Genomic DNA, 137,950 nt, shown 5'->3' with positions numbered 1-137,950 from the left:
AGCATCAGGTGGTGTGAGGGAGGGGAGGCCATCACCACATCTTCTATTTTGGAAACTTTGAAGGCCTGAAGGTGATGCCTGCATGGCTCAGCACGGTGGCCTGGGTACCAGTGCCATACGGGGTGGTGTGACACCCCGCCTAGATGCACCATCGCAGGCCAGCAACCCACCTCCGGGCTCATTAGCTCCAGCCACGCTGAGTTTCAGCCAAACAAACCCTTCACACCCCTCCCTTCCAGCCACTTGCTCCTGCCCTGCTCCATCCGCTTGGCCATGCTTGCGGGAGGGTACCAGGGTCTGGTGAGGACAGCAGCAGAGATCAGATTTGGCCATGGGGAAACTGTGATTTTTTTTTTTTCTCCTTCCCTGTGTTATTTTCCATCTGGATCAGTTTCCTGGGCTGGCTCATGGAGATGCCACATGTGGCAGGATGGTTTCCCTGGCACTGGCGAGGGACGAGGTGGGGAGAGGTGCAGGGACGCTGAGAGCCAGCCACACTCTTGAATGGGACCCCTCACCCCCACGTCTCGGCCCAGGTGGCCGGAGCAGCCTCTGGTGAAACAGAGCCTAACTACCTCCAACAGGCTCTTGATTAAGCCATTATGTTCGTGACTAATTTCTTAAATATCTGCTTTCCTTCTTATGTTCTCTCAAGAGCCTCCCGCTCCGCAGTTGACTCACGCGAGCAGGTGCTGCTGGCAGAGACGGCGCGTGCCGGTTTCTCCACCCCTGCCTCCCGACCAAGCCCCAGCGCTGCTCCCCTGGCATCCCCCATTCCCAGCATTGGGGACGGATTCTGCCCAGACCTGTCCTGCTGCTGGTGTCGTCAGAGAAATGACGCCATGAAATAGCTCACAACACCCAAAGATCCATCTAGGTGAAAAAAAAAGGCAATTTTACTGTTTGCTTTACCTCTCGATGAGGAAGAAAGGGTTTTTCAGTTCACAAGGGGAGTCTGGCATCAGAAAACAAAGCATTTTCCACCAGAAACTGTCTCACCATTTCTGTGATACATCTGTATTTCTAAAGAAATCACCATTTTCAGTGCTGAGTACTGCACGGAGCAGGTTATGGTATCACGGCTGGGTGATCAGGGTAGGCCTGTGAGCAAGTTGGTCAGCTGCATGGCAGGGATGAGAACTGGATTTAACTGCAGCTGTTACACCACTGACAAATGAACCTGCCCTCCTAGCCGAGTCAGTCTTAAGGGAATGACAGGAGGGGCCAAACTCACATGGTGATGCTGTAATGAAATAATCATCGGAGCACTTGTTCAAAAACTGCAGGTCTTGCATTGCCTGAGGGTAAAGTATTTTGGCAGCCTCAGCCCTGTATGTACAGCTCACCAGGCACTGAGACAAGGCATGGACACCAGAGCTGGACCTCACTTTGCACTTAGGGAGAGGTCAAGGAGGAAGGCAAGGGAAGGGGTTGCATTTTCTTGAGTCAAGCACGGGCACGGGGATTTTGGCTGTAGTGCTGTTGTAGAGTGTAGCCTCTGTCTTCTGGCAAAGCCCTGCCGTGATTAAGGCATAATTCTGGGTGCTGTGGGCTATGGAAGAGGAGGGCAGGCAACCGTGTGTCACACACCCCCTTTGCAGTGAAGTTCCCTTGGTGGCCCACAGGTCACATTGCGGTGCAGCAGCTACATCCATCCATCCAGAGAAGACAAGGAAGGGTTGTGCAAGCAGCGAATGCTGCCCAGACAGCTTCCTGATTGCTCTGTATGGATGCTGGGTTTGGCCCACTGGGACCAAAGCGGTACAACCCAACTATTTTGGGAGCTACAGCACCTCCTGAGCTCCTGGTAGTCGTTTGCCAGCCTTGCTCTGCCATTCCTGCTGCTGGAGGCCCTCCATGGCATCAGCAAGGGCCATGCAAACCAGCCATCCCCGCAGCAGTGAAAAACATCACCTCAGAGAGCTCTGCAGTGGGAGGAGAAAGGGCAGCAGTTGCCTGTCTATAAGGACCTCACACCATGTTATTAACATTTGGTGGCAAGAAAAACATCACCGGGAAAGACTTTCCTCCCCAGCACAGGGGCACGGCTGCATTCTGCAACAGGGCTGTGCTGAGCCAGCCAGTGAATCTATACAATTTCCAGACCCGTTCCTTGCTTGTCCTTAGCCTGGGAGAGCAGATGCAGTACCACTGAGCTCATTCCTGCTTTTCCTTCCATATTAGGCAGACCCCTAAGCGTCGTGCCCTTCGCAGAGCTAACATGATCTCCAGATAGCAGCAGATGGCACTCGACGGCTTGTGTTGTGTCCGCAACTCATCGTGCACGTTTCACCCTTATCTGGGCTTCAATTCCCTCCCCCAACGTTGTGCCCCATCACATCATCTCTTGGGGGTGCAACTGCTGGACCATGCTCTTTCTCCTCTTTAAAGATATCCAGCTGCCACCAGTGGACGTGGGCTCCTACTGAGCGGGTACCGCTTGGACCAAGGCTACTGGTGCTGCAGAGAAACATTCCCCAGAGAGGTGGCAGAGATGCCTCTTTGTCTTGGCCAGCAGCTTCCCTGTGACCTGTACCAAACAACAAAAAAGACAGCAGAATAACTGAAAAATGACATATATCCTTTGTTCGTCTTGGCCTCTGCTGACACCTCCTCCTCCCCTCCCATACTGCTGGGCTGCAGGGGAGTGAGATCATCCACGCTGCCCCTTGCAGCAGGTCAGCCCTCGCTGGCCCACCTGGTGCTCATGTTGCTAAATAAAACGAGGATGAGTGGCACCGGCAAACACATCTAATTGTCATGTGGCAGATTTTTACAGTAGATGTCTCCTGCTGATTTACCACAGTAGTCATTTGAAAGATGGAGCGTGCACAGGATAAAAGCCTTGGAGATGCCTTACAGACACTTGTCTGTAACAAGTGAAGCTTGTACAGAAACTTGTCCTGGAAACAGTTGGATTTCGAGCCATTGCAAATGTTTGAAATATCTGCGCAACATATTTATCTTAGCTCGTGGCTTCAGCACTGATTGTGTTCTGCAGTCTGTAACCACGGAGCAAGGGAGTTTTGCCTCTGCCTGGCAGAAGAAATGGCCTAGTGATAGGTTTTGTGTGATTAATGTAACCAAACGTTAAGTGTGTGCATGAAATGGAACAAGACGTTGCTCGTGCAACCCCCCCAACCTGGCAATCAATCTGGGTTGAGTCGTGAATTTATTTTCTGGTAGGCAGTTAGATAAAACCTGCTTTAATGCACAGAGAAGTGACTTAACCCCAGGTATGCAAAAACAAAGGCTTGATTTCATGTAGCTGATTCCCACAAATGAATCCATCATTTTGGCACTTGGTATAAACCAGAAGATGGGAAACAATGGTCTTGCCTGATAACAAAGAGTAGATTACATGGGTCACCTTCCTGGGCTGAAATATACCCTCCGCCTGTCTGGATTATCTTTATTCCCCAGCTGCTCAGGGGGGATCCTCAAGCATGGATCATGGCAACGACCAGCTGGCATAGCTCCTCGTGCCACCTTTGCAGATCCTGCTAGCCCCACACAATCCTCTGACTTTGCTTTCTTATCTCTGAGGGTATTTGGCCTTAGCACCGATTTCTTAATCAAGCCTGGGCAGAGTTTCACTGCTACATGCCGAAGCTCCCTGTCTTCCCCAGTTATCGGGGAATGGTGGTGGCACCCTAAGGTCTTCCAGCCTAGTGGAAAGTCATTTCACATCTCGTCCTTAATGCCTGCAAGGGTAACTTCAACGTGGATGCTGTGCAAGGAGGAATAAGCTGAGATTTGGGTCACTGTTCAGACATTTACACTTTCCCCTCCTATCACAGAGCAGCCTTTGCAGCCAAGGGGAGAAGGTGTGCACTTAGCTCATAAAAATAAACAGTGTTCTCTGCTGCATTCCTGGACGTAATGTTTGCAGATCTGATATTCACTTGTGCCGCTCCAGCAAGCATTAGTTGGCTCAAATACTAAATATTTACATAGCGTGTGTCACGTGCAGACTGTGAGGAGGGAAAGCATCATCGCTCCCACTTACAGGGGAGTTAAGTGACTCGTCCATGGCTGCTCTGGAAAGACCCTAGCAGGACCTAAAAGCCAGCAGAGCCCCGGGGCACAGGGCTGCTCTTTTTCCCTGGGACTTTGGGAGCTGTCCTTTTGGGGAAAGGTGTCCCTTGCCAGTGGGAAAGGAGCAATAAGGAATTCAGCACAGACAACTGAATAAAGCTTTGGGTGCCCTGTGGAAAATCAGGCCCTTGCATAGACTGCAGTGGCATCACCAAGACCAGGAGGCTGGACCTGGTGCACAGCTTAATTTCATGTGGGAGACAATGCCAGAGGCTTTAAAGAAGCAGCTGCCCCCTAATTCCAGAAATCACCCTGACTTCTGAGAAAACTCGTCTCTTCCAGCCTGCACAGCAGACAAATTGTTGCTCTTCTGTTGACAACAAGCCATAAATTATCCTGTTATATAAAAGGGAACAGCAGCCCGAGGAGCTGTGCTCTGGCCAGCTAGCAGGCATTTTGTTTTAGCAGGGAAGGGCAAAACCCTTGCGTTTAAGTGAGATGCCCCCAGTTTACTCAGGTTGTTGCCCAGCAGCCTGCTGGATTTCTATACGATTCTACAGTAAATATCTCCTAGATGGCTTGGGAATAACACACTCCCCTTGCTGCATGTCATGCGGATGGAGCTGAAAGTCTCTCAGGACTGGTTGTCTCCTGCATGTTTATTTTATTCAGTGGTATCATGTCAGTGTGTCTGCCTAAATATAGCTTCTGTGAAGAGCATTTCTAAGTTTCCTGTTACAGTTTCACTCACAGTTACCTTACAGTAAATGGAGGAAAATCAATGTAATCTCCATTACATGCTGCGTCTAAATGTGCCTTGCTGGAAATTCTGCCTGGATTGATTCTCCTCTCATGGAAACCACCCGTCCTCTCTGCCTCTCCCTCTCCTTCATTTTTTGTTGGAATAAACCACAATTTTATCATTTAAAACCCCTTACTCTCCTTTGTCTGATGTGCCCTGCAGATAAGGCTCTCACAGGAACTGACAGTGCAGAAACCATGGCGTCTCTGGACAGAGTTGCAACTGCAAAGCCTGGATTAATTGACTCTGTGGCATTTGGACATGACCATTTCAGCAGCTTCTACAGAGTAAATTGAGCAGAAGGGTCAAATTCAAGGTAATCCCTGAATAGCAAACATTAGCCTAGAGCTTGCTTCTTTTGTCTTTCACAGACTAGACGATCCTACAAGTAGCAAGAAAATGATTGATCTAAAAATGTATTCCCTTTGCTGTGATGTTTAAATACAGCTTTTACCTGTCCCCACTGCCTTCCAGTAACATGTATCTACAGATACACAGAAAAAATACTATGATCAAATCCCTGCAGTGTCGGTGTCAGCCAGTCACCAGTAAACAATCACAGCTATAAAATGATCCAACAGATGTTATGCTAGAGATGAGTAGTCTGAAATAGAATGTCTAAAAATAAATTTGCAGGGCCAACTCACACCCTCTTTTTTATGCCGTGCTCTGCCATTTTTGGCCCACAATTGGCTCCTCGGTTCCAAATGTAGGTAGTGCTGTGGCCACCAGCACACGCTGCGATGGGGCAGGACAGGGGGACGTTGTCACATGGGGCCCTGCCTGCAGTGACCACTCAAGGAACAGTCATTACCCTAAACCAGTTCATTTTAGGTTTATTATTATTATTATTAGTATTATTATTACCCCTCTAATATCTCTGTTATCTAACACCAGGGGCTTTTCCAATTCCAATAGACTTTCAGAAATGGTGCATATTGATATATATTTTTAAAGACTTGGACCTGAGGTAGAATTTAATACCCAGAGGGGTTGTGTTGGTATGTGCAAAAAGCAAAGCATCAAAGCCTCAGCTGCTGTAGGAAAGTGCAGTGAGTTATGGCAGGGACGGATCAAGTCACAAAAGGGGATGACACCACTGTGCTGCTCATGGCAAGGTGGGGCCGGAGCCGGGGATCCTGCACGCCCATCGTGGGTCCCCAGTCCCTGAGTCCAGCATAGCTGTTTCATCAGGAGATCTTGTTTTTATCTTGCTTCCACATCCTGAGACTGTGAGCCAAAGGGAGAGCACAGAGCCCTCAGGGGTTAAGCAGCTGCTTTACATAACAATATCTATCAAAGCCTGGAGACAAATGCAGGGTTATTTTGTGGTTTTTTAAAAGGAGGGACCTAGAAGTTGTATCATCAGCAACATCCTCTCTGCAGAGAAGGGTGCTGCAGACAGGAGGACCCCAAAGAAGGACCTACAGACCTGTCACCATTGGGTCCTCAGGGGCTCATTCCTACAAGTGACGAGCAGATGACACCAGTCATTTTGGCCTGTGGTTGTACTATCTCGGGCTGTGATCCTATCAGACCTCGTGAGCCAAACAAGATGTGGCCACGGCAGCAGCTGGCTGGGAGATTTCCAGGAAAAAGAAGCAAGCAAGCAGCCTTTACAAATCTGCCTTAACAAATCTGACCCTCTGCTCAGTTCAGGGCCCATGCAAGGAGATTTGGACACGGGGCAGGATAAGGCATTAAAGCCTCAAATCTGGGGTCAGTTCAAAGACCTCAGTCCCAGCCCAGCTCTGTGACATGGCCTAGGCAGGGGGTAGCATTTCCCAATTGTCCTGGGCTGTCAAAAAGAGTTTCTTTGGCTGTTTAAAGGTTGTGTCTTCTGCTTGGACTACCATCGGACAGGGATGGATGGAACTGACATAATCCCTGAGCAGAAATGGGACGTGAACAGCCAGAAAGGAGGGACAGGATCAGAAGAAGAGGGAGAAGCAGAAAACTCCTGGGAGAGAGTAATATGTTCTGCTCTGATCTCCAAAGCAAGTGACCAGCTGCCTTGATAAGAAACAGAGATGGCCGGAGAAGCCCTGGCAGCTTCCATCAGTGCCAGCCTCCAGGGCAGGAAGGACGATCCAGAGGACAGAGGCAGCTGGCACAGGGGATATCCCAGTGCCCAGGGATGGGGCTGGCTGCCCCTCCAGCCTGCTCGGCAGGACTGGTGTGCGATGGGCCTGACTATCTGGGAATATTGGTCCATGCTGGTGTGGCACATCCATCAGCCATGAATCCATGGAGCAGCTGCCCTGTGTGCTGCCACTGCCCTGGAGCAGACGTCTCTGCTGGAGGAGGTATGGGAGGGCAGTGCCTGCTCCCTCAGGCTGAAAACACTCACCTGTCTCCATGGATGGGAGAAATGCAAATTATGTATTTTGATGACTCTGGGGACATTTGCCTATAGGAGATTGTCACTGTTGCTCCTCCCAGCCTGTAGTGGTGCAAAGACAACCCCCACGTCCCTAAGCTTGGGATGAGATGGGGGCCAGAAAGTTGTAAGCTCTCTGAAGACATTGCTTCAGCAAGTGCTGATTTCTTGTTTCACAGCATCAATAGACAATTTGATGTGATCACAGGGTCCTCCCTTCTCCACTGCCTTTGCCTGGTGGTGAACATGGTTGTGTCAGCTCAGTTTCAGAGACTGAACCATAGGACGCTGTCTCCGTGTGGCAATACTAGAGCTACCAAAGACATGGAGGTGGCTTTGTAATGGAAATGTCTCCTAACACACATCACCTGGAAGGGTCCTGGCTCAGCCCCAGCACAGGTGATGGCCCTTCTGTGCTGCCTGGCACAGGCATTACATGAGCTCCCCCCTACCCGGAGGACGGTGTGTTTGACTGTCTGCATCCTCCATCCAACACCTTCTTGAGCTAGGGCACATGCCGATAGCTAGGATGCTCATATTCCTCTGTGAAAGAAAATAATAAAATCAGAGCAGGTTTTAAGGGATGCCTAGCCTGTGTTTATTTTCTTCTGAGATGGCTCGTACATGTCTATTTTTTCACAGGTTAATTCTTGCTCCCTGTGTTGTTTTTTCAATTTTACAGAGACTTGGAGCTGAACTCATTTACTCTAGAAAGAATGCCTATTGCTTCAGCTTCCCGACATGGGTTAAAATTAATAACATTAAAGTTCATTTTAAACACTTTAGTTTATCAAAGCAATTTTCTCGGCATTCCAGCCTGCTGTCAGTTTTTTTCACTGTTATTTGCAATGCATTAGGTGTAGTAAAAGTGTTTCACAATCCCATCTGCTTTCAAAGACCTTTCTAACAAACCCTGCAATGAGGATATACTTCATTTGATGACCTTGGTCAAAAGCAAACACAGGCCCCAAGGTGCAGCATGTGCAAAGGAGTGGATACACTCACAGATTTTGTTATAAAAAAGGTTTTATGTGTCACTGTCTTGCCAAAGCTGGCTGGCCTTGTGTACACCCAGCAGCATTGCTGCTGCTGGCTAGGAAGCTAGCTATTTCTTGGGCTTGTTTTAAACCCAGGAAATATATTTATGCTTTTAAATAAACCCCATAGCCTGGCAAATTTATGTGCCCGTGAGCTGATGTTTGCAGATACATCACGCCGTCATCTCATCAACTGAATAAATGCATGTGCAAAGTTGCTCAACTGCAGAACTTGAAAGGGATGATCAGACATTTTTGCAAGTGAGAAGAGTCTGGAGGAGGCAAGGTGGGCTTATAAATTTGTCACAGATGAAACACCTCTGCAGGTAAGTCCCCTAATGAGAGGGCAGTTGGGTTTTACATGCATGGCATCCTTCCATGGTCCAGACCTGCCTGACTGGTGCAAAACAGGGTTTAAGCAGCTGATTCAGAGCTGCTGCAGACTCAGCCACTTCCATGGAGTATCAAGCCATACATGGACCAGGCTTTGAAATTTCCCCCCACTTCTGAAAATCAGGTGACCTCTTGGGTGCTGGCTGTAGCATTAGAAGTCTAATTTAGGCTCTTGGCTGTAACAAGCATCCCTGTAAATACTCAGCTCCTCTGTCAAGCTTCTGTAGGCTGGAGTGGAAATTTGCATCAGGGAGGCTTTACCATCTGCACTCTGAGTTGGGAATAAAAAAACAAGATGCAGAAACGTCATCTGGACAATGCTACCTCTGAGAGGGCAACACACGCAGTAGAACCAGAATTAGTTATTTTGTTTTTCAACACAGTTTTAGGGCCAAACTTGTGACTTTCCCCCATCTTTCCACCCTTCTCACATCAGCTCCTGGCAGCTGCAGGCTGCCACCGTGCTGACCGTCCTCTGGAGCCCATTGAGTGGTCCATGCTCGGCACCAGCCTCAGGAGTTACACGTAGAAACAAAACTGCACCAGAGGGTAGATGTGAGCAGCATGAGATGCTCTTGGCCTTGTTGTCCCATCCCACATCTGCTGCACACAGGGACAGAGATGGGGACTGTGGAAAACACATCTTCTCATGGGAAGGAGGTGGGAGCAGGAACGGATGGTGGAGGCTTAGGGGAAGGAGGGGACGGCTGCTTGCCACCCTATACCCATGGTTTCACATACATAACTGATACTCTGAGATGACCCCTGGGTTATCTGAGGATGCAGATTAGCTAAGTACTTGTTTGCAAAGGACAGTTCTTTTACAGTGGTGTGAGTTATCTGAGAGGCAGGCTATATGCATGAAAATACAATACTTCGAGCTCCTTGATTCAAAGCACTGTGATGTGATAGTGAGATACATATTATAGGGTCTTAAATCATGTCTACAGCCCTGATTACGAATTCACATAGTCCTGTCTCAGCATGCACAAGGATCAGGGTCAGACCTGGAAAAGATTCTTTGGGGATGGACTATTCAAGTGCTCCAAATTCCTGCTCGGTCTCTGGAAGAGGATATTGCTTAAGTGCTACCTTCATTTTCCAAGCCTTACAGCTTGGAGAAAAGCTGTGCCACTTGCGGAGGAGGCCCTGCAGATGTTTGGGACATAGCAGTTCCATCCAGCCACAGCCCCACTCCTTACACAGGATTACAGCCACAGGGCAGCTGGCAGAGAGTCCAACCCTGGCCCTACCAAAACGAGTGAATTGACTTGTGTGGGCCATGGTTTCACCAGGCACATTACTGCTCTACTTCGTATCCTTTTCCATTGTTCGTTAGAACCTAAAATCCAACTGAACAGACCAGCCAGGTACCACTCAGAGAAATGCAGATGTTTTCCAGTGTTTGGAGGAACAAGGATGGTTACCATGTCCCTTCGTCCCAGGCCTCTTGTACCTATTTGTTAGGCAGCATCTCAATAGCTAACCGCAGCACTAACTTCACTCCAGCTGTTTATTCCACAGTTCACAGGGAACATCTGGACCACTCCTGCATTTGTCCCCACCGAGGGACTTTTGCCTTTCCAGGGATTCTGGAGGATGAACTTGCAACTGAGCTACCTCATGTTAACAGGTGGGCTGATTTCCAGAGGATGTGTTTTTTAATATTGTCTTTATATTTAAATGGCAATATTAAACTTTTGCTGTAAGTTCTGGTCCAATATGCCACATCCAGGGGTGAGATCCACGGGATGTTTGACGTAACCACTCTGACAGGGGAATCAGAGACAGCGGGTAAGAAAAGTGCTGTAGGCAACAAAACCTATCCATGGAGAGAAATTAAACAACCATCGTGACCCCTCCTGTGTGTATGCCAATGCAGACCGATGCACAGGGATTGCTTTCAGCAGCTGCGTTTTCCAGGGCATATTTCTAATGGAGAGAAAAGCACTCAAATCTGAAGATTGTGTCTTAAGGGCAAAAACTCTTCATCTCCCCAAGCCTCTCCGAGAAAACCCTAAATGTATGATGCCCAATACTGCTAATGAGATGCTCTTTTTAAAATGAGCCTTACTTAAAGAAGACCCAGTTGGTGTGCTGAAGATGACTTTAGATAGCGAAGTTAATTAGTTTGCAACCCACAGCTGCGAATATCAAACGTTGGGAGAAGCTTGTTGTTTTACCCAACTCTGCAACTCTACAGAGGAAATAATGGCCATGCATTGAAACCGAGAATTACTGGGGGTAGCCTCAAGCCAGGGCTGCTGATAAGCAGCAGCAGCAGTAGGGTGGTAAGGCAGGCAGACAACATCTTGAGGAGCCGCAGGGCAGGGCCTCGCTGGGGGCAGCCACCAACAGATGCTGGAGACACTTTCTTAACCAGAAAAAGGTCCTGGGGGGAGCTCAGAGACAGGTACAGCTCTGGAGGAAGGAAAGAGCAGTTTCTCCATACGTTTCCATCCCTTTGTCCTTTTTCTGGTCGGCTCTGTGGTCAGAAGTCCTGGAAACCCTGTGAGTGCTCCTTTTCCTCAGTAGCAGATCTAGAGTTCGGTGTTGACAGTTCCTTGTAAGCTGGACAGGTTGCTTCAGGAGCTGTGCCAAAACAATCAAGGCAAAGAAAAGTGATGCTATCTTCCTGTGTAGTGTAAGTCAACATAGACCCTTCTCTGACAACAATGGAGCTGTATTTATTTGCATCCAAACTGGTTTGGCCCCGAGGTTGCCAAAAAAGCCATATCATTTCCATCAGGACAGCAAGCAGCTGAAAACTTCCCTCTGCTTTCAGAGGTCTCTTGAAGCAGGGATGCCTCATATTTCCAAGAAAATTGATGAAACCTGAAAGGATTAAGCCACAGTCATTTATCATTACAGTGCGGGACACCTGAACTTCTCATGGGGGTGGCAGGAAAAGGATACCATCCAAGATGATCAGAAATGCAACCTAATGACCATGGTTGCTAAGGTCATATACATGCCACAGTTGAAGGTGCGCGGACAACGATTCACCAGGCTCAGGCTCCCCAGGCTGATGCCACTGAACCTGCAGGCATCTCTGTGCTGGGCTCGGTGAAGCCACCGGCCCCATGGTTGCCCCAGCCTGGGCACCTCCATCATGCAGGAGCCACGCTTCCACATGAGGATGGAGGAAAAGCTTTCTTGGTGGATATTTATGGAGTTATCAGCCTTTCTGGGGCCCTCCACGGTGAGGGGTGCTTCATTTGTGCTGTGCCCTTTGGGCACAGCGGGGTGACGATGACAGAGAGCTGTGTGCCACTGACTGCTTTCCTCCCAGCCCCGCCTGAGCAGACCCAGTCCTTTGGGATCTGGTATCTTCTTTTGTGATGATTTTCCTCAGTGCTGAAAAGCAGCTATACAATGAATTCAATGTAAAAGCATCCCCTTAGATGTGTACCAATACACAGCTTACTGGGGAAAGCACCTTCCTGAAAAAGAGCCTTTGAACACAGCTTGGTTTAACCCTGCCTGTTCTGAGTGCGACAGCAAAGCTCCCGCTGATGGCTGTGAGCAAAATTAAGAGCTTTTGGCTTGTGCGTCTATAATTAGACTGAGCAGAAGGCAAAATATTCCGTTATGACAACTTTAGAGTTGAAAGAAACAGGTCTGAGTGGATGTTGGTTTGCAGGATAAACAATTAATTCAATTCAGTTTAGTCCTGTCTACTGTTTTAGTCCTTTATTCCTTGATTTAAAGTGTCAAACACAACGCTCATGCTATATGCATGACAAAAAACACATGCCAGGAGAGACACATAAATCTGCAAATAGAAAATATATCCAGTATCCTTGTAGGTCTGCTGTATTTCCCTATGGTCCTTTAACCTTCAGGACCTTGGCTTTTACCCAGGGCTGTGTGCTACAAAGAAAAACTCCATTTTTAAAGCTTAGCAGCTTGCGAGTGAAATGATTGCCTTTGATGCTGAGACCTCTCAGGATTACAGTGCTGTGTTAGGTTGTACTAAATAAGCAGATTGAGCTTCCCAGTCTCCAAATTTTCAGGTGAAAACAACATCCCTTAGAAAAGGCTGTTTGGTGGCATGATGTTGGGAGGGAGTCGGACCAACCGGCACACACAGGGCTGGGTGCTGAGTCCCTCCCTGAGCGTCCATCTGTTATCAGCCGGGACGGCACAGTCCTTGAGGCTGGGACTTCCCTTGAAGCACTGGAAAGCCCAAGCCTGTAAAGCATGTTAATGCAAATCACGTCGAAATAAGTTCAGTTGAAAAAAGACAAACAAACAAATAAATAAGGGATCCCTCCTGAAGTCACATGCTCTTTCTGAAAAGTTGAGCTTGGGTTTAAAGGACTTTGCTTCCTTTAGAGGTCTCGGAGAGGTCTGTGGCTCTTCTGACTTCCAAGTTTAGACTGAGACATAATTCAGCCCTTTTAATAATTGAAAGGCATTTGAGTCTTCTTAGTCCAAAGGAACAGATAAGCAGCTTTCTGAGTACTAAAACTCAGGCTGGTTTTATAAGGGGCATTAGTGCAATAGTCTTTCCATGCTTAACAGTGTGTTTTGTAGTCTAATAGGAATATTAGTGTCCACATAGGCTTAGAGGAATTGTCTAATATTTGTATTGTTTGGCATTTACATTTCTTTAAATGTAAACACCAAACTATTGTAAGCTAAGACAGTATTATGAGCTGAGATGCATGATCTTTGTTGTGAATATGTGAATGCATTGGTACACTAAACAGCAACAGCTAAATGTTTTAATTCGGTAAAGAAGAGGTGAGTGTGTTCAGAAAGTCAGTGCTCAAACACAGATCCCATGGCAGAGTGTAAATGGATGGATCAAAGAAAAGTTAGAGAGGAAAATGGGATCCCAGCCTTTGTGCTGCAACACAGTTCCTGAAGTCCTGGTGCTTTGCTGACCACTTTTTACCTACTGGACTTATTATGTACGTCGGTGTTGAAAATTATAGAAATTTTAGAAGAATTAATTTCATCTAGAGCATCCGTGGTTTGCACACAAATGGTTGGCAGGTGGGCTAAGCACCGCCTCAGCTTAATGACCAAGAATAACGTTGAACTGCTCTGTATCGGATGCTGCTGCACAGGATCTAACGTCTCTGGGTGGCACAAAGGGGCAGGCACAAAGCCCTGTGCCCCAGAACGACCCACCTGCCCCCAAACCAGTTAACGGGAAGGAGACAGTTAGTTCCTAACCTGCACAGATGGCTCCTGTTGACTCCCCTGTCTTGTCCCTGCAGCTCAGCCTGGTGTTACGTGGCAGAACGTGTGCTGCCTTGCTGCCAAAATGAGAGGAGCTGTGAAGTGGCCCAAGCTGCAGTTGACTGCTTTCCTGCAGTTATTTATTTTCGTATCAAGAGTAAATGCTCTGTGCTAAATCTGCACTGCTGTATGCTTATTCTGCATGGGCTTTATGAAGCCAGCAAGGCAAAACCAGCCCTGCAAGCACCAGTCCTGCAAAGCTAAACCACCACACATCTCTGACTTGTGAGACCCTCTCTGGTCTTTTCCAGAAACAGGACCTTAGAGAACAACATGTTTTACAAGGAAACAACTTTGCTATTTAAAAATGAGTCACTTCATTTAACATTAAACTAGTTGCATTGCATGTTTCCATCTCCTCTCTGCCTGGCGGGCAGCCCTGGGTGGGTACCCGGGTGCAGATGGCAGAAGAAACGTGTTGCTCTGTGAGCAGCAGCGCTTGGGGACCGGGACTGTGGGATGCTCGTGTCTCGGCTCTGTGGGCTTTCCCTCTCCTATAGCATCGTTAAACCCATCCTGGAGCAACTACCCCCTCTGAGAGGCAGATGCTGGGGGGTGGGCAGTAGCTGGAGCCCCTGCACTCAGAGGCAGGCTGCATAAGCCCAGTTTCTTTGGAAAAGCAGCTAAAAATAGCCAGGGGAGATGTGCCACAGGCTGCGTGCTCCTGGTGCCAGGTTTGTTTTATATTGCAGCAGCGCTGGGACTCGGGCCCAGGCCACGCGCAGCGCCCGGGGCAGAGGGCCGGGGACTGGGGAGGGGGGCGCGGAGCCGGGCAGCCGCGGGCCAGCCACCGCAGCTGGGCTGGGGCCAACCGCGATACCCTGCGCTCCGCACCCCTTCGCTCCAAGCCGTGGTCCCTGCTGGGTGCCAGCGCGACTCCCGTGGGACCCCCCATCCCCCCGACCCGCACCGAGAGCTGCTCGGGACGATCGCTAGGTCTGAGGAGGCAACAAGGAGGATAGAGGCGGTCTCAGTTTCTTTATCCCTTGTAAGAGGGTTTGCACTATAAGATGATACCTTACTCCAGAGCAGCCTGGTCAAGTGGAAATCAACACTAGCTAAGTAAACACTGATCATCCTGCTTAGAGACTTGAATTAAAAAGCTTTGCCAATCAGCCTTGATTGATAGAAAAAGGACAGGGCATTAGGATCAGCCATGCAGCTTTAGAAGGCAAGACCTTCACCTCAATTTTTTTTGCTTCTTTTCATGTTTGCTGACACCTCCCCCATTAATCGAACTAGGAGCAGACCTGTATCATTAACTGCAGAATATTTACACATCGCTTTTGCCAGCGAGAAAAAACAAATCTACACATTAGTGTCCATCTAGGAGCTAAATCCTGTGCTAGAGAGAGCTGTCGCTCTGCTGTGATCAATAAACCCGTTAGCCTTTGCTCAGTGCCCTGGCTCTCTGGAATCAGATCTTATTATTTTGATGTATGGGTGTTATTTTGACTGCGCTCATCTGAGAGACTGGGATCAGATTGCGTGGAAGAGCAATAAAACTAAAAAAAAATAGAAGGAGAAAAGAAAAAATGAACAAAGGCATTAGAGGTAAAAGAAATCCATTTGAAAAGATGAAGCTGGCAGCATGACTGGCAAGATGCAGCAGACGAGAACACTGAGTACGAAGCTGGTACCTGGCTGGGCCGTCTCCTGCGCATTGCTCCAGCTGTGCGCAGCCCAGAAGCTGCTCAGCGTGACACTGCTGCTGCAAACCGGGGCTGCTGCAGATGGGACAGCCTCCATCCTTAGAAAATCAGCTGGTGGAGGATGCAAAGGGTCATGGCTGCTTTAGAGGGCCAATGTGAGGCTGTGCAATTTTCATACACGCCCGGCATCAGCCTAACTCTGCTCGCTTTTGGCACTGGGAGCCTGTTGCAAGCCCCCCTCCCTGCTCTTTAAAGATATTGCATAAATATCAGACAAAAGTATTGGAGGCAGAGGTTGCTCACCACAACAAATGGGGTTTTCTGAAGCATTTCCATGACTAAGCACAAATCTTGAATGGGACATCGGCTGCTTTACCCGTTCCTGAGGTGCACTGATGCTGGTCCCCTGACTTCCCCGACCATGATGGGAAGAGATGGGACAGATCCTGACACCAGTCCCAAAGACCAAGGAGACACGTGGATGTCCCCCTCCCTCTCCTGATGCCTCTGGAAGGTCCCAGCTCTGGGGGCTGTGTTTAGCCCCCCCGCCCCGACTTGGGGCTCCCCGGTGCTGCCGCAACCCTGCAAACCTGCCAGAGCGGGAGCAAATGTGCTGCAAACCCGGCCTGGGGCTCCACAAATGATTGATAGCAGCACGGAGCAGTGGGGCTGGCAAAGTGGATTAGCAGCTGATGGATTGCTGTAACTCAAGCCCTCGCATCCCTGCTGCACCGCCAGCTCCGGGGTCAGCAGCGCTCGGGCTGCGGTACGAATCCAGCCAGGCCAGCCAGCTTCAACTTAAAGTCTGCTGAAGTTGGGAAGCTGTGGAGGGGCAAACCCCAAATTACATCTCTGGGGAGACCCGTGGGGAGTGTTGAAGTGCTTACAAAGTCCCTCATCTTCATATTGAATAGAAAACAGGAGCAGGAGATAGCATGGCATGGGCTTGCAATACCTCTATTTTTGTTTTCCTGATTTTATTGGAAAAGGAGCACCCTGAAACACCAGGGCGGGAGCCTGAAGGACGAAACGAAGGAGGTTACGAAAGGAGCGGAGCGGGTTATCGGCGTGAGTGCATTCCTGCGGGGCCGGGCGGGCCGGGCAGCTGGGGCCCCTTTCACAAACCCCGGGGAGCTGTTTGCACAGCGCCCGCCGTTTGTCCCAAGAACATTTCTTAAATTGTTTCTAGCACGCTCAAGTGCGTGATTGTGCCTTGTCCAGTTATTTTAGCGATTGCTGCACGAGCAAAAGTGTTACCTGAACACCCCATTCCCACTAACATGCAGCGGGTCTGCCAGAGGACCCACGCAGCAGGTCAGAGCTGGAGGCATGTTGTATTCATCACCACCTCCGTTGGCCAGGCTCATCACAAACCCAATTAGTGACTCTGGCCCCGAAATCTGTCCCCATCCCTGGGCTTGTAGGATCAGCTGGAGCAGCTGCAGCCCTGGAGGGGACCAGCAGGCTGGAGCACACCGTTTCCCACAGCCCCGACCCCTGCCCACGGCTCCTGGGGAGGCTTTGGAGGTGGCGGCCGGGCTGTGCCACCCATGGGGCACAGCAAGCACTCGGTTCTGCCCGCCAGCACCCATTGAGGATTTTGGAAAAGGCTGGGGAAGGGACTGGCACTGTGCCACACACCCTGAAGCAGTGGGACAAGGCTCATCACCTGTGTTTCCATTGCACCTGGAGCCAGGTGGGATGTTGTCCTCCCAGGCTCATTTTCAGGAGCATTAATTAACTGCTCTGTTTTTTCCAAGCCCCTCTCCACAACTCCAAGGGAACAGGGTTAAAACCAGGCTGTGTTTGCAGTGTGATGGACATGCACTCGGATGGCATTGTTCGGAGGGGTCGGGCTCTCACACGGGTGGCCTCGACCCCAGGAGGTCCCCACGCACACACACGCTGCTCGGCGCTCACGGAGCACCTCGGCCGGCCCCGGCTGGTGGGATGTGGCTGAGCCGGGGCTGGCTCCTGGCTGCCACAAGCATGTCTGTAGCGATCACAGCAACATTTTGCTCTTGTAAAATGATAAAATCATGTCTATCTTACTATTGACTGCTCTACCCATTGCACCCATGCCCCGAACGCTGAACCACATGTGCGCACAAGAAGAGCCCAGGGATTTTTCTGTTAACAAGGCTGGGGCATGAGGGTAGACATCAATTGATGAGTTTGACAGCCATTCTGGCGTTGCCCATTCCCAGCCCATTTTCATCGTAATCAAGTGTCCAAAAGGGGTTTCTCAGAGGACCACTGCTTTTGAATATTTTATTAGAGACTGAAGCCAGCACAGGATATTGAGTACTTCAGCAGCAAAGCAATACAGTGCGTGGCTGGCAGGGTTTAATACGTATCTGATTGTATTTGCAATTACGAGAAATGCACTGAAGCCAGTGCTGAGGCAGGCCAGAGAGCTCTGAATGCTGCAAATCTGGGCCATTTAGCTACGTTATGACTTCTTCTCCTCCCTCGTGATTCATCTGGAGAGCAATTAAAGCCCTTGTAAAAATGTGTTCCCAATTAAAGAATGAGACTGGGTCTGAAGGATTAGACAAATTGAGGAGCAACTATTGCAGTAGTGCAGGATTTGTATGAGCATCCCTTTTTTAGTTCATATCAAGCAAAATCCTGTGTGAACCAGTGGGAATGAAAACTGCTGTGGGAAACCTGCTCCAAAGTCCACAGCGTTCTTCCTTAAATTAAATTTGAATCCGGATTGGGGCTGGGGCTTTCGGTGCTCCACCTTACTGCTGAGCTGTTTGAGATGTAGCAAAGCAGAGCAAGCAAAATCCTTTTTGGAGAGGCTGAGCCCGAAGAGGGGCTAGATAGCAAATCGCTAGTACCTGCTGGCCAGGCCGCTCGGCAGCATCCCTGGGGCTGCAGGGACCGTGCCGCACCGTGCCCCTGCTCAGGCACCAGCCCTGCCCTGCCCATTACCTCCACTCCGGCGCAGCCACTGAGGCCAAAGCCGCAAATCCATCCTGTACGCACAGGCCTTATTCTGATCCCTCTGAAGCCGCTACATGCTTCAGGCGGTGGCTCCTAACAGCTTCAAACAACCGTATTAATCTGTGTCAGCCTCCCTTGCCAAAGCACGCAGGGCGGCAAAGGCGCAGGGAGCACAGCAGGAGCTGCGCAGCCAGACTTTTATGGCCACAAAGGCCAAGTCGCACCTGCTAACGGTTGTGAATAGACTTGCAGACAGCACCAGGTGTGCCATTTCAACAGATTTCACAACTGGGTGTGCCTTTCATCTATGTATAGAGCCCCGGCAAGGAGATGAAGCGTGCTCGGCAATTGTCCTAATTTAGCAAAAATCCTATTTGTCCAGTGGGTCGCCCTGCTCGGTCAGCACGTGTATTTCAGGAGCAATTATATCGGTTGCCCTTGGCCTGGCCCCGGCCGTGGCCCTGCAGGGAGTCGGGGAATGCCGCTTTTATCGTTGGCGGGGAGGGATGGTAATGAGGGAGCGGGCGAAAAGGCAAGCGGCCGCCTGCCAGGGGAGCGTGCTCCCAGCAGCGCAAGGAGCATCCCCGTCAGCCCGGGGGAGCGCGGGCGGCCGGGGCACCCTGCACCCCATCCCTGCGCCTGCCCCGCCGTGTAATTCAGCTCGTTTATTTAAAGTGTCAGCCTTGTAGAGAAGGCGTTTTAATCGTATCACTGTTCAGTGCTTAATACCATGAGACCTGGGAGTAGCTCAGGGCTTGCAGATTCTTTACAAATAGGATAATAAACAACAATAATAAACAACGTCCATGTACTTGCAAGATGCTGGTGACGTCTCTTCTGCCACCTAATAGCAAGCCTGACAGTGACATTACATTCAAGATTTTATAATTTCAGGCTTCATTAGAAGCCTGAGTCACAATTTCAGGTTCATTAGATTATCTCTGTATCTTAAAGCCACATCATAAAGATGAGAGAGATGCTAAGATTTGTTTTTTAAATGCAGACCACTCAATTGTACTCAATAAAAGAAAGATCTCAAGGGGGTGGTTGGATGAGATCAGATCAGATTTTTGCAGGCTGGAGTCAGTATTCATTAGCAGCAAATGGGGACCCTGTTTTATTCTGAACTGTCTGTTCTCCATGGACGTATGTGTGGTGGCACATCCGAAGGATGCATCTAAAACACAGACGTGATTTCAAGATTCCATTAGAAGCACTTTTTTCCTGCCTGGGCTTGGCCGATGTATATCGGATTTGCTCTAATTACAATCTTTGAAATGAGCCCTGATGAGAGAAGTGGCATCTGAATTGCTCTGGCTGTATTTTTATAAATATGAATCATCTACTGTTTTGAAAAAAGTTCAAGCCCTTTCTCACGCATTTTCAAACCTTCCTAATTCCTTATAAAAATCTCCACCAACATTAACAGGAAAAGGAAAAGGATGAAGATGCATTTGTATTTAATATTGCAAAGTCAAACACCAGACACAACATCGCTTTATGCACAGCTTTCACTATATTGCATCGCCACTGTTTCTGTGGAAAATTCCCAAACCGTGGAAGGAAACCAAAGTAATCCCTTCACCATTTTGTTTTTGTTTGCGAATTACGAACTGCAGGGATGGCTGGGCAGAGCACAGGGCCTGGGTGTAGCATCCCTTGGGGCGTGAAGGCTTCAGAGCCATCGCAGTCCCCTGGGGTTTTGTAGGTGTCTGACCAGTACACCCCTGGGGAGGAACGGAATGGGAGGCGGGGCAACGCTGCTCAGCTGCTCGCCCGGCCTTGTGGATCGTGGAGAAGTGCTGAGGGACTGCCCAGCTCATGCAACTGCCCTCTGTCACGGTTATCCAGAAAAGAAATATAAATTGCATCAAAAAATGTTTAGTCTGAAGCCTGGAGCTTGCATTGGCAAGGTCGCCTCGGAGAACAGCAGAGTGCTGGCGCTGCGTGGCTGTCCCCGTGCCCGGCGAGGGCTGCGGATCCCCTCCCTGCGCGCCCCTCCGTGCTGCTGCACCATGTGCCCCTCTTCCCCGGCAGCGACCTCCCGCTCTCATCCCATCCCTGGGACACCCCTGCTGCTGCTCTGGTGGTTTTAGGGCCTTCATCCTTCCCTGTGCTGGGTACGGCCACGTGCTCTCCCTGGCGGCCCAGCAGCCCGCAGCTCATGATGTGCACGTTGCGTGGCGGCACAAGTGATCCAGCACTGCCTGACCTGCCTCCTCCAGGGGTGGTCTGATGGGTCCAAACCGAATGCAGGTGCCGAGGTTTGAAGGCACCTCTAGACAGACTAATCAGTGAAATGTGTATTTAGTCTGATGAATCACACCTTGAGCGCTTGTCACCCACACGGGTGGGTCAAAGCCTTGGGCTCTCACCAAGGTCGTTAATGCAACGTGAGTGCACCTTGTGAAGCACCGACTCCAGGTCCGGGATGCGGCAGGGGAAGGAACGTCTGACTGGGGGAAAGCTCTCAGCATTGCAGAAAGAGCCTCATTCGAAGTGGAGTTTTGTCCATTTGTAATTCCGGGGCAAACGGCATAAATACATAAACGCTGCTTTGAAAAGTTTCAAACTCTGACCCCCCTCCACTACACTGATTTATTTTTCCAAATTACTGCATTATGCAGCAAAAAAGGCTTTTGACATGTATACGCACACACTTATTAGCTTGACACTAAACAGATCAACAAGCTACTGTGTAATAATTTTGACGGAATGAAAATAGATACTTTGGTAACTACAGCCTGGAACAAAAGGCATTATTTATTATACATATTGTAGTAGTTCGTAAAGGCCTCGGCAGCAATCAGGACTCATTGTACTCCACCGTAAAGATGCAGAGCAGCGGAGACCCCGCCCTAAACCACCTCCCAGTGTAAATACATCAGACAGACAGAATTTATTTACTTTTCACGATAACTCAGCCCTTGACTCAACACAGACCAGGCACAGTTCAATGTAAATGTGTCTGAACTTTCACAAAAGGTGTCTGACTCCCACAGACTAAGGCTGCTCTTACTCCAGTGGCTTTCCAAGGACCTTTCCTCCCTGTCAGCAGGAGAAACAGCAAGTACCAGTTCTAAAAGCATTTTTTTTTTTTAATTATTTATTTATACACCTATTTAGATACGCAGTGATTTTAAATCAGCCACTGGATACCATCAGGCATCTGTACTGCATTTATTCCGGTTGCTATATGAAAGTTTGCATATTCGCAGTACTCATCTTCTGAACATACTTAGTATCTCAGTAATCCTAGAAGCACATATAATGTAGTCATGTTAATTAACATTAACTCAGTGAATAACATAAACTACTGCATAATTAAATTGCCAGACTTGATTTTCTTTCATTCATGCACTTAACAGTTTCACATGACAAATAGTCTACATCTAAACCACGCTCACAGAACAAATAATATACATTCTAATTAGACCACTTTATTCCATCGAATTGTGTTGCTCAGTACGTCTGTGCAGGCTGTATGGGCTCCAATGTAAACTGCACAAATGATGGTAGAATCTCTCAGTAAAGCACTCCCGATCACTACATTTCCCGGAGCGTTATCCGAGGGGTAAGTCCCATTCTTCCCACTTGGGTGATAAGGAAACTACGACCACAGAACACCTCAGCAAAATCACTTGTATTAAGTCACCTCAGAGTCAAATTAAAAGAATTTGGCCTCTCAAGTCCTGCTCTAGAGGACAAAGTTTGATCTAATTAATCAAGTATTACCCATAAAACAAACAAAGAAGCATGTGTTCCAGTAGAAGCCCCCATCATTCATCCCTCCATCACGGCTGCTCAGCATTATAGTGGGAACAAACAGAAGCACATAATCTTACAGCTGGTCTATTGTCAAAATGACACATTAGCAGAAGGATTTACAGACGTGTTTGCTTATGAAATAAAGGCTTGCATGTTCAGAAATGCAAACGTTTTCTCTGTACAGGAGCTACACACCACAGGGAAAGCTGCTCCCTGAAAGCTGTGCAGAACTCAGGAACACAGTTAGGATATCTGTGTCTGTTAAGGTTGGCTCCCCCCCACCCCCAAAATATGAGAAACTACAGTGAATACACAGCTGCCAGTACGTACAGACCACAGCGACAGGCTGGTACAGCAGCTGCACTGAGGTCCTGAGCAGCTCTTCAAAACAGTGGTAGAGCAGTGCCATGAAAAAGGAGAACCTGGACACATTTACTTAGCCTTTGTGCGAAAATCAACATTTGCTTCTCAGAGGCAAATCCTGGCCCCAGTGAAGCCAGCAAGTGTTTTGCTAATGATGAAAATTGGGTCAGGATTTTAATTCAGATTTTACTTCCAAATTTATTTCAAGAAAGATTTGCTCTGTGATGAGTTGATCAAGGCAAGCAGTTTTCTGTATCCATAGAACCATCAGGAAAGCTTTTCTTAAACTCATGGTGTTTTGATTTTATTTTTTTGTAGCTTGGGTGCTATGTTGTTTTGGAACCACATGAAGCTGAAGATGACACCCATCGTCTTTGGGAGCGTCTCATCATAAGCAAACTTCATGCAGTCTTCTAAAGGTATTTCTACAACTTCAATCAGCTCTCCTTCTTCAGGCTGGCCACCTCCTTCGCTGGTTCTCATCTGGTCTGTCACTTCTGCATAAAATAACGTCTGCCTAGAGCCTGTCACACCAACTCCAGACCTGGAAAAAGGCAGAGAGGAAACTTTGTTTTAGGTAAAAAGAAGGTAGCTAGGAACTAGGAATGGAAACCTGGGTCCTTAACTTGTGTCACTAAGCAACATCAAAACGCAAGTCCTTACCCTCTGTTAATGTCTTTTAAAACCTACGAATGCAATTTTGTTAATACAGAAATTGATTGCAACTTTCATGCAGAAACACCAACACGTTTGAATACAGTTGCATACAAAATGGACCTGTCTTCATATATATTCTGCAACTTTGGAAAAATATTAGTTTGGGAGAAAATTAAAAGACTAGTTTTTGAATTGGTGAACTGTTGTTCTACATATACTGAAGTCAACACAAGTTTTTTCAACTGACCTTAGTGAAAGCTGGACTGCACGATGACTTATTGAGATTTACAAACAACACGATGAAGCTCCTCAGCGTATCTGCATGCTATCATGCTACATTCTTGCTTGGTTTTACACAAATATTTAGATTTTTTACTCTTAAGAAGATTATGTCCATTCACAGCTGGAGTCCTCTACTCATGGACTGGGTAGGTCCAAGAGTAGAAAGGAAGACTGAGAGTCTTTCTCTATCCTTCCTGAACTTTAGCCTTGACCCACATGGAGCACTGTAAGCATGCATGCATCTGAAGTAATTCAGTCTCCCTGCTAAATTTGCTAGAGTGGATTTAGCTGAGGATATTTTAGATTATGCAGTCTTTCTTCAGCTAGACTGCTTGCTGTGTATTATATTCTTATTTGTTAATCCTCTATTTCCTTAGGACTATTTCATTTAGGTATTATTAAATAAGGGATAAGTACATAATCCACTCATTTAGTCCTTCCAAGAGAATATTCACATAGTAATTGCAACTTCTTCATTTCACATGATTACAAGTGACTTTTCACATTGAATCTGGATCCAAAGTTCACTGAAACTATGAATGAGGCATCAGGGCAAGCTGAAAAATTAGCTTCTATATTATTATACATACAGAGCATTCTAAGATTCATAGCAGTGTTATGATTAATTTAGAGTGTATATCAATACTTACCCAACCATTAGTCAACTAAATCTTTCAGTTAATCCAGCATAAATCACACCCCATAGCAGGAATTAATCACTCGTCTCTCAATTTTCCAAGAACACTGGTAATTATTTTGTTTGGAGAATTAATAGTGATTATTGAAGTTGGTTTCTTACATCAATATACACTCTTTTTTTAAACACAGAATAGGGAGTAAACCAGTGAATTCTTTTCCTAAAATTACTACTGATACATTCTGTGACTTTGGGAAAGATGTTTCACAAGTCCAGGATCGTTCCTGTATCTCTACGAAGTGCTCGAGGAACTTGAGCAACTTTGGCACTTCCAGGAACTTCGAAGGCTGCTATGGGATTTCTTTCATTCTGGGCTCATCACTTCATTTCAGTGTCAGTAGTGGGTTTTTGATACACATTTTAACCAACAAAATGTGACCTACTAGGATGCAGCAAGAAGCCAGACTAACAGTTTTCCCTCTCTCTTCCACTCTCACCAAGGTACGTGACCTCCTTCCTCAGTCAATCTGATTCAGTATCTACTTTCCCTAAGGACCTGTTTTCTGCAGCCACTGTCCTTGCTATTTGTACGCTATTCTGATGACCATCAGAGATGGTTTGCCAATAGAAAAGCCATCCAGGGCTGACAATCATCCACAGACTGTACTTGCCACTGGCACTAGATGAAATGGTTTCTCAGGACTCCTCATGCCACACTCCCTTTTCCCTTTTCTGATAGGACACTGCCTGGAAGAGCAATGCCGTTCGCCAGCCGTGCTGCCACTCACCTCACCCCTCTGAAGATCCAACCAGCCGACAGCACAACACAAACGCCGTCTTTGAAAGCAGCAGGAGTTGCACACTGGGCCCACCATGCGGGCTTGATCATTCTGATCTCATTATAAACGTAAGGTAGATTAATTTTTCATCAAGTTGCTATCAGCAACCAGCGTGCAAAAGCTGGAATGACATTTTTTTATGCTAATATGCACTGATAGTGCCCTTTCTGCTGTGAGGATGATGGCACACTTTACTGGATTCTCTTTGTGTTAAAATACAATAGATTTTCTTGGTATTATCAAGCAATAATATATAACCTTAAAAAGGAACACTGGCAAAGAAATACTGATGAAGAGCAAACAGATCTATTTCACAATCCATCACAGCTGGCTATTTAAGCTCTAGTCATTCAGCAAACAGTCTCTCCCACCTTATTCACTTTGATACCTGTCACTGACCGCTGACCCCTGTGCTACCCACTCCTCACTGTCGTAGCTATGGCCACGGGAAGGAGCCTCGCTGAGAGAACGTCTTTGTGATGGAATAGTAGATTGTTTGTTCATTTTTTGCTCCCTGTTTTCCTTCTTCTTTTCTTGTGTGAGGAGGCAGAAAGGATTATTTTTTTTTAATCAACTAGAGATCCAGATCTGTTTTTCTATATATATAGTGATTACTCGTTCCTCAATTGTTTCTGCAAGAATTGCATTTTCAGTAATTAAATAAACATAGGAAGCCTGGGGTTCAGAGATTGCTTTTTGGTAATTGGTGATAAGAAAAAAAAAACATGTTAATTTATGCTGTAAAATTTGCAAGACTAAGAATGCAGCTTGCTAGTCTCCACAGGTACTATGAAAAAACACAGGACTATGCATAATATATTTAATGTTCTGTTATTTCTGATGAGTGTTACATCTGAGCTTCATCTGGGGTGCCCCACCTGGAGAATGCAAATGCTCTTAAATTGAGTATACCCATGTCCACCTGATATTATGTAAAGGTTATATACAAAACCATGGAGACTTTATTTAAGAAGCTCTTCTATAAGAATGTTCTGGCTTGGTTATTTACAGCATAATTTCCTTCTGTACCACATGTGACCATTTACTTATGAAATAGCTGCAGCTGTGGAAATCACAGGAGTTCACTGTCTTTTCTTTAAACTAAAGGAAAACTGCTTCTGAGGTGCTACACCATAAAATTCACTTTCTTGCCACTGTAGCTCAAATAGCATGGAGTGATTTCAATATGCCATTATTTCATTGTATTTTCTCATATGATACTTCTATTAAATCAGTGTTTCTTATGAACTAAATACATCAAGAGTTGCTACTACACTGACTATACTTTAAAAGAGGAAAGCACTAGACATTAATGTCTTTCCTCTGTTATATGCCCAAAGTTATGGCATTTCTTCACATATACTGGCCTATCATTTGCCACAGAAACCAATGAAAAATTTGCAACAATACATATTCAAGGGAGGACATACCCCATGTTCATTCTTTCTTATTTGATTACCTAACTTATCTTGCTCTGGTGCAACTTTGCCACGAGTTATTCATTAAAAACTATTAAAAACTTCCAAATGAGTGATAAATAAAATCAAAGAGTGGTGGCATTAATACTCATGTTATTCTATTCTATTCTATACTTCCCCCGTAAAACCAGCAAATTTAATGTTTATAAGACCAGTTAGAATCCCCTCTCTATTTAGATGGGTGACTTCAGAGACTCTTGCATGACATTATTTATGTAAATATTCAGGGCTTTTATTGTCTAGCTACATGTCTATTTCAATGGTTTCAGAAAGATACAGGAATATACTTTAATTCATAAAAAAAGGCATATTTCTTACCTTTTTTAATTTGATATCTCTTTCTCTAAATGCTCTGGCTTACTCTGCCAGTTGATCATTTTTGCATGGATCCATGTGGAATGCCATTTACTGAATTAAATATTCTCCAGTATTGCCTACTGCTGTCTTTCACAACATTTCCAGACTCTTAGACAGTAATGTAACCTGCCTGTCCTTAGAAAATTGTCCAAAAATCAATGCTACTGACATTTAATTTGTCTTAGTACCTTTGGTTTTTATAGAAATCAAAAGTTAGCAGGTTTGTTACTTTGAAGCCTTTCTGAGCCTCCATCTGGTTGAAGTAATGAAGTGTTTTAACACATACCCTTGGAAAGCGTGTATACATTTCAGCGATTTTGGGTACTTGGGGCTGGAGGAGGAAGAGAGGAGAGAGGGAGAAGGTGGGTCTATCTGGTAAAGAGGCAACACGCTCCTATTATGTTTTCAGTATGCTTTCAGGTTTATCTGTCACTAGGAGCTTCCTATGCTTTTGCACACTTCCACTTTCTCAGTACGATGTTTAAGGAATTTTGATGTACCTTTATTCATGGTTATATTCCTTTTTCTGCTACCGTCTTCCTCTATCCCAAGTCTGTGACATATGCTTTTCCTTGCCCTAGTATTTCACGTTACAAATAAAAAGCTTTTGCCATGGTCTGAAATGAGTCACCTATTAACAGATTACAGCTATATTCATTAGCTTTGCATCTGTGGAAATCACAGGGGTCAGCACACCCGAACTGCAAGTGATGAGTTTCACCCTGGGAAAACCACCCTCCTGATAAAGGTGTCTCCCCTTCCCAGTACACGAGAGGCTTGGCTTGGGGGAGGGCAGGCAGGGTCTGAACTCACAGCACTGGCCCAGGGTGAGACTTCGGGCTTCAGTCTCATTCCACGGGTTTAGCACCGTGTTGCCCAGACCAGGCATGTCATGGCTCATACTGACCCAGACCTACTAAGCCTGGCTTGACCTAGCTGATTGTTCCAGATGTATTTTGATGTGTCTGTACAGTGCTTGACTCTTATTTACCACTGTGGGACAAATGCAAATGATCTATACAAAACACAGCTCTGTTTTCCTCATTCTTTACCATGAAGTTCAGTTTCCTATGAGAAGTTTACAGTTGTTCCAATTAGCAGCTACATGGCTGAGACACACTCTTTGTCAAATCGTTAGGGCTTAAGCTCACAAACCCTGTAACTTCAACAGAGAGAGATTTTTAAAACCAAAAGTCTACTAGCACCAAACTTTTAGTGTTGCTTCAGAGACAATTAGAAACCTCCATTACCTTTGACAACAGCAAGTCTAAGATTGTAAGCATGTCAAAGTAAGGATACCAAAGTGGTGTGGTTTTCATCACACTAGTAACTTAAATGTAAGTTTAACACATCAAAACAAGAGTATATGCTGCATTCCCATACTTCATTTTAAATAAAACACTCAAACACTGTGATTAAATCATGCTATGGCTTTCAAAGCTGTGGGCAACACACTTACAGGCACCAGCACAGTGGAGAAGCAGTTTCTGCAGAATGACCGCAGAGTGCTTCTCCTCACCTCCTGCCCGGGGTGGGACTGGCTGGCAGAAGGAGGCTGCAACTAGAGTATATTCTCTCTACTTCCTTCTTAGACCAGGGAAAACACAAGAGACAGATTGTCACTCCAATCTGTTTTTGAAACACGGCAATAGCAGCTCTCGCAAAGTCTTTGTTTAGCTCTTCCCTTTTATTAAATGCATGAGGAAATATGTAGCACATGAAATCGAGCTCAGAAGATGGGACTTTTCACTTCTCAGATCAAAGTTCATAAGCATAAGGATACATTACCTACATATTTTTTATCACAAGCGGGTAACAGTATCTTATTGCTTTAAAAAAAAAGTTTAGTAGTGCCTAAAGCCACAAGTGAGATTGAGTCCACCTTGTACGCCTGCCGATGCTCAGTAACAGTGAGTTTCTTCTGCAAACTGAGTGTGTGTGCGCACACGTGTGTGCACGTGCACATTTGTAAGCAGGGCCGAAATTCAAAGCATGTACTCAAGATTAGCTTTGCCTTCTTCTCATGTCTGGGTGCTCATCTATACCAAACAATTATTACATTCATAACTATTACATTCATAAATATTACATTTTTAATTTGAAGGAACAAACAAGGATGAGAAAATAAACAATATCTTACACTCTACTCCTCTGCTGCAACGTGGGGAACAAATAAATTGAGTTATTGTTGTGAAGACTTATTAGTTTAACTCAGCTTTCTGACAGACAGCAATTAAAAGCTAAATTTCTCATAATTTCTTAATATTTAACAAATATAAAATCTATAAACAATACCTGTTTCTATCAACACAGAAATAAATTTTTTGGTTTTAATCTGACATAGTTAATGTGAAAATTCCTAAATGCAAGATATCCTTTTATAAGATGTAAGCCATTTGGATGCAGAATTTGGGTAGTGAATACGTAATTCATGTTTACAAATAAACGCGACACAAATCTCTGTTATTTATGCTGAAATCAAGATCTATTTAGGCATGCAACATGTAAACTGATGAACAGTGACATGCAGCTCCTATTGTCACTTCTTAGGACCTTTGTACAGTTCTGACATTATAAGCAGCAGGTGCAGGAGAAAAGCAGAGAAGTAATTAACATAAAATTATATTACATTATGCCATCACCCAACAGGTGTACTAGCAGGTGATCTTTCTAATTATAATGCACTTCAACATTTTCAAGGCTATTATTCTTTCTACATAATAACCTGTGAATACAAACCATTTTTACCTCATTGCACAGGGGCTAATAGCCATAGCACAGTAATTGGAAGATCCAATATTAATTCTCTGAATGCTCGTCTTTGTTGTATACTTTTGGAAAAAAATCAAATGTAGGAAGATTAAAGTAAGTACCTATATTAATATAGTTAGGCCCTTAAACTAATCCATCTGATTTTTTTGCAGCGGGGCTGAGAACCTGCAGCTCCTATTGTATCCAATTCATAGCCAAGAGCTTATTACAACCTCTGGGAGAAAATAAAGACGGAGTGAAGGGAAAAGGAAGTTGAACCAGAAGCTCTGGTTCAACTTTATCCTGATGTGCTGAGGTGTTATTTAAGTCCAAATAATTTTATAAATATTCTTCAAGAAGACCAAACATTTCAAGGAGAAAATATTGTAAGTTGCAATGACAATAATAACATCAACAACAACAACAACATACTTCCCTGCCCCAGTCTTGTAAGGAAATAAATCTCAAGGAAGATAGCTGGAAGTACTTCAACCTAAGAAACTAACTCACAGCTCAATTTTGCATGGGATTCAAACTGAAAACTGCTGGGATACCATGACAGATAGAAAATTTATTATATCTGATACATGAGTAAGTCCAAAGTAATTTACTTACAAAATATTGCATTTAGGAAAAAAACAAAAATGGAGGGAAGCTCACAGATTTCCTTTAGAGCTTTTAAAGATGAACAATTTAAGTGGCAACCATTTTCACGAAGTATTAACTTCATTTTATTGAGCTAAATGGCTCCTTTACATGCATCGCATCTACCATCTATGCTATTTTTGACTGAGGCCATACATATAGTTGACAAGAACTCAACACACCAGTAGCTGTCAAAACTTTCAGGAAGCCTCCAAAAGTGGATTAGCTGCTGCCAGAACAGAAAATAAATTTTTTGTAATGCCAAAATGAGGCTACTTATTGTATGCCAAGCACAACAGTAGCAACGTGTGTAGCCACGATGAGAATAGGTGGCACCACACAGGTTGCAAACAATACAGATTTTTTTCTGAATGCTTCCTGCCTCCATCTACACAGCAAAATGAACCACTTGCATTTAAATTCACCTTCTGGCTGGCATTTTCTGTAATAGGAACCGATATTTCTGATTCTTCAAAGTGTGATTCCTCTGACCTCCTCCATTCAAGTCCCTCTTAATATGTTTGTCTGTCTTGTTATCTGCCCCCAATCCAGTCTCCTTCATTGACCCATGCCATACTGTCCTCCTGTGGCTGGAACAACTTGTTCCTAAGACTCTTGCTCCACTAGTGTAAATTCCCCAACTCCTGGCTTCTTTAATGATTTCTCACTGACTCCACAGCTACTCTGTGGATCATTCAAGGCAATTAAGTCTGAGATCTGCTTAATTCAGTGCCTGGCTTCTATCTGATGAGTATCATGTCACAGGAGCTTTGGCCGATCTTAAGAATGGGTTCCAACAGCTTATTTTTATGTGCTTTTGAAATATCTGTATTAGTATTGTAGTTAACCTTTTCTGGTTAGCTGAGAAACATTAAAAAAAAATCCCCCAAAACCACTGGTGCAGGCCCTGACAATAAATGGAAAAAAAATGCTATCTTCAGATTACCTCCAATCTTTACTGCACCCATGGCCTGAGAACAGAGCGAAGTTCTGCTTGAACACAGTCTAAGTACTTTCCTCATTTCGTTAAAGAGAATTCTCCACCACCATGAATGTACTTTCCCCAAGCCCATTTAGTTCTCAGCCCATGTTTTTTCTCTGCATTAGTCCTTCATCTCTTCTTCCTCTTTTTCTGCTCAAGGATTTTCTATTCCATTTTTTCCCCTAGTCTAAGTTCTTCCTACGCATTGTCCATGCCCTCCTCTTCTTAATCCATTAGCCACAAAACTGTCCTGACCTCCCTAGCCAAAACCATTTCTCCCTTTATATTTGAAGTGTCTTCTGCTTTCCATGTCCTTCTGTCAGTTCTAGCTCAAGTCCTGCTTTTATTCCAGTCCAGGTAATTTCCTTCTCATGACCATGACTCCAGAAATGGGTGTCATTAGGAATACAAGACAACTCCTTGCTTTCAGACCAAAGGGTGTGAGAACACAGAAACTCTTGTTTGTACAAAAGCCTTTTCACCGTGCACACAACTCTGAGTTTTTATCTACAAAAACCTAACAGACTTAACTCAGTAATTATTAATTATAGTTATCTAAATATTTGAATGCGGTTTTATTTGCATCAAGAAAGGAACAACAACTAACAGATTTGTCAGGAATGTATCAAGTGCAGTCAAACAAATATCAGCTCTAATAGGATAACAGGTCTTGTGGATAGGAGCAGCAACAGAAACAATATAACTTCAGTTTATCAAGGCTTTGAACACTATCTAATGTGACAGCTTCATTAAGAAGTTAGGAGACCATGATATACTTAGAGATCGAATAAACTGTGAAATAGGTGCAAAACTAGTATGAAAATGGTACTCATGGATATCACTGTCAAATTGGAAATACAAACTAGGATTTCAAAATACAAAATATTTCAAAATACAAAAATAGGATGCCACTGGGGACCATCCTCCATTCAATATAATTCAGAATTTTGTTTTAGGACTTGTATGTTGAAATACAGACTGCAGGTAGCAAAGCTGAGATAGATTATTTAAAAGAAGCTAGAGATGAATATTAGAATTCAAAATCACCCCAAAAACTTGGAGAAATGGTCTGAAAAAATAGGATGCAATTCAGTAAAGGCAAGTTCAAGGCTCTGTGTTTAGGCAGCAATAACGAACAGCACAGAGAGGAGCCGAATGACAGGGCAGTACTGCTGCAGAAAATAGTTTTGAGATAGGGGAGGCATTGTGGACCACAACTCAACAACATAATGCCACTGCAAAAAAGGCAAACATCATACTACAGCATATAAACAAAATAACCTGTGAGACTAGGGAAATAATGCTTCCACTCTATCTGACACTGGTAAAACCCCCACTAAAATACTGTGCTCCACTTTGGGCACTATGTTTTTAAGAAATATGCAGACCAGATGGAGAGAAGGCAGAGGACAGCAGAAGGAATGATCAGACATCTAGAAAAAATGATCTAAAGAGAAAGCTGAAATCAACTAAGATAGTTTTGCATAGGCAAAAATAAAACAAAGGGGAGACGTTCAAACAAATACATGGAAGGTGCAGAAGTATTTCACGTCCGCTGGGAACAGGGTAGTAAGTCACAGGCTTGAAGTGAAGAAAGGGAAGTTCAGGCAAGACACGAGGAAAAACTTGCTCATGGTACCGCTAGTTAGACAGAATGCTTGGAGAGGCTATGAAATGATCAGATTTTAGAGAAAACACAGATGGACATTTGTCAGAAGTAATTTAAATCCAGCTAAGCCTGATCTTTGGAAGAGGAGCAGTCTAGGTGAGATCCTCCCAAAATTCCTTCCAATTCTGTTTTCTAAGGCTTCTCTCCGATCTGATGCACTGGAACAATAAATAATATAGAGCAACTATTACATGGATCACTGACATGACAGATAACAATAGAAGTGCATGATGTATTGTAATTATTAATGGGATGCATATGCATTAATGTAACACTTTGTGTTGGAGCTGGAGCGTGTCCAGAGGAGGGCAACGAAGTTGGTGAAGGGTCTAGAGCACAAGTCTTATGAGGAGCGGCTGAGGGAACTGAGGTTGTTTAGTCTGGAGAAGAGGAGGCTGAGGCGAGACCTTATTGCTCTCTACAACTACCTGAAAGAAGGTTGTAGTGAGGTGGGGGTTGGTCTCTTCTCCCAAGTAACAAGTGATAGGATGAGAGGAAACAGCCTCAAGCTGCGCCAGGGGAGGTTTAGGTTAGATATTAGGAAAAACTTCTTTACTGAAAGGGTGGTCAAGCATTGGAACAGGCTGCCCAGGGAAGTGGTTGAGTCTCCATCCCTGGAGGTATTTAAAGAACAGATAGATGTGGTGCTCGAGGACACGGTATAGATGGACTTGGCAGTGATAGGTTAACAGTTGGACTCGATGATCTTAAGGGTCTTTTCCAACCTTGACGATTCTATGATTCTATGATTCTATGTCAATGCTCTGTATTGACAGTCACAGCATGAAACAGCATAAACCATTTAGAAAAAGCCCTGAAATTCTTATATGTAATGTAGCCTTTATGGAAAAAAACATCCTTAGCAGACCATAGAGGAACCCATTACTTCCTGTCTTTGCATCAAATCCTCAAGGATCAGACAGATATGCCAGTCTTTGGCTGAAGGAAGAAGAATAGGACACTCCTAATAGGAAGACCGTAACATTTAGAATAGAATTCTAATACAGAGCACAGGAAGTCCAACAAAAGAAACTGTAAAATATCATCTTTAAGGCTTCAACCTTTCATATAAATCTAAAAAAATAAATACTATACAGGTCCTTCTGACTTCAGCACGGATCTCCATGGGCAGAAAGCTGTGCCCACACAGACAAAGCAGGATTGGAGGATTAACATGCTAAGTGTCTTTTGCATAGGTCTCAACAGAGAAAACTCGAATTGTATACTCTCTTTGCAAGTCAATGCAACTGAAAAAAAAAAGGCAACTGAAAGAACAACCACCTGTAAGATACAAAGATATTTATCAATCAAAAAACATAGGGTGTTTTAGCCAGATGTAAATCGTTAATGTTGAGCCAAACTTCTACACTGAAGCTACAAACTTCTACAGCTACAGAAATTATATTCTACTTTTCCTACTTTGTGTTTGTATACACATGCATACATACACATATGTATATATCTGCACGCTCTGGCCTGTCAGTGTCATCCAACCTATGAAATTCTATAGACAGCTTTTGCTCATAAATCTAGCAAGGCACTTTTTCTTTCAGTAGAACAAACCCTTAATCTAGTTTCAAGGAGTTGTAAAAGACAGCTCCTGTGATTCACCCCCTCCCCTCAACAGAAGCACTGCTTGTTAATCCAGCAGGAAATAACATTTGCCAGGATTGACAGCTGTGGATTTGTATTCAATTCCCAAATTAAAAACCAATGACAGGGCTGAGTTCAATGGAGACATCAAGCAAAATAAAGAAAGTAAAAAACCTGCTGCTTTCTCTATAAAATACAAACACACATACATTTTGGATAACAATACTGAAAGCTGGGAAGGAGATATAATGGGATTAAAGTTGTGTGCAAAGTTCCTCCTGAAGGATTTTGGTTTTTGGTTTTTTTTTTTTCCCCCTCCAACAACTCACATTTTGTATTTTTCCTCTTACATATTAAGTTTTCCTCTTACTCCTAACATATGTTTTAAAATGTTACAATCTACTTCAAAACTATTTAAAACCCTGCAAAAAACAAAATGTAAAAATTTTCACAGCCAAATCAGCAAAATGTTCATATATAACATTAATTATTGTCCAATTCAAAGAAGGCTTAATAGCCCAAATATTATGAAGCGATCCAATGGTACAAGTTCTCATGTTTCTGCAAAATTGTGTTAATGGTAAATCAGAGTCCATCTTGGGCAGCTTCTATTGTTATCAGAATAATAAAAATCAGAGTTGGAAAACGCCTGACACAGTAACGACTGGCTGATGCCTAGTGCTGTAACAAACTGCTCTGAAGAGCTCCATGCAACTTTTCCCAGTTCTAATAGCCTTTGGAATAAATCACAATAGTATCATTATTACTGGGAATTCAATCCCATTACGAGTTTATAATTCCTTAAGTCTCTTTAAACACTCCTCTCGCTTGCTGAAAATTACACCTTTCATATACTTTCAGATGTTCCTCCAACACACTGCTTAAATGAGGGAACAGGGAACATTGATTTACATTCAAGACACTTCAGCAATCTGTGAAACAACAAAATGCAAAGTGTTTTAACTTACTGCTATTTACCTGTAAGAAGTGATCCTCCTTAGGTCTGTAACGGAAACACGATAGCCACACTCTTCTAAGACCTCCCCACATGCAATTTCTTCTAAAGAAAGGTCTGGTTTGTCTACAATGCCAGCACAGAGTTCATAGGTCACTCCTACCACAGCAGGTAAGGGATCCTCTAGACGAGAGAAGCTCTCCTTGTCCTGATGCTGAAAGACTTGAGGATGATGTCTTTCTACTTCACACATGTAAACAGCTTAAAAAAGAAACAAAACACAAAAGAAAAAGAAACAAGTGTGTGGGGGATGTTTGTTTGTTCATATTAAATAGAAAAAACGATGGTACACAAATTTTGCCTGGAAATTTATAACCATCAGAGTACTTGAGAGTAACAAGGAATTCAGTTGTGTTATATGTTAAAATCATGACATACTGAAATTGGAATTTTAGAGAACAAAGGTTTCTGTAAAATTATTCTTTAAACTCTATTTGTGCTTACATCATTTGGAATGAATTCATGCACACCTTAAAATAAATAAGAATAAAAAAAGGAAGCTAGTTCATCCAAGAAGTCTAAGTCCCAGAAGCTACATACAGCTTCCATTTGTTGGGCAATGCGGATATCAGGATTTAATTTAAACTATGCAGTTATCTTCAAGGAAAGTTGGGTTGCACATTATGTACCATGTGCACAATGATGAGTCTTTCAGCCTGTCAACTCAGCTGTTATTTAGAAAGGGTATGAAAAGCATGTATGTTTGTTTGGAAAAAAAAAAAAAAAAAAAAAACCACAAAAAAAAAACCAACCCTCTTTTGAACATATAGTTCCTTGCACAGACTCCTGTGTGGAATCTGAAAAAGACTTCTTGAATTAATCTAGAAACAGCTGCCACTGTAATGCACTGCTAAAGAAAGTGCAAATGCCAGATTTTAGTCCTTATTTAAGCAAAACCTCTCACTGATGTCAACAGAAATTTTGCCTGAGTGAGAACTGCAGGACTGGATGTTAACACACAAGGAATCACTACCGACAATTCCAATCATTGTAACTTTAGCTTACAGGTGTAATCCTTTTCTTCTTTGAAATTTCCTCATGTCTGTACCTTTGCTTTTCATGAAAGGTTACCACGAGGGTGTTACAAAACACCCTGAATAAGACTATTTTGAAATTTGGCATTATTTTTATTCCATTAAAATACTTTACATGCATATTTCATATACATGTAATACAGTTTTCAAATGAGCTTATCTTTTATTTCCCATTCTAAATCTTACAGAACTGCTATATAAAAGAACTCAAGTTTAATAGACAACTCTTTGTTCTTCACGTTACGGAATTTAGCTCATTATTTCTTAAAACTGTGATATACAACTAGGTCCCTAAAGAAATATTGTCGCATAAAAGTAAAGCACCACAGTGACTTCTTAAGCACTTGGTCTCTGGGGAAGAGTCTATACCCCAGAAGTTTGTGCCTAGGCTCTTTCTAGAACGCTTCTTGCCTCAGAAGTGTAGTACAGCAAGATCAGCACCTGAACGGGAGATGTCTAGATCAGTCTAAAAAGAAAGACAAAGTGCAGAAGTTTGCCCAAAAATTAATCTTTCTCCAGAATTTAAAACCTTCAAAGCTGTTTGCAGTAGGTACATCTAGGCCTTTGAGATTCAAACATTTAAGGAAAGGAGCTTCCATTTCTTAGTTGAAAAACATGACTAGAGCTCAGTTTTCTTTTTAAAATGCAGCAAGAAGGTGGCAAAAAAAATATTCCATGCAGAGTCTGAAGGCCAGATCCTTGAAGGCTGTCTATTGTCATTATTCCAAAAACTTCTAAAACTATGACAATTATCATAAATGACAACTACCTCCAGGATCTCTCTGAGATGAGCCAAATACTCTGAGACTATATTGCTTTTTCAGTATTGACTTATCTGTATCAGTAAATACAAAAAGGAACAATGAATATATCCCAATAAAGGACTTGGGCAGCAAACCAGGATGCAGGTAAGAGTGTGGGTACAGAAATATGAAACTGTGACTAAAGGAACTCTCTGTTACAAGTCTCCGCAATCCCTGAAACCCATCCTGTCATTCCGGCAGGCACCTGCCGTTCTCCTTCTCCCTCAGCACAACTGGGCTCCACGTAGATCAAACCCTACATTCCCAAAAGGATTCCATCCAGCAGTCTTCCTCAGAGCAAAGCCAACACTCAGAGCACACTAACAGCTTTTCTCTGCAGATAAGGAAGAAAAGAAGCGGTACCAGCCACTTCTGTAAGAGTCCAAAAACTAGATCATTCACCGAGGAATCACAGTATGAATTCATTATCAGCAGGCTCAGAAAGGTTCAAACTCAATCTATCTCTCAGATAAGCAAAGCCCAGCAAACCAACCTGCCTGCTAGTATCAGGGAACAGAGGTGTCCCCCATACCTCTCCTGAAGGTGCAAAACTGGCTGCACAAGTGATGCACCAGGGGAGATGAAGTACCAGATGGAAAAGCAGTCTGTGGCCTATTTGCTAGGGCACACTCTTGGGAGGGAACGTGTGACTCTCCTCTTCCTCATCACAGGTTGTCAGCTCATTGCAAATGCACAAAGAGTTTGGAGAGCAGAAACTAGAAGCAAGAACTCAGCTCCCAGCACAGTCACCTACCCACTAGTCCTGTGTCTGACTGCTCCCTTGTCTTCTGATGGCTTATGCTACTTCATCATCACCGGGCAGTCTCCTCCATCATCAGATGGACGCATGCAATGAGCAGCAGCACAGTGAGGACTCAACCAACCACCTAGTCCTCATTAAACATCTTGACTAATTACCCCAGAGTCACTCAGCGGTAAGAAGTCTCAGAGTGGAAACTCCAGTAGAATTGGTGTACTTGCCTTCCTTTCTGCAAAGCTGGGACAAAGGATAGATGGCTTAACCAAACTCATCAAATAAGATCATAACTGTTATTCGAAGCAGCCCTATTAGATGGCTCATACACAGGGATCTGTTTGCTATCTCTAAAGAGAAGGAAACAACAGTACGGACCGAGGGGTTAGTGGGGTTTAGCTGCCTGGGGAACGTACTAGCTTTTCTTTAAACTTCTGATTTCTCTTTGATTGCGCTGGTGCTTTGTACCTCCTGAAACAGACCATGGCTTATGATTCAGGTCTTTGATACTGTTTCTCTTAAGTCAAAGCAAACATAAACACCACAATCCATTGAAAGGTCATTATACTTACAGTGAAAAGAAGAGGGCACGTGTTCATAGGTGCTAACCCTAGCCTTTCCCAGGAACATATTATTTTATTATATTTGAAAACGTGTGGTCAATTGACTACCAAAATGAGCATTGCCCAAGACCTTGGCCAATCAGTCATAGGTGAGGAACTAATATGGAAACTACTGAGATATATGTGTAACTTTCTTCCTCTCTGCTCCTTCTAAATGATTCATTCAGGACGATCTAAGTCCACAGTACACTGAAAAATATGGTCCTGTCTGCCTCACCTCATTTGTGTGCTCCTGCCACCCCTCAAGCCCACATGAAGTCTTCCAGGCCAGTCAGATAAACTGTCTAATCCTCAAAATTATCTGTTTGCAGCCATATAAGACCTCTGCTGTGGCTACATAAGGGCTAGTGCTGCCAAAGGGAATGCGGTAGGAACGTACACACAGGGAGGGATGACTGCCTTTATAAGCAGCACGGACTTCAATGGGAAAACCTGATTATGACACCGTGCTCTAAGGAAAGGCAAGGGCATGTGTCCACCAGCACGTGTGCAGGGGATGTGCCTGGTGAGTGAGCGGCAGCTGTTTGCTCACAAGTAAGGAGCTATCGCCTTCCTGGTGGGACCCTGACAGGAGCTAGCAATGAGAAAAGTCTCAGCCGTAATTTTTGTTTGTGGAACAGGCACCAAGGCAGACAATAACCATGGAACAGAAATATAATTATAGTGATGTGAGTAATGTCAAGGCATGGTTGCGATCACTGAACTGCTATGGAGTGTCTGACTGATGACTGTCCCTAAGGGCAGGTTTCTGAGCAGCTCCAACCTCTGGAACAGGTTAACTCCAAGAACAGTCCAGTCTTTTGAGGCAGATTTGACACTTCCATAGGGATGATGTAATGAACATGTCACTCTTCAGTACATATATACATATGTATATATATATACACACATATATACATATAGATATGAAGGCTTCTGCCTAAGATTGCCTCAAAGAGAGCAATAGCTATCTGAGCCATTTTATTCGGATGGCAAATAAGAGACATCATTGGATTATTGATAAACAAATAAACAAACACTTTCTCTTTATATAGTCGATATAGTGCTTCATGAGAAGTAAGCACTGTCAGTATAACAGTGCTGCACAACACTGAAGAGCCTGTCAATCACTGTCAGTAAGAAAGGACAGCATGACACCACCCTTGAAAGTTTCCTATAAAGTCTACCAGGAACAGTCTTGAAATGGTCTCCTAGCAACAGTGAAGTATCTTGTGATTTTTTTTTAATTAACATGCAGAGAATATGCATTTAATTTTTAACTTCCAAAAAGTAAATATTGCTTTGAATTGAAATAACTGATACAAAAACTCAAGAAAAAAACCCGCATATTAACCTAAATTCATAATAATAACTGGTAAAATGAAGCTGTCCACATATTGATGAAAAAGCATACAGTCCTAAATTTCCCTCATTTTAAATTCCAAAGTATAGAACGCACAATAACACATTCAAAAAAAAGGAATATTTAAGGAAAAAAAAAAAGGAATATTGTGCTTCTGCACAGAAGCTGCCTACTAAATACTAGATAGGTCAAGAAGGAACTTCAAATAAAAGCAATCTATTGCACAATCATTGTAGAGCTGTTTGCAATTTCACCTGAAAGAGGACAATGACTAGCCCAAACGCAGGATGTAAGGCTACCCTGATCATTCGTTTCATCTATAATGGAAATTTCCCTAGTTAGATATTCTGACCAACTGAAAAGGGTGGGCTATCATACAAAGAAACAGAATATAGAACAAAGATTTTATCACCACAGATGCACCAACTTTTAACTGCTAAACCCTTAAAAGCTTGCTTCACTAGAGAGCAAAAGTAAATCTAAAAAAAGAGGATTACCTGGGCGGAACTGCTTCACCACAACAAAGCACTGCCGAGAAGTATTAAAGATCAGGATTGACACACTGAGGAGGAAGATAAAAAACAAAAGATCAATGCTTTATGAAGGATTAATGCAGAACTATTAAACTTACATCTTGTGAATTTAATTTTAACTACATAAATACATAGAAGATTTATTACTAAAGCCACAATGCAACAAGATCCTTGTCCAAAATCCATCAAGAGGGACAGATAATGGGTCATGTTCCCAAAGCCCATGACAATTTACCCAAAATTAAGTCACTTTTGCTCCTGCCGTGCAATGTATGCCACCAATCAATTCCTTCTCCCCAACAGAAAAAAAAAAATCCAACTCTAGGAACATTGCTACTAGATAGTAATAAAAAAAAAATCCTTAAAAAGAAAAAAAAATTTCTTCTCTTGTATCAGTCCCAGATTAGGATAGTCTAACTCTTAGGCACTAGTCTCATTCAGAGCCAGAGACTTCTGTATAAGAACAGAGCATCTCCTATCTGTGGCTACTTGCTGAGCTTGGGCCTTAAAACAGACACCCTCCAAGTCCAATTTTGTACAAATTTAAACCAGAAGTAGCTTTAACTGTTACCACACTCAGTGGTTTAAAAGTAACATTTTAATCTTTCCCCTGTCCTCTTTAGTTGTTTGAAATACATGTCATAGGGAAACCTGGCAGGCTAAGTATTTGGAGATGCTCTAAAAGTGTGGAGTACTGATGTCCCCTGGTCTCTTTCTCAGTTAAATTACTCTCAGATTTTATTAGTTAAAAAAAATGCAGACAAAAGTCTCTCTCCTTAGTTGGTAGCCCATTAAAACCAGCAAAAACAAGTGTATATTTTGCTCATTACCATGGTAGCATTCTCTCATTTGTTATGCCTCACTGTATGCAATTGGAAAGTTAATTCATTATTCTATGAATTCTACAATAGATTAGGCTAACAATGGCATATTTGCAGAGTTGAGTCAAACTTTCAACTTTCCTTGTAAAAGAGCTGTATATTTATTTTCACCATTTGATTTAATAATGAAGTCTCAGGCTGCCAGAGAAACTGCTATTTGATGATTATTAAAAATAATGTTAATGTTTATTATAATAATATATTAAAACCAAAACAGAAGGGAGAAGTCCAGATGTTAACGTTTATATTCATGGCTGCTATTCTCAAAGACCCGTACTGCATATTGATGGCTTCCTGCCCCAGGAGATGTCATTTGCAGGCAATTTTAAAGGAAAGGGGTTTCGCCTTCGGAGAGCCTGGAGGAGAACATTCACTCTGTTTACTGGCACGGGGGTTCTTTCTGACCTAACACCAGAATAACTGGGAGTTACAGTGTAGATTGCTAGAAGAGATGAAGTTAAACCACAGCCTACAATGTTTTTAAGTTTACTTAAGTATTATTCTTTGATTTTTTTTTTTTTCCCCTTTGCACGATTGTTCCTCTCCCCATAGCAGTATGGTCTGAGGGTAGACATTGCACTAAATAAAAGGGGAAAAGGAATTACTGCTCCTGAACCTTTGTTTTTTGTCCATGGGTCTAAGGATATGCACTGCCTGAAAATGGAGAGAGCAGCAGTTTAAAGCTGAGGATAAAGAGAAGAGATTTCCTGAAGCATACGGTTGCCCTTTACCTTTCTTTACATCCACCACCCCAGGCCCAATCTTTCACTTGGCTTGCCTTCTTCAGCACGTCTCATTAAATAACTCATACCAACTCATTAAAAATGGCTCAGCTATTAGGCATTATTTTTTCCTAAGAGTCAATCACTTGAGATTTTTATGGAACAGATGGGAAAATTAAAAACAATCTGTCAGAATTAAGGAACAAGATCAAATTAAGCTGGAAAGGAGTAGCAGCAAGTTATTACAATTGTCTGCTTCTCACACCATCTTGAGATGAGAGGGTACAGAAATGGCACAAATCTGTAGAACTTTCTATTTAATTACTTCTAATTTTCTGAGAGACTGACAAACAATTTTGAACATAAATTTACATTTTTTAACAAACCACAACACACAAGTTCTAATATTTCTTGTCAGAGTTGGAGACTCATGGAGGAGAAAGTTCAGAATTACACCTTCTTAGGAGGCGTGTGACATTACGAATGGTACTTTTTATTCCACATGAAACAATATAACATGAAATATTTTCACAGGTCACTAGGTCTGTAACTTCTGAAAACCCATTTGAAGCTGCATTCAGGGCAGTACTTGAGTATTATAGAAAGTTAGGGCAAGACTGCTCAATTGATCTAAGTGGAGGATCCCCTGAGCCACTGCTTTCAATGGGTTTCCTTACTGCTGCAACAACCCAAATATGTGGGTTCAGCTGTTTGGTCTGGCCTATAAGATAAGGAAAGTATTTATCTTCTAGATTTTTAAATCATCATACAAAGAATTCACTACAAAATTATTTCAAGATTACTATTTTTACAGATGATACGGGCTACCAAAAAGGACAATTTGAAAAGCAGAGTTGCAAATACATCTTTCAGTGGTATCATACCACAGGATATTACAAGGGTATTTGACGTTTCAAGGCAATTCCCCTTGAAGTATTACAACCAATCCTATTTTAGAATATTACATATGCATCCACAAGCTTTAAAGTGATCAATAAAGAGTAAACGTATAAAATAAAAAATTATAACATTCACAATGACTTTTGGGAACATCTCCACAAATAAAAGATACAGAAGATAAACAAAGCCCAAGCTGTACGTTATCAGAGAAAAATCACACAGAACCATTAGAAGAGAAAAAAAAAGCCCAGCCAAATTTCCTAAAAAAGCAGGAATCCTACACAAGAATTTAATCTGAAATGGATATCAAAGGTTCTAACCTAGCAACAGGCTTCATGTGCCAATGTCCCAAACAGGAGCACAATACCACTTTTTTGTTATTTTTTACGAAGGAAAAGAATACTCAGGTGTAAAAGGACCGTGATGGATCCAAAACTTGCCTCCATACCTTAAAAACAAGCTATAACATGTCCGCACAAATGAAGCACTGTCTCAGCTTAGACCTGCTAATCTTTTCATTTTGGGTGGCAGACTATTACTTTTTACCATATTCCACACTTGTACATCTTTGCTGGCTATGCCTCCAGCAGCTGACACTCACAAGAAATTGCTGGTGTAAAAGGAGAGGTCGTGAATGCAAATGCAACGCCACTGAGCCGCAGACCTGCACCCAGGACTCAACGAGCGTGCAGCACAACTGCTGCACGCACGTATCATGTTTGGTACCTGCCACTGCCTGTGGGCGGTATAGGTAGGCAAGAGGTGGCTGAAACTCTTCGAAACATGCTCTGTGTGTCATTCAGGAGATATAATTTGCTTCTGTAAGACATAGACCACCTCAGACCAATGAAGGATACTTGGCTCCTTCACACTGCATCTGTCCGTGGATGCTTTAGGAACTACAACCAAACAGAAAGACAACATATTAAGAGATGACACAGGTTGGTACGGTGTCTTCCAGGGGTGGTGAAGACCACAGGGCTGCTCAGCTATCAGCCCAGCCCCTCCTTGCCTTCCCCCTGCAGTAGCTCCTGCTCACTTTATACATACAATAAATCACTACTCCAATTTCAGGAGACTTTTTCCCAAAGAAAGCATGCATGTAAACAGGTTACTGTGCAATAGTGTAGGATACTCTTCTTTCTATAAGTATCGGAACAATTAGGGTGGCCTTAAAATATTTTAAGAAAGATGTACCAAAAATGACAGCAAGACATATCTACACAGACCAGCTAACCTGTACTTGAGCATTTACTGTACTCAAGTTTGCAGTTAAAGTGTGCCTGGTCTTGGTATCTAACACAATGTTTTCTTAAAGGGATTCCAACTATTCAGTCAAGGATCTCATGTAGCATTTAACCATTTAAACTTCAAAGAAAACCCTGACTGAAATAGTCATTAGGATTCTCTAATTGATATTTGGCTTCTCTAAAATGTCTAAGTCAATATGCAGAAATTACATACAACTGACCCATGGACATCTGCAACACAGGAGTCCAGAACCTTAATTCCTTCTCCACCTTTAAGACTCTCATTGAAAGAGAAGATAGCCACCTGAACACAACCTTTACAGTTGAAAACACCCCTTACAAGAGTTTAGAAAATGACTCCATTGTGTGCCACTGGCCTAGAAAACTATTTCCAAATTTTTTCCTTCCCCCAACATAGTACAGCTCTGTATTTATTGAACTCATGGTAACTGATCCTTTATGACACTCCAGTAGAGCAAACATTTATACAGAAATACTACTACAACTTCACAAACTCAAACCTGAGAAAGGAAGGTGGTGTTTCTAGGAGCAATGTAAAAAATGCGGTATTTGTCCACAGCAGTTATGAGGTAGGGGACAGATGAAAACTGACACCCTGTTAAAATGTGCAGACACATATGGATGGACAGAAAGTTAATTCTTTTGAAATACATCCTAGCAATTAAGATCAGCAAATGAGCTTTGCCAAATCTACAAGAACATGTACTTCTAGGGCTCCAGTACTTGAAGGAAGGCTTTGGGGGGGGGGAGGTTAGGGCGCTTGAGGTTTTTTTGTGGTTTGGGTTTTTTGTTTTGTCTGAGGTTTTTTTTTTTATTTTTATTTTTGATTATTTTATTTTAGGTAGAAATGTAATTTCACCTTGTAGTCATCGGTTTGGTACTCTTCTATCTTGATGATTTGTCAGTTGTTGACCTGGGCTACAGTTAATCCACAAGCAACTGCTAACACTTACTAATTGCTTTTCATGAGACAAACTTTTAAAATCCTTTAATAAATAAAGATTGATTCAGTCATTCATTATTCTTAGATGTGACCTTAATGCATGCTTTACAAATGTGAATTTGCAATACTAAAAAATAATTTGAAAAAAATCACAATATATTAATAGCAAAGAAAGGACAAGATTCTCTTGTGTTTCTGTGAATGAAATAAGACTCTCAAGGCTGGAGATGAGGATTTTAAAAGATAATCTTGTACTAATACTATAGTATGCTAAGTAATTGATGAGGTAATACGGGCAAAGAAACTGACCTTTCCTTAATCATTGTAAGAGCAATTCAGGATCATCTTGTGTCTAGCATGGCTATGAGTGTGTCACACATAAATTGTGATCAGAATTGAATAATGGAAGATAAAGCACCTAAACCAAGACTGACATTAACATTGAAAGCCAGGGCTTCCCAGCTATTAACCTCAGCCACTTCCAGTACTTTTAAAGGCTAAAAATTATCTCAAAATTAGTTGAAAGTCTGTAATATTGTTTGTGCTGCTTACAAACAATAAGCCCAGCTCCATAGTGGAGACTTTAGGAAGTAATGCTATTTGATTTTAAAAAAAAGCAACAAACCAACCAAAACAAAACACCAAAACCCCCACAACACTGTCAGCGCCTGAGGTAATTCAGCTACCATTCTCAAAGAAGACAATGAAAAAAAGAATGGCAGATTCCAAAAAAGAAACACAAAAATGGCATTCATGAATAAAAGCAAGTAATTGATTTAATCAGTCCCCTTGACTCTCAACAGATATTTGGTATTAAAATTCCCTTTGATACAATCAGAAGAAAATAATCAAATGCAGTGTGCAACCACAGAAGTATTTAGAGATATATTCATTTCAACTGGAGAGCATGTGAATATAAAACACACATACAATATTTTTGCCTGTACGGCTCATAAGGGAGAAAATGCCAAGACTTCTGAATCATACTAGAAGGAAAGTTAGTAGAAAATAAATAAATCATTTAGGAGTACTACCATTATTTTAGCTTTAAAGTATAAATTTGTTTTTCTTCTTGAAGTTATATGAATTTGGCTTTCTTTGTTCATAGAGTGTTGACAAATTAATCTTTCATATTGTTTTCCAAGTCAAGACTATAATTCTATCTAGTCTTTTTAAAACATGTTTGAGAAACACCTCAGATCAGCATTAAAGCATGTTAGTGAACAAGTGTCCTTTTCTTGTTCAAATCAGAAATGACCGCGCTTTGGATTTTAAAGTGATAATCAAAAAACCCCCAAGCTTGTTTGAGAGCTAACAATCAAAAGTAACTCTTTGGGAGGATTCATCCTTCAGGAGAGCCTTCTTCATCTTAAGTTCTTTCAAAATTATTTTTGGTGACCATGAGAATGAATTGCATGTAGCCCCTGTGTTATGTCTGTATTCAAATTAACCATCCATTTCACAGCTGGATATGTCCGTGAAAACTTCTAATGTGGTATCTAAAGTGCTGTCTTCTTCCTTTTATCAGAGCAGCACCTAGTATTTTAAGCCAGAGAAAACAGTCCCTTCGTTTTCAGAGCAGACATGTAATAAAGCTGTACCCTTTGATTATTCTCCAGTGCAATTCCTTTAGTTTCCCAGAGCTTTAACTATAATGCAGATAGTCCTGAGATTAAATGTGTGTGCTTGCACAATCTTTACTGGTTCATTTAAGTCTTCCTTCAAAGCATTTTACAATTTTCAAAGGCCAACACCAATCCAATTGGCTGCTTAAAATGCAGCCTATTACAAAAGCAAAGCTATAAGCTCCTGACAAAAACATTCAGCCTTTCATACTAATCACAGATAAAGTGGATTTGGCAAAAGATAATTAGAGACCTCTAGAAGACTTCTGTATTCTGATGAAATTTGAATGCTTTCTCCAATACAACTTAAATATTTAATACTAAATAAAACCAGGATAAAGTGGTGAGACACATAATGCTTAAGAAAATAGTTATTACTTTGGAAAAAAATCAAAAGGAAGATTGGGTTCAGTAAACTGAGCTGCAGTAGGAAGTTGTTCATGACACCATAAAGCAGGAAGCGTATGTTTGGTTCATCATCAGACTGGTGGAAGAATGAATTAAGAAGTGCTAACAAATCCATATACACGCACTTTTAAAACATAATCTCCATCTACTTGTAAAGTAGTAATTTGTACCCAACCAGAGAATATGATGCAGGGCAACTTATTTGGAATAAACTATCCTCCCAGAACCCTGTTTTCATATAACAAAGAAAAAATAGAAAGTAAATTCAACTGCAAAATAAATGAGACATCAAAGCACGTTGCTCTCAATAACATTCTTTAAGTGTCATATCTTGGCCCGTATCCCAGGATACCCTTGGAAATGACACATTGCATCTCAATGGGATTCTTTCAACAAAATATTTTAATAAATAATTTCAGATTCTATTCTAACTTATTTGATTAAATAAAGCTCTGTGGGCATTATGTGCAACAGATGTCAGAGCCTGATGGGCTTTTGTTTCAATTCCTAATTATTTGTGAAATTGCCATTTATGAATGCTATCACATAATAAGACCAATAAATAATCAATCTAAAAGGCATAAGTATGACTCCATTCTGAAATGGCAAAAATCAAAGTTTTAAAACAATATCAGGTTTCAAGGACGGTTCACAAAATAAAAAGCTCAAGTGTTCTGCCCTACCTAATGTAAAGGACAAAGCTGCAACCTTGTTTTTTACCTACTGAAACCCAAATATGAAGTGAATAACACAATCTTTTGCCAGGTATAAATCCATAGTCTCACCACCATTAGTGAGAAACATAGACTAAGAAAGTCAGTTGTTCACAATTTACCTAATTTCCCCATTTTGAGGATAATAGTTTCAATAGTTTCCTCTTTTCCAAGAGATGTTTTCAGATAGAGTTCTAAAAACACAGGCGCTCAGATTATAGAACATTTCCTAGCTTTCACAAGGTTATTTTTACCAATCCCACATGCAGGCCATGACCATGCTACTGTCTCTAGACCACATAAAACTTCGGCACTCTTCAGACAGAACAGGTTTAATTCAAAACCACCTGGAAGCAGTGGGAAGACTCTTCTTGATTTTAGTGACTGTAAGGGAATAAAAATACTCACTAGTTTTGCATAGTATTGTAAATACTAAAAGATGAAATTCCTAAAGTTGTAAAAACAAGATGCCTCTAACCTGACTACCAGAAACCTGTATTTAGAAATTTATGACTAATCAGCCAAAACTCCTGTGTACCTGCTTAATTTTAAGAATTTTTATGGATTCTGTTCTTAAAATTAGGCAAACATTTAACTTCCCAATGTAGCAATGCCCTCAATAAAGATTTTATCGCCATTTTACCCTATTTCAGTGACACAGCAGAGAAGAGTTTATATGCAACATGGTGCTTTCATATCACATATTTAAAAAGGTGAAATGCGAATCTGAAAATTTGCCTTTTGATTTTGTGTTTTTTTGCTGATAACTTTACAGCATCAAATACATTTATTTTTGCCTCGTTGCTATGATTTTATTTAGATTGGATCCTAAGGTAACAACATAAGAAGACATCTTAAAAAACAGTAAATACGCCTGCAGAACTCCTGGCACATAAGCAGAGGATCTGTCAAGTCTTCGCTTCAAAAAACCCCAAAAACGAAAAATAAAAAACCACAAGCATTAAGTGCATTTTATTTGCAAATATCATACACAAACAAATAGTGTAATTACTTGGGCTGAAAGAAACTAATAGGCTACTATGCTTTTTTTCCTTCCAATAGCAGGAAAAATATCATTATCCTGATAGCACCCTCGATAGACAGTTATCAAGTCTAGACCTGAGCATTTTCAATGACAGTGATTACAAAACATGCCTTCCTAGATTGTCTTATTGCCTATTGGTAAAAATGGTTTCTTAGCGTTTAATTTAAAAAATACTTTCTACATGAGACACTATTTCTTGTTCTGTCATTGATTACTGATGAAATTAAAACAATTCTGGCCTGCTTTATAACATTCCTTTACATTTTTGTGATAAGTAGTAATTTTTCTCTTCAGTTGTGTTGTCCTTTGCATGAACATGCCCAGCCATCATTACCTTCTCTCAGCTATTATTTCCCTAAACTTTTCATCATTTTTGTTGTTTGTTGAACTACATCCAGTTTATTTTAAACACTGCATTATCTGCTGCACTATCTTTGAAGATAATCATGAAAATTCCACACCATTGACACCCCGGAGGAGACGTTACAAAGACAGACAAGGTTTACAGCACAACAGCACATCATTGCACATAAAAGGCATGTGCCACCCAAGAAAGATTTTTTTTTTGGTACCTATAAAGATGTTAAAAAGCTGTATTTTACCCATTTTAAAGCTACTGTGATAATTCTTGCACAAAGGAAGGATCTGAGTTAAGTTTCATGGTGTCTTATAATACACTAGGACATAAACCAGAAAAATACATACAGGATGAAGTTTCCATAAAGCCCAAATGATCTGGCATATGAAATAGGAGAAGGAATTTAATCCACTCCTATAATGTGGTCAGGGCACATGACTTCCACCCTCTCTCCGTAGCTGCCTGCTACAGCCACGGAGCCAGAATAGCAACCCCGGCTCCTCCAGGCCACTTGCATGGCTCGAGCGACCCATCGCCTGGCCGGCTCTGGTGGCCAGGGCCGGGGATGTGGCAGGCTCCCGGCGCAGCTGTTCGGTGGCAGCATTCCTCGCTCCCCCTGCGCGGTCGCGCTCCCCGACTTCAGCAGCGCGCAGATGCCAGCACTCAGCCAGGTAACTTCAGAGCACAGAGTGACTGGTTGAGTATATTCATCTTCCCATTCTGAGTTATGTTCATTTTTAAAGTGCCTGGAGAACCTCTTTCTGTTTACCCCCAGCGTTGGTACGTGCAGGAGACAACACGCCAAGGTGCAGATTGCCTTGGTTTCCTGCACCCTGCAAACTCCCTCCTGATGGAAAACTATACTTTTCAGTTTTCTTTGTAATAGATAAAGTATAAAGCCTCTTTTCTGAGCGAACAATTAAATTAAATTAGGAATTAATTTGTTTTAAATGTGAAATAAATTAATCTCTTTACTTAAAAGAGCCAATCTTGTAAGGCAGGAATATTATTTCCTCCTCCTTTTAGAGAGATAAGAAAAGACTTAAAAGTTTTTTCCATTAAGAATTTTTAAGTCAGGAACTATTACTGAGCCACTGTGACATGTTTTTGTAGTTACAAACACAGCATAACAAGGGTACAATGCACATGCAGAGTTGTAAGGTTTTTGGTCCTAATGCCTTTTCCTTGTCACATGACATTTTCAGGGTTAAGAGGAAGTCACATAACAATCTTGCACATAATTCAGTCTCAAATTTTTTTTCTGTCAAATGTAGTGTACTTTACAGTGAATTTTTCATACTTTTAAATAGAGAAGTAGCCATAATTTTGCCTTATATCCATTCACAATGCAATTTGAAAGCTGTCCGCCTATTTATCAACTAGCAAAAGGTACAGTTACGTTCCTGTTCTCCAACGTTATTACTCAAAGCACAAAAGCAAGCACATGACTGTACACTGACCTTCATCTGCTCCCAAATTATGTCTTTTAAAAGCCTTGAATCTGTTTAAGGGGAGTTGCTGAAACCTGAAACGAACTTGGTCTATTGCTTTACAAAGTAGATGAATGTAAAACTTAAGTATTACATTTCAGGCTCTTACTGTACTAAATATAGCAAAATTAGGATGAGAGAGAATATAACTGGAACATGAGTCTGGTTTTAGAGGATAATTTTTTGTTACAGGCATCAATGATTACTTTGTAATATTTGGTACACTTCTATTTCCTGACAGAAAATGACCATAAGTTTGCAGAAGGAAAATGTCCTCCTGATCAGGTTTGTTATTTTTAAAAGCAGAGACCTTAAAAGAAAATTAACAACTCCTCCCCCAGCAAATCACACCACCACAAATTGCTAACTACTTCTGATAGACCCAAGTCTAAGAAGCATCTTGAAATACACCTTGCATTTAAATTTTCGCCTCTTGCACTCCGCTTGATTTTCGTAAGGATATGTTTAATAATGAGCAAACACATCGGCTGAGTACTCAGAGGAAAAGTAAACTTAATTAGAAAAGCAAACAGTGCATAAAATAACTGCAGAAAGCATCTTTTGCTGTGTGTCACTGCCTAACACAACAAGCCAGAACTACGTAACACTTATGAGCATCACCTCAATAAACTTGTTAAATAATTACAGTTGAAAAGCGGTAATCAAGGATTTTTATTTTTCTTCATTCATTTTTAGTAATCATCTTCAGTGTTGTTTCTAATGAAGTAATAAAACCTTGCAATGAGCTCTCATAATGTTCATCTGCACATTTCAAAGAAAGATTAACTTAAATGTAACTCCGCAGGACAAGAATGATAGTAAATGCATTATTTTCCAATAGAAAAATGGCTTATAAATTGACAGATTTCTTGACAAGTTTACAAATTTTTGACAGTTGTCAGATGGGAACTGTAACATTCATGAAGCATTTAATCTACTTATAAAATCATAGGAACCTTCAGGCTGCAAGAGACTTCTGGAGATCATCTGATCCAACCTGCTCAAAATAGGACTAAGTTAGGTCTGATTTCTCATCCAGTCAAGGTTTGAATTTCTCCAAGGATGGAGGTTCCTCAACCTGTCTGAGCAAAGTGTTCCAGGACTTAACTACTCTCTGTGGCTAAGTCTGTGTCCTGGGTCTTCCTTCTGTTACAAATTAAACATAAATATGGTAGGAAATGCTGCTGCTTTTGTCTATACTGACACTCAATTGACTTTTGACAACACAGGTTTTGAAGGTTTGCCTTGGTAACAGTTTATTGTGTGGCCAGTAAGAATTCTGCAAAAAGTATTTTTTTTTCTTTAACTGGCATAGAGGGATTGAGAGCAAACAATTATATGTTCAGCAGAAATTACAAACTGAATAAAGCAGACATCACTCAAGGACTGATACCGTAGTTCTGAACAGCTTTGATTTTAAGAAACCTCAGGAGCCACGCACTGTAGACTCAAGCCCAGATCTGCAATATCTAAGATGAAAAAAAAGAGGGGGGAAAAAAAAGGGACTACCTAATAAAAATCTGCTATTTCAGCTTGTGCTAGTGTCACCCCAGCTTGCGTATGGTTAAATGATCTTGTCTTACTGCAATATATTGCGAGATTTTAAAAGGAGATGACTCACACTTAAGGCAAATGAAATGACTACTGCAGTCCTCATGTTTTTGTCTTTGTATAATTTAATCAGCTGTTCATCTGAACAGTTGGAAAGGATAAATTTATATAAAAATAACTTCATCTCTCTTGCCAAATATTTTCCTGTATAAAGTCTATATTCTGAATATCTGTTGAATATTGGCTTATCTTGACCTCATGCGAAATGAGAAAGAATACTGGGGCCCCAAAGGAACCCAGCACACAAGCTCTCAGGTCACTGTCATACAGCAAGGAAGTCAGTCTTAAGCAAACATTTATTTAGGCTGATGAAAGAGGATGACAGATAAAGACATGAGTTAGGCTCAATGTCTGTTTTTATATAATTAACACAGTATTTTTTTGTGTATTCAGTATCATTAGATGCATTATACATACCAATTATATGTAAATATACAATATATACATACGTGTACTTTACAGACCTGGCATTCCAATGTGTATGTTCAGTTTAGGTGAACAGCCTTTTTTAAAAAACCTGGAGCATTTAACATTTTTACAGCATTTTCAGAAGTAAAATAAATTTTGAGTACTTTTGAAAAAGGGGTCTGAATTATAGAAAAGGGATTGTAATTATGGAAAACACCTACAATCTTCCTGAAGAAGACATATGCACTAGGAAATACTGACCAACAGAACCCGTGTCCCAGAAACCCCTCCTCTTCTTCAAGATTTTATCCTTTGAGTAATCAACCTCTAAGAGCCTTCTAAGTATAAAGTCCTCTATACTCTTCAGCAACTAGACAACGTGACTTTTCCATATAACTAGCATTGCAGCTGTCTTATTAAAATACAGTAAGATATAGGGCTTCAATGCATTACAAGGAATTTTGAACCTGACTGATCTATCTGATAATAATTGCCTTCATATTTACAAATAGAATTTATGTAAAACCATGGATTTCCTATAGAGAAAGTTCACATTACTACCTTTGGTGTCAGAAGTTGCATTGAATTTACTTGTGAAAGAGTGTTAGACATTCTACAGTTCAACAGTACTCACTAATAAGTTAGGATGGCAGCTGTTGTACATCTGAAGCTAACAAATGTTATGTGACCAGAGATGACTGGCACGACATGTGGCCATAGCCTTTTTATACAGTTATGTTCTCAACTATTTTAAAAATGTCCACAAAAGTCCTTCAGAAATACTGTTCTCAAGAAGCTCAGGGAAAACTGATCCTTTAATATTTATCCCCCTCAGTTAGTTGCATATATTCACACATTATCACAGAGCGATAATCTAAAGTTTAAAAAAAATAATAATACAAATTATTCATCTGGAAGTCATGTTCTCAGCACTGTGACTTGAGGCTGGATTCACTTGCCTGAAAGTACCGGGCATATATTAAATTTCCAGCAATCAATTATCATTTCAGCCTTTGTATCTGCCATCATAAATCCAGGCACATGCCCATATGGATAGATAAAGTGCAAAGACAGAACTGTCTTCCAGGCAAATTCCAAAAGCAAGTGTGAAGTTCAGTATCGAAATATCACTCCCTTTTCTTCCTCATTCTCAAGCAGTACAGGCATTTGTAATCTATCTAGTATTTTCCCAGTCTTTCTGGAACATTTACCTTCATAATGTATATATTGAGAAAAAGTCTTGCTATCACTTTATGTCCATCCCAGGTACCTACTCACAAAAAGACTCTCCATAAGGATTTAGAAGGTTCCAACAGAGAAGAATTTCCAAAAGAATGCAATTGATTGTACCTACTTATTTTATGCACAAGAATAATACATCTCTCAACATGGTTCTAGTTATAAGTCACAATTTCTTTTGGCACTAGTGTTTTGCTATACTTTTTACATTTAATAGATTTAGAAAAGCTTTTCCTAGAGAAACATTGTCACCTTTGCTTTTTATCTTCTAGTACCTGAATTTTCAGTGACTAGATTAAATATTTATACTTTTAAAAAAAGGCATATGAATATTTTAGTATTTAATAACTCCAAGACGAGGTCTGCTTCATATATGCCCTGTTTGTTATAATTTTGCGTGAACTGATCTTTGAAATCAGAAGTTAACTGCTTTTCTTCCCTGATAGGAAAAATACAATTGGAAACACAGAACTAAGTTGCTGGCCATCCATTTCTTCCCATGTGCTTAGAAGAGGGTTTTGGTGTACTGAATGGAGGGCCTGAAAGGTTTCAGGCATTTGTAAAGTTACCTGAATTAGGCTTTGCCTAAAACATCCTTATATAGCAGCGATGGAGAGGATTAAAATAGGAAAGTTGGCATAATACTAGGATTTACTCAAACATAAAACAGAATCTCTACCTTATTCCACTTAATTGCCAGTGAAAAAAATCAAACAGTATGACCATAACTTTTAACTGCTTTTTAACAATCTCTATATTAGGACAATTTCTGGGATTGTGTATTCACAGGTGAGGGAGTATGGTCACATACTTGCGACTAGACCATTTAACGGCACAAATAACGACAGGGTTAAGTATGTCGGGGGCAGAGTCCTTCCTTCAGGTGATATATTCACACTCAAAAAAGAAAATTTCATACAATCCAAACTTTCAGTTCCATCTTCTATGTTATCATTAAAATGTACAAGACATCATGTGCCAAAACTCTAATATTTGAAAAGTCAAGCACAGACTAAACTTACTGAAAACATAATAAACTATGAGGAGATTTTAAAATTTCTGCTAATTTTGTCTAAAATAGTAGAGAACTATCTGCAAGTATTACATAAGAAGCAAGATTTGAAGAGGAAGTTGGAGGAGAAAGAAGTGACTCCACATTAACAAGATTTGACCAATGGTAAAGAATACAATATGAAAAACAACATAAAGAGAAAAGGAAATAACGTGATTCCAACTGTTACCTGTCATGCGTCCTCATAAAATCCCAGAACTTCTTAGTGCCATTCTGGGGGTAAAAAAAAAAAAATTCCATCAGTAAAATTAATTCCAAGTGAAAACCAGCTATAATGAAATTTAACAAAATTTTAACAGGCATTTCTTTGAAAACTTGGTATAGCTGGTTTTATTCATGAGACCATATTCTGGATGTTGACAGTAAGTATTACAGATGCTGAGAATAGTCTTAGGACAGTTCAAAATCTTAGATCCACAATATTATGCTGACAGCTAACTTAAGACTGTGGTAGTCTTCAGGCCCAATGTTAGCCACAGTATCAACTTCGGATGCCCAATCTAATCATTCAGGTGCTAGGAAGCTATAAGCAGCTAAGTTATAACCAGTAAAATAACCCATAGATCTAAGTTCTTCCATGTGCAGAAATGGTCTTATCTTAGGAGGACAGCTCAGCACCTACCTCCTAACTAAGCTCATTTGGGATCCAGGAACAAGACATCCTTCCCTCTAACCCCTTCCAAGGCCCAACAGCCGTTACTCTGCACTGCTTGTGGTGGTGAGGATACTGTCAAACAGTAGGCTTGAAGTCTCAGTGCTCACCTAAGAACTGGGAGACTTAAAATGGGTTCTTTTCTCAAGTTGGCCCAATTTCTGTCCTCTGCTATCTTTAAAGAATGACACCCACTACAGCACAGCTGAAACCAATCCCTGAAAACAAGCATTCTTCCACAGTTATAATGAACACACACACACTTGCTTATATTTATATTCTATCTTCTATAATCACTTATATCAATTCATACACACCAGTTAAGAGAGCCTTGTATATAATTCTTTACCCTGCTTATTAGAAGTGTGACGGTATTTTTCAGCTGAAATACAACTCATGAGATTTCACCCCTAGGTCAGTTTTAAGTCTATATAAGGAACCAGTGTGCAACCAGAGGAAATTCTTTTGGTTGATACCTTTCTCTTATTAGCAAGGCAAAAAACAGACCTGCTGAAAACCTACATACCTAAAATATGCTTAATGTGAAAAGCAGCACAAGCTCTCCATTATAAAGTATGGTTAAATGGATGATCAAACCCTGAGCAACTGGTTAATGATTTAAAGCAGGTAAATGTGAGCAATGAAAGAAGAATCAAGTTCAGTTGGTGGGTAAAGGTGCCTACCAATATAGACAGGCCCTTCAGCTCTATTACAGATGTCATGGCTACCAAGTACACAACAGCTGGTGGGGATTAGATAACAAGCATTCTGGTTCAGAGATTAAGCTCCTGAGCTTTATGAGTTTACCAAGCTTTTTGGAAGAGTGACTGCTTGCTTGCTAGCTGGGTTTTCCTTCATTCCCACAACTCTAATTATAAACAGTTGTTCACCTCAAGAGAAACTCTAGTCCACTCTTCCATTGGTGCCTGCACATACCTTCTATTAGCATTGACAGGAATCAAACGCGTGCATTAGAAGAGAAGCCCTGTTATTGTTTAAACGCAATATAATGTTGAAAGAGAAATAAAGACAGCAAATTCTGTGTGAACTGAAATATTAAAGCCGTTGTTTATCAAGCTGAGTGTATATCCAACCCGTTCCACCTGGTGAGAGATAGAGGAACAACTTTGAAAGAACTATAACACAATACATAGTTGCAATACTTCAACTTAATAGCATAGGCTATGTTGTGTGGTAAGATAATTTGAAGTATTAAATGTGTAAGGTCCGCTCAATCCTTTTGTAGGTTTATTTTTCCCTGTAAGACATGTATTTGTGGGATTTTCTCGTTTACCAATTGCAGTGCAATTTTCTATTCGACATGAGTGAGCTGGGAAATTGCAGACCAAGGATAATGTCTTCTGCGTGTACCTTCATATTGATACTCCAGTTTCAACCTTCTCCTGCCCCAAATGGTAGGATGTGCTACCATCATCCATTCTCCCTTTGTAGCGCCCACTTGGGAAAAATGCAGGTGTCCAGCTGATGGAGAAGACAAAAAAGCCTGAATCAAGGCTCTCCTTGCATTAATTTAGGCTATTAGTCCTGTGATACCACTTCCTAACGTATGATCCCAGCAACAATCTTCCTGGCTCTTTCCTCCTGCCATCGTTTTGCAAATTATAGAACCTGATTGCTTTGGAGCACTTAGGAAAGGGTTTCAAATAGCTAGGAAAATTACACCCTAGAGAATGATCCTCATCCAGATGGGATCCATCAGATTTGAATGACCTCTTCTCAAGGATGAGCCCCACAGGCATTAACAGAATCTACCTCACAGACACGCACATAATTTTTAACAGAAAGTAAAAGAAGGAACTTAGTACCTAAAAAGAAACTAGCCAGAAAATAAAATCTGTATTTTCTCTTTTCTAAGTGGCTGGACAGTACATAAAGCACTTTCTCTAGAACATGATTTGATTAGTTTAAGACCCAAATTCAAAACCAGCCACAGGCTAAATTAATTTGAGTCTGTCCATTCAAGATGTTGGTTATCATCATACACTCTGACTGGACAATGTTTGTTAAGCTATTTTCTGCCTATATTTGAATAAAAAATTATTTCATATGATCAACCTGCACCTGTCCAAATAAATAAATCAATAAACAAATGAAACATTCCAACATCTCATTGTTTACAGTGGCAGAAACTCAAATGAGCCCCATTCATGCCCTATTGTCCAAGTCAAATGTAATTTGAACCCAACCGTATGGAGTTGAGTTTCTATTGTACCCAATGCGCGGTTCTTTCCTAACAGACTAGTATGAAGGTTGCTAATTATTAATAGCATGTAAACAGTTACCAATGGTTCTTATGCTGCTTTACATACTTTACAGAACATTAATTCTAACCAGTTTCTGACCAAGTATATCAAGCTGTATATAATATCTCTATCTTATCTTTAAGACAAAAATATTAATTGCTGAAACTGATCAAGATTCACGCGTTTAAAAGCCAAGTAGCCATGATTACTTGTTAAACTCTTCCATTCCATATATCCTGATCTTTGACAATGCTCTCCTATCACCACAGTTACAGATAGCTGGAAAGAATTACAGGTATCAATGGTCAATATCACTCCAAAAAAAGAGAAGTAACTTTGTGAAATACAAAAGCTCTCTCAAACCCTTAACGCTCTCCATTTTAATAAACATATATACTTGCATTATTTTAAAATAGTCCATTCTCTAATGTCTAATAAGGAACAATCAAAGTACCTCTCAATGAAGTGAGAGAAGGAAGTATAACTGATCGCTGGGAGATCTAAACACTGGCGACAGGAAGGAGAAAGGAGTATATTACTACATTTGAGAAAGATTTAGAAAATTATTCTTCAAATAGGAAATGTGTCCTGTGATGTTTTATAAAGACAAATATGTCAAAAGTATTTTCTATTAGTTTTTATCTGTTCAGAATAGCAGTTCTGATACTGCAACAACCTTGTATAACACACATTTGATTTGGTAAATCTTTAATCAGAAAGTAATCACACTCTAGTTCTGTGCTCAGTGATCAGGTTCTGTGATGTTGCAACGCTGAACTAGTGCATATAGTATGTGTAAATTAATAAAGCTGTATTCCAGGAGAGGCAGCATGTGAGACAACTTCGTTTCATATTACACAGAACACAGATTACTTACATAAGCACAAATTGCACAAGAAAGCCGTATCGGGTCAGATGAGATGTCCATCTTGCCTGTCTCTACCAGTGAAAGGAAAATTGAAGAACAGAGGAAGCACACAGCAATGCTTCCCCAGAATACTCTTCCAAGCCTTTGACAAAAGGCAGCTGAAGGGTGTCAAAAGACCATCCCTCAAAAAGGCATCCAAATTAAACACAGTCCCCATCCTGAAAAAGCAAGCACAAATAGCCATTTCTATACTATTTGAATGTGCAATAGTGTGTCACAAGTCCTGCTCATCTTGTCTATATCTTGTCTCATCTATCTGACTTGATAATGGCATTGACAACTTAAGTCAGAATTACAACAGTGTGCTACCAGCTTGACAGTCTGCACAAGGAGAACTCTATCCCTTTTCAATTCAATCGATCCCAGGACAACCATGCACTGCAGAGAGCTCGCTGCTAGACAAGTGTTGACAGTGGATGCAAGTTCAGCAGATGTGACCTCTCCCAGCGGAGAGCTGTTTATGATGCCACCCATACTTGATGTCTACATTCTCTGTCCTCCTTCAATCCTGGAAATCATTCTCCTAAGACTCTTCCTGCACCTGCTTATTGCCATTATTACAGGCAGGAGCCTGTTCACACCATCTGTTATGGATAAGTTGGACTTGTCTACAGCCTATAATCAAAGTACCATTCTTTTTCCCACCTACACTCTCTCTGCCTCTGGCTAAAATGCCTTAAGAATCACTGCACCAGGGATATCTCTGTCTTCTCCTTTCCTCCACTACCTTAGGCAATATAATGTCTGAACAACACGGTCAAATTGCTGTCAGGATACCTGCGCAAAGGATAACTTTCGCTTAGTAGAGAAACTCACCAAAAACTTAGCCCAGGCTAGCCGATAAAGAAAATAAAAAGGATGTGCTATGCTAATGGTGTAGGAAGGAACATTCACTGGCACTGATCTTATGGTGGTACGGGGTGTGCTCCACATGTGACAGGCCCCGACCATGCTCTGAAACAAGTCACCCAGGAGTCTCCCTCTACTCTTCATTTGGGGCAGCTTGAATGCCTTCCCCCCTTGTTTCCCTGAGGGCAGCACCCATACACTGTCTGTCACCTGAGAAGCTCTTGAACCAGCTCATACATCAGGTACATGTGTCTCCACACATACCAATACTCAGCTCAGTGTTACACTGGTACCATCCCGGGCCTTCAAAAAACCCCCAACCCAAACAAATCAAACCCCTGGTCTCTGCTGTTGTGTACAGCCCTGCTGGGACTCACAACAATTTCTCTGTAGATGCAGCTTCTTCAAATGGAGGGAATAAGTACTTAAACACCATTTTAGAGAGACAGATGGACAGATGTAGGCCTTTCCTCAAGGACCATCTCCAAGGACCTTCCCAAAGAATGGGATCTGTTTATAAATAATGGAAATGAATTAGAGCTGTGGTGCCCCAGTTATACATAAGAAGACCTGCACCTTTCCAAGCTACCGAGTTTGGAGATGAGGAAGAGAAAGGGACAGTGGTGGAGCAGGCCATGCCATGCAACTAAAGGTAACCTGGGTACAGTGCCAAACTAAGGGCTGACATGGCAGAAGTCTGTAAAACCGTGAATGACATGGAGACGGTGAATGTGAAACAACTATTCACTATTTCTTATAATATAGAAGCACTATGTCATAGCTGCTACCTGAAGAGAAAGGCTAAGGATTATCGGGGCACTGAACTGTCTCCTTTCAAGGAACCAGGGATAAGTCCAGCATCTGCACAGAGAAGTTTGCCTTGCTTGTTTTATGTCTAAAACAACTAACTGATAGCTTCTGAAACACCTACTGTATTACATGTATGTTTTAAACATGTGGAATTAAAGGTTTATACTTCTTAGATTTTATTAAAAAGTTTTATTCTGAAGAGTAAACGGGAAACATGTCAGTTTAACAGGTGCAAGAACACTCACAAAACCTCTTTAAATGCTTCCTTTATGTATAATTGTTTCACAACATCACACAAGGGTGTCTAAAATAAATCCTCAACATGCAGGTTTACAGTAACAGATTTCCTGTATTTACTCTGTGGGGAGTTCAGACCATTCAATAAATCAAAATTTATGTTGGATTTGCACTGATTTAAATGACTTCTTGTAATGAGCTCTGGACAGACAACACATGACTGAAGCAGAAACAATCTTTACTCAAAATCTACTTAAAGCTTCTCCTAGCTTATTTGCCTTATTTAAGTATTTAATAATTTAAAAAGCAACTGAATTAAAGGCACTGCCCTATGTCATCTCCCGTGTTTATCCACAGAAAAATTCTGCTTGGACATACAAGGCCAAAGTTGCCAAGAACTGTAAAGTCACACCAAAACCACCTCAGTAATGGTTCACACCTTGTATTACAGATTTCTAAGGAGACTGGTAACAGGCCACGCAGGCAGATCACTTAAAATGTTGGAGACCTATGTCCAAAATAAGCAAACTAACTTCACATATGCCACTAAAAGAGAAAAAAAAAACTGTCCGTGACAATGATTAACTTCTTACTGTTTACATTCCAGGAGAGACAACACGACGTTTGGCGACCCATTGTGATAGGCACTAAACAGATGTAGTGGGAACAGTTCCTGTTCAATGATCTTACAATTCAGTTAGAGCCCAGACAAAAGTTGGTGTAAACAAACAGAGGCAGTTAAGGAAAAACGACAAATACATTATGGTATAGATAAGCTACCTGCACAAGTTATGAGGGTTAAAATGACAAACAACAGTCATGATGCCCTAGCCTCTACCAGTTGGACTGGGTTTAAAGCAGTCATCCAAGAAGTAAATGTTCCATGTTTGTGAAAAAATCCAACTCGAGAAGTTGAAGAAATTATAACATAAAAATAACTCTGTCTGCACTGCTCCATTTACTCTGTTTTCATGCTCCTAAGACACAAAAGCAGTTAATGTCCTTAATGCAAAGGCATTATGACCATTCTTCATCCAATAAAATAATAACACTACAGGTAAAGAAAAACAGATAAGAGAATTAATTAGCAAATAACGGTCTTAAACCAGAGTCAGCAAAGCCAAGCAAGTGTGCGGTCCCTGTTTAATGATTTACATGTAACAAAGCAGTAAAACTCCCTAGAGGAATAATCAGATTTTGTTTTTTCCTGTTCTCAAAAAATGTTTATAGGTATGAGGGTATTTTTTTTCTCTAAAAACATGTGTAAAACTTGTTTTTCTATTGCACTCATTTTCACATTCAACCGATCTTCTATAAATTTATCTACACAGTTTAATATCAATCTGCACAGCAATGCCTCTATCTGGAAATTCACTATGCATTCTCTTGTTGAGGTGTCTACTTGTTGCCCAGAACTGCATGACAAGAGAACACCAAACTTGTCAGTTTATCAGATGGGTTTTCATCAGGTTAATCCAGATGAGCAGCATGCCTGGGGAATCAAAGAACTGACTCATGAAGACAGACAAAAATCTGCACCAACACAGCCAGCTTCCACAGACTCCTGCCACCTTTATTTCCTTAAGTGGTCTTAGCTTAATATTTTTCAGTCATATTCACCTTTTTATGACCAATAAAAGCTGCCAAGAAGTAAATTCGCAATAAAAGCAACTCAGTAATTCATCTTACTTTTTGGTTTATAAAATATATGTTCCTACAATGGGAAAATATGCCCTGAAGATGTGCATTAGTTGCTGCTTCTCCTTGAGTTACAGTTCTTGGGCTAAAGAGAGTAGACTTCCCCTATAGTAAACCCAGAAAGACAGGAGATACTGGATGCTAAAAGTTAAGCCCTCATCCCTCTGTAAATGAACCTTTCCCTTCCTTTCTCCACCTGGTACAGAAGAAGTGCTCCTACCAGTTGACATTTACTTGTTACATTTCTTTTTTCAGCTTAATGGAATCTGATGTCACATCTGTAGCAGTTTTCGGTGGAAACACGTGAGGATTTATAATTGAATATAAACCATTTCTTGCCAGCTGAATTATTAATGCTATAAGTCTTTTTTATATATAATCAATACATAATGTTTCCAGTGTCCACAGTGATATGCCCACAGAAGCTGTACTTCCAGGCCAAACTCAAGACTGAATACTTTTTGCTTTTCACTTTCTTATCATACAATTAGTGACCAAATTACCTTGCACTGTCTGAATATTCTTCATAGTATTTTCAACACTATGCCACACACAAAAAATATGTAAATAAATAAAAAAATAAACCACCAGCTTTGACCCCAAAAATCCATAGTTTGGGATTTTTTTAAAGAAATAAAGCATTAGTAGTCAACATGACACTGTGAAACCTGTATGAAGAACAGAAATCAGAGAAAGACAGCTAAAGCAAGTTTGGACTTGTGAAGTTTTCCAAATAAGAATAAAATAAAATACCTGTTCCATAATCTTTAAAAGTTTCATTGCTTCCTGTTGAATATTTTTATTGGATTAATAAGTTAGTGGGGTGGTTTTTGTTTATAGAAGGTAGAGAGCAGCTATGCTCTATCTAAAAATCTTCTTCATCCACAAAAAAACAGTGCAAAGGAAGAGTCAAAAATTCAAGGACAATTAATATTCAACTTTCTCATCTAAAAGAAAGACCCTGTCCTGAACAGACTATTTTGCATATGAAATCTGTTTGAAATAATGACTTATCACAGTTTTTTTGTCTACTTTAAAGGTTTGATTTGTGATAAGCAGGGAGAAAGCTGTCTTTATATAATTACAGATGTCATAGAAAGTATTACATATCTTTCAAAATGAAAGGAAGCACTTTGAGCTGGCATAAACCCATGCAACTCAATTAAAAAAATAATAAAATCAATGAAATCATTCTAATTTGCATTAGTTGAGTGCCTCGCTCTCTTTTTTTTCCTGTTGAATGTATACATCAGTATTAGGGAACTGTCTTATGCTTGGCTATCATATTACACAACTACTAATTTAAATGCAAAGTGTTGCTATTAAACTCTCTCAGTCCTAGGGTGCAGCCCTGTAACAGTGTAAGTCAATCGAAACCCAGGCTGCCCCCTTTTCTACCCCAGCTGCATATCTCTGCTCTGTCCCTACCCCATCTTTGGCATTTGTGTAACCACGCAGCAAGCTGGTTCTGGGAACTGATCTGATTAAAAAAAAGTGCTCCACTATAAAACCTGATGAAAAAATTGATTTTAAGTACTTAACATGAACGTAATGCCATTCTATACATGCCACATTTTCACCAATGACTATTAAACAGAACAGCCTTGGTCTATTCAAAATTACTCCAAGAGGGCAGAGATCTATCTGGTAAGGAGTGTTCTAGAGAAAGACACATGCACACAAAAAAGCCTAAATTACAATTTCAGTCCACACCCACTAATCCACTCCATCAGACTGCACAGGCTGGAGTAAATGAAGCCTCATCTTCAAAAGCAATTTGCAGAATTACTTGCTGATGTTGAAGAACTACTTCAAAAGAGTTTTAAGTGTTATGGAATTTTACTGTTTTTTAAACAAGCCACTGTTTAAGCTCAAGTGGAAGGGGGGGAGGTGTTTGTTTTTTAAACAAAGCTTGTAAGATTTCACTACTGAACTATCCAGAACGTTTATTTTAAAAGCATCATGATTACAAATAATGGCATTTTGCAGTTTTTAACTTACCCTATTCAAATGTTTCAGTTAGAAATGACTCTTTTTACTGCCTTTGTGGAATCTGCATCCAAAAAAACACAAACTGATGACTTTTCAACAACATTAAAATGAACGTTCTATCTAAAGCACAAACACTACTGCTGCTAACTGGCCTTAATTGACAATATTATCAATTTCATAAGTAAGACTAAAGTAGCAAAGTTCATGGGGACAAATCATCCTATACACTAAAGAACAATGTGCCAGTTCCAGCTGACACAGCAGCCTTGGGCAGGGCAGGGCAAAGCTGCTGTGGTGTCCACTACACTCATTTTATGTATACATTTTATGTATAAGGATCTTGAACAAGAGGTGCTCAGCTCTATGTGACAGCAAACTCTTTGAGGCATGGACTTGACTTATCCGAAATTAGCTGGAAGACATAAAGGTACTTCTTGAAGAAATCATAATGTATACCAGTGGAGACCACACCAGGGATACCTCAAGAGACATAAAGCCTAAGGTCATAGACTGTAATTTTTACGACCCATATCAATTTTCTCTTCAAAGTGAGGGTTATTCTGGTAGGAGTTTGTAATGAAACTGCAAACAGATGGTTATGGCAATAGAGTTTACTGTTCAAAGGTGCAATTTTTTCACACTTTAGGAGGTAAAATAAACAATGGAGAACGCATTAATGTATTCAACTGTTAATGCAACACTAGGCCAAGCCACTTTGTTCATTTTATGTACATCAACTGCCAGAACAATTACAACTAAGATACTTGATGTGTAAGTAAACTTTCTCGTATAATCCTCTGGAAGTTTACTTTTCAGGTCACAGTTTGTTTTTTGTGTGTACTTTTCAACAATGGAGTTGTTGCAGTTTAGCTTGGCATTCAGCTATCAGTACGATCACTTACCTTTGAATGAAATTTATAAAACATGAGAATTAAGCATATATAAGTACACTAAATTAAGTCAAATCTCCTTTCTTTCCTTGTTTTTCTGTTTTTAATATACAGTGCTATTAAGAACAGTTGCATATACATATCAAACATGCTTTATTCCACAGCAAATACATAGTAGCATACTGAAATCTATACTACAAAGAATAAGGATATGGTGCTTGCATTAAGAAACACGATATGTACAAAGGTCAAATTTATGACTTTTTTCACATCATTTTGCTGCCAGGTCAGCATATAATTTAAGGTTATAAACTGAGATACAGATGGGGCTTTCCCAGTACCCAGTTAACTCCAATTCTATTGAAAGGAACTGATTGCTAATAGGTAGAGTTTTCAGACTCTAGTGCTATTGTATATAAATGACAAAATTTTTTCAGACTCTAGTGCTATTGTATATAAATGACAAAATTTAAAGCAAGTATTCAACTGCTCTGTGTTTTACTTAAATTCCTGTCATATTATTAAAAATTGCTGCATGTATTTTCCCATTTGCACTAAACTGTTTTCCCTTAGAAGTCTGTGACGGACTTTACTGTTTTGCAGGAATAACAGGAACATACACTTTCCATGTTTACAAAATTATTAACACTACTTTTTCCACAAAGTTATAGCAAAACATGAAATCTGAAACTTTGACTGGAGATAGTTAAGGAATATATTCCTAATACTGAAAGATGATTTAACAGAGATAATATAATTTGCAAACTGTGCATTCAGCCAACGTGACAGCAAAATACTTTTCTGTAAATAAGTACTGTACTTTCAAACAGATGTATTACGCATCTCACACAGCCGCTTATATCCATACTTGCTGAAAACCTGCAAAGACCATTTTTGTAATCTTTTCCCTATAATTTTCTGTTATTGTTAAAGAAAAAATCTCACACAATTTGCGATAACAATTTAATTGCAAAACTACTATTAAAGGGACAGAAACTCAGGAAATTTAAACCACTAAGATTTCTTTTGCCATACTTTCTGCTTAATCTGACCTAAATCAGCACTTCCATCAAAATAGTATCATCCTCCCCTTCCCTGCTTTCTGCACGGTCTCCTGCATGCAAACAGCACAAACATTTCTGCAACCACACACTGAGCCACACTAAAGATGTCACCTGGTTAAACCAACTCAGCACAGAAAAGCTTCTCCATTGCTAGCCATGTTGCCACTGCATGAAGGTATGTGCCACACAAAAGAGGGGACAACTGTACCTGTAATTTCATGTCTCACATGCTACAATTCTGATCCGCCAAATAATTAAGGACATACTAGACTTGATGACGTTCAATAGGATTAATACATGTATCTTTGAAGAGGATCAGAAGCTAGAAGCAATTGAGACAATTGTCCTGGGTAAATCGTGATCAGAAACTGTAACATTTTGTCTTCTGAATTCTGTATCAGGACAAGCAAAAGTGATACTAACATTAAAAGCACATCCCTGTGGCAAAGGAGCACGGAATTTTTTTTTTTTTTTTTTTAGTTTATTGTATACATGACACATCCAGTGAGCATTAAGGGAAATGAAAAATAAAATTCCCTGAACAACCTAAGAGGCTAAGAAACAGATCCAGGAGGCACATCTGCTGGCTCCAGCTCAGAGAATAAAAGCCAGGGAAATACCTCAACCAGACAGCTGCTGAGAACTCCTAGTTCTTCTGTGTTTCATTTCTTTTTCTGGAGTTTTCCTTATTTGTATAAATTGCTACATATTCATTGAGTTAGAAACAAACAAACAAACATGGCCTTTGTAGTTCAGTAATAAACGAATCTGGGGAACAAGAAACATGATTTCATATCCCTGCTGCAATTTATAATAATTCATGAACAACTCCAAAAGATGAGATTTAAGAAAGCACTTTGGAGCATTCAATAACCTTCACTTTTAAGGCACTTGATGGAAAGATGAAGAGCTGAATTTAGACTTTACTCTGCACCACTGTCATTTCAGGCAAACGTCAGAATGCCCAAATAACGTCTAAACACCGTTATTGAATAATGTCATATTCTATGGTGGGATTTAAACTGCAATATTTGTCCTAAGATTACAAAACTATTTCTGCTTTGCTATCTGATGAAGCCTTAGTGAAATTCAGTGAGACTGATTCCTGCAAATTCCTTTGGAAAATGGCACTTAGACTCATAAGTCACTAAAGACAACATTTTCTAAACTGCTAAATTTTACTGAGACACCACTAACTATAAGAAAAATAAACCTTGTTTTAAAATTTTTTTAAAGAGACCAAAAGAACGAAAAACATCTCCAGGAAACCTGTTTTAATCTTTTCTGGTCCTCTGGCAGCTGCTTCTTTTGACCACAGTTACCGAGATAAATGGCCTGACTGAAATTTCAGACTAGTGATGTTTAATGACAGACAGGGGAAATAATTCTGCACTCGTCATAACATATCTAGATCAATTATGTCTGTAGTAGCTGTTTCAAGATAGAGTGAGATTCAATATAAAGTACCCATTGCGAATCCGAGACCCCGCAGTAGATGAGAACTCTCGCTTGATGTTCTTGAACTCCTTCCTGTACTCGTCCTGTGTGCTCGTTATCCAAAATATCCTTTGAACCCCTTTGGAAGAGGACTCTCCAAATGATAAATACTGGACAAACACTGCTTTGGCCCAAATCACATTCCCACAACTCATGATTCCCTGACCACTTAATGGTATAGCACCCCAAAGAATTTGGGATTGCTGATGACAACCTCATGTAGAATCTCTGACTCAGAGAGACATTCACCCCACTGACTTCGCCAGGATTTAGGGCTCTCACCTCATCTCTGCAGGCACAGCAGAGAGAGAAGCAAACACAAGTATAGCAAGTAGAAGGAGAAAATGAATCTTAAAATCATCAGTCCCAAGGCAACCACTACGCCTACAAGCATAATTTCTTCTTTGCTACCCTAGGTCATGACCCTCATCCAGAAAAGGAAGGAAAGAAACTGTCCTTTCATCACCAATTTTGCTATGCCATTCAGGAAAACAACACTGACAACACCATAAAACCACAGTTTAAGTTGCCACTGGTATTTCAGCCAAATGCTAATCATCACCATCAATTGTCTAATATTTCTCATTACCTCTTTAGTCATTCTAACAAATTCCACTGCAACTTATACCAGGTCTGATTAAAATCTTCTCTGGTTGACAAAGAGCCAGTAGAAAAAAACCCTCTCTCTCTTCTACCACAGTACTGGACCACTCAATTTTTAGATAGATAATAAAGCTGCATTCAAAAACTATGCAGTTGACGAATGCTGTTCTAATTTCAGAAACAAAAACTACTGACTATGTCACCTGAAGGAGAACACTGATAAGAAAAAAAACCTGTGTACAGACTGTTGTATCATTAAAATCAGATTAAAAAAAAAAAAACAAAACAGAAAACAATGTCATGCATAACTTCAAAGTTACTCGGTTTTGCAAATGCACCTGTAAAGCAATAGTGTGGATCACATATGTATGACTTTAAAAAGGAATTAACAAATCTGTTAATTTATTTATGACTTACGAAGGACAAAATATTTCTGATGCAGAAGTCAAACCAATGCAGGAACAATATAGCTCAATGAACTGTACACCTTGTATCATACACCAGTCTGGTACATGCCAACAAAGAACCAGCATTAACAAGATTGACCAAGGTTAGCAAGCAGCACTTGGGAGATCCTAAGTTTCAACAAAGTTGGGAACAAAGCCAGGTGCAGCACCGCGGTGTCTCCATGGTGAAGTAAGAGCAGGGAAGGACGCCTCCTACACACCAAGTCTCATAGGAACTCAATGTTACCGCTTACTGCAGGTGTTTTCATAGACAAGGTCCCAGGATTTTTAGCATGTCTCCTCAGCATAGCAAGTTAGTACTGAATACTGTGAGCACGTTAAAACTATTTATTGCCGTTTTTGTTGGCTCCTTCAACAGAATACCAAGACACCTTAAGCTCTAAGACTTTATCCTGAGCATGCAATGGCATGAACCCAGCATATACAGAAGAACCTAAAATCTTAGACAAAGAATGAAGGTCACAAATTCACTCCACGGGTTCAGCAGGGCTGTTCTGAGAATGAAAAATTAACTTCCACAAGTACTACAGACAATTACACACCTTCCCTTGCAAGAGCAAGACACCCTTTTCTGACCAAACAGTATACAAAACATAGCACTGCAGAAAGTTGTTTCTTTTCTCTTTCATCCTCTCCCCAAGGCACAACCGTTAGGTGTGGTTTGTCATCCCACTTAATGCGCTACTGGAAGGCATGCCACTGCTCTATCATAAGGGCTGCAGAAGAATGTACAGGCAGAGGGGAGGGAAGACACCAAGCCAACTGGCATTCATCTGGGTTTTTTTGAGAAAGACTTCAAAAGCAAATACTCCAACAGTTTTTCCGTTTAGTGAAATAGTTTCCCTGACTAGCTTTTTTCAGCCCCTGGATGTGATTAAATCTCTACTCGTCCACCCCCCCAACATAATTCTTACACTTAAACCTCGACATTGATATTATTATTTTTACAAATTAATCTTTCCCTATGGAGTGTACCATAATGCTGTAGGGAGGCTCATACGTTCCCGTGAGTCTTGTGAGAGCTCTGCCAAGAGGTTTTAACTCCGAGACAGATCAAAGAGAAAGTAATGAGATAAAAAGAAACGGGGTTCTCCAGACTGACAGGTCAACCATCTCTCCTCAACAAGAGAAAAGGATGGTTTACAGAAACATTCAGGGAGACAATAAGGTTTCAAATTTGAGGGAACTATCCCATAAAGTACTATAGTAGTCATTTCTGTACTAATGATTACTGACTGGTTTCACTGAGTAGGAGGCCAATAATCTCATGTTATTCTTTAATATATCTGAGCGGTACAAATCAGATGAGTTACAGATCAAATTTTAGGCCGTACAAACTGCAGTGCTATGGAAATGTCACTCTAAAGAGCAACACAAGCCTTGCAGGCAAAGTAAGCCAGAAACTGCCTACCTATGTCCAATATTTTAAAGTGTCAGAAATGTTACAATGCTGAAAGCAGAGTGCTAAGTGCAGACATACATACGAAATTCTAAGACAGATTTGCTAAGAGGCTTGATAGGCAACTTTTCTTCTAATCCTGCTGATTCAAAAGCTCAACAAGCTGAAGTGACCAAATAATAACAAAGGTATGTCTTAAAGCCAAAACAAAACTGAATGAAGCCAACAGTGATAGTTTATTTCAGCTGTTCAAGATAAAAATATATACAAGAGCTATATAGGTTCATATCCTAAATAAATTTTTAAATTATTTACAATGTTATACTCAATATACAACTTTATCTGTTTCCCCTGTTTTTTTCCACATCTTGACTTCCAGCTCAGTTTGTCAGAACATGTAATTTCTGGTTAAAAAGCAGTGAACTGCTGCGACTCCAATCACCTTACTTTCTAAGTAAAAAAAAAATCTGCTAGTCAAATTGCTTTAGACTTTGCCTAAACTAGGATTAAGTAGAAAAAATGCAAGTGAAGACCTGGCCTCACCAATGAGAGGAACAAAAATGCCATTGCATTCAGCAAGGCTGGAATTTCAAAAGTCTATAAAAATACATACTAGGGATCTTAGTGTCTGGCTTTGATAGTCCAGACCCATTTATAGTCTAGAACCTTTTTATGCAGCAAAACAAAATGCTACATCCATTCCAAGTTCACAAATAACTATTGTAGCTAAAACATCAGCTAAAATGACAAATATAATTAAAAATAATCCTTAAAATAATAACACCGAGTTATCAAATTCTATGTAGTTGATTGCATAGTCAATATTCCTACTCCTAATTTAAATTATCTTGTACCTCATAAAAATCTTACAGAATCACTTGAATAATGTTATGCTTTTTGAGGATATATCTTTTCTAAGCATATCATAAGCAGAAAAACCACTAATTACAGTTGTCACATATTAGACTCTTGGGGAAAAAAAAAATTCTACATTAAGAATCAGATCTAGAGTCAAAATCATGCATAGATGTAGCTGTTTAACTCCAGAAAGAACTCACAAATTAAAACTGGAACTACAACATTGAAAATTTCTGAAATCTTAAGATGGATAGTGAATAATGCACGGTGTGCTTTATCAGCTTGCTGAGGAATTCTTCTAGTCTTTTAAAACAACTCTTTGTATTTGCTTACTAAATATGCACCTTGATCACACAAAGCATGACATATCAGAACAAGCATTTGGCTTAAAAGAATGAAGCTCAAAGTCTCAGTGGAAATGTTTTCTATGCACACTTTTTTTTTCACCCTTTTTTTTTTAATTAGACCTACTACATAACTCTAAAAAACACACTATTTACTGTCTGGGAGGACTGTGGAGGGAAAAGAAGGTGGGGAGAGGAGAGGAAAGTGAGAGGACCACGTTCCAGAAGAAACACTCACGTAGTAACTAGAGGATACACAAATGCACTTTGCACACGCTGAACACACAGAACATATCTTACACACTGCAACACAAAGCAAAACAACTATTTCAGAAATACATAAGAATTTGAAGCACTAGGTAGTTAAACATACCAGAAGAAGGCATCCCTAAATACAAGGGAAAGAAAATTAAAAAGCACAGTAACCACCACCTACATTTTTACGCTTGTGTACTTTTCCCTCTGTACGTTAGGAAAAAAACCTTCTTGGAAAAAAAATAAAATCTTGCATACATGCACACACAGAGGGTCACAAAAGCTATGAAAGAGACACTTAACACAGGTTCCTGAGCAGATGACAAGCCATTAAACTTTCACCTTTAGGTAGTTATGATGATCTGATGTCTCTTTTATGATATCTCCCATTTTTTAATTAAAATCTACAACGTGTTTAACAAGCAATTCTTCCATCAATCTTTGATGTGTTTTACTTATAAAGCAATGACAGTTTTCAGTTCAGTCTCCTTAAAGTTCCAGAGAAACCATTTTCCACTCACTTGCTTTGAAAGCCATTAAAACAACTTGATGAAGAACAGCAGCAGGGGGCTAATAGAAGCCAAGGCTTAGTAACAATCTTTAGATTTTTCTCCTAAGACTTTCTCACAGACCTCCTCACAAAGATCCTCAGGGCTTTTCATCCTCTCCTTTCTCCCCACCCCCCCAAAAATCAGTTCAAAGTGACAGATGCAACTAGCTCCAGGTTTTGCTATTTTCTTAATTTCACTTTTTACCCCTCAATTTTGATAGACTCAACTGAAATCTGATTCCCATAGTGGCGGTCATCTCCTCATATTTTCCCGTTTGGAAAAAATAATACACAGAAAGATTCAAGAAGTAACTTGGAAACATCTTCTAACCTGCCATCTATTCTGAGGGGAGCACTGGTACAGAGAAATGTACCTGTTGCTTAAAAGTCATATACAACTGGCCTTCAATTAATTGAATTAATTAGTGATTAATTGATTAGTGATTTATATACAGTTCTATGTTTTACTGCAGTATTTCTGAAACCTTCATAATGAAAGCAACCCTGTAACAGTTGGGATATAAACTAAAGCCAACTGCAAATCATCTCCAACCACTCTTTAAAAATGGGAACTGCCTGTAACAAATGGTAAGGTCTTCGGTTATAGTTTCATGCAAATGTAGAAATCAAAGTTTTATGGAGAACAGAACTATTAGGATAGTACTTACGCTGATCAGAATCAGTAAAGCATACTTGTTTATCTATGTTTTGCTGTGCTCACCACCATTTTATTTCTTTATTATTATGGCCACTTGAAGTACAACCTTTGTTGATCACTAATTTTGGGTAACGTCTGGAACTCCAGAGCTCTACGGACTCTTCAGTTTCTGTATTCAAGTGATGCCACTGTGGTCAAAATACCACACGTGGCATTCCTGCAACATGAACACCTACTTCCATGAAGCAGGGCCATGGGACATACCTATTCATCCCAGATTACAGTTACAATCCCTTGTTCTTTTAAAAACGAGAGCTACAGTTACGGTACACATGGCTGGGAGCAAACAGGGACTAAAGGAGGCCAGCTACATGTCTCATCTTGAGGACAGGGGCAGCACATATGAGAGATTTGAGGTCAGGAAAGACAGATGGTGGCCATTCCCATTACAGCTAAGTCACCTCTTGTCCTTACGCCATTGAGCTTTATGTTTTCCAGTTGGTGACTTTCACAGTTGGTGTTTCTACTTTATTTTAGCAAGCTCATATTTGTAAAACAAACTGGGAGAACACATTGTGGAATAAACTTCTAGATGTCCAAGAACAAATCTTATCGATACTTTCTCAGAGCAGCGTCAACAATTGTACTTTCTGCATCTCTCCCTTCTGCTAAGGTAATATACTATTAAAATGTATTAAAATGTTAACGTGAGATCTGTTTTTTTAATGAGATTTTCTTTAAAAATTGAAAAAAAAAAACACAGAAGAAATTCTAAGTCTGTGAACTGACATACAGTCCTATCGGTAAACACACAAAAAGTTTGTTTTGGCTTTCTGAGATAATTATATCATAAATATTGGAAAAGGATCCATCAAGAATATAAACTAAAGAAGTTTGAGAAGTACAGAAACAATATCCTAAGGAACAGAACAGTTATGTATAATTTTCTACAAGCATACAATCACTTTACAGAATTGAAAAAATGTAAGGCTGGAAGGACCTCACAAGATCACTCAGTACAACTCTCTTTTAACGGTGGCAAGATCAAACATATGTTATGTGAGTGCTATATAATACATGCCAGATACGGAATATGCGTCTGAGCATTATCCAGTCAGAGCCTCCATTCAGGCTGTTCCGTCATTCAAACTATTCTACCATTTGCGCAATTTTAGGTTTAAAATAAATACCTTCAGTACTATATATGTAATAGCAGTCCAGATTGTTATGCTAGAAGTACATGACCTAGAGTTCATCACGAATGCTACCGCAGAGTAACCATTTAATTAAAATTACCATTAGCATTACTTCTTTCTGTATTAGTTTTCAAGTATTAATGCTTACTTCTCCAGAAGGGTACACTTTTTCCCCCCCTTATTTTCTATTTTCAGAGAAAGAACATCTCTCACCTTTAGGAGTTTAGCCTCATTTCCCTATAATGTATTCATCACCGCTCAGCACATCTGTCCCAGCAAATCCCATTTCCTGTTCTATTCATGAGGCTCAGCAACCTGGAGCTTTAGTGATTGCCGCCACACTTTTCCCATGGCCTTCTCACCTCTCACCCCCCCCACGCACCCCGCTCCCATTGTTTATCATCTGTTCTCCCCTGCTGCAAACTGCTGTCAGATGTTCACTTATCCCTAATCTTACTCGCTGCCTTTGATATTCTTTCTAATCCAACAACCTGTCAACTGGGGCATCAGCCCATGTCCAGACCAGCTGCTCTGTCACAGGCCGTAAGATTCCCTCTCAGCTCCAAGAGGTATTTAAAGGATTTTGACACAGCAACCGCAACGTGAAACAAATAATTAATGCTGTTTTGATCAGTGATCAGGGCTTTAGTGTGACATGAGCTGACCACTAAGAAAAACTGAGCTTTACTTTGTTTAAACTTCAGTAAACTTTAGTGTTACTGTATTAACAAGATTTTGATCAATGTCTGAAGGGCAGTACCAAAAAACTAAGTTGTTTTAGTTAAAATTTATGAAGAAAAATTAATCTGAATGCAAGTCAAAGGGGCAATTAACTTTATATGCCTGCTGCGTAAAGCATGCTTATTTATGCAACATCAACTTGTGTAGAGTTTTCAAAGCACGGGAGCTGACCTTTTATGAGTTACAGCTGAAAATACAAATGTATATTAAATATGGCAGCAGTTGAGGCAAATCTGTTATTTAAAACATGCTTGTATTTTCAGGAATATAACAAAGTATAGTTTCATCCCATATAGACCATCAAAACCAGACATTTTAAAGAATATTCCCACTTAGAGAAAATGTCTAATTTCCATAATATTCAGATTTGCTATAAACACTTAAAATGTTACAGTGTTCATCTGCTTTAAAACATATCAAATACACATAATGTCATAGCAGAAATTATGATTCAGATGACAGATTTTTTGTACTGGGAAAAAGAAGTTCCTGCTATTTAAGCAAACATATGTATTTTGATCCAAACTGAAAAACAAATAAAGCATTTAGTTGTTGAAGAACATGAATACTATTTTATTTCTCAGATCTAACTGCAATTACTACAAAATAAATGGTACCAAACAAGTCAAAAGAGCCTACTTTATACCCTACAGTAGTTGTATTTCACACACAAAAAATATAATAAAATCTCGGTGATGGATTTTATAACATGGTTCATTCACTTAGAACTAAACCACTTTCAGTCTTAGGGCTTGTCTATACCAGGACATCAAGAAAATGAATCTCAAATAAGTACCTTGATGAACTTGAATTCTGCTAGTTAAACTCCATTAAACCCCTGTGTGGACACAGTCATTCAGTTGAGTTTACTGCTCCCTTAGGGCATGCACTGGAAAGTTAACATGGATTAAGGTAGGGTATGAATTCAAAGTGCAATCGTACTTTGAAAATGGTTTAACGTAAACAGAACCAGACTCTTTGTTGTAGAATGAGACATGGAATTAATCAGGAAAGTCCTGTGTAGACAAGCCCTTGCAGATGAGGCTACTGGAGTGGTATTGTCAAAGCCAATGGTTTTCAACCTCTTCATCTGCAGACCTGGAAACATCTTCCAGTGAAGCTGCAGACCTTGGTAGCACATTAAAATCTGCTGATAATTGATCTGCTTTTCTTAGTTGACTCACGTGGATGACCTACAAATAGTCTAATGGCCCTCAATGAGCTACACATCAGAACTTGAAAAATACCGGTTTAAGCTAACTACAACTTAGGTACCTCCCCTAATTCGCAGTCTTAACTTCATAGCTATTGCACAGCAACCCAAGTAGTCTAGCTATTGATGACATTAAATGAGATTTTAATGTTCATTTATGCAAGTGTAGACACATTTCAGCGCTGTGCATGGATGCTACAAAAGATGCTCGACAAGAGCCTTATTCTATCCAATAAGTGACATTTGTTGTCATAAGTTTGTTAAATCATATTACTGACCTAAAAATGTGAAGTTTTGTCACTGCCAATTACTTTTCATGTATTTACTTCAAAGAACCCTACATCCACTTGCCAAAGCATTCTGGATAAAGAAATTAAGACTAATACAACATAATATTCACTGAAACAAAAACAAGTACTAGTGTTCTTTTCAACTACTACGCTTACTAATTCTTCTCATTTCCCCCTTTAGTAATTCATAAACGCCTCATTCAAAAATAACTTTTACAAATCTCCGCAGTTGAATTCAAGGTATGTGGCAGAGCCAGAAGCAGATACATCTAGATTCCTTAATTTCTTTTCTTAAACCTGTGCTCTAATGGCAAAGAACACTATTTCTCTTAAAGGAAATTATGTTCCCTTGGTACTTAACTCCCTAATGCTGTCATTGCAAAAACTTCACATTTCTTTCACCCATATAAAAGAATTATATTGCACTTCAACCATAATTCCCAGTTAACACAGCAGCAGTGAGATCAGTCAGATCAAAAATCTGTCTCATTCAGGATCCTACCTCTGACAGAAGCCAAGATGCCTAAGGAAGAATATATAGTTAAAATATTCTCAGCCTCCTGCAATTTGCAGCTCAGGGACTTCCTGAGCTAGAAGCGGTATGTTTGCATTTAAGATTAATACTATATACTGACAAAACAGACTTGACAAGCTGAAGAAAATGAGACAAATTTTGCAGTGAAAATGGCATCTCCTTTTATCGCAGTACTGCTTTGAAAAAATGAACTGCAAATAAACGTATTACTCGGTAGCATATTTCCTACTACTGGAGCCTTTTGAAGTTTCAACAGACGACTTACTTGTTTGAACAGGTAACTTAAAAATCTGTTTACTCCCTCAACAGCATCATTTTTAACTGTCAAAATAGAAAAGAATGTTTTATGTTTATAAAAAAGCAGACGGAAGTTCCAGAAAATATTTCAGGCAGTTGGGCACATGCATGTTGCTGTTATCATATTAAAAAAAAAAAAATCTGAATGTAAAATCAGATTGTTAATATTACTGTAACATTGCACTGCTTTGTTTTTTTTCATCTTCAAAGTTTTCATTACATTAATGATACAGGCCTCACTTCTTTCTGCATGTATATGTAGAATCAGGGTTTTAATCTCCATGACATCTCCAAGACAGTTAAATTGTAAGGCACAGAAACAGAGTCGTTGCACACGGTCACAAAAGAAAGCAGTAGCAAATCTAAGATTAGAAATAAGAAATTCCTTCTTCACCGATGAATTTTGCACTACTCCTGAAGTACATTTTCTACCCATTATAAAGTTCATGATGTGTTAAAATCTACAATAGCCTTGAAAATTACTTTAGAATGACTGTAAAACTCAAAGAGATGATAACTGAATTCCCTTAACACTGAATGAAACATCATGCATTAAAATTAAATTGAAGGGAGCATTTTTCAAGTTTAACTTCAAAATTAATGATTCTAAACATTCAATCAATAGAGGAAATGTGATGCTCAGGCACTGGACTCCTCTGAAGCACGGAAGGCGCGTGAAGCTCACTAAAGAGCAAACAGTTCCAATTTACCACCACTGGCTGTATGGTTCAGTCGATATGCACAGAGTTTTTGAGGTTTAGCCCACATCATTGAAACAGATGCCCATTCACCATTCCACAGATTCGAAATACAAACTCACTTACACACATACTGGGAAAATTACTGACAGTTGATATTAGTCTAGTAGCAAACTTCTAAAAGTTCCTGGGCAGAATGCACATATATGTTTATACAATGCAAGGAAACAGTGGCAAGAGCTCCCTTGCCAGAACAACCTTCAAAAACAAAACTATAGGAGTCTGGCCTAGATCCACAAAAGCTTTGATATGTGAGCTCTGGGCAAAAGTTTCTGTAACTGCTCAAGATATTATTCCCCCAGCTAGATGCCTCCCCCCAGCTAGATACCTCCTCCCAGCTGATGCCCTGCCTCCCCTCGAAGGATACAGTCCGCAGCACAGAGGTCACCAAAAAGAATACGCAAAGGCACTTCGCTTAGCCCTATGTAAGGCCCTTAGCTCAGTAATTTAGCTTAAAGGGCTGATGGAGGTGGGTTTGAACTGGAATAGCAGAGTAAGAGCTGGAGTAAAACTACTTTACTTTCTGCTGATTCTCAGAGGGTAATAACCGCTAGCATGGGGACAAACAAGTGCATGCAGTAACTTCTTAAATTACTAGAGCAAGATTCACGAGAGCTCCGTCTGTGAAAGCCCTGTGTTACGGTCCAAATCCAACACGGAGAACCACTGAAATCCCTGCTCAGGTGCTGATTAACAAGACTACGTTGAATCCAAATTCCCCTTTAGATACTTAATGCTGCCCAAAATCCTAACAACTCTGCTCAACTGTTACTACTCAGAGTCTACTTCATGACTTAGTCTCAGCAGAATTCTTAAACTTGGTATTTTTCTTTCTGTCTAATATATAGGCCAGTGCCTGGTTAACATACACAAAAGAGAGCTGAAGATTTACACACAAATGTGTTTCCCAGCAGTGAGCACACTCTCCTGTGATGTGGGAAGCAGTATTAATTGAAGCAAGATCTTGCAGCCTGACTCTACCACATCCCAGGGAAATGCCCTAGCCCTTGGGCATTGAGTTAATCTCTCATTAGCCATCCCTCTAGTCTCCTGAATAAATTATTTATGAAAAGCAGAAAAACTTCAATAGGAAAAAGTGAAAAGAGATTTACCATGGAGTTCTGGTAAAAAAGCTAATTCTTCAGGAGGTGATATATGTTTTTAGAAAAAAAAAGCCACTTCAGACAACAAATCAATTTGCACTTCGGGAGCAAGTACACATTAAAACTAGCCAGATGCTATCCTGTATGTGAGATAAATGAATTCTCTTCTTTCAGTACCAAGCAGAACAAAAATAAGTAAACAGGATTCCTACTGACAAAATGAAGAGGATATTCATCAGGCTACGTGAGGTACCTTGTCCATCTCTCACCCTCCGGCCACCCCACTTAAAATAACATGGCTTACTTGACTGAGGGCCCCATCTTGAGGAACAGGTTGACAGCTGAAAAACCCAAGTAGAAAGCGAGGTCCATTCTGAGGAGCCGTTAGATGTCTATCTTGAAGAACATAGTTTTCAACTGTACCTTAATCCTCCACATGGGCCCTAACCAAATCTGCCTCCAGTTTGTTGAATTCCATGACTCCTCTACTGCACTTCCGTTTCTACCTTTGCACTATACAAAAACAGAACAATTATTTTAAAAAGTGGTTGGTACAGTGATTTGTCTGGAGAGCCAGGCTACTCCTCGTAACTTGGATGCCTAACACCAAGCAGCATGTTGTTTCTATCCACAAGGTTCAAAACCTAGAATTCTTTCAGAAGGGTGTACGCTTAATTTTACACTTTATAAGAAACATACTTTTTTTTTATATACTCATTACTTTTATTTAAAACAATATGGGTGGGCAGAGGAAGAGAAAGATGAAAGACCTCATACAAAAAGATCTCATGACCCTTTCTATTTAGAAGAGCAGATCCACCGTGGGCATAAATTGCTGTAACTTCAGGAACTCCTAAGAATCATGACAATCCTCACTAAAGTTAAATAGCCAGAAACATACATTTTTTTCTTGTGATCTTTTTGAAGAGTATTTCTATATGTAACCAAATGTAACTGGTCCAATCCAAAGGACAACTCAAGGTCTTGGAACAAGGGGAACTCAGGACTCAAGCACAAACCTAGAAAGACACTGCTGGAGTTTTGTCTAACGTGATAGTAACCGCCTGACTCGATTTTAAGTACATACACCTCTGTTCTCCTGTGTGTCCACAACTCCTTGTCTGAACATCCAGATACCCAAGGAAAATACTCAGCTGGCCAAAACACTAATCCAGTCTTTGGGCCTACAGTTTTGAATGTGTTAAGTGCCTCTGATGAACAGATAGATGACCATCTGAGTCTCTGGCTTCACTCTTGATCAGGTGTGACCACAATCTTCTTCAGATGCATAACCTGTGTGGGCTTACAACTGTACTTCCTCAGCATTTTGTTTCACACCCCTCCAGGATCCCCCTCTGATGTCTTGTGGATTTCTGGTGGTCTGCAAACCTGCTAGAGCAACTGTGGTTTACAACTCAGTAGGGTGCAGGTTGAATGGATAAAACCAGACTTGCAGGGTAAAATGTGATATAAATCACCTACATCTAAATTTATGTTTAACTGTTGAAAACTTAACTGGTTTAGCTATTAGTGATGGGATAAAAATTACCTCCACACAAGTAGTGTATTTTTACGTGAAATGTCTTAGAATCAATGCTGTAACATACGTGTTCATGATGAAATGTCTACAAATCAACACAGTAACATAAGTGTTCATGAATGCTTAGAAATAATCTTAAAATCATATGTATGTAAAAATTCTTTCAATTTTCCGTTTGTACAGAAAAGCAGTAGTTGTAAAAAAGCAAACTAATAAAATAAAAAACCTCTCATTCTATACACATCCTTGCACAGAGAAGTTATGTTGAAATATCAATGCCTATATTAGGAATGTATCTATTTGAAAATAGATTTCAAAATCTCAGTCCTCAAGGCCTAAATTATCCTTCATCAGTATTATGTAACACAAAAATATGCATCAATTAATCTTCTTCAGATTACAGTGAATTATAGGGGACGTTATAGCTTCACAAAAAGTACCTGTAAGATAACCTCAAACCTTTCAGTTACAGCATGATGCCACATATTGCATAAATATCCAAACTAGTTGATGCCACATATTGCATAAAGTAAATATCCAAACTAGTTTTAGTTTGCATAGTGCAACAAATGCCATTATTGAAATTTTCCTTATTTAAATTGTTCTGTTATTCAGAAAGACTTTTTTATTAGATATGGGTTAAGTTCAGCAAGCAGGTGCAGGGAATTCATGGATAGGGGAAACTAATTTTACTCTAAGATAAAGCACCAATTAGAAGAAAAAAAGTTTCTTTTCTTTTCCCAGCTAGTGAATAAAAAAAATTGGACAAGGGGAAGATCTACTCAGCATAAAACCATTAAGATCAAGGGCTAGATTTTGGAAACCATTTTCAGTTTTAGATGAGTGGTGGACTTTTCAAAAATTCTTAAGCAGATCGGGCACCTAACTCCCTTAGATTTAAGACACTTAACTGTTTAGGTATTTAATGGGGTTTTCAGCAGGCTTAAATGCCTTTGAAACAATTAGTCAAATGACTAAAAATATTTAGCATTTCCTCTGGTTAGTAAGTCAGTGTTTAGATGCAAAATGTGTTTTTAATAAACGTAGGGCCTGTCTCCCAGGTCAGGTGCAGACAGTTGTGCACTCTTTGAACTTGTGCTCTCAGTAGGCTGGACCCAAGCCACCTTCTGTACAGACGTCATATACACTACATTTTCACATTCATTTTAAGACAGTGCTGCGGCCAAGAGAAACAATCAGACTGGGATCCACCTGGCTGGAGAGCAGCTCTCTGGAAAGGGACCTGGGGGTCCTGGTGGACAGGAAGCTCAACACGAGTGAACAGCGTGCTGCTGCGGCCAAGAAGGCCAATAGGATGCTGGGCTGCATCAAAAAGGGCATCACCAGCAGAGATAAAGAAGTCATTATCCCACTCTACTCAGCGCTTGTCAGGCCACACCTGGAATACTGTGTACAGTTCTGGTCCCTGTTATACAAAAAAGATGTGGACAGGCTGGAGGGGGTCCCGAAAAGGGCCACCAAGATGATCAAGGGTCTGGGCAGCCTGCTGTATGAGGATAGGCTGAGAGAGCTGGGCTTGTTCAGCCTTGAGAAAAGGAGGCTTAGAGGTGATCTCATCACCATGTACCAGAACTTAAAGGGGAGCTACAAAGAAGAGGGAGACTCCCTTTTTACAAGGAGTCCCATGGTAAGGACAAGGGGTAACGGGTACAAGTTACTCCCAGGGAGATGCCGATTGGACACGAGAGGTAAATTTTTCACAATGAGAACAGTCAATCATTGGAATAATCTCCCCAGGGAAGTGGTTGATTCCGCTACGCTGAACACGCTTAAGACTCAGCTGGATGTGGTGCTGGGGCATCTCGTCTAGATTGTGCTAGAAAGGTTGGACCTCGAAGTCCTTCAAACCTGGTATTCTATGATTCTATGAATCTCTGCCCCCTACCAGCCCCCAAACACTCATCCCTAACCACCACATTACCACCTCCCCTCTGCCAGCATAAGCACTTGAATTGAATCGGAGACCTTGTTAAGGTTAAAACTAACTTTGGTTTTTGGCCACATTAGATTTGACCTGGACCAGATCCCTGATGCAGCTCACTATGTTGCTGCACAAACACTTGTACAAGGAGAGGAAGTGGCAAGACGTGCAGAAAGGACAGGTCTACTTCTTTTGGTGGCAGTGATGGTCTCTGTCAAATCACAGCACGTGACCAAACACACCCTTATTTCTTCTTTACCATACTCATCACATTTAAGGCACTTGTATTCAATTAAATGTAATTTTGTAATATCGTTTTGTACATTTTAATTAAATCTCATCTTTCATGTAAATAGAGCATGACTCAGAAATGAAAATGAAATTAAGAAGTAAGACTTGTCATTTATAAACTAAGCCAGCAAAAATTCGGAACATGAAAGAATGTTCTTCTGGTTTTCTTCTGATACCGAAAAAGAAATAATTAATTCAGTGTAAAGCTTTCAGCTGTTCACAAATCAAAATGTTTTACTTATCCAAACCAATGGGAAGAGAGCTTTCTTTAGGAAAATTATGTACAAAATGTATTAAAAAAAGGTAAAAAAATCAGTTCATCTGCTTTGCTACAAGCTATCTGAACCCTTGCTTTTCCTTTTCTGTATTTTGTCTCACTGTTGGACTTAAACACACCTCCTCCATATACATTCCCTCTTCTGCCTTTTCCACTGATGGGTTTAGAAGCAAAGGAAAGAAGGAATAAGAGAGGTAGTTTGCAGCATGCATTTCTAGGGCTGTCCAAATTCTTCTGCATTTCCACTTACACCCGTCTACCTGGGTAAAAGCTCACCCTGGACCAGCCAAGGCGGCATCGTCAGCTAGAGAAACAACTGGTTTTGTGCATGACCTCGCTTGCAGAAAACGTTCAAGGAACATTCAGCACCTTACGCCGTGAAAGGCGACTTTCTTTTCACGCCTTGCATTCCTGCCGCTGTTGGCGGTACCAGTTCTCAGCGATCCTGTGAAAGGTGACTCACGTTGATATAAACATGAGGAGGAAAGGGGTTTCCTTCCCCGCTTCCCACCTGCCGGCGCCGAGGCTGGCCTTGCAGAGCGGTGGCATAACTTGTCGATCTAAGTAACAACCTGCTGTGCTGAGGGCTGGCAGGAACGGGGTTGATCTGCAAACTATCAGCACCAAAGCAAGGCCCAAATCAAGAGGTGCCTGGCTCAAAGGTGAACCGAAAAACCAGAACGGGGTTAAGGAGACAGCCCTAGACCTCGGTGAGGTACCGGGCACCCGGGGGCTTGGTGCGCCCATGGAGGAGCTGGAGGAGTTGGTGGCACACCCCCAGGCAGTGCCCTCCACAGACACCGGTCTTTCGGGCTACCTTCACTGTGCGCCTAGAGCCCCACCTCCCCGCCGGCCAGGGAGGGCTGCGGCGGGCGGGCAGGGGCAGAGCAGCCGCCTGAGGGGCGGTTCGGGGCGGTGCGGCGCGGGCGGGCGCCATGAGGCTGAGGAACGCGCTCCGCCGGCGACACCGCCAGTGTCCCAAAATGGCGGAGGCGGGAGGGTGACAGGACACCAGCGGGGCCCGCGGGCCGGCCGGTCCTTCTCCTCCGGCCGCCAGGCCGCGGCGGAGGGAAGGGGCGGGGGGCCGGGCCGGGCCGGCAGTGAGGGAAGGGGCTGGGCGGGCGCCGAGGCTGCCGGCGCCACTCACCTGCCGGTAGCAGAGGCGGAAAGGCCGTAGGTAGAGAGAGGAGGTGCAGGGTTTGAACGCCAGGTCCTCGATGGCCTCCATCCCTGCCGGGGGCAGCGGCCGCCAGGAGGTGGAAGAGGAGGAGGAGGAGGAGGAGGAGGAGGAAGGGGAGAGGCGTGCGCAGCCGCTGGCGGCTGGGCCGAGGGCGGCGGGCAGGGCCGAGCCCAGCCGGGCAGGGCCCAGCCGGGCAGGGCGCGGCGGCCGCGGTGCGCGGAGGGCCGGCGGCCGGGCGGGCGGCTGGCGGTGCCGCGCAGGGCCGGGCCCCCGGCGCCGTACGGAGCCCGGCAGCTCCCGGCCCGCGCAGCCGTGACAGGACGGAGCTGCGGCGCCTTCCTGCCCCCTTCCCTCTGAGGAGAGCCGAAATGCCGGGCTTCAGCCCCAAAACGGGGACGCGGCAGCAGCACAGAGGGGCCTTGTCACCTTTACTCCGCAAAAACACCTAAGTGGTGAACTTTCCCACAGGTCGTCCCGATGCTGGATGTTCGTAAGCTTTTGCAGGATGAGAACCTTGCTGTTCAAAGCACAAGCCCTTATGTCTGCCTGCATGGTGTTTTCATGTCAAAATGGGAGTTGTATGAGTGGCGTGGAAAATGCAGGTATGAACGCAGATTCATCGGTAACTGCAAGGTGTCATTTGGTGCTTCTCACACTTTCAGGGCCGGCACCCAGCCCATGGCAGAACAAATGCAGCTTCATTAGTCTCATCAAAATAATTACCCTCTCCCCTTCATTTTTTAAAATAAATCACTATTGGGTTTAACGATTTCCTAATTTTCATAGGAGTTTGATTATCATTATGCAACATTAGGTTAGATTCCCCTTGGTGTTTTAATATTCCTAATGCTTTTCTAGATTGATGAACAAGACAGCTCACAATTTGTCGTGGTCATTATCCCTCTGATTTGTGTTCACTTTCCATGCAGATGTTCCACTGTACAGCTATTCTAGTTGCTATATAAATCAAATCATTTTGTCAATATATCGACCACACAGAGAATAATCTATAATTTCTTGCATCTGTTTTTCTCTTCTAATCTACTTCCACTGCATCACTTAGAAAGTTTATTATCTTGTCATGTGGCAGTAAGAATCTTAGCAGCGTGGCTAAAAAGAACAGATCCAGCAATTTCAAAACTCACTAAGAAGTAAATGAGGCAGCACTTACATTGCAAAACGCTTACCATCAGTTCTGATAACGCAAGTGACAAAAAAATGTTTGGTGGAACTGAAGTGTGTTCTTAGATGTATATTTGCAAAGCTATCATAACAAATAGACGACTAAATGTATTCTATTAGCGGACTTAGAAAATATTTGTGAAACTCTTTGCATCATTGGATATGTCCCTATATTTCTTTTTTTTCAGATCTTGAGGGCATTCAGAGCTCCTGGGAACTTAAGCTATATTTTTCTATTAAATTATTTCGGTCTTCCAAGTCCAATTTAAGTATAAACACAGTTTCCATGCGCAGCAAGTTTACAGTATCTCTGTTTGCTTATGTTAAAAGTTACCGGGTACCCAGGTCGGTTCAGCCAGTTAGATTGCCCTCTTCAATAAACATTCTGACACCACTTTAAGGTTTTGAGTGTGTGTGTGTTTTGGGGAACATGTCATAGCATGTGATGGATTGCTTATTCCATTCTTAGTCTTAGGTGGGAAGCTTTTGGGGTTGTGATGTGTCACAGACATGATCTTGCTAATGTACCTGGAACAGTTGAGCGCAGCGTTGCAGGAAAACACATTTCAGGGTGCTCTAGTGTTACAATTGCAATTGAAAGTTGTAGACTTTTATATCGGAAAATGTTCTTTGTGAATGTGCTAGCTGAACTAAGGATTTAGCACGCTGACACTGAGGAGCTGCCTTAGTGTTACCATTTTACAGGTGAAACCCGAGTGAGAAAATAAATAGGAAAAATGTTCTACATAGTGGGACTAGTGTTGAGCAGCTGGACCTGAATTTCATTACAATTCTTCATTAAGGCCTAGATACCTGGTGCAGCAAGTGGCTTTGCCTTTGCTAGTGCAGGAACACTCCTGGGAAGGAAATGCCCCTCAGCTCCCACTTACTCAATGGACAATAACAAAGGGGAATAACTTTGGAATGGGTGAGGTGCACTCCTGCTTTCCTGTTCCCTTGCATTACTTGTGTAGCTTGCCTGTGCCGACTGGCGCAGTGACCCTGACCTGGCACTAAATGCGCTGTCTTCACAGCAAGAAGTACGAGAGGCTACAGTGCAGAGATGCTACTCAGCAGCTCGGCTCGGCGGTCAGGAGAGCTCTGTTCACGCATAAAGTCCCACCAGTGCAGATGTGCCCATCATGTGCTCACCACTTTTGCTGGAGTAACTTGATTCCAAGGGACATTGAGAGACCAAGCATGTTTGCTCAGAGTGCTGCCCCATATGGATTTATACCCTCAAATAACAGTCAGCTTGCAGATCTCTGAACTACTCTGTTTGTGTGTTACTTGACATCCCTGTGCGTCTGCTCCTTTTTCAAAGCAGAAGTACTAGTGGTGGTGTTCCTCCAGAAACTTGTGAAAATAGACATTCGTAATTCCAAGGCGTTCAAGTACTGTCTTCATGTCTATTAGCTTCAGTGAGATGGTTCCGATACTTAAGTTTAAGCCCATGTTTAACCGCTTGCAAAGTCTTTTGGTTTCAATTAGCACTACTCCATACAGTATCATTTATGTTTCTGTGATACTGTCCCTAGATCATCAGTTCCCAGACTTCTTACATCCTGGATTACTCTCTGCCATCGCAGTTTCTTTGCAGTGTGCTATCTGCATTTACCATTACACTCCTAATTGAAACAGCTGCCAGTGATATGCTCCAATAACCCAACTGCCTTGTGCCATCACATCTTCCTTGCTAAGCGCTACTGTTAACTTGACTCCCCCAAAACCAGCAAGGTGTCAGAATGAGAGATTGCCTTTCACCACGTTAAATGCATTCCTTTATCTTGCTTAGAAGTGGCTTCGGTGTTACGTGTTGTTTTCTTGCCTTTTAAAGTATCAGAGACAAGGTTGTGAATGTTGTCATGAGTGGTTTCCTCATGGGTTCTTTAGTTTCCTGGAGCTGCTGGTCTCCTGTTGTAAAATACTAAAATCTAGATGTTTTGCCTGCACAGGCTCTAACAGGTCTGAGAACGGTTTGTGTAACGGTATGATAAACAGCCTAATAAAGAAAAGCAAAAAACATGAGTAAAAGTTCATTTCTTTCCTGGAAAGAAGGATCAGCAGAGTGGGTCAACAGGCAGAGAGGAAAAAAGAGAAGTGTCCTTTCTGGAGCTGAAGAGTCTTAAGGGAAGATTCACTGGGATTTCTTATAAAAAATGAAATGTTAACATTAGTGTTAAAAAGGAATTCTTTCCGCAGGGTAAGGTTCTTTGTTTAACAGACTTCTCTTTCCTTGAAAGCAGTGTTACTTTGTGAGTAACTTTTATTACCAGCAAAATATCCAAACAATTTTTTTTGTTGTTCTTTTAAAAGAAGAATCCCCTTGAGCTTGAAGTTTCTGCCGACACGGTCCTTCCCCTCTCCTTAAACCCAGGCAGACACACAGTCTTTGGGCATGTACTTTGCAGAGGGTCAGGTTGCATCCTCATTAGCAGTTTGTTTTATTGCTGTTTGCTTTGGGACACAACGGGGAATGTTTCCTGTGCGAGCCTGGCGCTGCTGCCCTTCTCCTGCCCGTGATGGCTCCGGGAGCCAAGCACACCCTCTTGCCTCCACCTGCGTGCAGGGGCATGGGTGTGCAGGGAGTCAGGACGGTCCTTTGCCACCCGCCCCGGCCCATCTCTTCAGGCAGCAGCCCCACTGTTTGCTGTGGGTGGGCACCCAGGAATGTCCCTTGCAGTATTTCCCTCTTCCTGCTGGAGCTTAGCAGAGTGCCTGAGCTGCTGGGTTCATTCATGCACAGTTGGGCAGCACTTTTCCATAGTGATTTTTGTGTGTGTGCGTTTCTGCATGGGCTTTTAAATTCAGTCAGTCCTTACCAGGCTCGCTTTTAGTCTTTGACATGCCATTGCTCATGAACAAAAATCATCAAGCCCTGAGCCTTTCTTATCTCCAGAGGGCTCCTTAATATATTGCAGAGTGTCATTACTTTCTTAGATTTCTTTTGATATTCCTGAGTACTGTAGTTACTAAGATACTGCGAGTATGAAAGCCTCAGCAACTAGAACCGTGCTGACTTGCAATTCTCAGCTTTCATTTTTAAAAAACGATTTCTAACCTTCATGGTTGCAGAAAAAAAGCCAGGAAATGTAAACGATGGCAAACCTATGGTTTGTGAGCTGTTAGGCACAGGTCCTCTGCAAGGAGGCAACACCATATATATATGTTGCCATATAAGGCAACGCCACATATATAGTAGAAAGGCTTTGATGTTGGGGTGACATAACCTGAATCCCCAGCTCTGGGCAGAAGAAAGCCAGCAGAGGCTGCTGAAGCCAAGGGGTGCTGGCTGACCCAGGATCCAGCTGCGTGCCCGGCTCAGCCCCATCCAGCAGCAGACAGCTGGGATGCCTGCAGAGCCGTTGCCTTCTGCCTGGAAACTACTCCCAAAACTTCCTCCTCCTCCTCAGCTCCCCGGGCCACGTGCAGTTTGTGTTAAGGTCACATAAGGGTATCAGGAAGGCTGGACACCTTTGCTGTACAGGGTTAGTGAGATGGATGAAAATGTCCAAAATCCAGTATATTTTTGTAACTTCATGTTAGCAATTCCTTTGTTGGCAGCATGAAAGCTTGTCCTCTTCATGTGGGCCATCCTTGCATTGCCACAGAGACATTAGTTTTTAGTGCTTTTCTGGGGATCAGACGCAGGTTCTTTCCATAATGAAGTGGCTGTTGTGAAGTTTGCCTTCTAAAGTTTACCCCTTAGGCTCCTGCGGAAAAGCAAGCCTGAAGCTGCCAATATCTAGCTTTTAATTATTATTCACTTCTGGGGCATAACCACCCTGGTTACATTCATGAAAGTCAGGGATCGTGCTTATGCAATTCTTCTGGCACTGTAAATAGAGCCCTAGAGAAATTTGTTTTTATTTTAGTAGTAACATTTCTGAGAGACGACTTTTTTTTGTTAAATAATTTACATTTCTATTACAAAATATAAAATTAGAGGTCCGCACTGCAGTACATAACATTATGTTCCAACTATTTTATTCACCATCAGTTGGTTCAGAGCTGCTTTAATCACATGAATAGCCTCAGTCTGAAGAACTCGGAGTAATTATTCATGTATGGGTTTGCAGAATTTGGTTCATAAGGACTGAGAGCATGAGCAAGACGGGAATGGTGTGTGGTATTTCTGATGTGCATCACTCCAAGTTAGAGGAATATTTCAGTTTGTTTCCCTTAGATGTTTTCATTAGCTCCTCCTTGTTTTCAGAAAACCAAAGTGTGTCTCTTTTAATGAGAAAGGACCATCTTAGTCTTTACTTTGCAAAGTCAAGTACTGTCTTGAGGCTGTAGTGGAAAACTCACCTGTGTCTAGTAGAATAGTGTGATTTCCCAGAAGAGCTGAAATTTATCCATCTGCCTTGTGAAATGAAGGGCTGATACAAAGCTCTTTTTGGTGCATATCCTCTTTAAAATCCTTGAACTAAATATGGTAAGAAAAAAAATAATTGAAATGTATTCAGTATAAATATAGATATGGATATCATGAGATGTAAAATTGATCTCTCTAAAAATAGTGGAGGAAAAAAGCTCTTCAACATAAATATGTAACTAATATGTCAATTAGACAGTTAATAAGATATTCATAATATAATATGACAAGTTGCAATATGGTATAAAGTAGAGGGAGGGAGGTGAGAACATGGGAAGTAAATTCGGATTTCTAGCTTTTCAGCTGGGGGAAGAACAAACACATAGTCTGTGAAAAAATAAGAAACAATATGGATGCAAAATTGAGATACATTTAAATTATTTTAATTACTATCCAACAAATGTTGCCTACAGCTAACAGAGTGAAAATGATTAGAGGGAAGACTGATTTTTCAATAAGCTCCTCTCTAATGAGGGAAAAAAGGAAATGATAACACCTTGTTGTTTGTATGACAGTACCATGTACAGCTACAATCTGGGTCTCGTTATGCTAGAAACTGTTCAAATACAGGTAGGAAAATGGTGTCTTTCCCAAAAGAGCTGCAAACTAATTCATACAAAGGAACAAACAAGACTAACGTATGGTAATAAGGAACAGCTGAAGGAAAGTAAAGGAATAAGAAGAATCTACTTTTGTTTGCCCCATGTGTATGCAATAGAGCTGGAAGGCAAAAAGTATTTTGATTTCTCAGGAAACCTTGATGTTCAAATAGTTTGAAATTGTCTGTAAAAAGGACTGGAGCCTGAGTTGTTGGATACTTGAATATTGGCCATGGCTCTCGCCATGACCCTGGTATCTCTCAGCTCTCCAATTGCCACGACACAGCTGTGCCTGGTAGCCTGCGCTGGACTGCAAGCCCAGGGGTCCTTAATCTTCAGGCAGTTTGCCTAGCAAGATTTGATGAAGCTGTGGGAGCTGGAAGCCCTGGTCCTCAGGAGACTACCAGCTTGGCTGCTGGGAAGCCGGGGCTGGCATAACTCCAGTGGAAGCTTGCCTGTTTTCCAAAGGAATTTAATTGAATACTTGTCTGTATGAAATGTTTCTGTTCGGTAAATTGAGCCATTCCACAGAAAAAAAATAGTCAGAGGGGTTTTTTTCCCACTAGATGTAGGGAGCAGGTACCTGGCTTCTATTTTGACATATTTAAATATAAATACGTGTGTATGTGATTTATGAGATAGAAAGGTAAGGAGACACAACTGGCCATTTTCCTGCCTTTTCTTCATTAGGCATGCTGTATTATTTCTGTATTTATTTGTATTGCAGCAGTGCTTAGGAATCCAGAACTTTATTGTGCTCATCAGTATCAAAACAGAACAAAACAGCCTAAATGCTTTTGTGAGATTCTTGTGGTTAGAAGCGAGTTGGAGGAGAGCTCTGAGGAAGGACAGGGCAAGCTCTCCACAACCTAATTCAAGGGGGTGTAGCTTTCATCAAAGAGTGTGTGTGATTGAAGGACAGCATGGAGAACGGAGCCTGGGACTGCTGCGGGACGGGGGCTGGAGATACAGGGCAGCAGGATTTCATTATAGGAGAGTTGAAGTCAGGAAGCAATATAGGGGTTGGACTGATTGAGTTGAGGTGATTTAGCAAGTCACTTGCAAGTAGTTGAGTGATCTGTTGAGAGCTCACTGGAAAGTTAGAGACTGGATCTGTAAGGGATTATTGGGTCTCCGTAAGAATCAAGGTTCTGAAAAAAAATCCTAGGCATCTTACATTGGACTCTCAAAACTGTTGGCTTTGACGTTTACTAACTTTTGAGTGCTTGACTTTGAAACCGTGACAATTTTTTTTTTAGATAAATGTTCTGAATATTTAGACATTTTCAGTTCTTTGGTTATAGTTCAGGAAAAAGAAACAAACCACAAGTCAACCCTTCTCCCCCTTTCCTATTTGTGAACCGTCTTGCTGGATTTATTATTTTGCACTGTGTTCTTGGAGGCTGCAGAAAATGTTTCCAGAGCATTTCAATTGGAGATTTGGGCATTAGTATGCTCACAGTAAAACTGAGCTCAGGGGTATCCAACCCTAATGTCTGTCAATCTCCTGGAGGAGCCTATTTTCACTTTACTTTTGCAATGCTCCCTCTTCCTTGCCTGCAACCACTTCATTAGAAAGCCTGCAGAGTGGAAGAGACGGCTGTATTTAATGTTGATAGGTGTCAAGACCAAAGGAAGGACACTTTGTTTGGCTACCTGCTTGTGGGTAAGGATGTTGCACCTCAGCTGAACGAGATGGACAAGGCATGGGGCATTAGGATCCAGAGTTGCTTCATGCTGTGCAAGGGGTATCATTGCTTTTAAATTGATAGGGAGCTATTCACTGCACTGCTTTTTTGCTGAGATTAGATCTGAGATTCTCATAACTAAGCAGGCTGTATGAAGAAAATGCCCTCCTTCATCAAGATCAGGAATTATTGTTTTAACCATAGTGCACTACAATAACTACTACAGTTTTCTACTTGGTATTTTAAAGATATACAATCGACGTCTGCTAATATATCTGCATGAGATATTGTCATGACGTAGAGCCAGTCTTTGGCAGAAACAATAGAACAGGCTCACAAACAGGTGGTTCTCATCACTGGATGCATAATGCTGTATGTATGCATTGTAGCCTTTTGCCTAACGCCCTGATCCTGTAGAGAATGCCGTTCTTTCTGCACATAGATGTGGATGCATTTGCTGGAGAAGGTAACTAAGTACATCCTTCACTGAGGCATCCCGCTTGGTACCTGTATAAATATCTCTAGGCAATCAGGTAAACCAATAGCACATAATCTGTCATTGCTAAGGACAGCATTGCTGTTTTGTGTACATAAGAAAGGAAAATATATTTAGAGTGAATGTGGATGTTCAGTTCTTCATTCATGTGCGACCAAATTCTAATCTCTTTCAGTCTGCCGTAAATCCAAAATAACCAACTGAAGTCAGTGCAGTTCCTGGGGGTTTGTGCTACTGTACATGAGAACAGAATAGAGAATTTTTTCTCCCTCTCTCTTGTAATAGTGAGAAGAAAAGCTGGAATGTCAGCCTGGCTTTCCTTCTTTGCTTTGCTCACATTGTCATAAAATGGACATCATTTAAACCTTTTTTATTTTTTTTATATTTGGAATATAACAGAAGGAGAGCCTTGATGGTTTCTTATTTTACAGGAATATAAACATTAAAAGTCATTTTTCTTTTACACATGAGTTAGGAAGCATAATTTACTTGAAAGGACCCTATTATATACTCAGTACTGTATTTGTTTATCTAATTGAATAGAAGAGCATTTACTGCAGTTTCAAAGTTAAGCCAATAAACATTTGTCTTTCTATTGCAGCGATGTTTGACAATTGGATTGGGCAACACCCATTTTAACTTGGGTTTATTTTATAGTATTGATGAAGCAAAACTCCAAGTACATTTTCACTCCCTCACTTGCACTGTTGCCACAAGTAGGATATTTGGCAAAAGATGCTGAAAGCCTTTCTTACAAGTTGCCTGTGTTACTTACGTCATCCCTGTTTCCAGCACCACCAGGTCGCCTCACAACTTTACGTTTTGCTTCACATATCCCTGGATACATTCTGTGTGCAGCAAGGCATAGAGAAATGAGCAGTAGGATTTTAAATGGACCTACATGTATAATTCCTGTTAAAATCAAGAGGAAAGCAGCGGAAAAAAACGGAACCTTTTTCTCCCATGTGCCATGCTCACACCAAAACATCTGTCCATCCTCTCTGCCTACTTCAAGTCCGGGAACACCATGTTTATAGGAGTGTTTAAAGAGCCTTTATTTTCACTGTTAGTTAGATGATGCTGTTGGCATTCTTAGACATAAAGATATTTAAGATTGCTGTTTTCTTTTTTTTTCCCTCTATAAATGGCATTCTGGATTGTGCTGCCTGTATCAAATAGCTCCTGGAACATCCCTCCTAATCAGTTCCTTTGGGGAGCAGGATCATCACGCTCGTTCTGAAGCTGTGCCAGTGCCTGCAGTGCATGGGGACTACAGATGAGATCTTTGTTACAGAAGCATGAGATCAATTCACCATTCCGGGCCACGTAGTAAGTGCATTCCTGACTGAATGTTACATCGTTTTTATTTTCCTGGGACAGCATTGCACTTTGTCTCCTCAGTGAAAGAGCTATGTTCATTAGATACAGGAAGTCCTGCTAAACATCCATAACATTACATTAACAGCTGCTGGTAGATCTTTGAATGCCCAATGATCAGGGGAGAGTTTGCAAGAGATTTGGTGCTTCTTTGCCATGATTGTTTTCTTTAGCGTGCTTCAGAATCTAAAATTCTGTAAAAAAAAAGGGCAGTTAATCCTTAAGGTTGCGAGGAGAACTTTTAAAACGTGCACCAGATGGAAATCAATGCAGGAGTGTCTGCAAGCAGACAGATACGCTGAGAAGCAGTCTGAAGACTGATACTATTTGGATTAAAGGAAAAAGAGCTGCAAAGCAGTCATGCAACTTAGATATCATCAATACAGTACAGTGAATCTGCAAGCCTGCAGTGAGCCCTGTCTTGTTTTACATCGTTGATAGGTTTGTTTTTGCCAGTGGCTCAAGAGAAACCCAATTTTCTCTCCTGTTGATTTGTGCTCCCTCTGTTTTGTACGGACAACTTCCATTACTTCCTTTGGCAGTGCACACAGATAGCTGACTCAGTAACAGAGCTGACCGGAAAAAAAAGATTTCCAATCTATAGAAAATAAATTTATATTTCTCCACTTGTTTTCTGCACTTCCCAAGCAGGGACAACAGACTGCTGAATGAAAACTGTTTTAGAAGCTCTGGGTGGAAGAAAAACATTTTCTCACAACAAGAGAAAAAGAGAAAAGAACATGACTAATGAATGATGAGATGTTTGATTTGAAATGTTTTGATCTAAATTAAACTCTTGTGTTGGAGTTGATAAGCTTAGTGGCTGCTTTACGTGTAGTGATGTCTTCAGGAATCTGTCCTGGGTGCCAGTGGGTTACTCCTTTGCCCCAGCTCAGGATCTCTGACACCTCTCTGTGGGTGAGATATAGCAGGATTTCTACAGAATAATCCATTGTTCATGTTCATGTTCCTGTCACCAGCTGGATGTCCAGCTCCAATCCAGCTTATGGGACGAACTCTCTGCTGACATAATGTTGCTGGTTTTGGTAGAGGAAAATTAGTCCTACATCCTCCGGATGTCACCTCTGAAATGGTAAAAAAAATCCCAAGGTAGTTTACAGTGTTTGGGAGGAAAAGTACGTATTCAATTACATCTTGTACCTTTGAATCCAGATGGATTCCCAACGTCAGCAATGAACAGAGAATGTGGTTTCAGAGAGTTGGATATTCTGTGGGCCACAGAGGTGACGTGGGCCAAAAGCACGTGAAAGCACCTTCACTCCTGGTTCCTCCAACCCAGGAAAATGCCCATAACCATAACAACCTGCTTGGGAGTGAGAGCTCTGCCAAATGAATAGCGCAGAGCTGGCAGCAACTGATGGCTAAAACAGGTAGGCAGCTGGTACCAGTATGGACAGTGCCCACGGAAGGGAACTGCCCTAAGAGTTAGAAAAGGTAAAACAGAAGGATAATCAAAGAAATGCCCATCTGATGGGTGTAGATGTTTGCATGCAGCACCTTGCAACGCACCTAGGTGCCTGGCAGCTCTAGGTTGTTGATGCTCTTAGTAATGCACATGCAAGACCACACATGGTACCATTTGCTTTAATAGTAGTAATTAGTGGGCCAGGAGAATAAACAAGGATTTTATGAAAATGAGGACTGATCCATTCATGGATGGCTCTGGGACAAAGATCAAATCTCATGCTTGTCACCAGTCAATGCCCCCCTCAAGGTGTACAGTGTCCAGTATACCTTTTGCCAGATATTACTGCAGGGTCCTTACAACAGACCATTTATTTTTGTACATTAGCTACATCGCCCAGGTAGCCTGGGCCTCAAAAGTAGCTTCATGCTGTCAGTAATACCTGCTGTATTCTCTAGTGCAGGCAGGCAGAAGAGCAGGTCCCAGCTTCTGCTCACAAAAACCGAAATTGCAGTGTCTTTGTATGCCTCATTTTTGCCTAATTCACCCTTGCAGGGAGATGCTGTATGGCATTGTGATAGCAAGAATTAGCAGTAGGAAGCTACAGTGAGGCAAGTTTAAATGAGAAATAAGACATGTGTTTCCAACAGCGATGATCATTCACCACTGGAGCACAAGATCCAAGGGAAATGGTCTCATGGTGGCTGATAGGCAAGTAGGGATTTATCTGGGGAGAAGTGAATGGCAGAAAACACCTTGGTTCCAGTCCTCCACTATCTCCTGTCTCCTCTTCCCTGGTGTCCCTCCTGTGTTCCCAGCAGAGAGTCTCAGGAGGACAACCTGCAGCACTGGCGTCTTTTGTGCCTGCAGCTCAGTGCAACAGGTACAAGAGGTGATGGAGGGGAAAGAGGACTTAGGTTTCATGTTTCTGCCTCTTCACCTTTCCTCTTACCCATTCCTCCCTTGATTTTGGGGAGTTAACTGCTGCTGGGAGAAAAGGGTTGGAGATCTGGCTTTAAAGGAGATGATGAATCCTAGAACAGGAGTCTTCAGGCTGTTAGTTCTACCTGGTCGCAGATAATAAAGTAAGTCTCTGCTGTTATCAGATGCTACATCCAGACGGGACAAGATACTTGAAGCCCTCAAGTGTTGTTAGTATCTGCTGTCAGCCAACAACATAAAAAATGTAGCACTCGAGCCCCAGAGTCCTGGAGATTGGCCATGATATAATAAGGATTCAAAATAAATAAGCATTTTGGTTTCCCTGCAGCATAAGTCTTTAAGGCTTTTGTGTTTGTCTGCGCAAACTTGGAGGCTTGAAATGAATTATTTAGGTGAAAGATGAGTTTTTCTTATGATTATGATTTCTTGTCTTTGTATACTTAGACATCTAGAACTGTAGGATAAAGAAATATATCAGAAGACTTGCGATGATATCGTGAAACTGACAACACTGGATGCTGTCGTACCACAGAATGGGACTGCTGTGAGACTGAAGATGAAGTCCTGGTTTTAGTTGCAGAAGTAATTTTAAGGGGCACCCACATGTGTTTAATAAAACCAGATTTCCACCTTTCCAACTGCAGTTTTAGTCATAGCAGCATGTTTTGCAGTTCCCACTCAAGCCAAGCTGTACGTGATAGTAATAGCAATGTTGTTGTAGCAATGAGACTCGAATCAAACACCATTGCAATTGATCTCATGCTTCGCAGCTAGCAAACTGAGCAGGAAAGTGTTAAATCTCCTCCAGCAACGCTATAATGGGAGACCTCCAGTCATCTTTACCTCCTAAGTCACTTGCAAACCAAGTAAAGAAGTAGATCCTCCAACTTAGGTCATCTGTTTGCTTCATTCTGAAAGATTTTTATTAAAATGAAAAGTGTTGTCTGTTTCTTCTCCCAGACAGAAAACAAACATTGGCATCTAGAGTTGTGGAAGACAAATACTTGGTGCTGGGCAACTTGATTAAAGTGTATTCCTTGTAATGAGCGGTGCCTCCCTTATCCTGCCATTGTGTTCAGACAAAAAAAAAAGAAAGGAGGGCCTGCCCTTTCCCATTGTATAGTCACATTTTCCAAGTTCAGCCAAAATGGGTTTTATAAAAAGATCTAAAAAAAAAAAAAAGAAAGATGAACTTTGTCTTTTAGTAAACCACTGAGGCAACTCTTAAACAAAGGCAATCATCTTGTGCGTCTTGTATATAGGAAAACTGTTGAAGTTAGTGCTCTATCTAACCTACCAGAGGAGGAAGATAACACTGATAAAAGTGGTCATGGGATAAATGTTATCTGAGCTTTGCTTAAAGGTTTGCTACTAAAATTGAAGCCGAATTTTACTTAAAACACTGGGGAAAGTAATAAAGGAAGAAGTGATTTGCAGCAGAAGACAGTGTGCTTGTAGTGTTACATTTTTATCACTGCCATCACCAATACCAACATCTACATTTATCTACCAGTGTACATTAAACCAGAAATCCACTAATATATTAACAGACATTATTAGCTGTAATAGCCCAATTCAGTCAGCTTTAATGGCAGAATCACAGAGTCTCTGCATGATGTTTGCCATTACCCAGAGACAGTTGCTTGTAGGCATTCACCTGTGTGCAAACTGGGCAGGAAAAATGAAAATTGTGCATCGTATGCTTACATTTTGGAAACATTAAAAAGAAGCTGTAGTCAGTAGACAGATACAGGTATCCTCAAAAAAAAAACCAAACCAAAGAAAACCTGAGTCTTAGACTAAGCCATGTCCTCAGCTCTGTTTTGTGGCACTTTTATTTGTTTTAAAGACTCAGCGTGGATTTCCCTCAATGTCTTTATATGCTGAGTTTTACTGTACTGGTTCCACCACCACCAGACTCGGTAAACAAGGATGTGCTCAGGGAAAAACAGACATGGTTAAAAAGATCTGTGTTGCCAGACAAACTCTGGTTAGGTTAGTGTGGGCTTCTAGCAGCCAAAATAAAACAGTTGTGGAGGGCCAAGAATTTGGAGATAGAGAGGGCTGGAGGAATTCTAAATATGCTACAGAAGTGGAAGCAACAGGACTTGGCAAAATCCCTGATCTAGCTAGCCAAACAACGGGGTAGTGTCGACAGAGAGAGTGAGATGGCAAAACCCTTGGGCAGAGACAACAGAGGATATCCAGGAAGGGGTGTCTGAGACTTGGGTCTGGATGGAGATGAAAAGTTAGCTCTAATGAAATACCCATTTGCTCATATTTTTGGTTCAGCGTAAATATAAATTCCTGACCTAAAATTCTTCTTTAGTTTGATCAAAGGATCTGTACTGACCAAATAATCCTGAGAGATCCAACAAAAACACAGCATTCTCAAGATATACATAGATAAATATGTGTATCTCCATCCATACTTCCGTACATGTGTGTTAAATGGAGAGGGTTTTGACATAATAGTTTAAATAATAGAGACAAATATTTCATACTAGAATAGTATTAAACAATTACAGTGAAGAATCCAATTTCTTTGTGCTTAACTTTAGTTCTGTATTGACACATTTGTTTTTAGTTTTTTTTCTTTTCTTTCCTTATTTTAGGGATAATTGCATTCCCCATAACTGCTTCACTAATAGAAAGAAATTTGTCTGTGGAACCTGAATCAGAGCAGCTTAAGATATAAATGCTTGTGCCTGTTTGGCAAGAGAATTAGCAAAGTGATGTGGGTATTTTTATAGTCACCAATTACACACTAATGTATATTGATTGAGAGAAGGCAGTGCACATACCAATTTCTCAGCACAAAAGAAAGATGCACTCAGCCAACGTGGCATTTTTGCTGTATGATTTTCTTTGGGTTTAGCACCAAGTTCAATATAAAAGGCAGGTACTTTCAGTTAATTAAAATTACACATTTTATCCAGGAACACATCAATAGATAGGCGTGTAAAAGGTAGAGATTTTATCTCACTCAAAGAGAACATGGGTTTGGTTGACTCTTACTCTTTGAATTTGTGTTTGTGGCTTATTACCATTGTAATCAACAAAATATAAATCTCCTTCTAAGCACTTGCTTGAACCTGACAGCTCTGAGGGAGGATTTTACAGCACAACCCCTCCATCCAAGCCCCCGGACTGCTCAGGGTCTATTTTCTTCTTGCATTGGAGCTGTCAGAGCTCGCAGATTTAGCATTGGGGTGAGTCAGCAAAAAATAACCCCGCATCGCTCTGCTGGCATCTGGCATCCAGAGCCTGGGTTGCCGTAGGAGAAGAGATACATGTGCCCCTGCAGGGCCTGGAGCCCACTGAAGGGCGGAGACAGGGCTCGTGCCAAAATATGCAAAGAATTGAAATGAAGATTCTCCTAACCCTATACAACATGCATTTTCAAAAAATGCCTAGATCTCTCATCAAAGTAAAATGTAATTAGGGATATTATTGCATGCCTTCTTAATTGGAACAGCTTGTGACAGAGAAGTATTTGGGAGGATTTCAACCTGACAACAAAGAGCAAGCGTTGCGCATGCTCTGCTCAGTTGGAAATGCCGCCCGGCAAATCCACGTGCCTGCGGAGCAGCTGAATGGCAAGGGCCAGTGGGACTGCCCGGGTGCCCAAAGTGATTCACGAGCAGAAAAGTTAGCTCAGACCTTATGCTGTAGTCACAATAAGACACTGTTAAGATTCCTCTGGACTTCTAAATGAGAGTATGTGACTTCCCCGTGAGCAGTAGTGAACACGTTAACAAGAAGTCCTGTATAATTGTAAGTGAAATCTTTTCTCCAGAAGTATAAAGGAGGGATCAAAATTTTGCCCTGTCTTGGAGTTATTGTCCCAAACTTGAAGCCAGTGGTGTCAACGAAAGAACGAACAAGTGTGCAGTCAGTCCAGAAAACTTTATTCCTGTGATATCCAGCCATGAGGGTGAGACACTAGCAAATGAATGGGAGGGATTCCCATAGACAGGGTGGTGGAGAGAGACGAGCAATGTAGACAGGATTCAGGCACAGTGAGGGAGGGATTGACAGCGGGGGGTAGAAGATGCCTTCATTCTTCTGGTGCGATGGCTCTGCGCTGCCATGGCCAGAGGAATAACACCCCAGGGGACTACTCACCCAGCCAGTCTGGCTACAGGCCAGGTATTAATTTCTCTGGGCTCCTGTGTGGCAGCAGAGAAAGTGAAGAAAAGTGTTAGAAATTAAAATAAGATTAAGATGTTAACGATGTCTGCCACAGGGTTTCTTCTTAGGCAGTATACTGCTCACACAGCCCCAGAGTAAATGTAGAAACAAGTTTGTAATATTTTATTTGTATTACTACTGATTTTCATATGATTAATAAAACATTCTTCTCTTTTTTTCTTTAATACATTTCTTGGTGGAAGGGGAGTGTAGCTGGAAAGATTTATTTTAATGCAGTGCATTGAGAAGAGCTGTTGCCTGACATTCAATAGCTAAGTTATGAAGTATCGGACACTGGAGTAATAAAAACCTACTTGCTTTGATCTTGTAGTTAAAAAATGATTAAAGTATAGAATTGCATGTGCCGACATTAGACCTCCACCCACAGAGAGATTTAAAGCTGTCAGGGGAAAAAAGAAAGTTGAAAGACAGCTTAAATATAATAACTCAGAAATTTAGCTGCTTTGTTATTTCAAAGATGGTCAGAGTAAAAAGGATTTTTCATACCCTATTTGTTATACTAGATCTAAGAATCTTATCCCAAGATATTTCCTCTTGCATACAACCAAAAAGCTGAAAACTGCTAAGAAGAGGTAACACGCATATCAGAGAGCTGCGTTTCCGTATTTTCTGTTGAACTGAACTCAGTGAATTTACAGCCTTGAGGATTCCCTCTTCCCCTCTTGGTACCTCCATGCTGCTCAGGTGACCCCTGCCCTCCCTTCTGCTCGTGTGCTGCAAATAGAAAAGACCAGCGTATTCAGTAAGATAGTTTGCAGGGATGAAAAGCTTTCTTCTTTTAATTTTATGCATATTGTCATCTCCCAGGCACATGAAATTACTTTGTGGAATTGCAATCATGAACTTACTACTGGTTTATCTAATTGTTAAAGAATACAGAGACTTGTTGAGTTGGGTTTCTGGCCCCTGCCATGTAAACTGCTCCAGTGAAGGCACACCCTTACACCCCCACACAATACTGATTTAAGTCAGTAGGAAGCCTCTGGTTTTGCATAATCATTTTGTAGCCAGTACAGAAGACTTAAGAAAATGTATTAGCTGATGCTTGCAGGATTACATCTGCCCAGCCAGGCTTAATTCTTTTGTAGCGATGGCTTTGCTAGTGCAAAGTCAATATTTGATCTTTCAGTGTCCTTGATTATATTAGATAATTTTGCTTCTCTGTCCAATTACAGATCCTTAGCATTTTGTCAAACATTCTTCAATAAAAGGGAAGACTTTTATGAGAAAAAAACACAGTAGCATTCATTGGAAATGACGCTGGAGATCAGACAGAACATTAGATCAAGGACAGTGAATTGGGTTTCACTAGTGCTGTGTTCTTTACTATAGACATGATGATCCTGATCAGAAATTGCAGTTTGACTGATGTTAATGTTGCTGTTCTCTGAGAATAAAGGCTTAGGAAACACACCATGTCATCTCTGAGACATGAGATACACTAGGACAAGAAGACTTTAAGACTCAGCTTTCTGGAGTCAGCTTTCATTTATACAGGAATAAACATTTTTGCATTTGAATTGACTCCCATGTTGGCAATGCCCTGCAGTTCTTCTACTGTATTCTTTACCAGATGTTCATTGCTGAAGTATACACTTTAGAAAACACGTTGGTTTTAGGGATCGGTAGGATTTTTGTAACTCACTGTTTTGATACACATTGCCCTTCTCAATATCAAAATTTAAACACCATGAGTCTGGCTGCTAGGGTGGACAAGAAGCTCATTTTGTCCTTCCAACCAGCAGGGATCCACTTGGCATTTGAAGAGGTCCCAGACTGCTGTAGGACGAGGTCCTGAGGCACTAGCATTGTCTTTTGGGAAAGCCACACTCATCTTACCCATGTGGACAAGGGAACCTTCCGACCATGTAGTTTTCCCCATGTTGTTTCCTGGAAGGATCATTTCTGTCCTGATCATCTGCAAAGCACACTGAGATCCACAGCGGGAAGCCACTTCAGATGAGAAAAATGGTATTAAACTCTCAGATTCTTCTGTCTGAAAGTTTGTTTCCTGGGCAATTTTGAATTTTCATTCCTCCATGATATGGAAGGTGCTCCCAGAGACAACAACCTGGCATGATGAGACAGGGTTTGCCTCTTGGAAGTGCAGGTGTGTTCTCCAGCATCTCAGTCCCTTTGGGGCATTAGTTCTTGGGGGCCTTGAGGGACTGGTTTAGGATATCACTTAACCTTAAGTTAGTCTTAACAACAATTGGAAGTAGAAGCATAAAAGCGTGATGTAATAGGGGATGTAGTAGAAGTGCATAACATGTGAATTAGGTTTAAATGGGGAAAAAAGTGACAGTTCCACAGAAAAGCATGGCAATGGAGGTCTCCATGTCTTGGCCAGCTTCATCTGCACTGACAAATGTTATCTGGCTATAAGGATATGTTCATTGGGAAATGGGTGCTCTCAGGCAGAGCTGTAAAAGAGAGGTGGACAAGATTCGTGTAAAAGGTGTAAAAGATTCGTGAGGAACAGGACATCACGTGCCTTTGCATTCCTCTGAAAATGGATAACATGAGGTATTTATGGTTCATTTCAGAGGGCTAAGGTTTTACTTGGGGCTTTACCACAGCATGACGGAAATGGACATGTTTTAAATGGTCAAATCCTCTGTGCCAAACGCAAATAAATAACGCTTTCAAGTTAAAACAGCAAAGAACATCTTGAAACTTATATCTATAGAAATAAGCCCTCTAGCTAATAGTAAATGACTATTTATAATTGCCTGTTGGGATGCCTGACATCAGATGGTTGTACTAGTAACATGAGAATGGTATCTGACAGGTTGGGAAAAACACATGGCAGGAGATGGGAATATTGATTTGTAGGCAAAATTTGGAAGGAGGGGGAGGGAGAGAACAGCCAAGAATGTGCTTTACTTTTTAAGAAAGTGACATTCCTACCACCAAAACAAAAACCTGAGAAAGAAAGCACATTCCAAAATGATATCATCACATTCCTTCTATACGGACAAACACGCGGCACTGTAGCTGCTGTTTCCTGCGTTTGTGATTTCCCTCAAAGAGCGCTTCAGCGAGAGATGTTTTCAAATAGGAAGAGAAATTCAGTTTCAATGTCCTTAGGAGCCTCTTGGCAAAGTCAGACCTTCTCTCTGAGGCCAAGACTGGCTTAAATAACAATGTCTGGGTTGGATAATACACCAGCTTGTAAATTTATGATGTAGGTAGAAAATAGGTTTTCCTCTCTGCAGTGACACTTTATAGAGAATATCCATATATTCTGAGCACCAGCTCTGGTTTCTCTTGGATGCTTTAGGCTGAGCAATAGACTCAACATGAGATTTTTATTTGTATTTTACTGAAACAGAATCTGCAAAATGTCTTGGTTTCCAGGTTTGCAAGCAGATAAGAGACCTGTGAGGCTTAAGAGGATTTGTGTTAAGGTGACTCACTGAGCGTAGCAAACCACTGCGATACCTCACCAGGGAAGTGGTGATTCTCCATCATCAGGAGACTGGAGCAAGCCATAGTTTCTAAACCACCACCAACCACAAATTGAGACCACAGGGTTGTGCAGGAGCTTCTGCATGAATTTCTCTGCCCTGGGTTACGCCAAAGGTCAGACTATCAGATCACGAGATCATGACAGCCTCTCTGGCCTTAAAACCTGCATGATTACAAATCTGTGAATTGCAGTCATTGTCCGGATTTATTCTTCTGCTGCTAGAGAAGGCATTCAGGCCTGGGGAGCTATGAATGCATGGACTGCCCCAGGCAGAGATCAGCATGGGGCTTTGCCTGTCCTGTACCATTTAAGATAGGGAGAAGGGGAAGAGGGAACAGATCCAGGTTCATGTGAAAGTAGTTTACAGGCTAGCAAACGTATCTTACAACAGCAATGCAGGCAGTCTCACTGCGACTGCAAGGCAGGTGACTTGCTGTTTTTCTGCTCTGCTGAATTTCATTCTGGTATAACTCAGTGGTTTTCCACAAAGTTGCCCCTGCTGTGACTGAAGGGGGAACAAATTCAGACCTGATGAATTAAGAAAAGAAAAGCCTGAGATTCCTATGCTTTTTCGGAGTACAGACTGCAAAAACATGGGTCTATGTATGTTATTAACAGAGTGTGTTATTCTGAATACTGTTATTATAAATAACACAGAGTATTATTCAGAAACCCTGAATTTTATCATCAGCTAAATGATGAACTCCTGGGAGATTTCCTTAATTATTTCCCCATATTCCTACCTTCTGCCATTAGCATCCTAAATTCAGCATTCAGTCACTGCCACTAACGTATTGTGTGATTTCTGACAACCTAATTCTTTCCTTTCCTTTCCATTTCTGTTATCGTTGCCATACCACATCTCTCTCACTGATTTCAAATGCAAGTCCTCATACCAAAAAGAGGTCCATTTTACACACGTGATGCCGAATTATGGCATCTTCACTCCCACCAGGGTCATTGTAAAATCTTGCTTGGCTTCAAGAGAACTTTTTGGGTGAGGAACCACCAACCACAGCAGAAACCTGATGGTCCAGCAAAGAGAATTGCCATGACAAAACTGTGTCCCTCATAGCCTTTTCCAAACCATTCCCCTGCTGACTGCAGTTTAACTCCAAATCCTATTCTGCTTTTACATAGTGTGTGATCTTCCTCCACCCTGCTGCCCCCAGACTGACAGCTGTTCCTTCTGTCCTTGAAGCAGTGAGGGAAACGTACGACTGGCGTGTAACTCTTCCTCTCCTCAAAGCAAATGACAAGGTTATATGGCAGTTGCATGTGTCCTTTGTTATCCTTTTGTTTGAAGAAATAGGAGTTGCACCTGACTAAAAGTCTGCAGAGGCATTCAATTAAACAAAGATGTTTTATTTTAGCAACTGTTTAATGAAGAGGAAACCAATAGACAATCTTCTCTTCCTCCGGGTGAGGAAAGCATTGACAAATGCTATATTTAGTTGTGAACTATGCAACCTGCAAAAGGATTTCATCCAACTTATCAGGAAGTGAATCCCCCTTTATTTCTAACAACATGAACTTCAGGGAATGTGAGCAACTCACACTGCACTGGAAACTTGTTTTCCTAAATGCATTTGTGTTTAAAAAAAAAAGCAACTGGGAGAAAAAAAAAGCATTTTTAGGCAAGCAAGTCTTCTATCTAGGTCATAATTTGCGATACACTTGCTGACATACGAAGACAAGGTAGCCTTCTGCTCTTGTTCCTCTCAATGCTGAGATAGCCTAGGGGCAGTGATGGCTGAACTGGACTGGATGTGCAAGGAATGGCATGTTCAGTAGAGCTCCATCTCCAGGACTAAGTATTGGCCTCAGTTATGCCAGACAGCCCTCCTGAGCTGCAGGACTTTGATGTATTTATTGCTGATGATGATTCATAAGACACTTGAGAAGACAACTCATTCCTCATATCCCAAAATGAGTTTCCAAGGCTGGGTAGTATAGCTGTAAACTGAGCTAATTAAAGGTAATTTTTTGTATGTGACAGGAAAAAGCTGATAACATCAAACCCTAATGGAGAGAGGTGGGAGAATTTCCCTAAGCTACATGCTTTGCTGCTGAGAAAGCAGAGCTTGGCAGATGGAGGAAGATGGAACTGATTTCCAATTTAGCCTTCTATTAATGTTTTATGATTTTAAATTTAGCAGAGTAGTTCACTTTTCTGTGATCTTTGTGGGACTCCTATTTCCTTTCTGTGGACAGCTAAAAGGAATTCTATAAAAAATATCTACATATACACGTATCAGAAGTCTGTCCTGTCCAAAAGAACAAGAGAGTCCCAGTACAAATTCCACAGCAACTGCCCTTCCTACCAAATAAGGCTCAACATCCTCATTCTGTCAAAACTTCCTCTGAACACTGTGGCTTAGATCCAGGTCTGGCTGGGTCCAGCTTTTCAGGTACAGACGCATAAGAGAGAGCAGAGGACACAAGTTGTTCTTCCTCTCTTAAGCTGGCTGAACAATTAGACTTGTGGCAGAGAAAGGGCGAGAGATGCAGTGCGAGCCCTTTCCTCCCCACTCTGCATGGGCTTGAGCTATAGGCTGTAAGATTTTATCCTGTGCATTCTTATGGCACATTGGGAGTGCTCTGGCATCGGGCCATCGAGGCATATTGATGGCATCTTGGGATATCTCTTTAGAGAAATGCAGGAAAGTAAAATACATAACCACTCGCCCTGGGCACTAGGGACCATCTGAGAGATGGATGCTGATTTCATTCTGCCCAAAAAAGGTACACAGAGTGCACAGCATGGATTGCCTTCTGTGTCTCTTTTCAATGATTATAATTTAAAATATATCATGTAGAGAGCTGGCTTGGACTCAGCAACCTGAGATTCAGGCAGATAAAGTTGGGCAAAAAGCATTCAGCTCAAAGGATCAAGATGGGAACAATAGGTGGTTCCTCTTGGAGCACGTTTCATCCTATGCTTGATATAGTGTCAGTGTCTCAGGCTTAATCCCTGGGAGCATCCCCATTGCTTTCATACTGCCAGCCCCATGTAGGTTGAGGGGCCGTTGAACGAAGAGTTAGTACATGCTTACAAGTCAGTTGGGGTTTTGGTTATACTGACATGAATCTAGAGCAGCTCTTCCAAAGCCAACAGCAGTTGGTCTCTGTCTATGCTGCTGACACTCAGAAACCAGTTGATGAAACACTGTGAACTTGGGAGCTTCAATTAGCAGTTCCAAAAGTGATGAAATCCTATGAAGTAGTGTGTCAGCTGAAAGCAAGCAGAAGGAACTCCAAAACAGAAGTATGATTCTGTAACAAATCAATAAGAAAAAAAAGACTAGGGAGGGAATTTTGCCCAGCAGGGTCTCCCCGGCAGGAAGGGAATCTTTATTTGGAGAAACACCACTTCATTGTGTCGATTGTAGCACTTTTTCTTATCTTGTGCTGTTGCACAAAGAGAAAAGAGGTGTCTGCAAGAAGGCCTAATATGCTGATGCTAATTTAGATGTGACTGGGTGTAAAAATACAATCATTTTACAGCTGGGGTAAAGTACTGCTGCAATTTAGCGCTGCATATCTCAGGGTCTCAGTCTGCCCGGACCGGCTTCCTGCCACTATCCGCCATTATGTATCAGCAGGAAATTACACTTTTATGAGTGATTTACCTTTAAACAAACACTACTACACAAACAATATGGTATTGAATTTGGTGGTTTGCCTTTTAAGTATTACAGTGAAAGATTGTAACAGCTGTCTAAGCTGATAACTACTACCTAGGATAAGAATATTGTTGACTGAGTTATTAGTCAATTGTTTAACTAAATCTAGCTGCATCTCTCTCTATTAACTGTGTGACATTAACAGTTTCTTTAAACAATATAGTTCCTTGAAACATGCATATAACTGGTTCCTTGGGTGGGAACTTTATGGGTAAAGAATTGTTTTGGAGATCAGATCACACTTTTAATTTAAATTTTTGTATTTTTGTTTTTATTTATTTATTTTTCTTAGCTGATTCATGGAGGGAATAGTCTCCTAGAAGTGAATTTCCATGTGGCTTTCTAAGTTCAGCACATGAGCCGCAACCACAACTTGTGGCTAAAGATGACTGAACTGCACAGATAGACAAATTTTGGCAGAGAAGGATTGAGACAACGTAATGAATCCACTGCACATCTACTGCTGTGACTTTTGTGAGAAAGTTTATCCTAAGATGGGAGTTCATTTTGCGAGGTGCTGAATGCCTGCTGCCTTTGAGGAGACTCTTGAGTCATTGGAAAATAGGACACAGCATGTGTGGAGGAGGTTGACTTGCAAAATTCTTATTCTGTTTTTGAACAATTAGGACTAACTTCAAGCCCAGTTGAGACTTCCAGACTTCAAGGCTCCAGAGTTTGGACTGGATCCAAGGCCCAGTGAAGTCACCTAGAGATTTTCCGTTGACTTCACTATGCTTTGGACTAGGCACTTTGAAAGGCTCTTCCCATGAACTCAAATGCCTAAAGCCAAACACGGCTTTACACAATTGAAAATCACCTGCTTTGTATGTTTTCAAAGGCAGCTCCACCACTCAGCAGTAACAATATAGAATTGAAAGGGTGAAAATAGATGTGGATGTGCAGTGACTCTTCAAAAAGCCCATGGCAATACTGCAATGCTGCAGCACCGAAAATGAGAATTTTTAATGCAGACTTTTTCATGATCATTCCTGAATTAGATTTAAAGGAAAAAAAATCCTGTCAATATTGCAGAACTAGAGCTCTTTTTATGTTTTATATGTTTGAACAATGCTCGCTGCATTATTTGAAAAGAGAAATATCTTAATGTGTCAAGGCATTCCTTTTGTTGAATCAGTTCTACTACCATTTTCAATCCAATTTCTTGATATCAACTCTGGTGATACTCTGGAATTGATCTATACCAACAGCCCATTTTCATCAAATCACATCTGGAGTGGTTCGCCCATTGCATGAAGATTCAGTGCTATGCTTCAGAGACAAGCCATTCTCTGCAGCTTTGCATCTGGCAATGGTCTGGTTCCAAAGAGCCAGATTCATCCCTGGATTAATGCACAATGTACAAATAAAGGCAATCTCATCACTTTTGTCCCACCATTAGTTTTCTGAAAGCACAGTTCCCCCTTGCCTATAAGTGCTCTTTGTAACAGAAGCCCTGGCTTTTTAGGTCAAGCCAATATCACTGTCTTTATGTTTTTTCTTTCAAACAAGGTCAGTTTTGAAAATTCTTTGACATTTGTGCGTAAAATATGTGGGTCCTGATGTGAGTGCCCAGAAGCTTAGAGCAGTAGGCCCTTCTTTTTCATATTACATGGATGAAAAGGAAGAAAAGAAAGCTTATGGAGGCTTTATATAGCCTTATAAGCCTCATGATCTACTTCTATTGCTTATATTTCCTGCCCACATCTAAGTTTTCAATGGCTCCTTTCTGTGTTAAAGGGCTAATTATTTTGGCTAGTAGGCCAAAGCATAGATGCATATTGGATTAACAATGCCCATTAACTCTCCCTCAGCAGGTGGAATATTTGATTCCGATCTGCTTGATGCTGGTGTAAAGGAAGAGTCACGTCCTGGAACCAAATGGATACGCCACGGTACAAAGAAGGATGAGATCAGACCAAGCTCTATTACTGCTATGAGCAGGTCCCTGCTGATGTAGCCATCCTTGAAAGAATCAGAGAGACTTACAGTTGACTTTTCAGCTCCTCATGTATTTTGGGGCACAAGAGCTATTGGTCACAGAGAAAATAAATGCTCTCTTTTCAAACTGGTTCCCTTTTTTGTTGTTGTTTTTTGTTGAAAGTCCATACCAAAGTGGGAAGAACTGCAGGCGATGATGGGTTTGAAGTTCTTAAATGCACGAAAACGGCAGAACAGTCTTGCGTACAAATAAAATGGGGCACTTCTCTGTAAAACAAGTTGTCAAAAGCACTGCCTCTTAATGCGGAACAATAAAATAATCTTTTCAAACAGTTTAATGGCCAGGATGAATGAAAGAATCTGTGTATGCTTTACAAATGGCCTGATTACTGCCAGCTCACATGCTTGCTCTGCAGTTGTAGTACATTAGAATTTGAAGTAGGATGTTGTTAGCAACTCTTTGCGTGGGGTGGAATTTGAATCAAAAGCTATAAATGACCTGTGACAGCAAAAATGAAAGTGCAATTGCTTTCTCACATGACCTGTTTCTTTTAGTGTCATTAAACTTAATCAATGATTAACCTTTGGTTTAACAGTGCTTGTCATTTCATAGCAAATCAAGTAGAAAAAATGTTGTCTACCTGAATAATTCCCTAGAAAATGTCTCTGAGGTACACTAATAGTTTGAAAGGTGAGAGGCTGGCCTAAATTTGAAGTGCAAAATCACTGAGTGCAACTGAAGGAATGAGAAACATCTGACTATCCATTTGACTTGTAGAAATCCTGTATGCAGACCCGGATTTTAGGAAGATCTGGTGTCTCCTTGCACGAACAGGACAGTGTTCGGCTCACTAATAACGCATGAGAAATAGTAATGAATGATTTTGCAGAGCCTTCATCTCATTTAGGTTGTTTTTGCATAATAACTTTATGTAGTAAGTATATACAAACAATGCATCCTAATCCAAGATTGTCTGGATATGGTTGGGTTTTTTTGTTCTTCAATGAGTTACATTACTTTACACTGAATTAAGTTCTAGCTGGAATGAATTTCCTTTTGGCAACCAATTAGGATGTTTAAAGAATTTACTTTCATTTCTTGATCTCAAAAGTATTTGTGGACAGTTCACATGGACTATGTATTACTGTGCCTAACTGCTATCAGCCTGTATAATTATCTCATTTGCATATGCTAACAAGGTACAGTATAGGTATAGTGTTTTCACATGCCTTTTATCCAATTAGCTCATTGTACCCACCAGTCTTGTGTTCTCCCCCTCTGTCACCAAATTAATAAGAGTTGTGAATTGAAAATGGTTTCATTCATAAGGTGCGTCTGTGCAGACAGACTTCACTCAGAAGAAATGTGGCTTCTGCTGTTCACAATCTTTAGTTATTCATTCCACATGCGAGGAGGGTCTGCAGGGCTCCCAGATAAGCTGGGGAGCTTGATGTGGTAGATGCTGTCTGAATTCAGAATTTCACAAAAATTTGTGTGCTAGAAAAATCAAACTCCCAGAATGACTTCTTGTCTTCATCAACCACCTTTCGTCTGAGGGCACATGGAATGATTAACCTTTGCTTGCTTTCATTCATCTTGTTTTCAAAAGGAAAAGTTGCACACAGTGAGGGTGTCTCTCATCTTTTTTTCCTATATCCAAGTGGTCCAATGCACTTTGTTTTGTATGACTGGTTCGATCCCATTGGACTGGAATTTATTCAGGTTATACAGCCATGCTGATGTGCCTTCATGCACAAAATCATACCCAGCTACATTTATTTTAAAAGAAGAGGATTTGCATGTAGATTTGCACCAGAAGGATAAAAAAATTTAAGTCCATTTTCCTCCTAAAATATTGGCACAAAATATGTATGATCCTGCATGAAAGTCATGGTGACATCGTTACGCTGTTAATGATGCAAATGATGACCAGCTACTTACCTGGTAGCCTTGTTCACAACAGTTAGCCATACCAGCACGCCTCAGAACTTGCACATTCGCATTTTCACGTGTACCTGCTGCAGACCAGCTAGATTTCACTTCAGACAACTCAACTTCCATTTCAACTGCTGCTGGCCAGCATCAACAGGAGTACTTTCAGCATGGTCAGTGGAGTCAGAGCAGTGTCGGGAGACTATACAGGAGAGCAAGGTTAGGCTTATTACCCCCAGTGCTCTTTTGTATCTTACCCCTTTTTTAAATCAGGAATATTCCCAAGGAAAACCGCAGCATCAGTTTTCTTTGCGAAGGAAGGGTGAATTACACTGAGGGGTTCTCAGAACTGGCTGCTCTTGTCAGTGTATTCAAATGATCTAAACCATCAAGTAGAGGACATGTTGAATAACAGTCCTACATGTTGAAAGATCAGTATGGAGACACTTTAGGAACATCTCATATTTTATCGTCATGTGATAAAAACCCACTAACCTCCTTAACTCAATGATAGCCTAATTAGTCAACGGAAAAATGGAAAGGAGAGAAAAATTGGGGCAACAGCAAGACAACAGTATACAGGCAGAGGGAAATGAGTTAAAAGAAGCATGGAGAATGTGGGTTTCAGTTACTCTGTTTTCTCCTTTTCTCTTCTTTCTGTCTCATCCATATCACTCCAAGGAAAGCAGCTGGCATCTGTAGCCTGTTGTGCAGATGGCTTGAGAGGAGCACATATTCTACTATGGGTCTGGCACGCTTCAAAAGTGGCTGGTGACTGACTGTGTACTTGCCAGCACCTAGCTATTAGGGAGACTTGCTGTAGCCATCGACGTCTGGCAGCACACGGGGTCAAAGGGACTGAGGGTACGAGGGAACATCAGATTAATACCTCTCAAAGCGCTGACCACATATGCTGCCACTTGGTAGACACAGCCTGCAGGGTGAGCAGGTTCCTTACTGGGACTTGACAGTTTTATAGGAGTCCTAAGTTTATATTTTTATTCCTAGGCATATGCACTGTATGTACACCTTACGAGAAACGACACTTGGCCTAAACAACTTGCAGTTTAAATAGGCAGGAGCAACAAAGGATGGGAGAAGGAAGATGAAATTCCCCATTCCACAGGGAAAGAACCAAAACTCAAATAATGTTGTTTGGCGACACAAGAGAGTCATGACAGTGGTGAGAACTAAATCCTCTTATTTCAAGTCCTTGTTGAGGGTCTTAGCTTCAAAATAATTATTTGCTGGTATGTGCAAGGCATACATCTGACTCTAAGCCACTTGACTCTTTCCTCTGGTAAAGCAGGGCACTACTCACCTTGAGCATAGGTCAGATGCAAACCTCACTGCATTTTGTGCCTCTCCCCCCAGTTGCCACTATAGCATCTCTGTCATCATCACTCTCCAACACAGCTGGGACACAGTTCTTACTGTTTGCAGGAGGCACAGCAGCCACTTATCCCTTTCACTGGGCTGCTCCCTGCCCACCCAGCCTGATGTAGGACCAGGAGAGAAAACAAGGCACAGACGGGCAGATGGCAGACAACACCAAGAAGATCCTGACACGGCCAGAGGGGCATTCCTGCACAGAGCCCGCCGCTGGCAGGCAGCTTTGCCACTGTCTTTGCCATGCAGGCGGTAGCACAGCATGGCTCAGGGGCTCTCCAGAGCCTCTCACTCATTTCGCTGGAACGGTACCAGCACAAAGCTGTAGCAACACGCTGGTGATTCAGGCCCAGCGTGAACGATGGGACTGGACTAGTAACTTTGCTGCATGCCAAGAGGGACTCTGCCAGAAAATTCACCGCCAGCAGCATACTTGCACCACATTCAGCTTTACAGACACCTTTCCAAAACAAATATATCTGTTTAGAATGAAATTCAGCTCTTTGTGAAGCCGTGTCAGGCTCTACTGATGATAGGGGGTGTTTATTGAAAGTCACCAGCTCTCTGCTGTTGAGCTCTCCAGCATCAAATCAAATCTCTGCATTTCTCATCACAAAATTAAGAGTCTTCTTGAACCTACGCTCAAGAGTTAAACTTGTGGTGATCTGCAAGAGAGGCTAAGGCAGAATATTATCCTCCCTTTCACCCAGCATTGGGTGATCTTATTATATGACGTATGCACTTCCACTACTGTGGCCCTGGTGAGTTGCTCTTGTCATTTGTCGCTAAACTCATCTCAGTTTCCCATCAGACAATCCCAATCGCAGCTTCTGCCCAACCATTAGGCTGTGATAAAAGACCCATGGGCTCTGACAGGACCTCAGCCAGCATCAAGTTACTGGAAATCAAAGAACTTTCTTCTGACCCACCCTCACACCTCTTCTGTGCTGACACTGCTCCCAGATGACCCAGGAACTGAAGGAGGGTTTTGAACACCAATGACTAAAGCAGCACGGGCAGGTGGGTGTCCATGCTCTTCACGCAGGACTGAAGTTCCCAGGCAGTGAAGACTAGCTCTCTGGCTCTACCCTCGGCAAAGACAAGGAGACCTCTGTGGCAGCACACCGTTCTGAGCAAGAGCCAGGACCAACCTCTTGCACCACAGTGCGAGAAGCAGAGGAATGAACTCAAACACTTGCATGAAGAGAAGTAAAATGGGTGGCAGTGAATGGAAGAGGATAGGATTTCTGGTAAGTGTAGACTGCCTTTCTCAGCAGTGGAACCAACTGTGTGCATCAGGCATGGTACCTCAATCTTTGGTCAGTTTTTATACATTATTCATTTGCTATAAGCTGCTATTGTATATCCTGATAATGCAACCCCCCTGTCAGCTACCACTGGCAGCAGCAGAGATGGGTTTAAATGCCTCGTGATTTCATCAAGTGTGATAGCTACCACCAGCCTGAGCCCTAGGCTGGAGGCCTAGGAAAACTAGTATCTTCACCAGGTGCTTTTATTAGACAAAGCTTCCCACAGACAAAGCCTGAGTTAGTGTATGAGGAAAGAAAAGGAAATGAAAAGCTGGCGTAGCCTCAACTTGGAAAAAATGACACTCAGACAGCAGTCCCCAGGGAAAACATCCTAATTTGGGGGAGCAGGAGGAATCACTGGGGATGTTTGGTGCAGGGTCGGGAACGTGGCCAGGCCAGTGTGGAGGCCATGGTGAGAGCAGCTGGGCATGTCCCCAGCTGGGGGAGGACAGGCGATGCAGAGGCGGGGGCTCCATGTGGACATCGTATGTGGCCTGTGGGTCTTGGCATCCTGGAGGAGCAAGTCTGGTTGATCTAAGCAATAACACAGAGGGAAGTGGTGCGGGGGATTTGCTTCAGACTTGCTTTCTCCCTCACAGAAGTAAACTATTCAACCCTATGCATTCCAGCCCCCCGGGGGGACATGCCACCCAGTTTGAGAATAGGCGCATTAATAAACCAACAATATCTGTGTCTGCATCTAGATCTAATCTACGGCTGCTAAGTGAGATTCGCTGTTTCCCACCCCCAGCAGCATCTTGGCAGTAGTTTTTGAGCTCAGTTCTCCACCTGTAGTTTGAACATCCCGTATGGTGGCGTTCATTCAGCGCCTGTTCTTCCTTCGCTGCTCCTGTCGACTGGCATTGGGGAAGTTCAGGTGATCTCCAGCCCTTCAGGGAAGCGATGCCTCTCTTGCTTTCACAGGTTAATTTAGCCAAAGTGATTCTCGCTTGCTGGATGGACAAGCCCTCACTGGATTTTCTCAGCTAAGCTGCACTCCTTCACTGCTTCGATAAAAGCTCGCCACTGGCTGTTAATTTGACACCAAAGTTTCCTCCTGAGGTTGCTGTCAGGTTCGTCATGGTCTCTCAGTGTAATCTCTGTGGAGTCCTCCAGAGAGACCTTGATGGCACACAGGGCCAAGCAGAGTCTCTGCTTCCCCAAGATACCTTCCTGCCACCTCGCTTCCTCTGTTTCGTCTGAGCTCCAGCTTCACACAACAGTGTTTAGTACCTTCAGATTCACTATTTAGCTACATTTTGGCCAAAACACTCAAAATATTAATGCAAACACGGCCTGTCTCTTTTAACTGTTTCCCTCTGGTTGCTGATAGAAACAAGAGGAGAGCTCTTCCCTGGGGACAGTCTGCCCATCTGGAGTATTCAAGCTTTTAGAGGCTGCTTTTCATCCTCTTCCCTGACACTTGCTTCTTGCAGGGCTGGGCTGCATGTTCACAGGTATATGACATTACTGATAATACCTCAACAAGCTGGCATTCATCAAGCATCTTGGAAGAAGGCTGTCTTTAAAAAGGCAGGTAGGGGCTTGTGCCATGGGAAAAATGACCAGGTTTTCTAATCACTCATATGGAGTTATCTGCACACATGGCTACCTTTCATCACTTATGCTGACGCCAAAAAATGGATTATAAAGCCAACATGTCTGTTGAATTGTCTGTGTACTAAGCTGTCATGGACTTGTTTTGGGTCAAAATAACATGTGTACTTGTACTCCATTTCTTTGTTTTTAATTTTCCCTTTTTTTTTTTTTTTTACTGTCCTGATTTTCTTGTGAGATTGTGAATAAAGAAGACACAACTCATCCACAGAAAATATAAGTAATATTGCCACTATCCAACACTGCTTCTTGAAAGCCGTGTGTAACCCAAAACATACTGTAATGGTAGAAATAAATACAAATATCTAGGTCATTTTTCTCATAAGAACTAAACACTTCAGGAAATACAAACACAACTACAGCCTCCTTATCACCACTATCTGTACCACAAACAGAAAAACAGGAGAGTAGCCATACCAGGTCATGCCAAGGTCCCTCTAGCCCAGCATCCAGTTTTGGACTGTAATCATAAGCAGATGCCTTGGGAAGAGTAAGGAAAGGGCAAACCTATAAGATGCATTCTCCTAATACTCTTCCAGCATCCAACTATTCTCAGTTCAGGGACTCCTTGAGCTAGGTGTGGTTTCTGTATGTTTAGTAACCTCAGTGTATTTCTCTACTGTGAACTTGTCCAGTCACTGCTTGAACCCTTATAAACTTTTATCATCCACAACATCCTTTGGCAAGCAATTCCATAGATCTACTATCTATTGCATGCAAAACTACCACTTCTTGTTTGTTTTGAACCCAGTTCATATACAGCAAAAAACAATGGACCATCCATCCCTATCCACCTTTTCTGTGATTATATTAAGCGGTCATGCAAATTAATATAAATGGCATTATTCAGATCTGGCTTTACATCATTCATGGAGCTATGTTGACATATTCCAGGCTAGCAAATGCTCCTCTTCTGCAGAACTTGCTTGGAAAAGGCATAAAACCCTTAATAACTAATAAAACAATGCATTCAAAAGATTTTCTGGCTTATACAAATAACCCTGACCGATTAGGACAAGATGTAGGGCTTGGTTTTCCATTGCATGGCACTAATGGCGTTACACTTGGAGAAACTGTGTAAAACTCTATGGATTGGAAAGGAAGCAATTTTCATTAAAATCCTATGTAAAAGAAAAGAAGTATGGTGCAGCAGTAGACAATGTAGTTTTCAAAGGTATGCTTCAAGAGACAGAAAAGAAAGAATATATTCATTTTTAAAATGTCATTGTTCTGAGATGTAACTTTAGTCCTTACAGATTTTCCTGATGGTGAGGAGTGATATAGCTCTGCTTTGCTCCCCAGTGAGTCAGTGGTGTGCACCACCCCACAACAGTTATGGCTTTTCATTTATCATTGTGCAGCATTTTGTTCCCGTTCTTGCATGTTTCCCTCTGCTACTGCCATTTGTGTCATTCAAATTGAGGCGTTTTTAACTGGGATGCTAATAAGCAGCAGTAAAGCAGTGAGGTCCACAGAGAAGCCAGCATCTTCTGTGACTCCAAGGGGAGATTTGCAAAGAATTGCAAGGAGGATGCCAGGCCAGCTGGAGCTGGGAGAGTCACTATGGCAAGGGAGGAACAAGAAAGGGAGGAGAAAAGGAGAAAGCTTGCCACCTTTCCCTGCAGGACTCATGCAAAGTGCTGATAATGTGTGTTTTATTCATTCCTCGCCTTTGTTCTCTAACCATCTCTTGAGAGACATTTCAAAGAAAGGGAGGCAAGGAAGAGACTAAAAGTCTCCTTTTAGATTGAGGAATGCAGGCTCCACCCTTGCTCCCAGCTCCATCCTTTTTGTGCTGCTGCAGCTGGGGAGTCTCCCTTGAGGCTCTAACTTAAACCTGGGCTTGGTCCTAAGCCAAATGGTCCAAGGATCAGGGGAGCCATTTTCTTCCCTGAGCTCAGGGCCAGCCTTTCATTACAGTCTATGGAGCTGGGGAGGGGGGGGGCAAAGATCCCTCTGAAAAGAAGAGGACTCCATTCCTTGCACCATAGGGGAGCTGTAAAGGTGTAGGGGTGATGGGAAATAACCAGATAAACGTCAGCTCCTTGTGCGGTGCTACTGTGCAGAACGTCCTGAACACGCACAGGAGGAGCTGTGACCTGGATTTATTTCTGTGCATGAAAGCGCGGGGCTACCGCAGGAACGATCTGTCCTGTTTTCAAGTCCACACTTCAAAAAAGATGTTGACAGGTTGGAAAGGCATCAGGGAAAGGTACACAAGCAATCTGAGATTTGGAAAACTTTATGGTAGGAGACAGAACTCAGTGGAATTTGTCTGTTTGAAAGAAGGCTAAGGGGTGACTTGCTTGCGGTCTACAAGTATGAGCATGGGGAAAATGCAACAGATGTTTCAAGCAGAAATAAACCCATAATAAAATCCAGTGGTTGGTTGTTGATGCTAGGCACATCCAGAACAGAAGTCAAGTAAAACAACTGAAGGTAATTAACCACTGCTTACTAGAGTAAAGTTGGATTCTTAGTTTCTCTTCAAATCAAGGGTGAAGGACTTCCTGAAATCTCCTCTGCAACACCTGAAGATGGAGAAGAGCTCATGGGAGATGATTTTATATCAGGGTTATACAGCAGGTCAGATGGTCATCATGAAAGCTCCCATGACAAAACTGAATGTCCAGCAGAGCTGATCTTCCATGCCAATCCCCTTTTGGCCTTACTCTGACAACACTTGTATGACCCTGGCTGCACTGGGAAATCTATATGGTCTATATTCACATTGTGTTTATATACCCCAGAGAGATGAATGAGAGAAATGTTTCCATATTGGGTAATCAGAATTAAATCTCATTGACATTACAGCATTCAACATCAGGGCCTCAGAAACTGAGATAAAGAACAATAATAATAAAAAAATAGCCCCCTTTTTTTTTTACACAATAGGTCTGCTATCAAAAGTAACCGATCTGCTAGCAATGATATTAAAATATATTGCTATTTTGAGAAAGTGTTGTTTTGCTTTCGGTTATAGTGGGTACCCTTGCCAAAAGCCAGTGCGATCTGTCCTACTGGGAGAGGTGAGCATTAGAAATACATTGTGTCTGGTCACTTGAGTGCGGGGGAGATCTACTGTGCTACCTGGCGGCTTTGGCACCGTTTGGATTCAGATCTCCATAAGTGTAACTTTTTTTAAAAAGGCTTAATGTTTGTGAGTTCATACATGTGTGTCTGAGAAGGAAGAAAGAAACTCACTTTGTGTATTTGACTTAAAATCGTTTCTAGGTGAATGTTGACACATCCATTCTGCAGTGACCTCTGCTGGCAAGGGCAGGACCTATAATCTTCCTTCAACACCACTATGTTAAGGGCATCTGCAAGCATATTTTATTAGCACCTTTATCTGAACCTATCGCATTACACTCGGTGTCGTTAGTGCAGGGCAACACAGTTAAGGTTATGGAGCTGTCATACAAGAGCACAAAAATGCCATGGGGCATGTGAAGGTGGTAGTTAAACAGAGATAGTCAAATCTGATTAATAGCAACGATAAAGGAATGTCAACATACGCCAGTCTTGATGATTAAAAAAGAAGGTAGCTGGAAATTAGCAATTGTTACAGGTAGCTTAAGGATATTGTTATTTTTTTCACCTTTTGAAACATCCCTACGGGCATATGTCTGCCAATGAAATCATTGAGATATTTCTCCAGTGCGTAAAGAATTGCTGTCATGCAGCAACCCCTTGCTCTTCTGGAGGAATCTATGCTTTTAATGGCAGAGAGTCTCTGTTGCTATAAATCAGATTAGTGCAATTTAATTCATTGTTTGCTTACCCTGATGGAGAATCTGGCTCCAAATCTTTACATTGCAGTTGTCCAAGAGCACCTACTAACACTGGGTTAGTTTTTGGCCCTTAGACAAATCCCCAGTGTTCACTGTTGCAGCTTGCCTTCTTATATCTGATTCTTTTTTTTTATAACTTGTTTTTCTTTCTGTGATCACCATTTGTTTGCCATTTCAGAAATGCTTTGTTTGCAGCCCTACCTGTAATCAATAAAGCTGTATTTCCATTCAGAATGCAGAGAGGAGCAGTGTTTCTAGGTACTGTCCTCAACTTGAATGCAGGTGGAAATGTTAAAGACTTGGCTGCCTGCCTGTCCTGAGCTCTCCCCTCCTTACCGTCACTGTCTAAATATGCATGGCTAGTTCTAACTATGAACGGGAACTCAGAGCCAGAGCACAAACAGAGGAAAGAGGGCAAAATTAGCTTACAAATTAACATGCAATGTGTAACCTGAGTTTTGGCTATGCGTTGGTGCTCTCTGAGAGCAGCCAGGGACTGGTGCCTGTGGAAGAGGATAATAGCAGGGCAGCAGATAGTGGTATTTCTCCAGACTGCTCTGCTAGCCACCATTGACCAATCTGACCCAGGTGCAGCAACTGGTAATATATAAAATGCTGATGAAAAATTACCCATTTTCCAACACTTATATCTATAATGCAAGTGACAGCCCTCAGCTTTTGGAGACATCCTGATCTAGAAGCAGGAGGCTGCAAGAGCCCTTCTTCAGAGGGCTTCCCCTCCCTGGGCCAGTTTTTTCCCATCTCTTCGGGGCTGCACCAGCAAATGGAGGCCAGATGCATTCCTTCCCCTGCAGCAGATGAGGCTCATGTGTAATGATGTTCCCTGAGCAAACTGTGCAGGGCCAAGTGCTGGAAGGCAATATATGACTCCACCATGCCTCAGCCAGGGTGGTGGAAAGCACCAGCAGACACCTAGCTTCACATGTGCTGGAGGTCTTCCCGTGGTGAGGCCCTTCAGGAAAACTCAATTTCGCCCCTCCGTGGCAGAATGCCCCGCCACCTCCAAACCGCTCCTTGGGGACTGCTGGGAAGAAGTGGCACCTGGAAGCGTGAGCGCTGTGATTGCTCCATGTGCCTCCTGTTAGATGATTCCCTGGACATTCTGGTCAGGGCCAAGCCACCGTACCCCCTGTACTGGGAACAGGCCATCAGCCCAGCAGCCTTGCCCTCTTCTCCCCCTCCCAGGTGACTCAGGGTATATTATCTGCATCATTGACAGTCTTGGTTAGTTAATGTGGCTCTCCAGGGGTTCGGAGAAGACTAACAGCTCTTCAGGTCTCTTCCTGTGAACTCCTGGGACTCAATGAACTTACCCTGTTGCAGGCAAGGTGCAGGGGAATCTCATAAATCTTCTCCAGCCCTGTTGTATGTTGTTTAGTGCATATTATCATGTTTGACATCTCTAGTTATAGTAATCACTTTTAAAAATGTACTTCTGCAATGTCAGTAATTAATCAAATGCCTTTGTTTCATTAGCCATAATAATATCTTTGGTTTCATGTTCTTAGGTGTTCCTCTTTATAAACTTCTCTCATGATGAGTGTCTCCTCCTTAGCACTCAGTCACTCCAGATGCTTTAACACCACTGATAAGGTGTTTAACGGAAAGACTATGAAATATTTTTTTTCTCATATCAGGCTGGGATCTAAAAGGGTTGGATCAGCATCAGGTCTGCTTTGCAGCTGCAAATATTTGCTCTGCTCTTTGAGCCCTGTAGCTCCTGACTGACTTCACAGAGCTGTTAGCCTGTGCTCAAACTCCACACCCTCTGCAGTGCAGAGCTTCCTCTGCAGCTCCCATCCCAACTCCTGCCCCTATCCCGCACCTCGTGTGAGGTCTCTTCTTGGTTTAATAGGAATAGGATTAGTCCCTAGAGGTAAGGAAAACTCCTGACAGTCTGTAAAGAAAAGGAAAAAGTAATAAGTGAATAGACAGTGTGGATTTTGGTAAAAGTGGAAGAAAAAAAAAAAGGATGTCCAAACCCAACACTGTATCTGTATTAATTAGAGAGTAGCAAAGGTGAAGATACATCTGCAATACATGTCATTACATATTTCCCCTACTGAGAGCTGGTGTGTTGGGACTTCATCTGTCACAGAAATGTTCACTGAAGCAACGTACACCAAGCTGACTGGCGAAGCCTGGTTGTTCAGTATCTCTAACTTTGTAATTTGTGCCACTAAGGCTGTTACTGTGCACTTCAGTCATGTTGTACAACAGGGACTTTCTTTTCTTCTCCTTTTCTTTTTCACCTGGGATAAATCCTTTTCTTATTTTTTAAATCAAGCAAAAGAAATAAATTCTGGCATACTTCTGGGAGTAAAATAATTGTATAAAGTCATTGGCAAACAATCTCTGCCCAAACATGCATGTAGAAAGCAAGTTCTCACAATTATGGTTAATGCAAAATGAAGTCAGATTGTAGAGGCCTCCAGCGTGATTTCTAGCATAATAATGATGAGAAGAGGAGATTAAGCTTATCACAGACAAAGCTTATAGTGCTGGGACTTTAGTAATTCAAAAACAGCCGTGCTGCTACAATGCACTTATACTACTTATCTGCAGCAAGCCGTTCACAAATACTGTAGCTTTGCAAAATGAGGCAAAGGAGGGCTGTTCTGCTCAATTTCATGCCCCAATACAGCAAAATGCTGAAGTTCAGGCATAATTTCCAGCACGTGAAGCAGCTCCATGCACTCCGCTGGGAAGCACCTTGTGCCTAGAGGTGCACAGGTGCTGCTCATTACCTGGATGCTCAGGTGGTTTGGTTTTTTGGTCTTTTTTTTTTGAATGAGGCCTTATCTGAACCTCCTGCAGCTCTGTGCATCTGCCATGGGAAGGCCAGAAAGTCTTGGAGAAGAGCCTGGCAGGAACCTGGAGCAACACTCGCCCCCTCTTTCGTTTAGTGAGGAACTGCAGTGCAAAGCCCAGAGCTGTTACACCCTGGTAGAAGGCAAAGTTGGCAGAAAGTGTTTAAGTGCTGGGCATGGCGTGGATCCAAAATCCCTTACACATCCATATTCCTACCCTGTGTGGCACAGGTTGGAGATGGGACCTGCCTCAGAAGAAATGGATCTGAGTGTGATTTCCTACACCCCAATGAGTTCCTGCCAGAGTGATGTGATAGCCAATGATGGTCTGGCCACAGCAGACCCAGGGTCCATTTTAGCTCTTGTCCTTGTCATCGCTTTTCCTTTGCAGCTACATGTCAGGACTCTTGACCTCATAATACCAAGTTCCTCAGCTCTGGTCATTGTGTCCGAAAACTTATGCCCCTTTGACTTGATCCCAACAAGGGTCTACCCTCGCTGGCAGAGACAATCCTCTCTTCTGGATAACGTGAATAACACATGACAGTGGGACATGAAGAAATACAGCCTCCAAGCAGCCATCGTGTGAGTTAGCCCAGCTGGAAAAGAGCCAGGCTGCAGGAACAGCAGTGCTGAGTCAGATCGAGGGGTCACCTAGACCATATCCTGTCTCTGACCAGCCCGTAGCGGATGCTCAGCAAAAGAGCATGAGAGCAGGGCAAGTACAGCGATATTTCCTCCACTTCATCCTTCCAGTTTCTGGCAATCTGGAGTTTGGGGACTTCCTGAGCCAGGGCTGTATCTTCATCTCTGCAGTCTAGGAGCCTTTGATGGACTTTTCTTTCAAGAATTTTCTAATTGCTTTTTGAACCCATTTATACTTTTGGCCTCCACGACATCCTGCGGCAACGGGTGTCACAATGTGGGTATGCGTTGGGTGTGTTTGCTTTAAACCTGACACTTAATCACATAAAGGCTCCCCAGTCCTTGCACTATGAGAGCCACGTTTTTATCACATTCTCCAGGCCATTCCTGATTTCACATACCTCTCTCATCTGCTGTCCCAGTGGTCTCTTTTCCAGCTGAACAGTCCCAGCCCATATGATACTTCTTTATTTTGAAGGCTTTCCGTAGCTTTGATCATCCCTGTTGATCTCCTCTGAACACTTCTAGACCTACTCTGTTTTTCCTAGGCACAGCAAGCAGCCCTGCCTGCAGTGGTGAAGAGGACACACACCATCAGTGTACACAGCAACAGAGGGATGGGGACAGGCATCTTTTTGTTTTCTCAGTTTCTTTCCTAATAGTTCCTGATGTTCAGTTTTTCTTGCTGAGTGCTGCTGAACTCTGAATTACGTACTTAACAGCACTCTCCACAGTGATTGCAGGGTGTCTTTCCTGAATGTTAATAGCTAATGTAATGTTCATTACTGTATAGACATTGTTAGTGTGGGTTTTTTTTCCCTGTAAGTATGAGTTTGCATTTGTTATCATGAAACTTTTATTTGCTGTTTTATCATTCGCTAATGTGAGTTCCCAGTCACTGCTGGAGTGAGATTTTCTGCAACTCTTCACAACTAGCATTAGTTGTTTTACTGTTCACAATTAGCATTAGCTTTTTACTAACATGGGCAAGATTAATACAGGGCTAATGCTCAGAGTTCCATCTCTAAGGGCAGTATTGGACACAAGCCATCAAGCTTTGGGTTTTGTGCCTGTATGATGCTCTTCTCTGGACCAAAGATGTGTTGGACATCTCAGAAGGAGAGATGACACCAACAGACTCCCTCATTTCTTGAATTACAAACACCAATTCTTACCTCATCATCATACGGGGAGTACAGAGTTGAAATGCCTGATTAGTGAGATGAGTGTAATGCACACGCTTGGGGCGATTCCAGGCACTGGAGCTAATCCAGGCTGTGGGGTACAGTGATGGCCCTGGAGCTATACAGGCTGCAGATCGGATTCCAGGTTGAAATTAAGCTATTGATTTTGTTTATGAAGCTTTCAATATACAGGACACATTTTGAAGGCACGCCTCTTCTGATGCTGGTCTGTGACAGTGGCAAAAAATGTGCAGGTATAACCTTGAATCCCACAGGTTACTTGTCAGTTCTGTCTCATCTCATAAGCTGGGATCTTCTTTCCTCTATACAGTTTCACTCTGTAAATCCTAGGGGTGCTGTGGAGGGCCCATTGATCGGCTGCTACATTGGGAAGTAGGGACACAGTGAGTCTGGGGATGATTTTTGAGGTTTACATTTGATCATGATTGGCCGTTGCAGGGTGGGAAGAAGAAGTCAGCTTTACTTGCGACAGATGCTGGGGAGGCAGAGCCAGGATAGGTCGTTTCCGATGGGAGCTCATGGTATGAAATAAATAAGGGGAAAGTGAGAGTGAAAGACACATTGTATAAGATGTACAACTGGCAAGATGCCAACATAAATATTCATTGAGTATGTTAATTAGCAACTATTGCTGTTACTCATTAACTAATTTATTCAACAAATAGCATTCAGGCCACTCTAGAACACTGCATACTGTTACTGCTAAAAGGGGTATCAGTTTCCCTGGCTGTCACCTGGAGACATTGATACTCCCCCATCTTTGCAAGTACTCTGATATGTGGAGATGAAAACTGCTGCAGGGGGCCAATGGAGCACAGTATATCACTTATAGAGTAGGAGAAGTCCAATCTTATTCCCAGCAACATGCATGAGAGATTTAATTCATTAGCTCGACATCAATTGGAGAAGAGTGGCAGGTCGATGACAAGACTTCTGTTTGGATGACAGCAATAGCGTGTAGGTTGCAAAGAGTCTGCAAAGGGATGATGGGCTCCTCTGTGAATTGACTTTCCTTAAAAGAGAGGAATCAAAGGTAGAATAAAGAGTCAGTGTGGGGGTTTCCACCGAATCTGGTAGGACCTGGCTGTCAAAACTACAGCTGACAGCAAAGCGTTGCAGAAGATGTTGGCATTATTGAGTGACCGGATGATAAAACAGCAAATGGAATTCAGTGTTGGAAAGTGCAATGTAATGCACTTCAGAGAAAAACAATCCGAATATTACATATGCAATGAGGGCTTCTAATGTAGCTATTACCAATCAGGAAAGGGAAACTGGAGCCACTGGGGACAGACCTATGAAACTATCACACCAGTGCTCAGTAGAGGTCCAAAAGGCAAATAGGATGTTAGTAATTATTGGAAAAAGAATACAGAAAAAATAGAAAATATTATTAAGCCATTACTTTAATTCAAGTACATTCAAACGGGTTTGGTCCCCCCATCTCAGAAGCACAGAGCAGAATGAGACTAGATCTGTAACTGTGACAGAGTATGGTATAAGAGCTATGGAGGAATAACTTCTGTGCAAAGACTGAACAAGTAGACTGGTATCTTCCTTATGGAAAAAAGCGATGATGAAAGGCAGCATCTGAGAAAAATGTTGTAAATCCCAAATGGCATAGAAAAGGTAAATAAAGACAGCTGTTCTTACAATAGAAGAACAGGAAGACATGCAAAGAAATGATCAAGCAGCAAACTCAAACAAGAAGAAACACTGTTTCATACCACATCTAATGGATTTGTGGGACTCCTTGCCCAGGGTGTTATGGAGTCCAAGAATATAACTGGTTTCAGAAAAGGAATAGAAACATTCATGATCAAAAATTCCTTTAGTGTCTATTGAATGCAAAGGCTTAGGAAGTTGTAGATTGTTAAAAGGTGGGAAGAAGCTATGACCACAGGAGGATTACTGTATCATGCCTGCTTTGGACTCTCTCTACAAACCTGCTGCAGGTCACTGCCAGAGACAGGGTCCTGGGGCACCTGGAATCACGGGTGGCCTTGTGTAAAGAATTTTTATGTCAATGCTCTGCAGTGAGGATTGAGATCCCTTTGAGGTCCCTTGCACCTCATCTTCTCTAATTCAACATTGGAGAGGAGCCAAAGGATGAAAAATCCTGATCTATCTGTCTATCTATTTACCTACCTACGTACCTACCTGCCTATGTATCCAGATAATGCGTGTCATTTAGCAATGGCTTAAGCTTCATGGTGTATCTTACAGTACTTAAGACAAATGTACCTGGACATGCAATTGAGCCACCGGTGGTATGCTATCATATACAGAGGATGTGGATTGCACCATGGTGCGAACAACTTGCCCAGCTAAAGCAGTGGGCTGGTCCTTATGGCCTGCTCCCACAGCACTGTCTCTGTAGTAAGATACTCAGGCAGCAATGGCTATGCTAGTAAATTCAGGTATGGCAGTAGCATCCCCAGGTGCTGGGCTGTGACTGCCTGCACTAGCAGACTGTTAGAGCATCCCTGACATGAATTTGGCCCATTCTAACTCTGTTCCTGGGCACAGCACTTAGACCAGCCCAGGGACCATTTCCAGTAAGTGATTACCATGTGAACACTTCTAACTAGGCAGTTTGCTAGCACAGACACTGCTTTTTCTGTGCCAACTGGCCGCAGTGCCCAGGAACACTGCTGGGCATGTTTAATTTACCAGTGTACATGTAACTTCTGTGTCTGGATCCAAATACAGGATTAGGTCCACAAGGACAGGAGAGATGAATTTGTGAATTAAAGTGGTGCAGATTTGTTGCCCATGAATGACAACAGTTTTACATGAGGCTGAAGGAAGAGAAACTGCTCAAAGAAAACCCCAAAGATTCTTATCTCATCTCAGCTGTAAGAAATTGTGCATTTTGGAACTACACCACTAACCATAGTAGGATGCTCAGCTGGAAAGTAAAGGAGCTGGAACAGAGGCTCAAGGACTCTGAACCTCAAGGGGGAACAGCCTGGAGGAAAATCCTAACAAAAAAAAAGGAAATAGAGGAGCAAATGAAAACATAGCTGACATTTACACAGTACCCAAGACAATGACCTCCTAGCAGAGCTTCTTAGAACTGGTGTATTTTAAATAAAGTATAAAGTGAAGTAGCAATTAACTAAGAAGACAATCCAAGTCCAGCCCCTACAACAAGTTGCAATATGTAGAGAAATATGTGTGAAATTCTTTGATGGCGGTTTAAAGTATGAGATAAAAGTAATGTTGAGAAAACAGTATTCTCTCTCCTGTCTTGTCCATCATTACCAGTGACTGTAAGTTGGTCGTGGTAACTGCCTAGCATTTGGTACTGCCGATTCTTAAGGTAGTTGAGACTGAGGGAGAAAATGTAAATGCATGCTGTTCCCAAAGTGTCGGTTGCATTTTATTAAAGCATAACATATCAGTGAGCTGACATTACTCATGCTCAAGCTGACAAAAAGCACTGCATGAAAAGATAATAGCTGTCCCTCTTCCTGTATCAGCAGGTTGCAATGACAGAAACTTAGACTTTCAGAGGAGCGTGGAGCTTTTCCTCCTAATTTATACCATGCTCTAACTTTGAAGCTGGGTAAATCTGCACCAAGCTTCACGCACAGAGCTGTCACATTTTGTGGTGTGGGGCAATGGGGGCAGTGGGATGGATCCGGCATGCTGGTTCATATGGCAAAGGAGGCACTGTGTGTGATGGGGAAGAGCCAGAAGACCTGGGAGGATGCTGTGTAGCATGGGAGCAGGAGTGGAGGGGCAGAATCTGGGTCAGCGATGCTCGAGCTTTGCCCTAAGAGATCCTCTGGGCTCCACTTCAGGAAAACTCCCCCTTGCTTTCTTATTTTAATTTGCTCACAAAATGTTTTCTCACACCACACAGGCTCTTTTCTATTATTATTATTGTTGGAAATATTTTCCAGGTTTATTTTGAATTTGGTGCAATGGCTCACACCCAGCAGGCTTCTCTTTAATACAATGAGGAGTCCTCTTTCTTTAGATAAAGGCCTCATGGGAGAAGATTTTAAAGTAACCCAGGGAGGGAGGGGGAAAAAAAGGATTGTTTTCTTTCAAAGAAGAGCAACATGTATCTACGAATCAAAACATTTCTGCAGCCTATGCTTAAAAACCCTGGAGAATCCCTCGCAGGGAGAATATCACCTCAGGGGGAGTCCATCCCTCCCTCCCTCCAACCCCTGCATGTGCTGGCAGTGGGTGCAGATGACGTTTACTTCTGCATTCCAATAGCTGCAAGCCCTGGCTCCAAACCCACCCAGCCTCTCTGCCTCCTGTGGGAAATTGCCCCCCAGCTCGGCTCCCCGGATGCGGGCACTGGCTTCCCTCACAGTGGGAAAGAAGGATGCCAAAGCCCCCGGGCAAGTGAGCGTCTGGAGGGTGCCCGTTATCCAAGTCCAGGCCCCCATCCATGATGTGGTCCATGTGGTGAAGTCTCACTACTGGGGCGGGAGGAAGAAGAGAGTTGGGTGGTTCACATCCAAGAGATTTCCAGGGATATCACAAATCCTAGGGGATCTGCGGAAAGTCAAGCCCATTCACAGGGGCTGGACACCCCACGCCTCCCCCCTGCTCCCCAGCAGACAGCCTGGAGACAGCACAGGAGATGTGGTGGGGCTCCAGTCTTTTCTGGATTTTCCAGGTAAGCTTTGGGAGGCTGTCCTGGGGACAGAGCTGCTCAGTGGTCCTGCCTTGGCCCATCCAGCCTGGCATCCCACCGGGGCACCATCTGCAGGCAGTGTCTTCACTAAGGTCCAGAAGGAAATAGTTGGGAACCATGGGATCAAATTTACCTCTCTTGCCTTGGGAAGGTCCCTTCACGTCATTACTTCCGTGGACGAGTCCAGGCCACATAATTCTGTAACTGTGTTTGTAACAGAGGTGAGGGAAGTGAATGCTTTTACCATCCTCCCGAGGGAGATGTATTTCAAATAATGGCAAATACTGTAATTTCTAGATAATGTCTATCTCTATTGTGTATCCTTCCTCTGTCCAGTTACTGCGATAAAGCATATCCTTTAGTAGCACTGAATATGAAAAGCAGCCCCGTTTTCTCTCAGAGCAGACAGTGAGGTGGTTGTCTGTTTTGTCTAGTGTAATGTATGAAGACTTTTTAATGTCCCACAAGGAACATCTCTTTAAAGCAGCCTGTCAGCTTTGCACTTTAGTCCATTAGGCTACAAAGTTCAGGAAAAAGAACAGAAAAATATCTCTTTCTAAGCTACAGTTGCTTAGTCTGTTTCAGTATTTACATATTTAGCAGCAGACAAGTAATGGGCTTGCTCACTAGCAAGGAGTCTGTTTTGTGCCACTTTTATTTTCCTCACAGCTTTGTTGTGACCTGATTGGCCATCAATGATGCACTGGGGGAGATATGTCATTTCATAGGACTTAGCTACAAGGCACATCTTGGATTTCTAAATGCTTGCATGCATTGTTCCATTCACAGTATTTGGTATCCCACTCCCTTTTGAATAAGGACAAATATTTTTACATATGCAGGTCATCAGATGATAGCTCAAGTCAATTCTATTTTGACTGGATACTGAAGGACCATACTCAGAAACCAGTCACATGGATTCCCCCTCCTGCCTCATTGTCCACGCTTCTTGACAATCAGTCAGTTGTCCTTCTTGCTTGGAGCAGCTGAGTAAAGCCACATGCTCTCTGGATAATCAAACAGCTGATCCTCGAAGCGTGCATTGCCAGTCATGACTCAGTAGATATGGGGACACTGTCGCTAGTTGGCCTTATGATATGCTCCTCGTGGCTACTGAATAGGCAATAGCACAAAGGGATGAGGAAAGACATTCAGGGCATACGCACAAACTAAAAGTACGGCATGGCAAAACATACCTTTGTTTATGAGGGATGTGTAGCCTTCAGCCATGTCTTAATTTGTTCACTTGGATGTCGCATCCTTGAATATAGTAGGCCTGCATCTACACGTATCACCCACAGATCCAGCTTTTCTACATCCTCTCTTTCAAATGCTTATCTTTTGCAGAGGAAGCTTGCTGGAGATCCATTGCCTGGACTAAGGACAGAAAACATGCACAGAGACCCCATTCTTCCCTTTAATGAGATGCCATCTCCATTTAACTAGTTTCTGGCAGAATTTTCAAACGTTGCAGATCTCACATTCCAGTTACATCAGTCGGTATTTTGCTCTTTGGCAAAGGCCACCAACTTCAGCAGCTTGCTGCATTCACTAACAGTAGCAGAGATTACCTACGAAACAGGGCGGCAGGCCTAAATAAGCAAGTTACACGCAAGGAGCCAGATCCTTGGCCCAGCTGGGGCTGCTTTGCCCAGCTCCGGCAGCACAAAGCTGTCACCAAGCCAGCCCAAACAGCTGTTGGAGGATTCCCTTGGCGCAAAAGAATTCCTGAATGGCAAAGAGCCACTAAAGCAACTCCTACACAATCTCACTCCCCAGAAATCCCTGACAGCTGGGACGGCACAATGGGGCCAGAAGCACCTGTTACCATTCAGAGCAGCCTAAAGGCTGCTCTATAGGGTAATGAATGGCAAAATGAGCACCCAGCATCTTTGGGAGCACACAGAGGCCTGCCTTTATCACCTCGCATCCACAGCCGGAGGTGCACCGTGGGAATATTTTTTCAAGGCATTGCTATGGTAGAGTCAGAAACTCAAGGCACTCCATACATGCCTGTGCTTTCTGACGTTCGTATCTGAGGAGACTTAAGTGAGGGAAGAAGGAAGTCTGAACTCCTGCGAAAGGAAGGAGCCTGGAAGCAGAACCAGGCTTCACAGCTTGACACCTCTCAGTAAGGACCCACTGGAAACCTCAGATGTGAGCCTCCTTCCAGAAATTTGGAGCCATCTATTCTGAAAGTGAACATTGTAGCTTGGTACCTTATTTAGTTTGATGTTTCAGGTAAACCGCAGGGTTTTCTCTCAACCTGCAGTCCCAGCCAGGCCTACCAGAACCTTTCCCTTCGTCTTGCTTGCCCTTGTGGTCAGCTGGCCTTTGCCAATTCCCTGTTGTCACTGACCCCAAAGAGTCACCTCGCTCCCAGCTCTCCTCTCAGTCTAATACAACCCCCTTTTTATTCAGTGTCTATCTGCCACAAGGTTCCTTGCTGATGCTCTTAGGCATTCTGCTCTACTCAGATTTTGGGTCTGACATCTGAACTTCATTAATCCTTTGGCACATGGGAACTGATGAGTCCCTTAGAAAGACAGAGATACCCCAGGAGAGGATGCTAGATGTACTGGTCCCTCCAAATGGCTATAAAATGCTCTGTGTTGTGGTATGCTTCTAGAGAAGGTGTAAAGCAGAATGCAGCCCCTGATTATACTCAGGTTTGGGGGCTAATGTCTAGGCCAATTTATCTTTTTTCCCCAGGATCAAGTTATATCTGAATTTCTAAAATAAAATCTGTATAAATGGTGCACAGTGAAAAACAAAGGAATCATTTGTTACTTTTATTTCATCGTACACACACTGAATTCCAAATAAATAAATAAAAAAAATCCAGCTCTGTTAATAATCCTCTCCTAGTGCTCATCATGGGATTCATCCCCAGCACTAGACAGACTTCACTCAAATGACAGTATCAGCATCAAGATTTCATGCAGCATCTGAATGGAGCATTGTCTCTGTGCTGTGCTCTTAACATGCTCTTGCTCTTATTAATTGAGTACTTAATAAGAATTTGTGAGGAATCCACCTTTCATATACTGCCAATGTGAAAGGGATTAATATTGAAGAGATCTAACAAAGGACACAAAGACAGGCCCTGACCCAGAGACCTCCTAATCAAGGATTTAGACAATACACAACAGGTGAATACCCCGGTAGGATAAATGGAGACAGGAAGGAGGAATGGGAGACAAGAGCATTTGCCTAAGCTAATAATCACAGTGATCTCAGGAGTCACAGGTGGTCACTAGCTGAACCCATGATTCAACAGCCAAAAAAGTTTAGTCCAAAAGCTTACAAGATGAATGTGCTCTATGTGAGCATGATTCAAAGCATTTTAAAGCCACTGAAAGGGCTCCCATTAATGAGGCCTGAGGAGCTGAAATATTTACCTCTTGGTTCTAATCATTATTGGATGCAAAATTTGTTGGTGCAATAAAGACAGTGGTTTTATGGCATGTTCTAATCCCTCAGTAACTATTCTCAGCAAATACCTCTATGTTCCTCAGGTGATAAATGACCTGTCTCTTTCCCTCTGAACCACATGGCTAATGCCCTTCTGGACTCCACTTTTACTAGCAATCCCTTCTAACACCAACAAGCCGCAGGCACCAACTACTTTTCATCTCAAGCGATATTGCTTCCTGATGTATTAACTGAATTCCGAGCAATAGTTTTCAACCTGTACCTACTTTTGAAGATTGGTACTTTCTGAACTGAAGTTCGGTGGTGTGTTTAAAAACTTGTGTAACCCTTCCAAGCACAACAGCTGGTCTAATAAAAGCTATTCCCTTTCCCTACAAATTTTGACCTTCCTAACTATTAATTGGTTGTTCAGAAATTGCAGATTTTCTCCTTCTGGAAAACCTGTTCCAAATGCAAAGCAAGCCTAGCATTTTAACTCATCAAGTCAATGATTTTCCATTCCAGTTCAGAAGAGAGTCAATCAGAATAATGCAGCTGGGATCAGGTAAGCATGTAATCAGGGAAAGATCAGAAAAGGTGGGGGAGGACAAACAATATCCTGTTTAAGAAGAAAAAAATTACTCTAGGTTGCTGATGAAAAACCACTCATTTCAACAAGAATATGCCACCAAGATGTTGCAAGATGAGGTGAGAAATGATAGTTGTGGCCAGCAGACCTCTGGTTTTGCAGGCAAGGAAAAGTTTGCAAAGATCAGTATTTCGGACAGGGTATATACTCCCTCAATATATGCCAGAGGGGTATTGCTGCCACAGAATAAAACTCCAGAAAAAAAAAAATCCTCAACAATTTTATGTAATACTGTAGAATTTAGATATGGCAAAAGTAACCAACAGAAGTAACCAAATGCAAAGCCAGTAGAAACAGACTCACAGCTCATGTCTGCACTGCAAAGAGTTTCTGGTATAGCCACATCAGGCAGTGCATAGAGACGTCCCTTCTTCACACAGGTCTTACAAACAAAAACCCTTGCTTTGCTTTTCTGGGATAACACGTTTGCCTCTGGGCTGAGGGCGGAGGTGAAACAAGTCACGCTGCCAAAAGCGCAGTTTTCCTGATATAAGCTACATTCACAATAAGGCGTTTTGCTGGTGGAGAATACTGTTAAAGTTGTATTGGCAGAGTAGAGAGATGTGGACCTGATCTGAGAGAAGCTGGCAGGTTTGCATACTGTGTATTATCCCTTTCCAACCTTCTCTTCTGAATAAAAAATGGTGTGGAATCTAATTTCCTCTCTGAATAAAACATGAATATAGATAAGACAAAGTAAGGACCCAAAGACCACAGCAGCATACTTTCTTGTGCTTCTTACTATTCAACATCATGGCAGCTCACATATAGAGCAGCTCTAGAAACCATCTGTCATTGAGCGGCTCTTTATTCAAATGAAATCAACTGTGAAGTAATCATGGTTCTCATTTTTATTATCTCTCCTTACGGTGAACTTGATTAAAATCCAGCGCACGGTATGCAAACAGGCTGTTGTAAATTTGTACTCTGACAAAAGGGGAAAGAAAGTGATCTGCCCACGTGCCTAGAACTTTGTCATTATACATGGGGACAAAAAAAGGAAGGGGCATACTGGGTTGCATAAACAAGTTTGTCCGGACACAAACTGTCCTAGCCCTATACAAAGGCCACGTCTGCTGCCTGACACCATCAGAGGGGCCGAGGAGAAGCTAATTTTACTAGCACATATAAAAGGCCTGGGCATGTTCTGAATAAACTAGATAGCCTGGCTTCAGCAGCACGTGCTTTAAAGTCTTTTGCCCAGGAGGATGATCAGAGCTTCTGAGGAATGGACTCAAAACAGACGTGATTCTCCTTTCACTTCTGGCAGTGTAAATGGGGAGTGATTCCATTGTATGGCTGGTATGAATGAGACTGGGAAACAGTCCCAATCAGTCAATCATTCCCTGCTTTGTCTATTCATTAAACCCCTCTTCTCCTCTGCACAGATGGCCAATGTACTATTGTACTCTAAGAACTGGCCAAGTTAAAAAAACAACAGAGGAATATGCCTGACAAGTCAGCAATAAATGTTTGTTTTTCAAAAAAAGGGGTGTATTAGCCTACTTGTACAGATAAGGCTTAAGCTATACATCTATACATCTATGTAAGTAAATACAGATATATATACACATAGATAAGCAGAATATATATACCATACATACACACAGACATATGTGTGTATGTGTATATATATCTATATCTATCTTGCTCTAACGCCCACAGATTTCCCAGCACAAGGCAAAAGGTGTGATTTTTTAAAATCATGGTAGCTAGCACAGAGTTAACAAACTTATCTTTGTGCCTTGGAAAAGGCGCACCCGGAGAGGGAGACTACAAGCGACATGAATTTGGTGGAGCAGCATTTTGCAGCCATGCCACCTAAAAACAGGAGTATGTCCAGGAGCACAGCCATGAAGTACGCGGGCTGTGCCGCAGCTCCTGGGACTGCCGGCTGCAGACAGCAAGCGCTGGACTGGAAAAGTGGAGGATGGAGGAGAAGAATAAAGGGATGGGCAGACAAGGGATGCCATGTAATTCCTGCCAGTTTCCCCAGGTATAAGCAGAGAAGAGATGATGTCTGTCACCCAGCAGTCCCCAGCCAGTCTGTGTGACCCATGAGACAGGGTCTGTTGAAGATTGGGCATTAAACCCAGCTCTCCTTAGCCCTAGAGTGCTCAAATATCAAATCTCTGTACCTTCTTCTAGTAAAATCCTATAAAAGAATTACCTGGGATTAACACTTACACAGGTCTCAGGTCACTCCAAGGTCTAAGGAATTATACCAAGGATGACTTTCCCGCATTTCCCTGGAACATGCTACAAAATTCAATCCCTGCTGAGATCTTAGAGCTAGTCGCAGTGACCCGGAATACATTTGGCGGTTATAACATTCACACTGTGTGCACTCATATTTGCGAAAGTGTTTTACAGTATTCCCATCATAGCATGGTGCTGAAAGGGTGATCCAAGTCACCCGCTGAGTGCTATATTCTGAGCAAATTCACCCATAATCTGCACCCAGACAGCAGCTTGTTATTAGTTGCCACGCAGAAATTCATCAACAAACTTCTTGGACAACTTGAGTCATGACAATGGTGTGCACAAGCCCATGTGCAGATGGACTATACCTAGGCTGTTCAGGAGGCACTAGCCACATAGATGAATCTTAGTTTTTTAAAGCACTGTCTGGGGCAAAACTTGCTTGTGATAAGAAAGACTAGAGTTTGTTGCTCAAGTAAACCTCTCAGGTCAATTGTGTTTTGTGCTAATCCCTGCTCAGGTCTGCCCTGGGTAGCTCCCAGGAACAGATGTTCTCCCTGTAACGTTCTCAACTCAGTTAATCTGCCATTGCCTGGACTGAGGGTGTCTGTAGGGTCTGGACATGAACATGTCTTCCTAACCTGTGTGCTTCTCGCCTTGGCAGCCAAGGACTGGTAGTCACAAGAACTAGGCACAAGTCATACGTCAGTTAAGATACTGTTTCTCATCTCATACTGAAAAGACCATTTTTTAAAAGATTTAGAGTGTGTAGGCGTCAAAAGGGTGGTCTCCATCAGCTGTTGCTTTGCAGAAAACACGTGCTGAACCCGGTGCATCACAGAACTAAATATGCATGTAATACATGTGCACAGGGAATGCTGCCTAACTGGCCTCTGCTCTCCAGGCAGGGCACCTGGTACAGGTGTCCCTGCCTAAATCATGAGCTGCAAGTTGTGGGGAACTTTCCTCCCTCCCTTGATGCCCTGTAGACATAATTAACTGAGGATGGATTTCAGAGCCTTATTGTACTCAGAGAAATATCAGGCCTGATAAAGACTGGACAGCTTCATGTTAACTAATGAGTTTTCAAGCCATTTTGGTCTGGAAATTTTGAAATATTCTTTGTGAAAAATAAGCATAGGGAGAATTGCTTACAGATAACAGGATGTTCATGGTAGCTCTGGTATATGTCATTGTTTCCTGCGCAAACAAAATGTTGCTGTAGTTCTTCAATGAGGAAAATGATGCCAATAAAGAGAAAAGAAGGGAAAATCTGAGAGAGCATGGAGCACCTCTGAGTATACAGGATGCAGCTGCAAGAAGAACAAAATGTCTATTTTGTCTGCGATAGGTAAGAACTCAAATAATCAGCACCCAAGAAATAAAGGGTTTTACCCAGGCAATAAGCAGAAGATGGTGATTATTTTGGAGATGCATACAAATGCTGAGATTCCTTGGCAATGATTTCATACCTTTTCCTGAGGCATGCTCTGCTGGTACATAAAAACAGTATCTTCCCGTGTCCCACAGGGATTTATGTTTTTGCTAGTCACTCGAGGTGGGGCTGTGGGCAGGGTCAAGCAATCCACCTAGAGGTGAAAATGTGGGAGCAGCTTTCCCTCCCGCTTCTTTTCTGGGAGTTTCATTTGCTGCGTTTTTAATAATGAAAACCAAACCAAAACAAGAATGCAGCATCTGAAATGTTTAGAAAACACAGGGCCCCACTTAGATGAAAGCAAACCATGCTCCCTCATCAGGTGGATGGAAGTCTGCGCCCTCCTGTGTTTATCTGCTCCCTGCTAACCTCAATTCACCTTCATGGCATCCAGGGAATCTTCGCTACAGGGCTTATGTATCAAAGGCTTCAGCTTCTGAGCATCTCATTGCCCCATGCTTCATCAGATTAGATTGTTGCACATCCATTGATCCGGTGGGCTTTGGATGTGGGTCCTTTCTGCCTTTTCCAACAAGCACAGTGACTTTTCTCAGAATTGCTACCTTATTTTGGACATGTATAGCCCACCTCTCAAATAACCTTGAGTTCTTTAAAAATACCAGCACTTGGAAGCAAGTCCCAGGAGGTCCCCACACCCCCCCAAGATAATTTGACCCTTAGTTAATCCACACAGAGTGAGAGGCAACAGAAGAGGGATGCTGAGCTGTGTGGAGTTGGAGACAGTCAGAAACCAGAGGAAAGGAGGCT

At 41.8% G+C, this 137,950-nt stretch overlaps 1 protein-coding gene across 1 annotated transcript; it reads right to left on the bottom strand.

Annotated features, from left to right (window-relative positions):
* Window positions 1–22,776: 22,776 nt before the first annotated feature.
* Window positions 22,777–84,744, bottom strand: NUDT14 (nudix hydrolase 14; the record flags this gene model as incomplete). Its single annotated transcript, XM_082317618.1, has 5 exons — window positions 22,777–23,182; window positions 35,507–35,744; window positions 40,597–40,661; window positions 55,488–55,531; window positions 84,664–84,744. 5 exons carry the CDS (start codon window positions 84,742–84,744, stop codon window positions 22,927–22,929), a joined length of 684 nt encoding a protein of 227 aa, XP_082173744.1. The 3' UTR covers window positions 22,777–22,926.
* Window positions 84,745–137,950: the final 53,206 nt, after the last annotated feature.

Source organism: Platalea leucorodia, assembly GCF_965183815.1.
Source record: "Platalea leucorodia genome assembly, chromosome: 7".
NCBI classification, from domain to species: Eukaryota; Metazoa; Chordata; class Aves; order Pelecaniformes; family Threskiornithidae; genus Platalea; species Platalea leucorodia.
This window is presented reverse-complemented; position numbering and strand designations above follow the sequence as displayed.